The sequence below is a fragment of the Ovis aries genome, chromosome X (genome assembly GCF_016772045.2).
Source record: "Ovis aries strain OAR_USU_Benz2616 breed Rambouillet chromosome X, ARS-UI_Ramb_v3.0, whole genome shotgun sequence".
Taxonomy (NCBI): Eukaryota; Metazoa; Chordata; class Mammalia; order Artiodactyla; family Bovidae; genus Ovis; species Ovis aries.
In genome coordinates this window covers 69389238-69533416 of record NC_056080.1, presented here as the reverse complement: position 1 = coordinate 69533416, position 144179 = coordinate 69389238, and the positions used below count along the sequence as shown (strand labels likewise).

The following is a 144179-nucleotide window of genomic DNA, read 5'->3' as shown; positions in this document are numbered from 1 at the left end:
AACTTACCTCTTGGAACTGCTTTTTCTGCATCCCTAAATCTTGATATGTTGTGTTTCCACTTTCATTTGACTCAAGATACTTTTTTTATTTTCCCTTTAACTTCTTCCCTCATCTGTGTTTTCATTTTCATTTGACCCAAAATACTTTTTTTATTTCCCCTTTAATTTCTTCTCTCATAAATTTGTTGCTGAAGAGAGTGTTGATTTCCATGTATTCATGAGTTTTCCAATTTTCCTTCTGTTATTGATTTCTACTTTTATACTATTGTAGTCAGAGAAGATACTGGATATGACTTCAACTTCTTAAATTTGCTAAGTCTTGGTTTATGGTCCAACATATGATCTATCCCAGAAAATGTTCCATGTGTGCTTGAGAAAAATGTGTATTCAACTGTTGTCAGATAAAATGTATATGTCTATTAGAACTATTTGATCTATGTGTGTGCTTGCTATGTGACTTCAGTTATGTCTGACTCTGTGACTCTATGGACTGTAGCCCACCAGTTTCCTCTGCTGCTGCTGCTGCTAAGTCGCTTCAGTCGTGTCCGACTCTGTGCGACTCCATAGACTGCAGCCCACCAGGCTCCCCTGTCCCTGGGATTCTCCAGGCAAGAACACTGGAGTGGGTTGCCATTTCCTTCTCCAATGCATGAAAGTGAAAAGTGAAAGTGAAGTCGCTCAGTCGTGTCCGACTCTTCGCGACCCCATGGACTGCAGCCTACCAGGCTCCTGCATCAATGGTATTTTCCAGGCAAGAGTACTGGAATGGGGTGCCATTGCCTTCTCCGCTAGCCTCCTCTAGTGTTGTTCAAATCCAATGTCTCCCTATTCATTCTCTGTCTGGATGACCTATCTATAGCTGACGATGGGGTACTAAAGTCCTCAACTATTATTGCATTGCGTTTATTTCTCACTTTAGCTCTGTTTATGTTTGCTTTACATAATTACATGTTTTAATATTAGATGTATAAATATTTTAAATTGTGTTATTTTCTTGATGTATAAACAACCTTGCATTATACAATGATACATTATTTGTCTCTTTTAAACATTTTTAGTTTAATCTATTTTAATCTATTAGTTTAATCTATTTTCTCTGGTATAAGTGGTTTATCCCTGCCCTTTTGTTTGTTTCCATGTTTATTATTTGTTTGAAACATCTTTTTCCATCCCTTATTCTTAGACTGTGTCTTTAAGACTAAGGTGAGTCTCTCAGAGGCAGCATACTGTTTTGTTTTGTTTTGTTTTTTCTACATTCAGCCATTCTATATCTTTTGATTGGAGAATTTAGTCTATTTATGTTTAAATTATTGGTAAGAAAGGACATATTATGGTCACTTTGTTTATTGTTTTCTCATAGATTTGTAGATCTATATTTCTTTGCTTCTTATCTTGCATCTTTTATTGTGTTTTGATATCTTTTTGTATTAGCAAGCTTTGACTTCATTCTTGTGCCCTTTTGTGTATTTGCTACAGGACTTTCCACAGTGATTATTATGGGCTTTACATAAAATATCTAAAATTATGATATCTTATTTTATTTTTTAATATAAATTTATTTTAATTTGAGGCTAATTACTTCACAATATTGTATTGGTTTTGCTATACATCAACATGAATCCATCATGGGTGTACACGTGTTCCCCATCTGGAACCTCCCTCCCACCTCCCTCCCCATCCCATCCCTCTGGGTCATCCCAGTGCACCAGCCCCGAGCATGCTGTATCATGCATCAAACCTGGACTGGCAATTTGTTTCACTTATGATATTACACATGTTTCAATGCCATTCTCCTAAATCATCCCACCCTCACCCTCTCCCACAGAGTCCAAAAGACTGTTCTATACATCTGTGTCTCTTTTGCTGTCTCACATAGAGTGTTATCATTACCATCTTTCTAAATTCCATATATATGCATTAGCATACTGTATTGCTGTTTTTCTTTCTTTTTTCTTTTTTTAATTTTAATTTTTATTTTATTTTACTTTACAATACTGTTTTGGTTTTGCCATACATTGACATGAATCTGCCATGGGTGTACATGAGTTCCCAATCCTGAACACCCCTCCCACCTCCCACCCCATATCATCTCTCTGGATCATCCCCGTGCACCAGCCCCAAACATCCTGTATCCTGTATTGAACATAGACACGATTTGTTTCTTACATGATAGTATACATGTTTCAATGCCATTCTCCCACATCATCCCCCAAACTCTCCCTCTCCCTCAGAGTCCAAAAGTCATCTGTGTCTCTTTTGCTGTCTCGCATACAGGGTTATCATTACCATCTTTCTAAATTCCATATATATGTGTTAGTATACTGTATTGGTGTTTTTCTTTCTGGCTTACTTCACTCTGTATAATAGGCTCCAGTTTCATCCACCTCATTAGAACTGATTCAAATGTATTCTTTTGAATGGCTGAGCAATATTCTATTCTGTATATGTACCACAGCTTTCTTATCCATTCATCTGCTGATGGACATCTAGGTTGTTTCCATGTCCTGGCTATTATAAACAGTGCTGTGATGAACATTTGGGGTACACGTGTCTCTTTTGATTCTGGTTTCCTCAGTGTGTATGCCCAGCAGGGGGATTGCTGGGTCATAAGGCAGTTCTATGTACAGTCTTTTAAGGAATCTCCACACTGTTCTCCATAGTGGCTGTACTAGTTTGCATTCCCACCAACAGTGTAAGGGGGTTCCCTTTTCTCCACACCCTCTCCAGCATTTATTGCTTGTAGACTTTTTGGATAGCAGCCATTCTGACTGGCCTGAGATGGTACCTCATTGTGGTTTTGATTTGCATTTCTCTGATAATGAGTGATGTTGAGCATCTTTTCATGTGTTTGTTAGTCATCCGTATGTCTCCTTTGGAGAAATGTAATTTTAATTAGGTCCTATGTGTTTATTTTTGCTTTTATTTCCAATATTCTGGGAGGTGGGTCATAGAGGATCCTGCGTGACTTATGTCCAAGAGTGTTTCGCCTATGTTCTCCTCTAGGAATTCTATACTTTCTGGTCTTACATTTAGATCTTTAACCCATTTTGAGTTTATTTTTGTATGTGGTCTTAGAAAGTGTTCTAGTTTCATTCATTTACAAGTAGTTGACCAGTTTTCACAGCACCACTTGTTAAAGAAATTGTCTTTAATCCATTGTATAGTCTTGCCTCCTTTGTCAAAGATAAGGTGTCCATAGGTGCATGGATTTATCTCTGGGCTTTCTATTTTGTTCCATTGATCAATATTTCTGTCTTTGTGCCAGCACCATACTGTCTTGATGACTGTGGCTTTGTAGTAGAGGCTGAAGTCAGGCAGGTTGATTCCTCCAGTTCCATTCTTCTTTCTCAAGATTGCTTTGTGATTCGAGGTTTTTTGTATTTCCATACAAATTGTAAAATTATTTGTTCTGGCTCTGTGAAAAATACCATTGGTAGCTTCATAAGGATTGCATTGAATCTGTAGATTGCTTTGGGGAGTATACTCGTTTTCATGATATTGATTCTTCTGATCTATGAACATGGCATATTTCCCCATTTATTAGTGTCCTCTTTGATTTCTTTCACCAGTGTTTTATAGTTTTATATATATAGGTCTTTAGGTTCTTTGGGTAGATATATTCCTAAGTATTTTATTCTTTTCGTTGCAATGGAGAATGGAATTGTTTCCTTAATTTCTCTTTCTATTTTCTCATTATTAGTGTATAGAATTGCAAGGGATTTCAGTGTGTTGATTTTATATCCTGCCACTTTACTATATCCATTGATTAGCTCTAGTAATTTTCTGGTGGAGTCTTTAGGCTTTTCTATGTAGAGGATCATGTCATCTGCAAACAGTGAGAGTTTTACTTCTTTTCCAATCTGGATTCCTTTTATTTCTTTTTCTGCTGTGATTGCTGTGGCCAAAACTTCCAACACTATGTTGAATAGTAATGGTGAAAGTGGACCCCCTTGTCTTGTTCCTGACTTTAGGGGGAATGCTTTCACTTTTTCACCATTGAGGATAATGTTTGCAGTGGGTTTGTCATATAAGCTTTTATTATGTTGAGGTATATTCCTTCTATTCCTGCTTTCTGGAGGGTTTTTATCATAAATGGATGTTGGATTTTATCAAAGGCTCTCTTATCTACTGAGATAATCAAATCGCTTTTATTTTTCAATTTGTTAATGTGGTGAATTACATTGATTGATTTGCGAATATTGAAGAATCCTTGCATCCCTGGAATAAAGCCCACTTGGTCATGGTGTATGATCTTTTTAATGTGTTGCTGGATTCTGATTGTTAGAATTTTGTTAACGATTTTTTCATCTATGTTCATCAGTGATATTGGCCTGTAGTTTTCTTTGTTTGTAACCTCTTTGTCAGGTTTTGGTATTATGGTGATGGTGGCCTCATAGAGTGAGTTTGGAAGTTTACCTTCCTCTGCAATTTTCTGGAAGAGTTTGAGTAGGATAGGTATTAGCTCGTCTCTAAATTTTTCATAGAATTCAGCTGTAAAGCCGTCTGGACCTGGGCTTTTGTTTGCTGGAAGATTTCTGATTACAGTTTCGATTACCTTGTTTGTGATTGGTCTGTTAAGATTTTCTATTTCTTCCTGGTTCAGTTTTGGAAAGTTGTACTTTTTGAAGAATTTGTCCATTTCTTCCATGTTGTCCATTTTATTGGCATATAATTGCTGATAGTAGTCTCTTATGATCCTTGGTATTTCTGTGTTGTCTGTTGTGATCTCTCCATTTTCATTTCTAATTTTATTGATTTAATTTTTCTCCCTTTGTTTCTTGATGAGACTGGCTAATGGTTTGTCAATTTTATTTATCCTCTCAAAGAACCAGCTTTTGGCTTTGTTGATTTTTGCTATGGTCTCTTTTGTTTCTTTTAGATTTATTTCTGGCCTAATTTTTAAGAGTTCTTTCCTTCTACTAACCCTGGGGTTCTTCATTTCTTCCTTTTCTAGTTGCTTTAGGTGTAGAGTCAGGTTATTTTTCTGACTCTTTTTCTTGTTTCTTGAGATGTGCCTGTATTGCTATGAACCTTCTCCTTAGCACTGCTTTTACAGTGTCCCACAGGTTTGGGGTTGTTGTGTTTTCATTTTCATTCATTTATATGCATGTTTTGATTTCTTCCTTGTTTTTTTTTTTTTTTTGTGTGTGGGTGTGTGTGTGTGGGTGTGTGTGTGTGGGTGTGATTTGTTGGTTATCCAGCAGCGTGTTGTTCAGCCTCCATATGTTGGAATTTTTAATAGTTTTTCCCCTGTAATTGAGATCTAATCATACTTCATTGTGGTCAGAAAAGATGCTTGGAATGATTTCAATTTTGTTGAATTTACCAAGGCTAGATTTATGGCCCAGGATGTGATCTATCCTGGAGAAAGTTCCATGTGCACTTAAGAAAATGTGAAATTCATTGTTTTGGAGTGAAATGTCCTATAGATAACAATTAGATCTAACTGGTCTATTGTATCATTTAAATTTTATGTTTAGTTGATTTATCCATAGGTGTGAGTGGGGTATTAAAGTCACCCACTATTATTGTGTTATTGTTAATTTCCCCTTTCATTCTTGTTAGCATTTCTCTTACATATTGTGGTGCTTCTAGGTTGGGTGCATATATATTTATAATTGTTATATCTTCTTCTTGGATTGATCCTTTGATCTTTCTTTGTTTCTTTGCAAAGCCTTTGTTTTAAAGTCTATTTTATTTGATATGAGTATTGCTCCTCCTGCCTTCTTTTGGTCTCTATTTGTGTGGAATATCTTTTCCAGCCCTTCACTTTCAGACTGTATGTGTCCCTTGTTTTGAGGTGGGTATCTTGTAGACAACATGTATAGGGGTCTTGTTTTTGTATCCATTCAGCCAGTCTTTGACTTTTGGTTGGGGCCTTCAACCCATTTAGGTAATTATTGATAAGTATGACTGCCAGGAGCCACCACAGGAGACCCCACCCATGACAAAGGTCATGCGGAGAAGACCTGACAGGCAAAGGCCGATCAGGATTCATGGGACTCCCCGGACCTGCTCGAGCATCTACCCCCAAACCAGAATCTGTCTGTCTTACTATTTTATGCCTTTCACCAACTCTTCTGACATTAACAGGGGGCTATCCCCAACCACCTTTCTCTGGAGAAAATCAACTTAGGGCTCTAGCTAATAAGTCTCCTGGACATGAAAGGAATATTTCAATTCAAACCCCCTCTGTTGGCATTCTAGCTTGCTTGGTAGGTTTATCTAGACTCTTGCAGCTACGCATGTGATTATTCATAGCCTCCCAACTGTGAGAGGCTCGGGAAGCCTAAAATATTCTTAAAATATAGAGCCTTTCAAAGAGTTAAAAGTTATTAGAATAGTGCTGGTGTAGGATTTCATTGTTGAGCCAATGCTTGCTGCTAAGTTACCGTATCTTTTATCCACTGTGCACCTAGGACTGCATTAGTTAACATAGTTGGAATGTAAGAAAAACAAGTGTAGCCTTAAAATTAACCATATCAGACCTTTGAGCTAATTGGTTCTTTCTTTGTTGTAACTCACTGCACCTTGGCTTCGTGACAATGTAACTCTGTTTAATACTTTCTGAGGCGGACATAGATTAGAAATACACAGAAAAAAACACTTCAAGGGAAAATAAGTTTTCTGGTTGAGCAGCCTTTATTGAAAGAGGGTCATAAAATGTCCACAGGCCTCCAAGGCCAGAAGATAATGTACACAATATTGTTTATGGGGAGGGTATGCAGAAAAAATCCTGGTTTCGATAAAGACAAAACAGATGTAATGTTTGGGCTGACTCTGTATGACTTTGCATCTTTCATTTCCCCTTATGTATAAGTCAAGGTATAAAAGTTCTTTTTGAAAATATAGTTACAGTCCTCACTCACCAAAGAACCTTGGTTTTCCCGTGTCAATCATTCTCTCTCTCTCTCTCTCCCTTTCTCCCTCTCCCTCCCTCTCTTTTTCAGGCTGATCCCTTGGAGTACAGAGGCTCTCTGCATTCACTTTCCTGCCTGGGCTTCTAAGACCCAATCAAGAAGGTACTCTGTGTCTTCATTCCGGCTAGAAGGCGCTCTGTGTCAGTGAGAGGGCACCTGTGGCCTCTGTGAATAGAGCAAGTCCCTTGTCTGGGACTTTATTGGCTTTCTGCATAAACCAAAGTATATCAGCTTCTATTCTTTCCTCTCTCATTCATTCATTTATTCATTCACCAACGCCGTTTCTCCTGAGGGTTCCCATGGATCTGGCAGGGGCTGGACCCCAGCATATGACCCCGTTGGCATTTACTTTATTGTTTTGGGTTTGAGTTTATACACCCTTTCCGTGTTTCCTGTCTAGAGAAGATCCTTTAGCATTTGTTGGAGAGCTGGTTTGGTAGTGCTGAATTCTCTCAGCTTTTGCTTATCTGTAAAGCATTTTTTTATTAAAATTTATTTATTTTATTTGGAGGCTAATTAATTTACATATTGTATTGGTTTTGCCATACATCAACATGAATCTACCACAGGTGTACACGTGTTCCCCATCCTGAACCCCCTTCCACATCCCTCCCCGTACCATCCCTCTGGGTCATCCCAGTGCACCAGCCCCAAGCATCCTGTATCCTTCATCAAAACTGGAGTAACGATTTGTTTCTTATATGATATTATACATGTTTCAATGCCATTCTCCCAAATCATCCCACCCTCTTCCATTCTCCTTCATATTTGAATGAGATCCTTGTTGGGTACAGTAATCTGGGCTGCAAGTTATTTTCTTTCATCACTTTAAGTATGTCCTGCCATTCCCTCCTGGCCTTAAAAGTTTCTATTGAAAGATCAGCTGTTATCGTTATGGTAATCCCCTTGTATTTTATTTGTTTTTCCATTCCTGCTTTTAATATTTGTTCTTTGTGTTTGATCTTTGTTAATTTGATGATATGTGTCTTGGGGTATTTTACCTTCGGTTTATCCTGTTTGGGACTCTCTGGGTTTCTTGGACTTGGGTGATTATTTCCTTCCCCATTTTAGGGAAATTTTCAACTATTATCTCCTCAAGTATTTTTTCATGGTCTTTCTGTCTTCTTCTTCTGGGACTTCAACGATTCGAATTTTGGGGCGTTTAACATTGTCCTGGAGGTCTTGGAGATTGTCCTCATTTCTTTTAATTCGTTTTTCCTTTTGCATCTCTATTCTTTTATTTTTACCATTCTATCTTCTAACTCACTAATCCTATCTTCTGCCTCAGTTATTCTACTATTTGTTCCCTCCAGAGTGTTTTTAATCTCATTTATTGCATTATTCATTATATATTGACTCTTTTTTATTTCTTCTAGGTCCTTGTTAAATCTTTATTGCATCTTTTCATCCTTGTCTCCAGGATATTTGATTCCATTTTGTTTTCAAGATTTTGGATCATTTTCCCTATCATTATCCAGAATTCTTTATCAGGTAGATTCCCTATCTCTTCCCTTTTTGTTTGGTTTGATGGGCATTTATCCTGTTCCTTTACCTGCTAGGCATTCCTCAGTCTCTTCATCTTGTTTATATTGGTGTGTTTGGAGTGGCCTTTCTGTGTTCTGGCAGTTTGTGGAGTTCTCTTTATTGTGGAGTTTCTTCACTGTGGGTGAGGTTGTATGGGTGGCTTGTCAAGATTTCCTGCTTAGGGAAGCTTGTGCCTGTGTTCTGGTGGGTGGAGCTGGATTTCTTCTCTCTGGAGTGCAATGAAATGTCCAGTAATGAGTTATGAGATGTCAATGGGTTTGGAGTGACTTTGGGCAGCCTGTATTTTGAAGCTCAGGGGTGTGTTCCTGTGTTGCTGGAGAATTTGTGTGGTATGTCTTGCTCTGGAACTTGTTGGCCCTTGGGTGGTGCTTGGTTTCAGTGTAAGTATAGAGGCATTTCGTGAGCTCCTGTTGATTAATGTTCCCTGGAGTCAGGAGTTCTCTGGTGTTCTCAGGATTTGGACTTAAGCCTCCTGCTTTTGGTTTTCAGTCTTATTTTTACATTAGTTTCAAGAATTCTCCATCTCTACAGCATCGTTGATAAAACATCTAGGTTAAAGATGAATTCTCCACAGTGAGGGACACGCAGAGAGGTTCATAGAGTTACATGGAGAAGAGAAGAAGGAGGAGGGAGATAAAGGTGACCCAAATGAGTTGAGGTGGAATCAAAAGAGGAGAGAGCAAGCTAGCCAGTAATCACTTCCTTATGTGTGCTCCATGGTCTGGACTGCTCAGTGATGTTCATGGAGTTATACAGAGAAGAGAAGAGGGAGGAAGGAGACAGAGGTGGTGAGGAGGATAAAGCGAAGAATCAAAAGGAGAGAGACAGATCCAGCCAGTAATCAGTTCCATAAGTGTTCTCCACCATCTGGAACGCACAAAGAGAGTCACAGACTTGGGTAGAGAAGAGAAGGGGGAGGGAGGAGATAGAGGCGACCTGGTGGAGAAAAAGGAGAGTTCAAAGGGGGAGAGAGCAGTCAACCCAGTAATCTCACTCCCAAGTAAAAATGGATACTGAACATTGGGTTCTTAAAGGTACAAAATCAATGATTAAAAATCAAGAGTAGAGGTTGGATTTTCAAAAATAAAATATTAAGGAAAAAAAGTCAGAAAAATTATAATGTGTATATATATATATGAAGTTTGATTTTAAAAATAGGGTCTCTTTTTTTTGCAAAGTAATTGTAGGTTATAAAAATGAAAATTAAAGGAGTAATAGAGGACATAAAAATTTTAAAAATTAAAGAATGATAGTAAAAAAATATCTAGGACTTTCTTTGGTATTGTTTTGGGCAGTGTGGGTCAGTTCATTTTCAGATAGTTCCTTGATCTGGCTTATATTTCTCAAGATATATAGGCCCCTTCCTATGTAGTCGGTACTAACTAAGGGTTTTAATCTATTGCACCTATCACTTCCAAGGCAGTTCCCTCTGCTTTAGCTTCTTCTATTTGCTGGTCTCTTCAGTGTCTAATTTCTGCCCTGACACAAGGGGGCGGTGGTGGACACATTTTTAGGCTCACTTGTTCAGTCTTCCTGTGGGGAGGGAGTTCAGTTCAGCTCGGTCGCTCAGTCATGACTGACTCTTTGTGACCCCATGAATCGCAGCACGCCAGGCCTTCCTGTCCATCACCAACTCCTGGAGTTCACTCAGACTCACGTCCATTGAGTTAGTGATGCCATCCAGCCATCTCATCCTCTGTCATCCCCTTCTCCTCCTGCCCTGAATCCCTCACAGCATCAGTCTTTTCCAGTGAGTCAACCCTTCGTAAGAGGTGGCCAGAGTACTGGAGTTTCAGCTTTAGCATCATTCCTTCCAAAGAAATCCCGGGGCTGATCTCCTTCAGAATGGACTGGTTGGATCTCCTTGCAGTCCAAGGGACTCTCAAGAGTCTTCTCCAACACCACAGTTCAAAAGCATCAATTCTTCGGCACTCAGCCTTCTTCACAGTCCAACTCTCACATCCATACATGACTACTGGAAAAACCATAGCCTTGACTAGACGGACCTTAGTTGGCAAAGTAATGCCTCTGCTTTTGAATATGCTATCTAGGTTGGTCATAAATTCTCTTCCAAGGAGTAAGGGTTTTTTAATTTCATGGCTGTAATCACCATCTGCAGTGATTTTGGAGCCCAAAAAAATAAAGTCTGACACTGTTTCCACTGTTTCCCCATCTATTTCCCATGAAGTGACGGGACCGGATGCCATGATCTTCATTTTCTGAATGTTGAGCTTCAAGCCAACTTTTTCACTCTCCACTTTCACTTTCATCAAGAGGCTTTTTAATTCCTCTTCACTTTCTGCCATAAGGGTGGTGTCATCTGCATATCTGAGGTTATTGATATTTCTCCTGGCAATCTTGATTCCAGCTTGTGCTTCTTCCAGCCCAGAGTTTCTCATGATGTACTCTGCATAGAATTTAAATAAGCAGGGTGACAATATACAGCCTTGACATACTCCTTTTCCTATTTGGAACCAGTCTGTTGTTCCATGTCCAGTTCTAACTGTTGCTTCCTGACCTGCATACAGATTTCTCAAGAGGCAGGTCAGGTAGTCTGGTATTCCCATCTCTTTCAGAATTTTCCACAGTATATTGGGATCCACACAGTCAAAGGCTTTGGCATAGCCAATAAAGCAGAAATAGATGTTTTTCTGGAACTCTCTTGCTCTTTCCATGATCCAGCGGATGTTGGCAATTTGATCTCTGGTTCCTCTGCCTTTTCTAAAACCAGCTTGAACATCTGGAACATGGTTCACATATTGCTGAGGCCTGGCTTGGAGAATTTTAACCATTACTTTACTATCATGTGAGATGAGTGCAATTGTGTGGTAGTTTGAGCATTCTTTGGCATTGCCTTTCTTTGGAATTGGAATGAAAACTGACCTTTTCCAGTCCTGTGGCCACTGCTGAGTTTTCCAAATTTGCTGGCGTATTGAGTGCAGCACTTTCACAGCATCATCATTCAGGATTTGAAATAGCTCCACTGGAATTCCATCACCTCCACTAGCTTTGTTCGTACTGATGCTTTTAAGGCCCACTTGACTTCACATTCCAGGATGTCTGGCTCTCGATGAGTGATCACACCATCGTGATTATCTGGGTCATGAAGATCTTTGTGTATTTTTGCCACCCCTTCTTAATATCTTTTGCTTCTCTTAGGTCCAGACCGTTTCTGTCCTTTATCGAGCCCATCTTTGCATGAAATGTTCCCTTGATATCTCTCATTTTCTTGAAGAGATCTCTAGTCTTTCCCATTCTGTTGTTTGCCTCTATTTCTTTGCATTGATCACTGAAGAAGGCTTTCTTATCTATTCTTGCTATTCTTTGGAACTCTGCATTCAGATGTTTATATCTTTCCTTTTCTCCTTTGCTTTTCACCTCTCTTCTTTTCACAGCTATTTGTAAGGCCTCTCCAGACAGCTATTTTGCTTTTTTTGCATTTCTTTTCCATGTGGATGGTCTTGATCCCTGTCTCCTGTACAATGTCACGAACCTCATTCCATAGTTCATCAGGCACTCTGTCTATCAGATCTAGGCCTTTAAATCTATTTCTCACTTCCACTGTATAAGCGATTTGATTTAGGTCATACCTGAATGGTCCAGCGGTTTTCCCTACTTTCTTCAATTTAAGTCTGAATTTGGCAATAAGGAGTTCATGATCTGAGCCACAGTCAGCTCCTTGTCTTGTTTTTGTTGACTGTATAAAGCTTCTCCATCTTTGGCTGCAAAGAATATAATCAATCTGATTTCGGTGTTGACCATCTGGTGATGTCCATGTGTAGAGTCTTCTCTTGTGTTGTAGGAAGAGGGTGTTTGCTATGACCAGTGCATTTTCTTGGCAAAACTCTATTAGTCTTTGCCCTGCTGCATTCCACATTCCAAGGCCAAATCTGCCTGTTACTCCAGGTGTTTCTTGACTTCCTACTTTTGCTTTCCAGTCCCCTATAATGAAAAAGACATCTTTTGGTGGTGTTAGTTCTAAAAGATCTTGCAGGTCTTCATATAACCATTCAACTTCAGCTTCTTCAGCGTTACTGGTTCGGGCATAGACTTGGATAACTGTGATATTGAATGGTTTGCCTTGGAGACGAACAGAGATCATTCTGTCATTTTTGAGAGTGCATCCAAGTACTACATTTCGGACTCTTTTCTTGATCTTGATGGCTACTCCATTTCTTCTGATGGATTCCTGCCTGCAGTAGTAGATATAATGGTGGGGAGGGAGGGATGCCAACACTGGCATGTGCTCACAGTGTCTCAGACACACTGGCTTTGCCCCTGCTCATGGCATGTGTACTTTCCCTGTCCACACTGCTTAGGCACTAGGTTGCTCTGCCAGAAACTGTCTGAGGTTGGCCCTGTGTTTTATGCACTTCCCAGGTCTAAGCCGCTCACATTCAGGTACTCAGGTAGTCCTCAGAGGCGCAGACTAGGTTGGGCCTGCATTTTATCCCCTTCCCAGGTCTGAACAGCTCAGGTGATCAGGTGTTTGGTGAGCATGGTCATTGGAACTTATCACCTCCCTCATCCCTGCCGCTCAGTTTTCTGAGTGTACAACCGGCGCACCTTCTCAGGCAGATGTTGACCATCCAGAATCCCAAGAAGTTTTAGTTAGCAACAAAGCCTGCTTTGCAGTTTGGTAGATAATGCCTCTCTGGGGCTGCGATTGCCCCCTTCCAGCTCTGGCTGCCTGTCACCAGAGGGGGTGGTCTGCAGCCGACTAGCTCTGCTCAATTCTTTGTTCTGTGAGCGGGCCTGGCAGTGTCCTAGGTTAGGGCTTTTCGTGTGGTAGCTATCCCACAGTCTGGTTTGCTAGCCCTAATTAATTCTCTCAGATTGCCCTTGGGGCATTCAGCCCCGGTCCTTACTCTAAGCAATGCAGCCCGCACCTCCCTGCCCAACCCCTGCTTGCTAGGGGCGGATGCAGACATCTGCACTGCTTCTCCCCTGGGGAAGTTACTGTTGGGCACGTAATCTGTGGGGTTTATTTATTTAGTTTTCCTCCTGGTTATGTTGCCATCTGTGGTTCCAAGGCTTGCCACAGACTTGGCAGTGCGACTGTTTCCTGGTGTTTGGAAACCTCTCTTTTTAAGACTCCCTTCCCAGGATGGAGCTCAGTCCCTACCTCTTTTGTCTCTCTTTTTATCTTTTATATTTTTTCCTACCACCTTTTGAAGACAATGGGCTGCTTTTCTGGGTGCCTGATGTCCTCTGCCGGCATTCAAAAGTTGTTTTGTGGAATCTACTTAGTGTTTAAATGTTCTTTTGATGAATTTGTGGGGGAAAAAGCGGTCTCCATGTCCTATTCCTCTGCCATCTTAGGACTGCCTGCTAAAATTATGATATCTTATTTTCAACTGATACCAACTGAACTTTGATAGCATACCTAAATCTTACTTTTACTTCTCCTTCCCCTCACTTTTTAGGTTATTGATGTTACAGTTTGCACATTTCTTTTACTGTGTAACCAAGAACAAATAATTGTGGCTACAGTTGTGTTTAATAAATTTGTTCTTTGATTTTTAAAATAGAATTTTTAGTGAATTACCCATCACCATTACCATATTGTAGAATCTAACTTTGATTATATATCTATCATTACCAGTGAGTTTTAAGCAACTTTTATTTTTGCTGTTCATTAATATCTTTTTATTTCAACTCAAAAAACTCCCTATATTTCTTGTTATAAGACAGATATAAGACAGGGCATGAACACCCTTAGCTTCTGTTTGTTTAAGAAATTTTGTATCCCTGCTTCATTTCTGAAGAATAGCTTTGCCAAGTATAGAATTCTTAGTTGACAGGGATTTTTTTTTTCTTTAAACACTTTGAATACTTTATCCCACTCTCTCCTGAAAAGTTTTTATTAAGAAATACGTCTCTAGTATTTTGGGAGTTCCACTGGATGTAACTTCTCTGTTTTCTCTTACTGCTTTCAAAATTCTCTTTTTCTTTGATTTTTTTAAATAAATTATAATATGAAGTTGTGTAGTCTTATGCAAGTTCAACTTATTTGGGGTCCTTTGGGCCTCAAGGATCTGGATCTCCTCTTCTTTCCCCAGGTTTGGGAAATTTTCATGCATTACTGGTTTAAATATACTTTCTATCCCTTTCTCTTTCTGTCCTCCTTCTGGACTACCCATAAAAAAAGGTATTTCTTTTTATTGTGTTCCATAGGTCCTATAGGTTGTCTTTTTTTCTCTAGGCTGTCTTCATTCTTTTTCTTTTTTCATTTTGTTCCTCTGACTGGATGATTTCAAATGTCCTGTGTTCTAGGTAACTGATTGTTCTGCATAAGAGTCTACTCTTGAAGCTCTCTGTTGAATTACTTAGCTAAGTCATTCTGTTTTTTAGCTCTAGGATTTTTTAATCTCTATTTCTTTGTTAAAGTTCTTGGTTTGTTCCTGCATTGTTTTCTTAATTTTATTTCTTTATCTGTGTGTTCTTGTAGTTCACTAAACATCTTTAAGGGGACTATTCTGATTACTTTGTCTGATAGTTCAAAGATCTTCATGTCTTTAGGGTCAGTTTTTGGAACTTTGTTTCCTTTGGTGGTGCCATGTTAACCTGATGTTTTATGAACTTTGATTCCTTATATTGGTATCTGCACAAATGAGTAAGTGTTATTCTTTTCCAGACTTTCCAGGTTTGCTTTGGCAGAAACAGCTCTTCACCAGTCATCTCAATTTGGGCTCCTGCATGCATCTGCTTGTAACATCCTTGGGTAGGAGGGGCTTGATATCAGGGTTTGCTTTGGGATGAGACCACTGCCTAAGCTCTGAAGTTAGGGAGAGGCCATTGGCTTAGAACAGTTAGATAGGACTGTTGGCTTGGTTCTCTGCCTAAGTGAAGCTGTAGTTTGGTTCCATAGTTGTCTGTGTTTTCTGATCAGGCTTCTTAGGTGATTGTGGCTGGGTACTATACTCAGCAGTAGAAGAGGTTATGAATTATTTGCCCTGCCCAAATAGAGCAGGTGGGCTAGCTCCTAGCAAGATCCCAGAAGTTCCAGGGTGCAGCCCCAGGAGCTACACTCAGCATTGGGTGGGCTATTAATTTTTGCACTGCCTGGGCAGAACTGGCTCCCTCCTCCCCCCGCCCCCCACCACCACCACCACAATACTGTTTGTGATCTTGACTCAAGCCTATCTATACCCTAAGTTCCTTGACTGAACAGAGTCACTGGCTTTGCTCTGTGGACAGTTTGCTCTATCTGCTATATTCTCCATCCTGAGCATGTTGCAGCTTCCAGATGTCCCAGGCAGGCTTTCTGGTTGGGTGGGGCTTGGAGCTACACTCAGCAATGGGCAGGGCTATGGCTCAGCTGTCCTGCTGGATGAGTGGGGAGGTAGACTAATCTACAGGACTAGCAAGGCTCTTCATTTCAGGACTAAAATCAAGCAGAACTATGCCTTTTAAACTTTCCTGACCAGACTGTGCCACTGCCATGGCTCTGCAGATAAACAAAACCACTGGTTGGGACTCTTACTTGAGAGCTGAAAGCAGGAATTCAATAATGCTAGGATCCCAGTGCTGGTTGTTGCAAGTTCCTATCCCTTTCATCACAATCATATCTCCAGTGGGCAAACCTTGCAGATTTTCCCACAATCTCCATGAGGCAAAACTGGCGTGGGGGGCTCCTAAGAAGCTACACACAGTGCTGGGAGAGATCTTTGTCCACCTTGGACTCTCTTTCCACTGGAGAAGCTATGGACTCAAAGCAGACTGGTATGGTGCTGTGCTGATCTTGGGGAGAATAAGGCTGTCAATGTGTAGCTGTTCTTCCTACTCCTCTAATGTATTCTGTCTTGGTCTCTGTGATACAGAAGAATGATTCACCCTCACCCCCATATTATAGGATTTTCTCAGTAGTGTCTTATCAATAAATAGTTGTTAGTTGTTTTTCTTGTGAAGGGAAGTAAAGCTGGGAACAATCTATATTTATATCTTGGTGACATCATTCTCCAGTAAAAATCTAGCTAGAGAAAGTTTTCAATGTACCTTGCATATTCCCCCTAAACCCAAAGTGGGGAGTTTGTTTCCCCTTATTTCAAACTACGTTAGGGAGGCTTCAGTAGAATAATTTGGAAAATTTATTTGTATCCCATTGAATGAGGGGGGGGGGGTTGCCCTAAAGACAGGCATCTGTCCCTTGCTTAGGAAACATAAAGATAGGAATTTGTGGAGACTTGAGTTTCATCCTTTAGATAGCAGAAATACTTCACAGAATGGCTTAAACTTGTAGAATTTAGCAGATAAAGGTTCATCCTTGTTTCCTGAAGACCAAAACTGATATCAGGGAATGGATTTGGACTTGAGTTTTCTTTAACTCACAGAAAGGTCTGCTTAGAATAGCAAGGTTACCTGAGTAGAGAAAAGAACTGCTAGTAACCGTAGGACTAAAAGCAACATTATAAGTGGCCAAACAAAGGAAAAACTGTATGTATCAAGAGACCAGTAGATGAGACAGGCAGTGATGAATAACTGCTCAAGAATATTCAAAATTTGAAATCTGCTCCATCACAAGCATAACGTAATATCTACAACTGTATCAGTCAAGTAAGGCCCTCTTCTCTTTATCTCTTCCCTCTACTTCATACACACACTCCACCACAAACTTCAACCCTGAAGAAGGTAGATGCAGCTTAGAGAGTATAAAAGAAGGAATAGAAGCACAGAAAACAGTAGTACAGAAAAATTAAGAGGCTGGCTGTGCCTCTCCAAGTACCATTTTGAATAGATCCATACTGGAGACAGGGAGAAGCTTTAAATTTTGTGAGAGTTTAGAGCTGAGTGGTTATTATACTAAATTTAACATTTAGGGACTGAACAACAATAAAGATGTAAGAGTATATCACATCCATCTAAGATTTCATCAAGGAGCAAAAGCTATTCCACAGAAAGGGTTTAATGAATAGTGAAAATGAATAAAATTGCTTTCTCCTTAATCCATAATTAACACAGCTCTTTAATTATACTGATTATACTATTATTTTTATAATAATTTTTATTATTAAGTAAAACAAAACTAGAAAGCTATATACCAAATTGTTAATCACAATTATTTTTGTGTGATAATTCTACAAGTGATTTTTGTGTTCTTCTTTTCACTTGGTGGTACATGTAAATTTTTCTATATTATTTCTTATGTAACAAAAAACAATGTTATTTTAAAGTCATTAAAAATGTCATAGAATAACTTTTTATGCCTTATAGTATCTATTTTATCTTTTGTTGCCTTTTTTGTCTCCAGCTTTCTTTTAAGTCTGTTTAGACTCCTAATCTATCTCCAGACTGTGTTCATAAACATTTTGTTCTCAAAGATCTAAAAGTTATTTAGAAGTTTAAATTTTACACATTTACCTAAGTACATGTATTTTATAATCATAAATAGTTATAGAATTCTTTAACTGTTGTGAATGATTCAAGAAAACAACTTATAGTTACATAAAATTTTGGACAAACTCACTGTTATAATGTGACCAAAAGAAACTTTCTTCTGCATCTAAGCTGGTTCATAAAACAGAATTGAGCCATTCTTTATCCTTCTTATAAGCCTTTTTTCAGGCATATTTTTCTGGGCAAATGACCTTTGATTAAGTATTAAACTATATTGTCTAGAGTATTCTATACTCACTATATATTAAACATTTTGGTAGCTTTGTTCACTTAAGCTACACATTGAGAACCTGCTCTGTGCCAAACACTGAATGGGGCAATGAGGATACAAAAATGAAGCCATAGCTCTTGCCCTGAAGTTCACAACTACTGAGGAAGAAAGACAAAAATATTAGCAATTTAAAACCCATGTGATAAATGTTGTAATGAATAATGCAAAGATTTATTTGCCATGTCATGTGATTTTACTACATTTTAGTTGGAAAGGTAGATGTGTGGATATAAATTGTAGATGAACACAGATATGGCAACCAAAATGGAGAGGAGGCATTGAGAACCATTAAGGAGGTGAGCTCTTTCCAGATGAGCTAATTATTGAATATAAGCCCACCAGAACAATCCCACAGACTGATATAGGCAAGGAACCACTGGCCTAATGAAAGGATACTATCTTAGGAGTCAACCTCCCCAGAGTTAAAATCAACTGTTCTCAAGCCAGATAGTGTAGCAATCATCAACAATCATAAGTGGGTAAACACTAAACATTGAGAAAATTAGAAGAGAAATGGGACACAGTATGTAGCCGAGATGAGTGTAATTGGATTCCACTGGCATAAAAAACCAAAAGTGATTTCAGACTCTCAAAAATAAATACTTTACTCTACATTTATCTCATTAGTGAGCAACACTTATAAGTGCTAAAACTTTCTCATCATTTTTCTACGAAAGTAGCAAGGTTGTCTTCAGCCTTTTCGTGGGACTGCTAGCTCAGGAGACGTATAATATGTGAAAGTGCTGGTACTCAGATCACCCTCTTGAGCCTATGTTCATGATTGTTAAAGAAATAAGATTTTTTTTCATTTATAGGTGGTCTAATAATGTTATCCTTTTACTGTACATCTATTATGCATTAGAGTATGGCTTTTCTCAGAATATTCAACAGTTGGGTTATATAGTAATAACATTGGTAGAATTTTAAATATTCCAATGGTGTGTGTTAAGTAGCTTCAGTCATGTATGACTCTTTGCGACCCCATAGCCCTCCAAGACACCTTTGCCCATGGGATTTTCCAGGCAAGAATACTTGAATGGGTTGTCGTGCCCCCCTCCAAGATCTTCCTGACCCAGGGATCGAACCCATATCTCTTACATCTTCTGCATTGGCGGGTGGGTTCTTTACCATTAGCAGCACCACCTGAGAAGTGGAAGAATCCTACTTCATGCCTGACAGATATGTCGCTAAAACCTGTAATGGGAAATTCAATTCAGTAATCTTAAGGCAGCCAACTCCACTACTGGACATTTGTTGTTCTTTCTCAGTCACTCAATCATGTCTGACTCTTTGCGACCCCATGGACTGAAGCAGCTCAGGCTTCCCTGTCCTTCACTGTCTCCCAGAGTTTGCTCAAACTCATGTCCATTGAGTCAGTGATGCCATCTAATCATTTCATCCTCTGTTTCCCCATTCTCCCCATTCTCCCCGTGCCCTCAGTCATTCCCAGCATCAAGGTATTTTCCAAAGACTCGACCGTTTGCATTAGGTGGCCAAAGTATTGGAGCTTTGGCTTTAGCATCAGTCCTTCCAATGAATATTCAGGGTTGATTTCCTTTAGGATTGACTGGTTTGATGTCCTTGCTGTCCAAGGGACTCTCAAGAGTCATCTCCAGCAAGAAAGTTTGAAAACATCAATTCTTCAGTGTTTATCTTTCTTTATGGTCCAACTATCATATCCATACATGACTACTGGAAAAAACAGCTTTGGCTATATGGGCCTTTGTCAGCAAAGTGATATCTCTGCATTTTAATACGCTGTCTAGGTTTGTGATAGCTTTTCTTCCATGGAACAAGTATCTTTTAATTTCATGGTTGTGGTGACCATCTGTAGTGATTTGGGAGCCAAAGAAAATAAAGTCTGTCACCATATCCACTTTATTCCCATCTATTTGCCATGAAGTGATGGCACCAGATGACATAAGCTTCATTTTATGAATGTTGAGTTTTAAGCCAGCTCTTTCACTCTTGCCTTTCACCTTCATCAAGAAGCACTTTTATATATACAGGTGGCTAACAAACACATGAAAAAACTCTCAACATTGTTCATTATTAGAAAAATGCAAATCAAAACTACAGTATGATACCACCTCACAACAGTCAGAATGGTCATCATTAAAATGTCTACAAACAATAAATGCTGGAGAGAATGTGGAGAAAAGGAGAACCCTCTTGCATTACTGGTGAGAATGTAAATTTATATACATACTATGGAAAATAGTATTCTTTTAAAAAATAATGGGAATAAAACCACCATATGAAACAGCAATCTCACTCTTAGGCATACACCCTAGGGAAACCAAAATTGAAAAAAAACTCATGTACCCCAATGTTAATGTTAATAGCTCTGATAGACAGAGTGCCTGAAAAACTATGGGCAGAGGTGACATTGTAGAGGAGGTGGTGATCAAAATCATCCCAAGAAAAAGAAATGCAAAAAGGCAAAATGGCTGCCTAAGGAGGCCTTACAAATAGCTGAGAAAAGAAGAGAAACAAAAGGCAAAGGAGAAAAGGAAAGAAATGCCTGTATGAATGCAGAGTTCCAGAGAAGAGTAAGGAAAGATAAAAAAGGCTTCCTAAGTGAACAATGTGAAGAGATAGATAAAAACAGTAGAATAGGAAAGACTAGAGATCTCTTCAAGAAAATTAGAGATACCAAGGGAACATTTCATGCAAAAATGGGCACAATAAAGGACAGGACTGGGATGTACCTAACAAAAGCAGAAGATATTAAGAAGAAGTGGCAAGAATACACAGAACTATACAAAAAAGATCTTAATGACCCAGATAATCACGATGGTGTGGTCATTCACCTAGAGCCAGACATCCTGGAGTGTGAAGTCAAGTGGGCCTGAGGAAGCATAACTACAAACAAAGCTATTGGAAGTGATGGTATTGCAGCTGAGCTATTTCAAATCCTAAAAGATGATGCTTTAAAAGTGCTGCACTCAATATGCCAGCAAATTTGGAAAACTCAGCAGTGGCCACAGGACTGGAAAATATCAGTTTTCATTCCAGTCTCAAAGAAGAGCAATGCCAAAGAATGTTCAAACTACTGCACAATTGCACTCATTTCACATGCTAGCAAAGTAATGCTCAAAATTCTCTAAGCCAGGCTTCAACAGTATGTGAACCAAGAACCTCCAGGTGTACAGGCTGTATTTAGAAAAGGCAGAGGAAACAGATCAAATTGCCAGCATCCTTTGGATCATAGAAAAAGCAAGAGAACTACAGAAAAATATCTACTTCTGCTTCATTGACTGTGCTAAAACCTTTGATTGTATGGATCACAATAAACTGTGGAAAATTCTTCAAGAGATGGGAATACCAGACTACCTTACCTGCCTCCTGAGAAATCTGTATGCATATCAAAAAGCAATAGTTAAAAACAGACTGGAACATTGGACTGGTTCAAAATTGAGACAAGAGTACATCAAGGCTGTATATTGTCACCCTGCTTATTTAACTTATATGCAGAGTACATCATGAGAAATGCCAGGCTGGATGAACCACAAGCTGGCATCAAGATTGCTGGGAAAAATATCAATAACCTCAGATATGCAGATGACACCACCCTATGACAGAAAGCTAAGAGGAGCTAAAGAGCCTCTTGATGAAAGTGAAAGAAGAGAGTGAAAAAGCTGGCTTAAAACTCAACATTCAAAAAACAAGGATCACGGCATCCAGTCCCATCACCTCATGACAAATAGATGGGGAAACAATGGAAATAGTGGTGGACTTTATTTTTGTGGGCTCCAAAATCACTGCAGATGGTGACTGTAGCCATGAAATTAAAAGACCCTTGCTCCTTGAAAGAAAAGCTATGACCAACCTAGACAGCATATTAAAAAGCAGAGACATTGTAGGCAAAGGTCTGTCTAGTCAAACCTATGGTTTTTCCAGGAGTCATGTATGGATGTGAGAGTTTGACCATAGAGAATGCTGATGCTTTTGAACTGTGGTGCTGGAGAAGACTCTTGAGAGTCCCTTGGACTGCAAAGAAATCAAATCAGTCAATCCTAAAGGAAATCAGTCCTGAATATTCATTGGAAGGACTGGCTGCTGAAGCTGAAACTCCAATACTTTGGCTCCCTGATATGAAAAGTTGACTTACTTAGAAAAGACCCTAATGCTGGAAAAGATTGAAGGCAGGAGGATTAGGACATGACAGAGCATGAGATGGTTGGATGGTATCACTGACTCAATGGACATGAATTTGAGTAATCAAATTCATCTCTAGGAGATGGTGAAGGAGAGAGAAGCCTGGTGTCCTGCAGTTCATGGGGTGCAAACTGTTGGACACGACTGAGTGACTGAACAGCAACAACCTCAATGTTCATTGCAGCACTATTTACAATAGCTAGAACATGGAAGCAACCTAGATGTCCATTGACAGATGAATGGATAAAGAAGCTGTGGTACATATATCAATGGAATATTACTCAAACATTAAAATGAATACATTTGAGTCAATTCTAATGAGATGGACAAACTCAGAGCCTATTTTACAGAGTGAAGTCATGGCAAAACCAATACAGTATTGCAAAGTAAAATAAAGTAAAAATAAAAATTAAAAAAAAGTCATAAAGAGAAATACAAATATCATATACTAACACATATATATGGAAACTAGAAAGAAGGTACCAATGAATTTATTTGCAGGGCAACAATGGAGAAACAGACATAAAAAACAGACCTATGGTCATCAGGGGAGAGGAGAAGAGAGAGGGTAAGATGCATGTAGAGAGTGACAAGAAATTTACAATATCATATGTAAAATAGATAGCCAATGGGAATTTTGTGTATGACTCAGGGAACTCAAACAAGGGCTCTGTGACAATCTAGAAGGGTGGGACGGGGAGGTAGATGGGAAGGAGGTTTGGGAGGTAAGGAACATGGGTGCACCTATGAATGATTCGTGTTGATGTCTGACAGAAAACAACAAAATTCTGTAAAGCATTGTCCTTCAATTAAAAAATAAATTTTAAAAAAAGAAGCTCTTTTGTTCCTTTTTGCTTTCTGCCATTAGGGTGGTGTCATCAGCATATCTGAAGTTATTGATATTTCTCCCGGCAATCTTGATTCCAGCTTGTCCTTCATCCAGCCTCATATTTTGCACAATGTACTCTGCATGTAAGTTAAATAATCAGGGTGACAATATACAGTCTTGTATTCCTTTCCCAATTTGGAACCAGTCCATTGTTTCATGTCCAGTTCTAACTCTCAAGTTCTAACTGTTGTTTCTTGACTTGCATACAGGTTTTGCAGGAGGCAGGCAAGGTGTTCTGGTATTCTCATCTCTTTAAAAAATTCCCAGTTTGTTGTGATCCACATAGTCAGAGGCTTTAGTGTATTTAATGAAGCAGAAGTAATGTTTTTCTGGAATTCCCTTGTTTTTTCTATGATCCAACGGATGTTGGCGATTTCATCTCTGTTTCCTCTGCCTTTTCCAAATCCAGCCTGTACATCTGAAATTTATCAGTTCATGTACTGTTGAAGTTTAGCTTGAAGGATTTTGAGAGCTACCATGCTATCATGTGAAGTGAGCACAATTTTCCAGTAGCTTGAACATTCTTTGGCATTGCCCTTCTTTGAGATTAGAATAAAAACTGACATTTTCCAGTCCTGTGGCCACTGCTGAGTTTTCCAAATTTGCTGGCATGTTGAGTGCAGCACTTTCACAGCATCATCTTTTAAGATTTGAAAGAGCTCAGGTAGAATTCCATCATCTCCATTAGCTTTATTCATAGTAATGCTTCCTCAGTTCCATTTAACTTCACACTCCAGGATGTCTGGCTCTAGGTGATTTAGCACACTGTCATGGTTATCTGGGTCATTAATACCTTTTTTGTACAGTTCTTCTGTGTATTCTTGCCACGTCTTCTTAATATCTTATGCTTCTGTTATGTCCAAACCATTTTTCCCCTTATTGTGCCCATCTTCACAGTAAGTGAGTTCTGCACGCTAAAGGATATAGGGTCAACACACAGAAGTCAACTGAATTTTCCTGTACTAAAAATTAACATATGAAAATCACATTTTAAAACACAATCTTATCTATAATAATTTCAAACAAAATTATATACCTAGGTGTGAATCTAAAATCACTTGCACAAGATCTATATGCTAAAAGTTACAAAATACTGATAAAATGGATAAATAGGATCTAAATGAATGGAGGTACATGTCATGTTCATGGACTGGAAGTCTCAACATAGCAAAAAATGTCAGTTCTCGCAAGATTAATCTACAAGTTTAGTGAAATCCCAATCAAAATCCCAGAAAGATTTTTTTTGCAGATAAACATGTATTATTCTGTATAATCATAAAGGATTTGATTTAGGTCAGACCAGAAATTGAAAGACGCTTACTCCTTGGAAGAAAAGTTATGACCAGCCTAGATAGCATATTCAAAAGCAGAGACATTACTTTGCCAACAAAGGTCCATCTAGTCAATGCCACGGTTTTTCCAGTGGTCATGTATGCTTGTGAGAGTTGGACTGTGAAGAAGGCTAAGCACCGAAGAATTGATGCTTTTGAACTGTGGTGTTGGAGAAGACTCTTGAGGGTCCCTTGGACTGCAAGGAGATCCAACCAGTCCATTTTGAAGGAGATCAGCCCTGGGATTTCTTTGGAGGGAATGATGCTGAAGCTGAAACACCACCTCATGCGAAGAGTTGACTCATTGGAAAAGATTCTGATGCTGGGAGGGATTGGGGGCAGGAGGAGAAGGGGACGACAGGATGAGATGGCTGGATGACATCACTGACTCGATGGACGTGAGTCTGAGTGAACTCCGGGAGTTGGTGATGGACAAGGAGGCCTGGTGTGCTGCAATTCATGGGGTCGCAAAGAGTCGGACACGACTGAGCAACTGAACTGACTGAACTGACTAAATGGTCTAGTGGTTTTCCCCACTTTCTTCAATTTAAGTCTGAATTTAGTAATAAGGATTTCGTGATCTGAGCCACAGTTAGCTCCCAGTTTTGTTTTTGCTGACTATATAGAGCTTCTCCATTTTTCTGCAAGAATATAATCAATCTGATTTCAATGATGACCATTGGTGATGTCCTTGTGTAGATTCTTCTTGTGTGTTGTTGGAAGACCATGTTTCCTATGATCAGTGTGTTCTCTTAGCAAAACTTTGTTAGCCTTTGCCTTGCTTCATTTTGTACTCCCCGGCCAAATTTACCTGCTACTCCAGGTATCTTTTGACTTCCTACTTTTGCATCCCAGTCCCCTATAAGTAAAAGGACATCTTTTGGAGGAGTTAGTTCTAGAAGGTCTTATAGGTCTTCAGAGAACCGTTCAACTTCAGCTTCTTCAGCATTACTGGTCGGGGCATAGACTTGGATTACTGTGATATTGAATGGTTTCCCATGGAAACGAACAGAGATCATTCTGACATTTTTGAGATTGCGGCCAAGTACCACATTTCAGAATCTTTTGTTGACTATGATGGCTACTCCATCCTTTTTAAGGGATTCTTGCCCACATTGGCAGATATAATGGTCATCTGAGTTAAATTCACCCATTCCAGTCCACTTTAGTTTGCTGATTCCTGGAATGTTGATGTTTACTCTTGTCATCTCCTGTTTGACCATTTCCAATTTGCCTTAAAAGCAGAGACATGACTTTGCCAACAAAGGTCCATCTAGTCAAGGCTATGGTTATTCCAGTGGTCATGTATGGATGTGAGAGTTGGACTGTGAAGAAAGCTGAGCACCGAAGAACTGATGCTTTTGAACTGTGGTGTTGGAGAAGACTCTTGAGAGTCCCTTGGACTACAAGTAGAGCCAACCAGTCCATTCTAAAGGAGATCAGTCCTGGGTGTTCTTTGGAAGGAATGATGCTAAAGCTGAAACTCCAATACTTTGGCTACCTGATGTGAAGAACTGACTCATTGAAAAGACTCTGATGCTGGGAAAAATTGAAGGCAGGAGGAGAAGGGGATGACAAAGGATGAGACGGTTGCATGGCATCACTGACTCGAAGGACATGAGTTTGAGCAAGATCTGGAAGTTGGTGATGGACAGGGAAGCCTGGTGTGCTGCAGTCCATGAGGTCACAAAGAGCTGGACACGACTGAGTGGCTGAACTGAACTGACATATATATGTTTACACTACACTTGATAAAGGGTTGAGAGAGAACAACAAAAAAAGAGACAGAGAAATTGGAAAACATAAAATACATGGAATAGGAGCACTGAATATGAAACAGAAAAAATGAAACAAACTATATAAAATAAAAGATCATCATATAGTCCAGTTCTTTCTAAAAGAGGCTGCTTTTTTTTTCACTTTACAAAATTGTATTGGTTTTGCCATACATCAACATGAATCCACAATGGGTGTACATGTGTTCCCCATTCTGAACCCCCCTCCCACCTCCCTCCCCATACCACCCCTCTGGGTCATCAGTGCACCAGTCCCAGCATCCTGTATCCTGCATTGAACATAGACTGGCAATTAATTTCTTATATGATATTATACATGCTTCAATGCCATTCTCCCAAATCATCTCACCCTCTCCCTCTCCCACAGAGTCCAAAATACTGTTCTATACATCTGTGTCTCTTTTTCTGTCTCGCATACAGGGTTATTGTTACCGTATTTCTAAATTCCATATATATGCGTTAGTACGCTGTATTGGTGTTTTTCTTTCTGGCTTACTTCACTCTGTATAATCGGCTCCAGTTTCATCCACCTCATTAGAACTGATAGAACTGCCTTATGACCCAGCAATCCCACTGCTGGGCATACACTCCAAGGAAACCAGAATTGAAAGAGACACATGTACCCCAATGTTCATCGAGGCACTGTTTATAATAGCTAGGACATGGAAGCAACCTAGATGTCCATCAGCAGATGAATGGATAAGAAAGCTGTGGTACATATACACAATGGAGTATTACTCAGCCATTAAAAAGAAAACATTTGAATCAGTTCTAATGAAGTGGCTGCTTTTTAAACATGGCTGCTATTATTACAATAACACCTGGAACTCTGGAGAAAAAAACAATCCTGGGCATTTGTATATTAAAAAAAAAAATTCCAAGACAACTCTAATGTGCATCTGGATTTTTAAAAGTGATTACAGGATTACAAGATGGCGAAGGAGTAGATAGACATGGAGTACATCTCTCTTCACAGATACGTCAGGAATACACCTCAAGACACAGAAGATCTTGCAAAACACCATCTGAGAGCAAGCAGGGATACCTGATCACTGGAAAAAATATATATATAGCACCATGAAAAACCCACTAGGGCAAAGAAAGGAGGGAAAAAAGAAGAGAATAAATAGGATTGGATCTGCACCTAGGGGTGAGAGAACTGAAGCAGGGGTCAAATCCACACATCAGGGCAACTGTTTGGGAGAGAGGTGAAGCATTTGAGGCTGTTGGAGAGTGAAGCAGCTGGTCTGTGACAGTCTGAATGGAATGAAAGTGACACAAACAATCCTTGCCACAGCCATATCTACCCCGGACAGGGACGCAAGTCCCCTAGAAAGGACAGGGGTTGGAAGCTGGAGAGAAGCTGAAGAGCAATCCCAGGGTGAGGTCTGCTGTTGATTGCCAGAAGACACCCTGAGGGGACATGAGGGAGCTGAGCACAGTGGGAAATGCTTGTGAAGGAAAGGTAGGCATACACAGAAACAGGATGATACTGCTGAGTCAGACATAGGGGGTGGAGCCATCTCTATAGCCTCTCTCTCCCCACATATCAGCATGGAATAGCTGAAATATCCCAGAGAGGGCGGCCCTTTAAGCCCCTGAAGCACTCAGTAACAGAAAAGGATCCCAACCCGGGGGCTCTGTAAGTGCCTAAATGGGACAAGAAACAGAGAAGGACCAACCAAAGAGGTCCTCTGATCACCAGCTACCAGAGGCTAGGAAAAGAATCTAATAGGACCATAACTCCTGAGGCTGAAGCAGTTGGTTTCCCTGCACACTTGGCACCTCGAGGGTTCCCACGATTCGAGGAGCTATGCCATCTCCATGCTCAGTCCTCACTGGGGCAGAGCTGCCAGAAGCTAGAAGAAACCCTAATAGTGCCATACTTCCTATCACAATAGCCGCTGGCAACCTTGCAAATCTGGCATTACCAGGATCCCTGTGATCAAAGCTCTTGTGCCACCCCCACACTTGATCCCCACTGGGACAGAGCAGCCAGTGGCTAGAAGAAAACCTAAGAGCACCATACTTCCTGCCGTCCCTAGCCACCGCTCCCCTGAGTACCTAGTACTGCCAGGGTCCCAGCAATACAAGCAGCTGCAACACCTCCACACCCAGTCCTCCCTGGGGCAGATTCAAGTCTTCCAGGGCAGCCTCAGGAGCAAACTCCTGTGGAAGACTCACATGCAGAGGTGAAGATAAAACCACAATTGGAACCCAGGGGCAATGTGGCTAAAGAATAGAACCCAAAACCTTCCCACCAGTGGTAAAGGCTGAAGATTAAATCCACATGATCAACTAGGCAGACTTTGTGTCTATGGAATATACAGAAAGACAATGAGCGTTCCTGCAAAAAAAAAAAAAAAATGCTGGCAGATGTGGACACTGGAGGCAAGAACACATAGGAGTAAGACCAGATTAGACTCTGAGCTGCTCCCACAAAGGTCCAAAGACCAGCCCAGTATTGGAGGGCATCCTAGGAAGGCAAGGTGAATGGTAACTCACAATGAAGGAAAGGATGCTGACAGATGAGATCCAAGAAAGATATTTATTATTATTCTGATATTTTATCTTATTCAGTAGTTACTTATGGATTTTTCTTTTTTCCCCCTCTGTTGCTGTAGCTGTTGATTTTACTAGTACTGTTAGGTTTGTTTACATGTTGAGAATATTTTTAATTACACTTTTTATTTCCTTTAAATACTTCTGCCCCTATGTTGGCCTTTTGCAATTTTGAGGATTTTTTCCCTTTTTTCGGTTTTTTAATTTTAAAAAATTAATACAAATTTATTTATTTTAATTGGAGGCTAAATATTGTATTGGTTTTGCCATACATCAACATGAATCTGCCACAGATGTACACGTGATCCTATCCTGAACCCTCCTCCTACCTCCCTCCCCATACCATCCCTCTGGGTCATCACAGTGCACCAGCCCCGAGCATCCTTTATCATACCCCAAACCTGGACTGGTGATTCGTTTCATATATGATATTGTACATGTTTCAATGCGATTCTCCCAAATCATCCCACCCTCGCCCTCTCCCACAGAGTCCAAAAGACTGTTCTATACATCTGTGTCTCTTTTGCTGTCTTGCATACAGGGCAAAAAAAAAATTATTATTATTTTATACATATATTCTTTTGTTTGCTTTCTTATTCTTTTCCTGTTGTAGTTATTATTAAATATATATAAATCTTCTTTATCTACCCCTATTCAACTTTGCTTTTCTATTCTTTCTTTTCTTCCTTTTCTCTCTTTCTTTCACAGTGTTTATAGGTCTGTTTTTCCTTCATTGCTTTATTCCCAAGTTGGCACATTGCTTTGGTTTTATTTTCCTGTGTATACTTTAGTTAGTTTCGTTTTTAACTGGTTGATATCATTTTTGCTTTCCTGGGCTTGCCAGGTCAACCTCTTTTATTTTATTTTCTTTTGGACTGGTTTTGTTTTGTTTATGTGTGTGTGTATATTACATTGTTTTTGTTAGTATTTGCCTGGTTTTGTATTTGCCATTTGTCTGTGGTTTGTTTTTGTTTCTAGCTTTAGTGTGTTTGTTTTAATCCCCTTTAATGCCATAACAAACCAGCTGTGGGATCTCAGTTCCTTGGCCAGAGATAGGGCCTGGAGCCTATGGAGTGGGAGCACTGACAAGAATCTAGACTGCCAGAAAACTCCCAACCCCAGGGAGTATTAATTAGTGAGAACTCTCACAAAGGCTTCCACCTGTGTACAAGACCCAGCATCACCCAACTGCTGGCAGGACCCAGAGCAGGACGCCTCACTCAAACAACAAAGAAGACAAAAACACAAACCTAATCATCAGCAAGCAGGTGATGCCTCATATAGCCCTGGTCATCAGAGAACAATTCACACCCTACAGAAGTCTATACAAACTACTAGACCAACCTTACCCACCAAGGGCAGTAACCAAAAGGAAGAAGGAATTCAACCTCAAAGTCTGAGAAAAGGAGATCTCAAACACAATAATTTTTTTTTAATGAAAAGGCAGAGAAATATTGCACAAATGAAGGAACAAACTAGGAACACACAAGACCAAACAAAGAAGAGATGGGCAAACTACCTGGAAAAAGAATTCAAAATAATGATAGTAAAGATGTTCCAAAACCTCAAAAATAGAATAAAGAAAATGCAAGAAGCCATCAACACAATCAACATAATTATGAAATACCTAAAAGAAATGAATAAACAGAGATGAATAACACAATTACAGATTTAAAATATTATAGAAGGAAGCAATAATAGATAAACTGACGCAGAATAGATAAGTGAGCTGGAAGATAGAATGGTGGAAATAGCTGTTAGGCAGCAGAATAAAGGAAAAAGAATGAAAAGAATTGAGGATAGTCTGAGACACTTGGACAATATAAATGCAACAACATTTGAGTTATAGGGGTCGCAGGGGAAGAAGAGAAAAAGAAAGTCACTGAGAAAATTTTTGAAGAGATTATAGTTGAAAACTCCCTCAGCATGGTAAATGAAGCAGTTGATCAAGTCCAAGAAGCATAAAGAGTCCCATACGATAAACCCAAGGAGAAACACATCAAAACACATACTAATCAAGCTAACAGAGATTAAACACAAAGAAAGAACATTGAAAGCAGAAAGGGAAAAGCAACAAGAAACATACAAGGGAAAATCCATACAATTAACAGCCGATACTTCAGCAGAAACTCTGCAGTTCAGAAAGGAATGTAAGGGTATATTTAAAGTACTGAAAGAAAAATATCTACAACCAAGATTACTCTATCTGACAACTATCTCATTCAAAATTGATGGAAATCAATTTTGAAATCAAAAGCTTTACAGACAAGCAAAAGTTAAAAGAATTTAGCACCACCAAACCAGCTTTACAGAAAATATTAAAGGGACTTATATAGGCAATAAACACAAGAGAAAGGAAAGACCTACAGAAACAAACCCGAAATAATTGAGAAAATGCCAATAGGAACATACATATCAATTACTTTAAATGTAAATGGGTTAGATGATTCAACCAAAAGACACAGACTGGCTGAATACATACAAAAACAAGACCCATAGATATGATGTCTACTTCAGACCTAGAAACACATACAGACAGAAAGTAAAAAGATAGGGAAAAGATATTCCATGCAAGTGGAAACCAAAAGAAAGCTGGAGTGGCAATTCTCATTTCAGAAAAAATAGACTTTAAAATAAAGTCTATAACAAGAGATAAAGAGAGACACTACATAATGAACAAGGGATCAGTCAAAGAAGAAGACATAACAATTTTAATATTTATGCACCCTGCATGAGAGCACCTCAGTATACAAGGCAAATACTAACAGACATAGGGGAAATTGACAGCAACATAATAGTAGGGGACTTTAACACCCCACTCAAACTAATGGACAGTACATCAAAACAGAAAATAAATAAGGAAACACAAACCTTAAATAAAACATTAGACCAAATAGATCTAATTGATATCTATAGAACTTTCCACCCAAATGCAGAATACACTTTCTTCTCAAGTGCACATGGAACATTCTCCAGGACAGGCCACATCTTGGGTCACAAATAAAATCTCAGTAAATTCAAAAAAAAATCATATCAAGCATCTTTTCTAACCACAATGTTAAGAGACTAGATATCAATTACAGGGGGGGGGGGAAACTGTAAGAAACACAAACACATTGAGATTAAACATTGCGTTTTAAAATAACAAACAGAACCAAAAAAATAAAATAAAATAACAAACAGGTTACTGAAAAATCAAAATAGAAATTAAAAAATTCCTAGAAACCAGTGACAATGAAAGCATGGCAACAAAAACCTCTGGGATGCAGCAAAGATAGTTCTAAGAGGGAAGTTTATAGCAATACAACCCTACCTCAAGAAACAAGAAAAACATCAAATAGACAATTTAACTTTACACCTAAACCAACCGGAAAAAAAAAGAACAAAAAAAACCAAAGTTAGTAGAAGGGAAGAAATCATAAAGGTTGGAACAGAAATAAATGAAAAAGAAACAAAGGAAACAATTCTAAAGATTAACAAAACTATAAACTGGTTTTTGAGAAGATAAACAAAATTGACTAAACATTAGCCATACTCATGAAAAAAATGGGAGAAAAATCAACAAAATTAGAAATGAAAAAGGAGAGGTTACAGAAGACAATGCAGAAATACAAAGAATAATTAGAAATTATTGTGAGCAACTATATGCCAATAAAACAGAGAACCTGGAAGAAAAGGACAGACTTGCATAAAATTTCATTCTTCCATGACTGAACCAGTAAAAAATAGAAATTATGAACAAGTTGATTAAAAGCACCTAAATCAAAACTGTGATGAAAAATCTCCCTAAAATCAAAAGCCCAGGCCAGGTGGCTTCAAAGGTGAGTTCTATCAAACATTTAGAAAAGAGCTATTTCCAATCCTTCTAAAATTCTTCCAAAAAGTTGCAGAGGAAGGAACACTTCCAAACTCATTCTACAAGGATAACATCACCCTAATATCAAAACCAAAGACAACAAACAAAAAAGAAAATTACAGGCCAATATCACTGATTAACATAGATGCAAAAATCCTCAATAAAATTCTAGCAAACAGAATACAATACATTGTTTTTAATTATATAGACAAGATTTATTTATACCATAAATATTTCAACAAATTCCACTTTCTACGATGAGTTCAATCTTCACAAAAGTAGGATGAACAGCACCTGTTTCCACTAGGATCCATAGAGCGTGAAAATCTTAATGATGACCACCAGAAAGGTCAGCACGGTTGATATCACAGATTTTTCAGTGTTCCAATACAAGTTCTACCCAAATCCATAAAGAAAGACATACGCATAGGAAACTACAAATTGAAAGCAAGTCTATTGAGATAAATATTGGACATCAATTGTATGAATCTTTAAGGCATAACTGCAGACATTCTTCAGACATTCTTCAAATTCATAGAATGACAACAAAGTATGGCTACGTACAATCCATTCGGTTTTATAAACCACTCATGAATAACCTCACAAGCCATTTGAAACCAGATGACAATTTCAAATAGCTTTGATCTACAAACAAGGCTGTAAGACAGAAAGTTAAAATCGAAATACATGAAGTAAATCCTCAATAGATATGAAAACATACCATGGTAGTGAAGTCAATTAGCATTAGTTATTAGGGCTTTCATGCACAGACTCATCTCTGATCGATGTGATCCCAATTCATATTTGGCAAAAAATACGAAAGCTGATCTTAACAGTCATATTATTTTTCTTTGTACCCCTAAAAAGAAAAATGAACATGAAAAACTAAATTAAGCTTGGAGGCTCACATTTCCCAATCGGTATACAAAGCAACAGCATGTCAAACTTTCTAATTCACATATGCATTTAAATGAAATTGGATGAAATACCCCTAAATAAACACATACTTCTATGCCCAATGTTTCACAAGGCAGAAAACGCTCAATGAATGAAACTGAGAGGGTAACAGCCAGGAAGGCCAGGGGTCTCCAAAGGGAGGAAATGGGGTGCAAGTGTCAGACAGTTGTTATCTGTCACTTCCGAGGCAGGAGGAAACAAGCTGTTATCTTTTTTCCCCTTCTTGATACAAATTTAAACAGAGATTTTTCTCTTACAAATCTGTGTTGCTATAATGACACCTGGTTCTGCCTGAACTTCACTTTTCTCATACTTTGAGCTGACCAAGGCATTTTTCTCATGGAAAGGTTTGCCTTAAGCTATGTGAATGTACTATGTATTTACCCTAGACTCTATCTTCAAGTAGGTTCTGCCTAAAGGCTCAGAACTGACTTGACAAACCAATATGCTTTACTCATACATGGCTCTCCTGATCTATGTGAATGAAGCTATCCATTTGCTCATATCAATCGTTTTATGGCCCAGGATGACTCACCTGGTGCCACGGTCATCTCCATATATCTTGTGGGTGAGGGGTCTGCTGCCATTCCTTTCTCTAATGAGTAGACTGCTAGTAGCTAGATAACATCCAGCCAAAGATGAGTAGGGGGGCACTCTTTCTGCCCCCTTCTGATGTCTATGTCAGAAGCTTTCTCTCTTTTATACTTTAATAAAACGTTGGGACACAAAAGCTCTGACTGATCAAGCCTCATCACTGGCACCGGGTTGAATTCTTCCTCTAAGGAGCCCAAGAATTCAAGCATCTTTCATGGTTAGACAACAACCTTTACAAACAATGGTCTTTTCAAAAAAAAAAATGATGATAAGTGATGAGTATGCATATGTCTACGAATGAAATGGGACCTATATGTCAAACCACATAAAAATATATCTTCCCTCAACATACATATAACACAACCAGGCCTTCACATGCATCGATTCTCCAACTATCAAGTCATACAAATATGGATGTAAAATATCACAATACATTCCAAAGTTTAAAAGTGATGGATATTGACTTTCGCCCGCTGGTGCTTCTTTTTATGTCATCTCCATTATATTAGCTATGACAACGAATCATGTGCTGTGCGAAGTCACTTACATTGTGTCCAACTCCTTGGGATCATATGGACTAGGCCCCACCAGGCTCCTCTCTCCATGAGATTCTCTAGGCAAAGATACTGGAGGGGTTGCCATGCTCTCCCTCAGGAGATCTTCCTGCCCCAGGGATGGAATCCATACCTCCCATGTCTCCTGCATGGGTATGTTCTGCATGTTCTTTACCACTAGAACCACCTGGGAAGCCCCAAGACACATGAACATCAGTGGATTTGGGGATCCACGGGGCATATACAGAACCATTCCTCCAACAAAACTGAAGAATGACTTTAAAATCTCAAACAAAACATGAGTATATGTGTTCACAAACTTCATGGAGCAAGGGTTTCTTCGATCTGAAAACTGGCATCGATGAAGGACTGTGTGAAGAATACTTCAAAGTCTATTTGGCAAACACAGCCTACGTTGGCTATATTTAGTCCTCAGTTGAATGGAATGTCATGAGTACTGGTCATTTCAAATAAGTAGCCTATGACGCTGTTTACACTTATTGGGACGCGTGGTATACCACATTCACACATTTCAGTAGCATTGGTGCAAAAACGATCCATTTCTCAGGGGAAGCTTCTACATGGACTCCTGGGATCAGAGCTCTAACTCATACACACATACTTTTCCTTTTAAAATGATCCTGCATGATAAGCAAACAAAACACTGGATGAACACCTAGACGGTGAGCTCTGTACTAAATGATTTTAAAGCCAGTAGATGGAATGAGCTGATGAGGAAGACTACAAACGAGTCATCTTCTTCAACTTGGTCAAACTGCTCATAGTCATACAAGTGAATGAAAAGTTGAGCCTGTTGTCATTAAATCCAGATGAAGTTCAAGGGAAGCTGGGATGCTCACTGCCCGTGAAGGAGTCCACGTGGAATGAAGAAGTAGTGTGGGAAGTCTATTAGTAACCACCATGTCTTGGGTCCTCTGGATGACCTACTGTGGCCCACAGCCCTGCGCTCTGCTCGCTGGATGCCAATCGACGGGGACCCAGGAGCCCACGAAACGAGCATTCCCAGCTGCAATGGCAAGCCCTGAGAGCCCTGGCCCCCGACGCGCCGCCATGTTCATCCCGCCCCAGACCCCACAATACATTTTAATAGTTGTACAATATGACCAAGTCAGGTTTATCCCAGGGATGCAAGGAGTCTTCAATATATGCAAATCAATTAATGTGATATACCATATTACAAAATGAAAGATAAAAACCATAAGGCAATCTCAATAGATTCAGAAAAAGCTTTTGAAAAAATACAGCATACATTTATGATGAAACCTCTTCAAACAATGGGCATAGAAGAAAGCTAACTTAAAATAATAAAAGCCATATAGGATAAACCCACAGCAAACATTATTCTCAATGGTGAAATACTGAAAGCATTCCCTCTAAGATCAGGAAAAAGGCAAGGGTGCCCACTCCCACCACTATTATTCAACATAGTTTTGGAAGTCTTAGCTATAGCAATCAGAGAAGAAAAAGAAATAAAAGGAATCCAAATTGGTAACGAAGTAATACTCTCACTGTGTGCAGACAAGATGATACTATACATAAAAAATCTAAAGATACCATCAAAAATTATTAGAGCTAATCAATAAATTTAGCAAAGTGACAGGATACAAAATCAATCCACAGAAATCACTTGGATCCCTATACCTAATATTGAAATATCAGAAATATAAATTGGGGAATCAATCCCATTTACCATTGCAACAAAAAGAATAAAATACCTAGGAATAAACCTACCTAAGGAGACAAAAGAGCTGTATACAGAAAGCTATAAGACACTAAAAAATGACATAAACACATGGAGAGATATTCCATGTTCCTGGGTTGGAAGAATCAATACTGTGAAAATGACTATCCTACCTAAAGTGATCTACAGATTCAATGCAATCCCTATCAAATTACCAATGGCATTTTTCAGAGAACTAGAACAAAAAAAAAAATCACGATTCATATGGAAACAGTAAAGATCCTGAATAACCAAAGCAATTTTGAGAAAGAATGGAGCTGGAGGAATCAACCTTTCTGACTTCAGACTATGCTACAAAGCTATAATCATCAAGACAGTGTGGTACTGGCACAAAAACAGAAATATAGGTCAAGGGAACAAGATAGAAAGCCCAGAGATAACCCACACTCCTATGGATACCTTATTATTGATAAAGGAGGCAAGAATACACAATGGGGCAAACATAGCCTCTTCTATAAGTGGTTCTGAGGAAAGGGACAGCTATATGTAAAAGAATGAAATTAGAATATTTCCTAACACCATACACAAAGATAAATTCAAAATGGATTAAAAATCTAATGTAAGATCCGACACTATAAAATGCTTAAAGGAAAACACAGGTAGAACACTCTATGACTTAAATCACAGCAAGATCCTCTAATATCCACCTCCTACACTTCATGGCAAATAGGTGGGGAAACAGTGGAAACAGTGGCTGACTTTATTTTGGGGGGCTCCCAAATCACAGCAGATGGTGATTGCAGCCATGAAATTAAAAGCTTACTCCTTGGAAGGAAAGTTATGACCAACATAGACAGCATATTCAAAAGCAGAGACATTGCTTTGCCAACAAAGGTCCGTCTAGTCAAGGCTATGGTTTTTCCGGTGGTCATGTATGGATGTGAGAGTTGGACTATAAAGAAAGCTGAGCTCAGAAGAATTGATGCTTTTGAACTGTGGTGTTGGAGAAGACTCTTGAGAGTCCCTTGGACTGCAAGGAGATCCAACCAGTCCATCCTAAGGGAAATCATTCCTGGGTGTTCATTGGAAGGACTGATGTTGAAGCTGAAACTCCAGTATTTTGGCCACCTCATGCGAAGAGCTGACTCATTTGAGAAGACCCTGATGTTGGGAAAGATTGAAGGCAGGAGGAGAAGGGGATGACAGAGGATGAGATGGTTAGATGGCATCACCAACTCAATGAACATGAGTTTGTGTGACCTCCAGGAGTTGGTGATGGACAGGGAGGCCTGGCGTGCTGTGATTCATGGGGTTGCAAAGAGTCGGACACGACTGAGCAACTGAACTGAACCGAACTGAGAGTAATGGAAATAAAAACAAAAATAAACAAGTGGGACCTAATTAAACTTAAAAGCTTTTGCACAGCAAAGGAAACTATATTCAAGATGAAAAGACAACCCTCAGAATGGGAAAAAATAACAGCAAATGAAACAACTGACAAAGAATGAATTTCAAGAATATAGAAGCAGCTCACACAAGTCAATGCCAGAAAATTTTTCCAAAGAAGACATACAGATGGCTAATAAACACATAAAAAGTTGCTCAACATCACTCATTATTAGAGAAATGCAAATTAAAACTACAATGATTCTGATTGCAAATTAAAACTCACACAGATAAGAATGACCATCATTTAAAAGTCTACAAACAATAAATGCTGGACACTGTATGAGAAGAGGGAACATTCTTGCACTGATGGTGGGAATGCAATTTGACACAGTCACTGTGGAGAACAGTATGGAGGTTCCTTAAAAAGCTAGGAATAAAACCACCATATGACACAACAATCACACTCAAAGATATATACCTTGAGGAAACCAAAATTGAAAAAGACATATGTAGCCCAATGTTCATTGCAGCTCTGTTTACAATATCTAGGTCATGGAAGCCACCTAAATGTCCATCAACAGATGAATGGATAAAGAAGCTGTGGTATGTATATACAATGCAATATTACTCAGTCATAAAAAGGAAAGCAGTTGAGTCTGGCCTAATGAATTGGATGAACATAGAGCCTATTATATAGAGTGAAGTAAGTCATAAAGAGAAAAACAATTATTATATACTAATTCATATATATGGAAACTAGAAAGATGATACTGACGAACCTATTTGCAGAGCAACAATGGAGGCACAGACATTGAGAACAGACTTCTGGACACAGCTGGGGTGGGGGAAGGAAGTAGAGGGTGATGTATGGAGAGAGTAACATGGAAACATACATTACTATATGTAAAATAGATAGCCAATGGGAATTTGCTGTATGATTCAGAGAATTCAAATTGGGGCTCATTAACATCCTAGTGGGGTGGAATGGGGTGAGAGGTGGGATGGATGTTCAAGTGGTAAACATAGGTAAACGTATGTTCATGTTGATGTTTGGTAGAAACCAACACAATACAGTAAAGCAACTATCCTTCACTTAAAAATAAATAAATCTTAAAAATGATGACAGGTATTAAATGGTAGTTTTAGTGATATAGAGCTATATTGTTTTCTGTTGACCTATCATGATACAATGGTATTAAAATGAATACTAGTTGCATAATCATAACAGTAAAATATGTTTATCATTTTTTGCAATTAATAGCCAAACCAAAAGAAAAAGAAAAGAAAATTACAGTTGCAAGTCATAATGGAAATGAGATTAACAGTATAAAATAATTACATACAATTTGGGAGGTTAAGTAGAATGATGTGGTAAGTGAAAGTAGATACATGTACATCTTTTCATCCACACAGCCATTCTATGTCTTGTGGTTGGTGCATTTAATCCATTTCCATTTTAGATCAGAAACAGTAATTCAGGAAACCATCCCATTTACCATATCAACAAAATGAATAAAATGCCCAGGAATAAGTCTACCTAAGAAGATGACTGACAAACACATGAAAAAATACTCAACATCACTCATTGTTAGAGAAATTCAAATCAAAACTACGCTGGAGGCTGGGATAGAGGCTCAAGAGGAAGGGGGATATATATAAAATTATGGCTGATTCACATTGTTGTACTGCAGAAGCCAACAAAACATTGTAAAGCAATTTTCCACCAATTAAAAAGTAAATAAATAAAAAACTACAATGAGGTATTACCTCTCACAAATCAGAATGGCCATCATCAAAAAATCTACAAACAATAAATGCTGGAGAGGATGTGAAGAAAAAGGAACCCTTCTGCACTGTTGGTAGGAATGTAAATTGATACAGCCACCGTGGAGAACAGAATGGAGATTCCTTGAAAAACTAGGAATAAAACTACAATATGACCCAGCAATCCCACTACTGAGCATATTCTCTGAGAAAAACCACAATTCAAAAAGACACATGTACTCCAATATTCATTGCAGTGTTATTTACTATAGCCAGGACAAGGAAGCAACCTAGATGTCCATCGACAGATGAATGGACAACGAAGATGTGATGCATATATACAATTCAATATTATTCAGCCATAAAAAGGATCAAATCTGAGTCAGTTGTAATGAGGTGGATGAACCTAGAGCCTGTTATATAGAGCAAAGTAGGTCAGAAAGAGAAAAACAAATATTGTAAGCTGCTGCTGCTGCTGCTGCTGCTGCTGCTACTGCTGCTGCTGCTGCTGCTGCTTCTGCTAGGTCACATCAGTCATGTCCGACTCTGTGCGATGCCATAGACGGCAGCCCACCAGGCTCCCCCGTCCCTGGGATTCTCCAGGCAAGAACATTGGAGTGGGTTGCCATTTCCTTCTCCAATGCATGAAAGTGAAAAGTGAAAGTGAAGTCACTCAGTCGTGTCCGACTCTTACAGACCCCACGGACTGTAGCCTACCAGGCTCCTCCATCCATGGCATTCTTTAGGCAAGAGTGCTGGAGTTGGGTGCCATTGCCTTCTCTGCAAATGTTGTATATTAACACATAACTATGGAATCTAGAAAAATAGTACTGATGAACATATTTGCAGGAAAGTAATGGAGAGGCAGATGTAGAGAACAAACGTGGATGCAGCAGAGGAAGGAGAGGGTAGGACAATTGGGAAAGTACCATTAACATATATACACTATTACAAAATAGATAGCTAGTGGAAAGCTGTTATATAACATAGGAATCTCAGCCTGGGGCTCTGTGAAGACCTAGAAGGGTGGAGTGGGAAGGTGGAAGGAGGCTCAAGAGGGAGAGAATGTATATATGACGGATTCACCTTTTTATACAGCAGAAACCAATACAACATTATAATGAATTATCTTTCAATTAAAAAATAAACGTTTAAAATCATGTATAGATGTGAGTTGGACCATAAAGAAGGCTGAACACTGAAGAATTGATGTTTTCAAAATGTGATGTTGGAGAAAACTCTGGAGAATCCCTTGGACAGCAAGGAGATCAAACCAGTCAATTCTAAAGGAAATCAACCCTGAATGTTCATCAGAAGGACTGATGCAAAGCTGAAGTTCCAATTATTTGGCCACCTGATGCAAAGAGCTGACTCACTGGAAAAGACCCTGATGCTGAGAAAGATTAAGGGCAGGAGGAGAAGGGGACAACGGAGAATGAGATTGTTGGATGGCATCGCCAAGTCAATGGACATGAGTTTGGGCAAATTCTGGGAGATGGTGAAGGACAGGGAAGCCTGGTATGCTACAGACAATGGGGTCACAAAGAGTTGGACACAACTTAGCGACTGAACAACAACTGCTACCTGGATTTCTGGAATACCAAAGTACTGACAATGTCACTCAGAAAAGATAACCTGATCTCTTGGATGCATTTCTCTCCCCATGGAGAGGGAAAATGGCACAGTTACCCACTTTAAGTCACACTGAAGCCTGGGATATAAACCTTTATTACAGAGCTATTTTGAGCTTCCTAGGTGGCTCAGTGTGTAAAGAATCCACCTGCAATGCAGAAGATAGGCGAGTTCGAGCCCTGGGTTCAGAATATACCCTGGAGGAGGCCGTGGCAATCCACTCCAGTATTCTTGCTTGAAGAATCCCAAGGACAGAGGAGCCTGGACATCTACAGTTCATAAGATTGCAAAGAGTGGGATGTGACTAACTCATGCACAGAGGTATTTTAGTCCTTTATGAGTTTTTGCTATTTTAGCATTTACCTAAGGATAAATATTTTAAAATAAAGAAATAATCATCTTACTATTTTGTCCATTAAAAATGTACATGTGTAAATTAAGAATTCAGAACTTAAAAAGAAGCATGTTGGCAACAAATCAACACATGTATACAAACAATTTCTTCAGTATTTCCAGATCTCATTGAACTTTATTTTGTCTGTTCCTAGTGAAAATATGTCCCAGGTATATTATTCAACGACTGTAATGTTTGCATTCCTATAACAGGCAGGAAGTTTCATTTGATAAACATTTCCATGTAGGGATAATTATAATCCATATCTGTTTGTTATCAAAGAATGAAAAGTAAGAAAAATTACTCTAATGAGCACAGAAGACATTGTTAGTAAGTAATATGACAATTTCAGCAAGGTACTAATGTTTATCAAATGTTCATTGAGTACATAACAAGACATATCCTTAATTAGTTGAGACTGGAGTTAGTAAGGTTTATATATTTCTTGGTTTGAAATTCTGTACTTTAAAAAAAGCATTTTCTGTTATTAACAAAATAAATCCTAATAAGTCAAAAAAAAATCTGCCTAAGAAACAAAAGACCTATATTCAAAAACTATAAGATGCTTATGAAAGTAATCAAAGATGACACAGATGAAAAGATATACTATGTAGTTGAGTTGGAAGACTAAATATTGTCAAAATGAATATACTATACTACTTGAAAAAATGATTTACATATTCAATGCAGTCCCTATCAAATCACCAATAACATTTTTCAATTTGTATGGAAACACAAAAGACCCCAAATAACCAAAGCAATCCTGAGAGAGAAAAATGAAGCTGGAGGAATCAGGCTCCCTGACTTTAAACTATATTACAAAGCTACAGTAATCAAAACAATATGTTACTGGCACAACAAACAGAAATATAGATTAATTGAATAGGACAAAACCCTAGAGATAAACCCACGCACCTATGGTCAATTAATATATGACAAATAAGCCAAGAATATATTATACAATGGAAAAAAGACAGCTACTTCAATAAATGGTGCTGGGAAAATTGGACAGCTACATATAAAAGAATGTAATTAGAACATTCTCTAACACCATGCACCAAAATAAACTCAAAATGTATTTTAAGGACCTAAATGTAAAACTGAATACTCTAAAACGTCTAAGGGAAAACATAAGCAGGACACTTTTTAATATAAATGGCAGCAATATCTTTTTGGATCTGTCTCCTAAAACAATGGAAATAAAACAAAAATAAACAAATGGAACCTAATTAGACTTAAAATATTTTGCACAGCAAAGGAAACCATAAACAAAACAAAAAGACAGCCTTCAGATGAAAGAAGATATTTGTGGATCAAGCCACCAACAAGGGATTAAAATCCAAAATATACAAACAGTTCAAGTACATATATATATAAAACAATACAATTGAAGAATGGGCATAAGATCTAAATAAGACATACAGATAATGAACAGACACTTGAAAAGATGTTCAACATTGCTAATTATTAATGAAATGCAAATCAATACTACAATGTGGTATCATTTCACCCCAGTCAGAATGACCATCATCAAAAAGTCCATTAAATAATAAATGCTGGAGACGATGTAGAGAAAAAGGAACCTTCCTACACTGTTGGCGGGAATGTAAATTGATAAAGCCACTATGGAGAACAGTGTGGAGGTTCCTTAGAAAACTAAAAATAAAATTATCATATAATACTGCAATCCCACTTCTTGGTATATATTTGGAGAAAGCTTCAATTCAAATAGATGTATGCCATCTGTATCTCTTCTTTGGAGAAATGTCTATTTAGTTCTTTGGCCCATTTTTTCATTGCATCATTTATTTTTCTGGAATTGAGCTGCACGACCTGCTTGTATATTTTTGAAATTAGTTCTTTGTCAGTTGCTTCAGTTGCTATTATTTTCTCCCATTCTGAAGGCTGTCTTCTCACCTCGCTTATAGTTTCCTTTGTTGTGCAAAAGCTTTTAATTTTAATTAGGTCCTATTTGTTTAGTTTGCTTTTATTTCCAATATTCTGGGAGGTGGTCATAGAGGATCCTGCTGTGATTTATGTCCAAGAGTGTTTTGCCTATGTTCTCCTCTAGGAGTTTTATAGTTTCTGGTCTTACATTTAGATCTTTAATCCATTTTGAGTTTATTTTGTGTGTGGTGTTAGAAAGTGATCGAGTTTCATTCTTTTACAAGTGGTTGACCAGTTTTCCCAGCACCACTTGTTAAAGAGATTGTCTTCTCTCCATTGTATATTCTTGCCTCCTTTGTCAAAGATAAGGTGTCCATAGGTGTGTGGATTTATCTCTGGGCTTTCTATTTTGCTCCATTTATCTATATTTCTGTCTTTGTGCCAGTACCATATTGTCTTCATGACTGTGGCTTTGTAGTAGAGCCTGAAGTCAGGCAGGTTGATTCCTCCAGTTCTATTCTTCTTTCTAAAGATTGCTTTGGCTATTCGAGGTTTTTGGATTTCCGTACAAATTGTGAAATTATCTGTTCTAGCTCTGTGAAAAATACCGTTGGTAGTTTGATAGGGATTGTATTGAATCTATAGATTGCTTTGGGTAGTATACTCCTTTTCACTATATTGATTCTTTTGATCTATGAACATGGTATATTTCTCCATCTATTAGTGTCCTCTTTGATTTCTTTCACCAGCGTTTTATAGTTTTCTATATATAGGTCTTTAGGTTCTTTAGATATATATATTCCTAAGTATTTTATTCTTTTTGTTGCAATGGAGAGTGGAATTGTTTCCTTAATTTTTCTTTCTATTTTCTCATTATTAGTGTATAGAATTGCAAGGGATTTCTGTGTGTTGCTTTTTATATCCTGCCACTTTATTATATTCATTGATTAGCTCTAGTAATTTTCTGGTGGAGTCTCTAGGGTTTTCTATGTAGAGGATCATGTCATCTGCAAATAGTGAGAGTTTTACTTCTTCTTTTTCAATTTGGATTCCTTTTATTTCTTTTTCTGCTGTGATTGCTGTGGCCAAAACTTCCAAAACTATGTTGAATTGTAGTGGTGAAAGTGGGCACCTTTGTCTTGTTCCTGACTTTAGGGGAAATGCTTTCAATTTTTCACCATTGAGGATAATGTTTGTTGTGGGTTTGTCATATTTAGCTTTTATTATGTTGAGGTATGTTCCTTCTATTCCTGCTTTCTGGAGGGTTTTTATCATAAATGGATGTTGAACTTTGTCAAAGGCTTTCTCTGCATCTATTGAGATGATCATATGGCTTTTATTTTTCAATTTGTTGATGTGGTGTATTACATTGATTGATTTGTGGATATTGAAGAATCCTTGCATCCCTGGGATAAAGCCCACTCAGTCATGGTGTATGATCTTTTTAATGTGTTGTTGGATTTTGATTGCTAGAATTTTGTTAACGATTTTTTCATCTATGTTCATCAGTGATATTGGCCTGTAGTTTTCCTTTTTGTGGCATCTTTGTCAGGTTTTGGTATTAGGGTGATGGTGGCCTCATAAAATGAGTTTGGAAGTTTACCTTCCTCTGAAATTTTCTGGAAGAGTTTGAGTAGGATAGGTGTTAGCTCCTCTCTAAATTTTTGGTAGAATTCAGCTGTGAAGCCATCTGAACCTGGGCTTTTGTTTGCTGGAAGGTTTCTGATTACAGTTTCAATTTCTGTGCTTGTGATATGTCTGTTAAGATTTTCTATTTCTTCCTGGTTCAGTTTTGGAAAGTTGTACTTTTCTAAGAATTTGTCCATTTCTTCCACGTTGTCCATTTTATTGGCATGTAATTGCTGATAGTAGTCTTTTATGATCCTTTGTATTTCTGTGTAGCCTGTTGTGATCTCTCCAATTTCATTTCTGATTTTGTTGATTTGATTTTTCCTTCCTTTGTTTCTTTTTTTTTGTTTGTTTGTTTTTAATGGTCTGACGAGTCTGGCTAATGATTTGTCAATTTTATTTATCCTTTCAAAGAACCAGCTTTTGGCTTTGTTTATTTTTGCTATGGTCTCCTGTTTATTTTGCATTTATTTCTGCCTTAAATTTTAAGATTTCTTTCCTTCTACTAACCCTGGGGTTCTTCATTTCTTCCTTTTCTGGTTGCTTTAGGTGTAGAGTTAGATTATTTATCTGACTTTTTTATTTTAAAACAAATAAATAAATTTAAAAAAATAAAAGAAAACAAACTTATGGTTACCAAAGGAGAAAAAAGAGTGAGGGATAGATTGGGAATATAGGATTAACTGATACAGATTACTATGTATAAAATAGATAACCAACAAGAATCTACTGTATAGCACAGGGAACTATACTCAATATTTTGTAATAAATCATAATGGAGAAGAATGTGTGTGTGTGTGTGTGTGTGTATAATTGTATCACTATGCTGTACACCAGCAACTAACATAAAATTGTAAATCCACTATACTGCAATAAAGTTGTTTTGAATTTTTTATTTTAAAAAAAAGAATTTCTTTAGAAATAATGACTATGGAATTTGCATAGGGATAGAAACATAAATTAATGGAACAGAATAGATAATCTAGAAATAGACTGATATAAATATTCCCAACTATATTTGACAAAGATGGAAAAGCAATTCAGTGGAGGAAGGCCTCTTCAACAATGGTGTTAGAACAATTGAACATCAATATATTAAAAAGTTAATCTCCACCAAAGTATCACACTTTGTACAAAACTTAACTCTGAATGGATTACAGACTTAAATGTAAAACATACCTATGGCTGATTCATGTTGATGCTTGGCTGAAACCAATACAATACTATAAAGCAATTATCATTCAATTAAAAATAAATAATTTCTTTAAAAAACTGTAAAATTTTCAGAAAAACTAATAGGAAATTATCTTTAGAATCTTGGGCAAAGCAAAGAGTTTTAACATCAAAAGCATGATCCATAAAGAGAAAAACAGACAAATTTAACCACATTAAATTAAGAACTTTTGCTTTACAAAAAGAAAAAAACCTATTAAGGGGTTGAAAATGCAAGCTATAGATTCAGACAAAATTCTTTCAGAAGACATATCTGACAATGGAATAGTGTAAATAATATATTAAGGAGTCTCCAAAAGCAAAAAAAAAAAATTAAACATAATTAGAAAATGAGCAAAAGGCATGAACAGACACTTCACTGAAGAATATGGACAAATGGTAAATATATTTTAAGATATTCAATTTATTAGTTCTTAGAGAAATGCAGATTTAAATAATGAAATATCTTTATGCACTATTAGAATGGATTTTTTTTAAGTGACACCAGTGCTGTGAGGTTGCAAGAAACATCATTCATGCATTGGTTTTGGAAAATAAAATTGTTCAGCCACTCTGGAAAGCAATTTGTCACTTTCTTACTAAGCTAAACATGCAACTGCCATTCAGTCAAACAATTGGACTCTTAGGCATTTTCCCAGAAGTAAAAAATTTTGTACTCACAGAAGCCCGTGCAAAAGTATTCACAGAAGCTTTGTTCATAAGAACAAATAACTGGACACAACCAAAATGTCCTCCAATAAGCATACAATTAAACAAACTGTGGCATATGCATATCATGGAATACTACACAGCAATAAAAAATGGTCAACCTATTGATACACTGAAAAACTTAAGATAAAGTTCCAGAGAACTATGTTGAGTGCTAAAAAGCCAATCCTATATAAAAAGGTAACATGAATCTTTGCTGTAATGGAAATGTTCTGTATTTGATTATATCAGTGTCAGTCTCCTGATTGTGATATTGTGCTATGGTTGTTTTTTTTTTTTTTTTTTTTTTTTTTTTTAAGAAGCTACCATTGGGGGAAATGGGGCAAAAAGTGCACAACATCTCTCTGTTATTTCTTAGAACTGCATGTGAATATCCAGTAATCACAGCATACTATTTTAATTTTAAAAATTTAGCACCATGTTCCCCACCAACTTGTGCTGCATGACTGGCAAGTGAATAGGCTTTCTTTCCAGGCCATCACCATTTGTGACAGGTCTGGGTGCCAGACCCTGTCTTGGTACACAGTGGGAGCATGTTGAGTGACATGAGGGGCAGGAGGATAGACTATCTGATGCCAATCTAAGCTCTGTAGCACTGCCATGTCATTCTTCCTGAGTAGGATTCTGACTCAGAAGCATTTAACTATAATTCCACAAATAGTAGCTTCACCCCCATTGGCTCCTCAGCCAATTAACATATACCGTTTTTTAAGTTGTTTTTTCTTTTTGTTTTTTATTTCTTTTGTGAGTGTGTGTTTCTACCTCATCTTTTTTTACAAACCCTGTTGAGGGCTGACTTTTTAAAATCACAACAAAGAAACTGCTCTGTAAATGATCTATAAGCAGATTGCCTGTGAAGAGAGAGAATATGTTAAATATTATAGAAATAAATTCATAATATATTGCTAAGTAAAAATCACAAGTTGATGAGCAATATGTATAGTGCAGGCTGCACTCGCCTTCTGTGATGGCCCACACTCTGTCTGTGGAGTGTGCTTCTCTCTGAATCTGAATAAATTAACTTCTTACCTATCACTTTGTCTCTCACTGAATTCCTTCTGTGATGAGACATCTAGAACCTGAACTTCATTAGGTCCTGAAATCAGATAACATGGGTTTTAGCTGGGTTTGAGTCCCAGCCATGTGGGTTCAAGTCCCAAGCAGAGTTTTGGCTGGGTTTGAGTCCCAAGCCAGGTTTTGGCTGGGTCTGAGTCTCAGGTAATTTGGAACCAGTCTGTTGTTCCATGTCTGGTTCTAACTGTTGCTTCTTGACCTGCATACAGATTTCTCAGGAGGCAGGTAAGATGGTCTGGTATTCCCATCTCCTGAAGAATTTTCCACAGTTTATTGTGATCTGCACAGTCAAAGGCTTTGGCATAATCAATAAAACAGGAGTAGGTGTTTCTCTGGAGAAGGCAATGGCAACCCACTCCAGTACTCTTGCCTGGAAAATCCCATGGACAGAGGAGTCTGGTAGGCTGCAGTCCATGGGGTCGCTGAGTTGGACATGACTGAGCTACTTCACTTTCACTTTTCACTTTCATGCATTGAAGAAGGAAATAGCAACTCACTCCAGTGTTCTTGCCTGGAGAATCCCAGGGACGGCGGAGCCTGGTGGGCTGCCGTCTATGGGGTCGCACAGAGTTGGACACGACTGACGCGACTTACAGCAGCAGTATGTATAGTGTAATCCTATTTTGATGAATATATCTATATATAGATAGATAAATAAAAAGCAAAAAAAGCTATACACATAAATATTAAGAGTGAGTTACTTTAAGATGATGGGATCATGTATGATTTTTTTAATTGATTTTATTTCTGCTTAGTGATATTTTATACTTTCATATAACTAAAATAAAATGAAGTCATTTCAGAAAAAAGAACAATTTAAATTTATTTACACTGAAATGTTAGAGATTTCGCAGATCTACTTTCCTTCAAGAAGTTGGAACTCAGTCAGCATAAGAAGATATCTGGACCACATAAGAGATAAAATAGAGAAAAGAGAGCTCCAGGAAGGGCTGACTCCTAATTGATTCCCTAATTTATTTGTTCCCTAATTTTTCTCAGGGCTGACCCAGCTAGACTGAGAAGTTTAGGGTTAATTTCATGTGTTTCACATGGTAGATAAGCCATGCCCCCAAGAAGACACTTACACAGCATGTAAGAGAGATTTCAAGATTTCTAGCTTGTTTTCTTCTTTGTTTAAAATGTTCATCTGACTGGTTCTTTTGACTATATATTAAGTACCACATGACTTTCTGAAACTCTTAAAGTCTTAAAGGAGGCAACAGTTGTGCAACGTGGGGTGCTTATTTATATATAATACTATCAGCACTTCCTCCTTAAAACAGGAAGGAAAAGAAGGACTGACAGTTGTAAACCCAAAATTAGTGAAATGAGGAGGCCTCTTTTTCTCAGGAACAAAAAGACAGACCATTACACTTACCATTTTGAGTGCTCCTGATCATTGCTTGTTTGTTCATTTGTTTAAATGATATTGGACTCAAGACAGCCTGGATATGGAATAGTCAAGAGATTCAAGAATATGTCTCATTTAGAAATCAAGTGGACATTAGAACTATTTCAGTGGAGGGAGGGTACCAATAATATTTTAATGCAAAAAAGAAAGTTCAACATTACCTAACAAATGCATTTCACAAGCAACACTAAGTTAATAACAAAAAATAATCTCCGAATTTTATAATGCATTCCAATTTTCAAAGTGCTTTAACAGACTTCATTTTATCAACAGTGAGAAACTGAAAAACTATAGCTCTGACTCTATCTTAAGAGATGTGATAAAAGCTATTGGTTTGAGTGCCTGAACACCAGATAAACCTTTACTCTGCATCCTAAAAGTGTATTTTCCTGCTGTAAGGAAAGTGTTCAACCAACCAGTAACCTCACATATGTCCCCTTCCCACAACTTTGTCCACTATTTTTCTCTATGTGTGAGAAATAAATTAAATGCAACTCTAAAATGCCAAGGGCAATCTATAAACTGACAAGTAAAATTGAGGTTGATCCATAAAAGTATGTTCCAAATTAAAAATCATGAAATTAAACTAAGCACTTTGCTCCATAGCCATATATATTCCACTTTAAGGATTCAACTTAGCCCTGTGACACAGGAAAAAATCTATTTTGTTATTTTTTAGCCAAGGTCAAAACCTCAACAAGCTAATCTAAGCACCAACTATCCAGTGGTGAGAGGCCTCTGGATAGAACAGGAAAGAACATATTTAATAGGAGACAAATCAGTGTCAAGTAAAGAACTTCTGATCATTTGAAAGCAAAAGTAAAAAGAAAAATCATCTAAAATGCAAATTGGAAAGTCTGTGAAAATGTTATTTAAAAAAAAAGATTATATTTTAAATTCTGATTTGTGCCCAATATTGCCTGAGAATTCACTTATACAAACCACCAAACCAGCAAAGCTAAGATATGGAAAAGTTTCTAATGCTCCAAACCAGAAACCATTCTTTGAAACAGTGTTACATTCCTGGCTGGTAACTTTTTAAATAACTCTGAGTGAGTAAAACCATAATGTTAACAAAAATAAATCTATATGTATTAGAAGCATAATTTGTGCCAGGCACTATTGCACTTAAGTCCCATAATAACTGCATAAGGTAGTGTAATTATTGGCCCCATATTACAGACCAGGAGTCTAAGGATCCAAAAGTTTGGATAACTTGCCCAAGATCACAATTAGTAAATGGTGGAACCAAAATTCAGCCCAGATCTGTCCACCTCCAGAGTTATTAAACCCTAGTGCATAAAACCTCTCAGAATGTAATTTCTTCCACTACCTTCTACTCCCTCAGGGAGGGGGTACTGAAAGGAAAAATGAAAAAAGAAAGTAATAATTGAAAATGTGCTTTATTTGCTTCAAAGTGTTTGTCCAAGTCTAGTCTTGCTTATATTTTTTGAAAAGGAAGTTATCTTGGTAAGAGAGGTGAAGCTAGTTAAGAGCTAGACCCCAAAATCAAATATTTGAGTCAATTTCCCTTCTTGGCTTAGACAGTTGTTTGGTCCCTGTGAGATAAAGGAAACATGCCAAACACAGCTTCTGAGTACATCCCCGGGGGATTTTCCCCAATACTAGGAAATAATTAAGAGGTTGTTTATACAGCTATTTACAGTTCACAAGCATTTTCACATGTGTTAGCTCACTCTGATTCCCAGTAAAGTGACAGAGTGGTGGTTATTAACCCTTTACCATTATTAATTACAAATGGGAAAAACTGAAGCTCAGAAAATTCAAGTGACTTGCTCCCTCTCAGGTTACACCAAAAGTGATGAAGCCCCAATAAACCCAGGCCATGGAATTCCATTTTCAAGTTAAACTAATGTTTTCCCTTTAGTGGCTAAAGCAGTTTTACAAATAGCACTTTATTAGCCCATACACACAGTAAACACATACAAATACTCCTGAGAAATGAAGCAATTTAGCAGCAGCAGCAGCAGCTCCAGATATAAAAATAAGCCTTTGCCCTTTCATGGCTCTCCTTTTCTGTGACTTTTAAATGCTGTGAAATAAGCAGAGCTGATATTATCATCACTTTTCTAATAAGAACACAGACTCCCCATTTATAGTGGGTGACCTCTCATATAAAAGCCAGTTCTTGAGCAACTTCTTAATTTAGAGACATCGAATAGATGATATTCACTCAAATATACTTAAAGGTGTTTCAGGCTAGGCTAGCAAGTTTGGTGTAGCAGGAGCTTTGAGAATCTACGGACTTCTTGCTGCTGCTGCTGCTAAGTCGCGTCAGTCATGTCCGACCCCATAGATGGCAGCCCACCAGGCTCCCCCGTCCCTGGGATTCTCCAGGCAAGAACACTGGAATGGGTTGCCATTTCCTTCTCCAATGCATGAAAGTGAAAAGTGAAAGTGAAGTCGCTCAGTCGTGCCTGACTCTTAGCGACCCCATGGACTGCAGCCTACCAGGCTCCTCCATCCATGGGATTTCCCAGGTAAGAGTACTGGAGTGGGGTGCCATTGCCTTCTCCAGCGGACTTCTTAGACACTACTAAAATAATTCTTAGTACACCAGTCTCTACACTGATGCTGAAGTTGAAACTCAGGTATTTTGGTCATCTGATGTGAACAGCTGACTCATTAGAAAAGTCCCTGATGCTGGGACAGATTGAGGGCAGAAAGAGAAGAGGGCGTCAGAGAATGACATGGTTGGATGGCATCACCAAAGCAATGGACATGAAATTGAGCAAACTTCAGGAGATGATGAGGGACAGGGAGGCCTGGCTTGCTACACTTCATGGGGTCACAAAGAGTTGGACACCACTGGGCAACTGAACAACAACAAACAACAACAACACTAGTCTCTAGTTACAGCAACGCTTTCACCAGAAATTTACAGTACAATGATTACTCAGAAAGTTTTCTTTCATTTTCTTAGAAAAACTAAACTTGACACACTTTTCAGTAGTTGCACAATCTGTTCAATTAACAGAAGGCCTAGTTCTCACTGAAAGTCTTTGTCTAATTCTTCCATTACTGACCTTCTTTAGAAGTAAAGTCTGAGGTAGGGGCAAATCCAACCAGCCCCAGTTCCTAGGTTTGCAGGTTATATACCAGGTTCCCTGATCACATGCACACAGCAGACTGTCTCTCACATCAGTTGCCAAAATGACTCACCAATACAGCCCATTTTCCTACTCACACCCATCTACAGCTGGACTCAGGGGCAAATACTAAGTAGGAAAAAATAAACTTGGAGTTTATCATCATTACTACAACTTCCATTTGTATAACTTTTGTTTTCCTTTTCATAGCACCTTTCTATATATTCTCTTTTTTGGTCCTGTCAGGGAGAAAGGCAGGAACTCTACAAATCCATGCAAATGACCTTTCTCATCCATGCTAACCAGATGGCATCCTCCTCAAACCTGAAAGCCCATACATGAAGTTTCACACACTAGTGTGCCTCAACTATGCCCATAGACCCACACTGAAATATAAATAAATACAAAGGAAGTAGAAATAAATCTACTTACTCTTGATTAGGCATCTAGAAACTTGGCTTCTTTCCCAACTTTGGCACTTAATTATATGACCTTGTACTGATGATATGCTTTACTCCAAACTAAGTATTAATTTTAAAATCTATTCTAAATCTGTGTAGTTCAAAGCAGTAGCCACTGTCTATATGTTGGCTATTGAGCATCTGAAATGTGGCTAGTGTAATTGAAGGACAGAATTTTCTATTTAACTTAATATAATTTAATGTATTTACAGTTAAGTTTAAATAAGCACATAGGGGAACTTAATATAATTTAATGTATTTACAGTTAAGTTTAAATAAGCACATAGGGGCTTCCCTAGTGGCTCAGATGGTAGAGCGTCTGTCTGCAATGCAGGAGACCCGGGTTCGATCCCTGGGTTGGGAAGATCCCCTGGAGAAGGAAATGACAGCCCATTTCAGTATTCTTGCCTGGAAAATCCCATGGACTGCAGAGCCTGGTAGATTACCGTCCATGGGGTCGCAAAGAGTCGGACACGACTGAGCAACTTCACTTTCACTTTCACAAGCACATAGTACTAGTGACTATGGCATTGGGCAGCACAGAATAATGTAGGGATTGGGGGCTTAAATAATCTGTACCAGCTCTCCTTAAGTAGTCTATACCATTCTGTCCTACAGGGCTTATTCAAACTTATTCAAAATTTTCATTTATTGTGTTGTGGCCTCACCAGAAATGACAACTTAAAATTGATTTATATCATGAGGTAAGCCCTGGGGCAGAAATAGGGAGAGTGATGAGAGTCATATTTCCACAACTAGATTGATACTTTTCATTGTCTCTGATTTTCTCTAAGCTGGAACTAAAGCATGAATGATTGTATCCAAGGTTCTTTGAGTGAATATATATGTGTGTATAGAACTGGGCTGTAAGTATAGTAACACTCTTTATCTACCTTTTCAAAGTGTTGTGAGTATTAATTGTGGAACAGTTTCAGTTCTGAAAGAAAATAAGTGATATTTCTTTATTTTGTGGTAAAATAAACATCTTTAGAAAATCTGTTTCTCTTATGGCCTCAGTTACCTTATCTATAATAGGAGAGAGTTGAACTAGATTTATTTAACAAACCAAACAAGGCAATCAGCTAACATCTAGGAGCACAATGATTAACCAGATGTGTCATACCCTCAGGAACTCAATTTTTGAAAAAGTCTAAACAAAATGATTTTTCAAGACCTTTTCAGCTCTATGAGTAAGCTATGAATCCTACAGCACAAAGTTAATATATGAATGCTGTCTTACTGTAAATCTTATAACCTTCTCCCCAAGTTTTACTCCATTAAGACAGAGTCCCCATCCAACTACACATTATTCACCTTCTTCCTCACCATTCCCTTCTTGGTCCTCTCCACCTCAATAAAAAATTAAGAACTGGAAGAGTCTGGGGAAAATGAGAAAGAATAGAGAGATGACAGCAAAGAGATATCGGTGTGATACTTCATCATTTCCTAAAATAATAGAAAATGTAAGGACAAGTATGTAATGAAGACAGAGAGGATGGAAAAGAAACGATAGAGAGATGAGGAAAGATTAAGAATCTGCTGTCAATTATAACAAACATGGCATAAATTGATATAGCTAAACAAGGCAAAAATACAATTGGGGATCAGTGGAGCACTGCTTTTTCCATCCCAGAGGCAGAGAAACAGCTAAGGACAGACAACTGGGGGAGTACACAGAGGCACAAACAGGGCATCCCATCTCTGCCACAGTTATTGTGATGTCCTCTTGAAAGATTTTGCCTCTTTCTTTTTCCTTCCTTACCTGGTATGTACTACAGTTCCATCATAGTTGAAAATGGCTGTAACAGTCCATATCGGAGGCAAAGTGGTAACTTATCCTCTGTCTCTCTTACAAACTTTCCCCTAGATCTCTGGCGATCCAAACTCAGTTGAAGAAATTCTATTTCTAATATCACTTCAGTTAGTAAAACTTTCCAGGAAAGGATTAGAGTCTTATCTTGAATACAAATGTTATCTCCTTCTTTAATTTGGTTGAATGACTTTTCACCCCAACTAATACCACAACCAAGAATAGTATGAAAGGAGATTAATATTTAAGAAACCTTAGAGCCCTGACCCCAGGTTGGCTATGAGATAATTCTGGTACCTACAGATGCCAAGTTCAGGCCTTTGTTCCTACAGCAGGTAGCAGGCCAGAGGGCTGTTACTAGTTTCCTGATTTACTGAGTACACAAATTCATTATTAGTTATAGGGCTATGCTTACAAAGTGTTAATATGAACATATTTATGCCATCCCCAGATGAAATATCTTAATATAACTCAATACAATTGAAGTAACCCACTCACATTAGGGTATTATTATCCATTTGGTTCATAACATCAAGGTGCTGCCCCGAGTTCCAGTCAACACATAACAGACTGCTATATCCCTTTATCCAGAAACAGACAGAACATCCCAAAGCTCCAATATCCCAGAGCCTAGCCAAAGACAAATTCCTAGCCAAAGACAAATTCCTTCTAAATTCCTAAAACAGGCCTGCAGACAGAAAACCCAGTCATTCCAGACCACTCTTAGTGTAAGAAAAAGAAAAAAAAATCATTTTTAATTCAAGAGAAGTAATGTATTGCTGTGGGGATTTTGAGAAACCAAATTCAACCTAAGACATTTATTTTTCAGGGGATAAGTCACCAGAAAGGAGAAGGATTCTTAGACTGTAGATAGAGCAGTAATTGTCAGTGAGAGAGAGATGTGAAATTTATCTTGCCTAAGATCAGGTTTCACATTTTGACAGTTATATTAGCATATACTGGTATATATTTCTCCACCTACAAATAGTCTAACCACTCCCCCAAATCATAAATCAGAGAGAACTAAACTGGACAGATCTCAGAACAGTTGTGTGATTTCCTGAGGATTCCGTTGCTGGAGCTAGGGATAAAAGTTCATTTATACACACAACAACCTGCAAGTCCGGTTTCTGTTCTTCTCTCCTTCTGCCTTCCCCTTCCCCTACTTTGAACCAGAGTAGCCAAATCGAGGCGTGCTTTAAACAACTTGAGGACTGATTTGAAAGAGGAAGAAGAATTTGTATACATTGGCTAGCATATGTGCCCTGCCCTCCTCTCCTCTTGAAAATAGCAACAACTCATCATTTCAAAGAAGTTTGCCTAAAAGAGCAGGCGCACTGTGAATGGTGTTTACTTTCAGGACTTCCAGGGTATTCATATTTACTGTACAGCTGACCAACAATGATTAGCTTTCCAAGGGACGGATAGATTGGATTTACTGAAGACCTGGAGCTTGCTTCTGAGAGTGAATGCAAAAGACCCTAAATTGTCAACCTTGAAGTTAACAGGTAAGCAGTTTCAATGTTTTTGTTCAGTGCTAGAACCAGGCATTCTGTGGATGGTAGATTCTAGCAAATTCCCAGGAGTTTGAGGATAAATAATTTGCCTTGTCTGCTTTAAACTGGGCTGCTAGTATGATTCTTTCTGCTTTATTTATTGGACAGAGATTCAATAATCTAATCGGTCCTTCAACAAGTATTGCTTAGCATTTCTGTTAGGGGTTCAATGCGGCAAAATACAGAGGGAACACTCCCTAAGCCTCCAGCACCTTGGCAATCAAGTGAAAAAAGTAAGGGATATTTTTTAATCCTTTATTAAGGGTTCAGTGGAGTTTCTCTAAACTGTAGTAGCAGTTTCATTTGACATACAAACAAAATATACAGTGACGGCTGAAGGTAAACCCACTAGTGAAGACTGATTTGGTATCTTCACAAGGTAGTTTCATATTCATTATCCTACTTGAACCTATCAATATTCTGCAATTTAAACAGGTAAGTGCTATTATTTCTGTTTTGCAAAAAAATAAATTCAAAGGGGTTAAGAAATTTTCTGGAAACTTGCCGCACAACTAGAATTGGCAAGTTCTGACTAGAAACTGAAAATAGAAAGCTCTCACAATTATAAATGAATATAAGGAAATTCGATGATTTAGTACCTTGGACATATCTGACTTATACCAGGTTTAAACAGGCCTACCACTTCATATATTTTAATCAAAATCTTTGGCCAGGAGCATCCTTCTACTTAGAAGCAAAGAGTTGTTTTCAAAAGTAAACAAATGGGTTGGTGGATTCCATCTATAGCTAAAAAACAAAAACAAAAAATAACTTGAATTCAGTGGTTCTGCCTTCCAATCCTCTGATTATTTTGAAATCTAGAAAAAGGATTTTTCAGGCTATTATATATTTTAAAAAATGTACCTAAACTTAGAGTTGAGATTGCATTGCATTTCAAATATGTTGGTGAAATTTGTTTCCAGATAATTTTAAATTTATAATCTCTACTACAACAAGATCAAGTTTATGGTATCTATTTAAATTATTCAGAAAACTTTCTGTTGTTGTTTTATTATTAATTGTTCAATCAAAACTAAAAGCAGTCTGTGTTTACACTGTAAGTAAACAACCTAAAGTACTATATTTACATCTATCCCCTTAATAAAAACTGTTTCCCAGGTCCCCATGATATTTAAATGATTATACTAGTGAGTCCCTTCCTGCAAATGAAATAAATCAGCCCATGAACCCAAATAGAATGGTGAAGTGAAGAGAAGTGAGTCATGTCCAACTCTTTGTGACCCCATGGACTATAGAGTTCATGGAGTTCTCTAGGCCAGAATACTAGAGTGGGTAGCCTTTCCCTTTTCCAGGGGATCTTTCCGACCCAGGGATCAAACCCAGGTCTCACACATTGGTGAAGAAACCCAGGCAGATTCTTTACCAGCTGAGCCACAAGGGAAGCAATAGAATGGTAGGTTAAAGGAAGTTTGCAGGTTGAGTCCAGTGCGAAGTTAGCATTTAGGTGTCTTCCTAGCCCAGAATTATCAGTTTCATTTTCTACTATCTTTTCTTTCCTATCTTTAGTCAAGCTTTTTATTTTTTAGGAACTATTTATCTGGGATAAAAGCAAAATTCTCCCATAGTGCTGAAAATTATAAATTTTCCTTTGCAGTACTACTTATTAATAATAAGAGATTAAAGGAACAGCACTGATCCTTAAGATATGTATCAAACCTTGTGGATTTGATGCCATGAAGCGTATCTATCATAATCTCCCAAGTAACACAGATAGCTCTGCATGGACTGCTATTCTGATCTATTTTGTTACTTTTATGTTCTTATTAAAATAGCTCAAATCTCTTGTAATTCAGTTAAACAATCTTCAATTGAGCTCAATATAACATGTACCACAAAGTAAAGTTAGACGTAGTTCCTGCCTTTCAGGGAATTACCGTGTTGGTGGGGAGATATATGGAATTTAGGAAGATGGCACCAACGATCCTACATGCAGGGCAGCAAAGGGGACACAGATGTAAAGAAGAGACTTTTGGACTCAGTGGCAGAAGGTGAAGGTGGGATGGTTTGAGAGAATAGCACTGAAACATGTACACTGCCACACGTAAAATAGATGAGCAGTGCAAATTCGATGCATGAAGCAGGGCACCCAAAGCCGGTGCTCTGGGACAACCCAGAGGGATAGGGTGGGGAAGGAGGTGGGAGAAGGGTTCAGGATGTGGGGGACACATGTATACCTATGGCTGATTCATGTTGATGTATGGCAAAAATCATCACAATATTATAAAGTAGTTATCCTCCAATTAAAATAAATTAATTAATCTTTTTAAAAAGAATGACAAAATATAAAAATATGAGATGGTAAACCAGTGTTATGTTTTTAATGGCAAAGGCATTTAGGAAAAAAAAATGGGCTGGGATGAATGGAGAAGGTGTCACAGCAAAGATAAAATGAGATAGGTCTAAAAAAATATCTAGAATATGGAACCATGCTGAATAAACTTTCTCTGCACATAGTAAGTGGTAAATATACATTGTTAAAATTCAATTCTTCACAGAAATAATGTGAGAAGCGTACTGTGTCGTGACTGAGTTTGACACCTACAAGGTACACTGAGGAGCCTGATTTGGGATTGTGTTGAGGTAACACAAAATAAATCTGGATAGAAATTTAAGGCCAAATTATTAGACATTGAATTCCAGGCACTTTTTAATGTGAAATCATATTAGCAAACTTTGAATAAGTGAAGATATGATAAAAAATATTTTTAGTAGACAAATCTGTCAGATTTTCACATGCCTGAGTACATTTATAGAAAACTGGAGATGAAGAGATCACTTAAAAAGAGTAGCAGTTCTCACCAAGAGTGTAATAAGGTTCCCTTTTCTCCACACCCTCTCCAGCATTTATTGTTTGTAGACTTTTTGATGGCAGCCATTCTGACTGGTGTGAGATGGTACCTCATTGTGGTTTTGATTTCCTCTTCTCTGATAGAGTGATGTTGAGCATCTTTTCATGTGTTTGTTAGCCATCTGTATGTCTTCTTTGGAGAAATGTCTGTTTAGTTCTTTGGCCCACTTTTTGATTGGGTGGTTTATTTTTTTGGTATTGAGTTGCATAAATTGCTTGTATATTTTGGAGATTAATTCTTTGTCAGTTGTATCATTTGCTATTATTTTCTCCCATTCTGAGGACTGCCTTTTCACCTTGCTTATAGTTTCCTTCATAGAGACTCCTTTAAAAACCTGGAAATAGAACTGCCATACGACCCAGAAATACCACTGCTGTGCATATGCACTGAGGAAACCAGAACTGAAAGAGACACATGTACCCCAATGTTCATAGCAGCATTGTTTACAATAGCCAGGACATGGAAGCAACCTAGATGTCCATCAGCAGATGAATGGATAAGGAAGTTGTGGTACATATACATAATGGAATATTACTCAGCTATAAAAAAATGTATTTGAGTCAGTACTAAAGAGGTGGATGAAACTTGAGCCTATTATACAGAGTGAAGTAAGTCAGAAATAGAAACACCAATACTGTATATTAATGCATATATATGGAATTTAGAAAGACAATAACAACGATCTTATATGCAAGACAGAAAAAGAGACATGGATGTAAAAAACAAACTTTTTGGATTCTGTGGGAGAAGGTGAGGGTGGGATGATTTGAGAGAATAGCATTGAAACATGCATATTACCATAAGTAAAGCAGATGACTGGTGCAAGTTCACTTCATGAAGCAGGGCACTCAAAGTTGTGCTCTAGGACAACCCAAAAGGATGGATTGGGGAGGGATATGGGAGGGGGAATTCAGGACGGTGGGACACATGTGCACCTATGGCCGATTCATGTCGATGTATGGCAAAACCACCGCAATATTGTAAAGTAATTAGCCTCCAATTAAAATAAATTAATTATTTTTTAAAAAAAAAGAGAGAAAAGAATAGCAGTTAACGAGACTCTTCCACTGCCATTTGGTGGTAGTGGAAATGGAATGAAGAGTAACTTAAGAGTAATCGATGAAAGTTGGTGAGTGACTAGATATAGGCAGCATAAGAAAGAAATGTCAGAGCTGTCTCTGAAATTTTGAAACTATGGGATCTGAGCACTGATGTTACTACTGTTTATATAAATACGTAATTTGAGGGTGAAGTGTTTTGACCAACTGGGTTTGAGGATATGGCAAAAATTCAAAGCAATGTCCAATGAATAGTTGGAAATAACGTCCCCGAACATGAAAGTAGGGTAAGAGGTGGAGGCCAAAATTAAGTCTGGGGAGTGTAACAGCCAAAATCATAAAAATTACTCAGCTTAGAAAAGTCAAATATAAGACATGACCAAAGACTGAAATTCATGCAATACCTACACTTTCAGTCAAGAGGAAGAAGACAGTCTTGAAAAATAAGAGCCATGGAAATATAATTCCTCTCAAAGGGCTTCCCTTGTGGCTCAGCGGTCAAGTATCTGCCTACAATGAGGGAGATCTGGGTTCGATACCTGGCTTAAGAAGATCCCCTGGAGAAGGGAAAGGTTATCCACTCCAGTATTCTGGCCTAGCAAATCCATTGGACTGTATAATTCATAGGGTTGCAAAGAGTCAGACACAACTGAGCAACTTTCACTTCACTTCAAAGGATTTTTTAAAAGTCTTGAGGAAAAGTATCAGATAATTTATTCTTTTAAATGCCCCCTGACCACCAGTAACTAGCACAGTACCTCATATACACTGTGACTACTTAATAAATACAAAGTTATTTTAACATAGGCTAGCATGATTCTTTTCTTCAAACTGTATTCCAGTTTGAACTCTGTCATAAATGGTGCAACCTAACAGTGGCTGCTCTAAACTACCTCGTTGAATGAGTTTAAATGGGAATGAAATTGAGCCAGGATAACTGAGAGTTCATCCTAGCCTTGACTTCTAATAAGTTTTCTATTCTCTAACAAGTTCCTGAACATCAGTATTTCTTAATATCTTCATGTATTGAATGTGGTAATGAACAAATGGAGATATTTTTTCAGATCCTTTAAAATGGTAAATATGAAAGCAACTTGAAAACACAAACCACTTTCTGAAAGAGTTTTAAGTCTACTCCAGGAGAATAAAATACATAACAAAATTGAATGCCTGTTGAGGCAGCAAGCCCAGTTACTTTCTGCTCCCAACATTACATTGTAGACAAGGGCATCATTCTACGCATCAGCAATCTCGCCAACTCTAAGGACCTGTCAATAGGATCCAATCCTTTCATTACCACTAACTCTACAATACTTGTACAAGCCTCAATGTGAATTCTGAAAAGATTAAAAGATTTTAACTTTTTATTATGTATTGTGGTATAGCTGATTAACAATGTTGTGATAGTTTCAGGTGAACAGTGAAGGGAATCAGCCATACATATACATGTATCCATTCTCCCCCAAACTCCCCTCCCATCCAGGTTGCCACATAACATTCTGCAAAGTTCCATGTGCTGTATACAGTAGGTCCCTATTGGTTATCCATTTTAAATATAGCAGTGTGTACATGCCCATCCCAAACTCCCTAATTATCCCTTCCCTCCATCTTTTACCTCAGCAAACATAAGCTTCTACTTAAAGTTTGTGAGTCTGTTTCAGTTTTGTAAATAAGTTCATGTGTATCATTTATTTTTAGATTCCACATATAAGGGATATCATATAATATTTCTCCTTCTCTCTCTGACTTACTTCACTCAGTATAACACTGTCTAGGTCCATTCATGTTGCTGCAAATGGCATTATTTCATCATCTTCAACGGCTGAGTAATATTCCATTGTATATATGAACCACATCTTCTTTATCTCTGTCAATGTAATTTTAGGTTGTTTCCATGTCTTGTTTAGAGCTGCAATGAACATTGAAATTCATGTATCAGTTCAGACCATGTTTTTCTCTGGATATATGCCCATGAGTGAGATTGCAGGGTCATATGGTAGAACTCATATGAGACAAGATGACAGTGTAGAAGGGTGTGTGTTCATCTTCTCCTGTGAGAACTCCAAAATTGCAACTTGCTGCTGAACAATCATTAAAAGGAGAATGTTGGATCCCACCAAAAAAAAAAAGATACCCCATGTCCAAAGGCAAAGGAGAAGCCCCAACAAGACTGTAGGAGGGGCGAAATCATGTTTTCAATCAAATTGCAAACCTGCCAGAGACACTTGGAGGGTCAAACAAAACCTTGTGCACACCAGGACCCAGAGGCCCCAGAGAGACGGAACCAAGTCTGCCTTTGACTGTTTGAGTGTCTCCTGTCAGGGCATAGGTCAACAGTGGCCTGCCACGGAGACAGAGGCTCTGGCTGCAGCAGACCCAGAACATGCTGCATGTAGCATAAGCCCTCTTAGAGAAGGTCACGATTAGCCGCATCATAGAGCCACCGAGCAGACAATTCACAAACTGCAGAATAATTATACCAGAGAAATTATCACACCACACTGTTAAGAAAGTTCTAGGACCCACAACAGATTTCCCAACCTAGGGATCCAGCAAAAGGACTGAGAACCCCCAGGGAATTTGACTTTGCAGGCCAGTGGGATTTGATTAGAGAACTTCCACAGAAATGGGGAAACAGACACTTCGAAGGCACAAACAAAACCTTGTGTGCACCAGGACCCAGGAAAAAGGAGCAATGTCCCCACAAGAAACTGAACCAGACTTGCTGTGAGTGTCCAGGAATCTCCAGTGGAAGCATGGGTTGACAGTGGCCTTCTGTAGAGTCAGGGGCAGTGAATACAACAGTGTGGGCATAAGTCCTTTTATTTTTTTTTTTAATTTATTTTTTTTAATTTTTTAAATTTTAAAATCTTTAATTCTTACATGCATTCCCAAACATGAACCCCCCTCCCACCTCCCTCCCCATAACATCTTTCTGGGTCATCCCCATGCACCAGCCCCAAGCATGCTGCATCCTGCGTCAGACATAGACTGGCGATTCAATTCACATGATAGTATACATGTTAGAATGTCATTCTCCCAAATCATCCCACCCTCTCCCTCTCCCTCTGAGTCCAAAAGTCCATTATACACATCTGTGTCTCTTTCCCTGTCTTGCATACAGGGTCGTCATTGCCATCTTCCTAAATTCCATATATATGTGTTAGTATACTGTATTGGTGTTTTTCTTTCTGGCTTACTTCACTCTGTATAATCGGCTCTAGTTTCATCCATCTCATCAGAACGGATTCAAATGAATTCTTTTTAACTGCTGAGTAATACTCCATTGTGTATATGTACCAAAGCTTTCTTATCCATTCATCTGCTGATGGACATCTAGGTTGTTTCCATGTCCTAGCTATTATAAACAGTGCTGCGATGAACATTGGGGTACATGTGTCTCTTTCAATTCTGGTTTCCTCGGTGTGTATGCCCAGAAGTGGGATTGCTGGGTCATAAGGTAGTTCTATTTGCAATTTTTTAAGGAATCTCCACACTGTTCTCCATAGTGGCTGTACTAGTTTGCATTCCCACCAACAGTGTAGGAGGGTTCCCTTTTCTCCACACCCTCTCCAGCATTTATTGCTTGCAGATTTTTGGATCGCAGCCATTCTGACTGGTGTGAAGTGGTACCTCATTGTGGTTTTGATTTGCATTTCTCTAATAATGAGTGATGTTGAGCATCTTTTCATGTGTTTGTTAGCCATCCGTATGTCTTCTTTGGAGAAATGTCGATTTAGTTCTTTGGCCCATTTTTTGATTGGGTCGTTTATTTTTCTGGAGTTGAGCTGCATTAGTTGCTTGTATATTTTTGAGATTAGTTGTTTGTCAGTTGCTTCATTTGCTATTATTTTCTCCCATTCAGAAGGCTGTCTTTTCACCTTGCTTATATTTTCCTTTGTTGTGCAGAAGCTTTTAATTTTAATTAGATCCCACTTGTTTATTTTTGCTTTTATTTCCAGCATTCTGGGAGGTGGATCATAGAGGATCCTGCTGTGATTTATGTCTGAGAGTGTTTTGCCTATGTTCTCCTCTAGGAGTTTTATAGTTTCTGATCTTACATTTAGATCTTTAATCCATTTTGAGTTTATTTTTGTGTGCGGTGTTAGAAAGTGATCTAGTTTCATTCTTTTACAAGTGGTTGACCAGTTTTCCCAGCACCACTTGTTAAAGAGATTGTCTTTACTCCATTGTATATTCTTGCCTCCTTTGTCAAAGATAAGGTGTCCATATGTGTGTGGATTTATCTCTGGGCTTTCTATTTTGTTCCATTGATCTATATGTCTGTCTTTGTGCCAGTACCATACTGTCTTGATGACTGTGGCTTTGTAGTAGAGCCTGAAGTCAGGCAAGTTGATTCCTCCCGTTCCATTCTTCTTTCTCAAGATTGCTTTGGCTATTCGAGGTTTTTGTATTTCCATACAAATCTTGAAATTATTTGTTCTAGTTCTGTGAAAAATGTGGCTGGTAGCTTGATAGGGATTGCATTGAATTTGTAAATTGCTTTGGGTAGTATACTCATTTTCACTATATTGATTCTTCCAATCCATGAACATGGTATATTTCTCCATCTATTAGTGTCCTCTTTGATTTCTTTCATCAGTGTTTTATAGTTTTCTATATATAGGTCTTTAGTTTCTTTAGGTAGATATATTCCTAAGTATTTTATTCTTTTCGTTGCAATGGTGAATGGAATTGTTTCCTTAATTTCTTTTTCTACTTTCTCATTATTCGTGTATAGGAATGCAAGGGATTTCTGTGTGTTGATTTTATATCCTGCAACTTTACTGTATTCATTGATTAGTTCTAGTAATTTTCTGGTGGAGTCTTTAGGGTTTTCCATGTAGAGGATCATGTCATCTGCAAACAGTGAGAGTTTTACTTCTTCTTTTCCAATTTGGATTCCTTTTATTTCTTTTTCTGCTCTGATTGCTGTGGCCAAAACTTCCAGAACTATGTTGAATAGTAGCGGTGAAAGTGGACACCCTTGTCTTGTTCCTGACTTTAGGGAAATGCTTTCAATTTTTCACCATTGAGGATAATGTTTGCTATGGGTTTGTCATAGATAGCTTTTATTATGTTGAGATATGTTCCTTCTATTCCTGCTTTCTGGAGAGTTTTTATCATAAATGGATGTTGAATTTTGTCAAAGGCCTTCTCTGCATCTATTGAGATAATCATATGGTTTTTATTTTTCAATTTGTTAATGTGGTGAATTACATTGATTGATTTGCGGATATTGAAGAATCCTTGCATCCCTGGGATAAAGCCCACTTGGTCATGGTGTATGATCTTTTTAATGTGTTGTTGGATTCTGATTGCTAGAATTTTGTTGAGGATTTTTGCATCTATGTTCATCAGAGATATTGGCCTGTAGTTTTCTTTTTTTGTGACATCTTTGTCAGGTTTTGGTATTAGGGTGATGGTGGCCTCATAGAATGAGTTTGGAAGTTTACCTTCCTCTGCAATTTCTGGAAGAGTTTGAGTAGGATAGGTGTTAGCTCTTCTCGAAATTTTTGGTAGAATTCAGCTGTGAAGCCATCTGGACCTGGGCTTTTGTTTGCTGGAAGATTTCTGATTACAGTATCAATTTCCGTGCTTGTGATGGGTCTGTTAAGATTTTCGATTTCTTCCTGGTTCAGTTTTGGAAAATTGTACTTTTCTAATAATTTGTCCATTTCTTCCACGTTGTCCATTTTATTGGCATACAACTGCTGATAGTAGTCTCTTATGATCCTTTGTATTTCTGTGTTGTCTGTTGTGATCTCTCCATTTTCATTTCTAATTTTATTGATTTGATTTTTCTCTCTTTGCTTCTTGATGAGTCTGGCTAATGGTTTGTCAATTTTATTTATCCTTTCAAAGAACCAGCTTTTGGCTTTGTTGATTTTTGCTATGGTCTCTTTTGTTTCTTTTGCATTTATTTCTGCCCTAATTTTTAAGATTTCTTTCCTTCTACTAACTCTGGGGTTCTCCAACTCTTCCTTTTCTAGTTGCTTTAGTTGTAGAGTTAGGTTATTTATTTGACTTTTTCTTGTTTCTTGAGGTATGCCTGTATTGCTATGAACTTTCCTCTTAGCACTGCTTTTATAGTGTCCCACAGGTTTTGGGTTGTTGTGTTTTCATTTTCATTAGTTTCTATGCATATTTTGATTTCTTTTTGATTTCTTCTGTGATTTGTTGGTTATTCAGAAGTGTGTTGTTCAACCTCCATATGTTGGAATTTTTAATAGTTTTTCTCCTGTAATTGAGATCTAATCTTAATGCATTATGGTCAGAAAAGATGCTTGGAATGATTTCGATTTTTTGAATTTATCAAGTTTAGATTTATGGCCCAGGATGTGATCTATCCTGGAGAAGGTTCCATGAGCACTTGAAAAAAGGTGAAATTCGTTGTTTTGGGGTGAAATGTCCTATAGATATCAATTAGGTCTAACTGATCTAATGTATCATTTAAAGTTTGCGTTTCTTTGTTAATTTTCTGTTTAGTTGATCTGTCCATAGGTGTGAGTGGGGTATTAAAGTCTCCCACTATTATTGTGTTATTGTTGATTTCCCCTTTCATACTTGTTAGCATTTGTCTTACATATTGTGGTGCTCCTATATTGGGTGCATATATATTTATAATTGTTATATCTTCTTCTTGGATTGTTCCTTTGATCATTATGTAGTGGCCTTCTTTGTCTCTTTTCACAGCCTTTGTTTTAAAGTCTATTTTATCGGATATGAGTATTGCCACTCCTGCTTTCTTTTGGTCTCTATTCGCATGGTATATCTTTTTCCAGCCCTTCACTTTCAGTCTGTATGTGTCCCCTGTTTTGAGGTGGGTCTCTTGTAAGCAGCATATAGAGGGGTCTTGTTTTTGTATCCATTCGGCCAGTCTTTGTCTTTTGGTTGGGGCGTTCAACCCATTTACGTTTATGGTAATTATTGATAAGTATGATCCCGTTGCCATTTACTTTATTGTTTTGGGTTCGGTTTTATACACCCTTTTCGTGTTTCCTGTCTAGAGGATATCCTTAAAAATATGGAACGCTTCACGAATTTGCGTGTCATCCTTGCGCAGGGGCCATGCTAATCTTCTCTGTATCGTTCCAATTTTAGTATATGTGCTGCCGAAGCGAGCACCATAAGTCCTTTTAAAGGAGGTCTCCATTACTGCCATTATCCCTACCATAGTTTGGCCTCAGGCCAAACAACAGTGAGGGAACACAGCCCTGCCCATCAACAGAAAGTTGGATTAAAGATTTACTGAGCATGCTCCTGCCCATCAGAACAAGACCCAGATTCCCCCACAGCCATTCTCTCTCATCAGGAAACTTCCATAAGCATTTATTCTTATCCATCAGAGGGCAGACAGAATGAAAACAGAAAACTAAACAAACTGACCACATGGATCACAGCCTTGTATCTCAATAAAACTATGAGCTATGCCAGGGCTACCCAAGATGGGTGGGTCATGCTGGAAAATTTGGACAAAATGTGATCCACTGGAGAAGGGAATGGCAAACCACTTCAGTATTGTTGCCTTGACAACCCCATAAACAGTATGAAACTGCAAAAAGATAGGGCACAGAAAGATGAGCTCCCCAGGTCTGTAGATGCTCAATATGCTACAGGAGAAGAGTGGAGAAATAACTCCAGAAAGAATGACAAGGCAGAGCCAAAGTGAAGACAATGCCCAGTTGTGGATATGACTGGTGACAGAAGTAAAGTCCAACGCTATAAAGAACAATACTGCATAGGAACCTGGAATGTTAGGTCCATGAATCAAGGTAAATTGGAAGTGGTCAAACAGGAGACAGCAAGAGTGAACATCGAGTGAACATTTTAGGAACCAGTGAACTAAAATGGACCAGAATGGGCTAATTTAATTCAGATGACCATTATATCTACTACTGTAGGCAAGAATCCCTTAGAAGAGATGAAGTAGCCATCACAGTCAACATGAGAGTCTGAAATGCAGTACTTGGGTGCAATCTCAAAAATGACAGAATGATCCCTGTTCATTTGCAAGGCAAACCACTCAATATCACGGTAATCCAAGTCTATGCCCCCACCACTAATGCCAAAGAAGTTGAAATTGAACAGTTCTGTGATGACCTACAAGGTCTTGTAGAACTAACACCAAAAAAAGATATCATTTTCATCATAGGGGACTGGAATGCAAAAGTAGGAAGTCAAGAGATACCTGGAGTAACACGCAAGATTGACTTTGTAGTACAAAGTGAAGCAGAGCAAAGGCGAACAGAGTTTTGTCAAGAGAACACACTGGTCATAGCAAACACGCTCTTCCAACAACACAAGACAATTCTACACATGGACATCACCAGATAGTCAATACCAAAATCAGATTGATATTATTTGTAGTCAAAGATGGAGAAGCTATAAACAGTCAGAGAAAACAAGACTGGGAGCTGACTATGGTTCAGATCATGAACCGTTATTGCCAAATTCAGACTTAAATTGAAGAAAGTAGAGAAAACCACTGGACCATTCAGGTATGGCCTAAATCTAATCCCTCACGATTATACAGTGGAAGACACAAATAGATTCAAAGGATGAGATCTGATAGACAGTGCTTGAAGAACTATGGATGGAGGTTTGTGACATTGTACAAGAAGTGGTGACCAATACCATACCCAAGAAAAATAAATGCAAACAGGCAAAATGGTTGTCTGAGGAGTCCTTACAAATAACTGAGAAAAGAAGAGAAGCAAAAGGCAAGGAGAAAAGGAAAGATACACCCATCTGAATGCAGAGTTCCAAATAACAGCAAGGAGAGACAAGATAGCTTTCCTAAGTGATTAATGCAAAGATATAGGAGAAAACAATAAAATGGGAAAGACTAGAGATCTTTTCAAGAAAACTAGAGATACCAAGGGAACATTTCATGCAAAGATGGGCAAAATAAAGGACAGAAACAGGATGAACCTAACAGAAGAAGATATTAAGAAGAGGTGGCAAGAATACACAGAAGAACTATTCATAACAGATCATCATGACCCAGATAACCATGATGGTGTGGTTAGACTAGAGCCAGAAATCCTGGAATGCGAAGTCAAGTGAGCCTTAGGAAGCATCACTACAAACAAATCTAGTGGAGGTAATGGAATTACAGTTGAGCTATTCCAAATCCTAAAAGATGATGCTGTGAAAGTCTTGCACTCAATATGCCTGCAAGTTTGGAAAACTCAGCAGTGGCCACAGGACTGGAAAAGGTCAGTTTTCATTCCAATCCCAAAGAAGGGCAATACCAAAGAATGTTCAAACTACTGCACAATTGCACTCATCTCACACTCTAGTAAAGTAATCCTCAAAATTCTCCAAGTGAGGCTTCAACAGTACATGAACCAAGAACTTCCAGATGTTCAGGCTGGATTTAGAAAATCCAGAGGAACCAGAGATCAAATTGCCAACATACACTGGTTCATCGAAAAAGCAAGAGAGCTTCAGAAAAAAATCTAATTCTATTTTATTGATTGTGCCAAACCCTTTGACTGTGTGGATCAAAACAAACTGTGGAAAATTCTTAAAGAGATGAGAATATCAGACCACCTTACCTGCCTCTTGAGAAATCTGTATGCAGGTCAAGAAGCCACAGTTAGAACTGGACATGGAACAACAGACTGGTTCCAAATTGGGAAAGGAGTACATCAAGGCTGTATATTGTCACCCTGCTTATTTAACTTATATGCAGAGTACATCATGAGAAACGCTGGGCTGGAAGAAGCACAAGCTGGAATCAAGATTTCCAGGAGAAATATCAATAACCTTCAATATGCAGATGACACCACCCTTATGGCAGAAAGCAAAGAGGAACTAAAGAGTCTCTTGATGAAAATGAAAAAAAAGAGTGAAGAAGCTGGCTTAAAATTCAACATTCAAAAAACTAAGATCATGGCAGCAGTCCCACCACTTCATGGCAACTAGATGGGGAAGCAATGAAACAGTGACAGACTTTATTTTCATGGTCTCCAAAATCACTGCAGATGGTGACTGCAGCCATGAAATTAAAAGACACTTGCTCCTTGGAAAAAAAGCTATGACCAACCTAGACAGCATATTAAAAAGCAGAGACATTAATTTGCTGACAAGTTCCATCTAGTCAAAATATTGGTTTTTCCACTACTCATGTGTGGATGTGAGTTTGACCGTAAAGTAAGCTGAGCACCAAATAATTGATGCTTTTGAACTGTGGTGTTGGGGAAGACTTTTGAGAGTCCCTTGGACTGAAAGATCAAACCAGTCAATCCTGAAGTAAATCAGTCCTGATGAAAGGACTGATGTTGAAGCTGAAGCTCCAATACTTTGGCCACCTGATGTGAAGAACTGACTCTTTGGAAAAGACCCTGCGGCTGGGAAAGATTGAAGACAGGGGGATGAGATGACAAAGGATGAGATGGTTGGATGGCATCACCGACTCGATGGAGATGAGTTTGAGCAAGCTCTGTGAGTTAGTCATGGCCAGGGAAGCCTGGCAGGGCTACAATCTATGGGGTCGTAAAGAGTCGGACAGGACTGAGCGACTGAACTGAACTGATGGCAGATCTATTTTTAGCTTTTTAAGGATTTTCCATACTGTTTTCCATAGTGGCTGTACCAACTTACATTCCCACCAACAGTGCAGGAGGGTTCCTTTCTCTCCACACCCTCTGCAGCTTTTATTTTTTGTGGATTTTTTGATGATAGCCATTCTGGTTGGTGTCAACCAACGTTCACTGTAGTTCTGAATTGCATTTCTCTAAAAACTAGCAATGCCAAACATCTTTTCTTGTGTTTTTTGATCACCTGTATGTATTCTTTGGGGAAATGTCTATTTAGGTCTTCTGCCCCACTCCAGTACTCTTGCCTGGGAAATCCCATAGACGGAGGAGCCTGGTAGCCTGCAGTCCATGGGGTCACGAAGAGTTGGAAATGACTGAGCAACTTCACTTTCATTTTCACTTTCATGCATTGGAGAAGGAAATGGCAACCCATTCCAATGTTCTTGCCTGGAGAATCCCAGGGACAGGGGAGCCTGGTGCACTGCCATCTATGGGGTCGCACAGAGTTGGACACGACTGAAGCAACTTAGCAGCAGCAGCAGCAGCAGCCCAATTTTTTATTGGATTGTTTGTTTTGATGCTTATAAGCATCATGAGCTATTTGTAGATTTTGGAGCCTAATCCTTTATCAGCCACATCATTTGCAAATATTTACTCCCATCTATGGACTGTCTTTTCAATTTATTTGTTGTTTCCATACTGTGCTAAAGCTTTGACATTTAAGTAGATATCATCTGTTTATTTCTGTTTTTATATCCATTATTCTAGGAGGTGGATTGAAAAAGATACCACTACAATTTATGTCAGAGAGTGTTCTGCCTACGTTTTCCTCTAAGAATTTTTTAGTGCCTGGTCTCACATCTCACATTTAGGTCTTTAATCCATTTTGAGCTTATTTTTGTGTATTGAGTCAAAGAACTATCCAACTTCACTATATATATATATATATATGTGTATATATATATATATATATATATATATAGCTGTCCAGTTTTCCCAGCACCATTTGTTAAAGAGACTTGCCTTCTCTGTCATTGATTAATTGGCCATAAGTGTGTGGGCTTATTTATGGGTTTTCTGTCCTGATTCATTGATCTTTATTTCTATTTTTGCACCAGTACCATACTGTTCTGATGCAGAAGTAATTGTGATTTTGGATAGTGAATTTTAAATCATTATAACTAGGCTCAAACACATCTTTAGTAATCAATTACAATCAACACATTTTTGATAACAAGAAATGTTTGTTTATCCCTGTAGTATAAAAATCTGTGCTTCAGGATTTGACAAACTCTTGGAAAGCATTTTCTGTCTCCTGCTAGTTCTGAAGGTGTATTCCATGAAAAAAGTTGTCAAAATGGTTGAAGAAGTGGTAGTGGTTTGGCAAGAGGTCAGGTGAATATGGTGGATGAGGCAAAACTTTGTAGCCCAATTCATTCAACTTTTGAAGTGTTGGTTGTGCAACATGTAGTTGAGCATTGTCATGGAGAAGAATCGGGCCCTTTCTGTTAACCAATGCCAACTGAAGACACTGCAGTTTTTGCTGTATCTCACCAATTTGCTGAGCATACTTCTCAGGTGTAATGGTTTTTCTGGGATTCAGAAAGCTGTAGTGGGTCAGACTGGCAGCATACCACCAAACAGTGACCATGACCTTTTTTGGTGCAAGTTTGACTTTGGAAGGGGCTTCCCTGGTGGCTCAGATGATAAAGAATATGCCTGCAATGCAGGATACCTGGATTCTATCCCTGGGTTGGGAAGATCCCCTGGAGAAGGAAATGGCTACCTACTCCAGTATTCTTCCCTGGGGAATTCCATGGATAGAGGAGCCTAGCAACTAACACTTTCACTACTTTTCGCTTAGCTTTGGGAAGTGCTTTGGAGCTTCTTCTCGATCCAACCACTGAGCTGGTTGTCGCCAATTGTATAAAATCCACTTTTCATCACATGTCACAATCTGATCAAGAAATGGCTCCTCGTTGCATAAGAGAAGACGAAACTTAATAATGAAGATTTTTTTTTTTCAGTCAGTTCATGAGGCATCCACTTATTGAGCTTTTTCACCTTTCCAATTTGCTTCAAATACTGAGTAACCATAGAATGGTCAATGTTGAGTTCTTCAGCAACATAGTGTATAGTTGTAAGAGGATCAGCTTCAGTGACTGCTTTCAGTTGGTCATTGTCAACTTCTAATAGCAGTCCACTAAGCTTCTCATCTTCAAGGATCTCATCTTCTTTGCAAAGCTTCTTTAACAACCACTGCGCTATATGCTCATTAGCAGTTTCTGGGCCAAATGCGTTGTTGATGTTCCGAGTTGTTTCCACTGCTTACGACCCATTTTGAACTGGAATAAGAGAATCACTCAAATTTGATTATTGTCTAACTTCATTTCCATAGTCTAAAATAAAGATAAAATAAGCAACAGGTAATGTCATTAGCAAAAAAAAAAAAGTAAATTTAGAAGTGCATATTAAAATGATGTATAACATAGCCACATTTATTTAAGAATGTATTCCAATATCAAACAGCAAACTTCAACAATACAAAAACCGCAACTACTTTTTCACCAACCTATATAGTGTAGTCTAAAGTCAAGGAGCCTGATTTCTCCAGCTCTGTTTTTCCTTCTCAAAATTGCTCCAGCTATTGATGATCTTTTGTGTCTCCATGCAATTTTAGATTTTTTGTTCTAGTTCTGTGATAAATTCCATTGGTATTTTGATAGGGATTGCATTGAATCTGTAGATTGCCTTGGGTAGTGTAGTCATTTTGACAGTATTGATTCTTCCAATCCACAAACATCGTATATCTTCCCATCGGTTTATACCTTCTTCAGTTTCTTTCATTAGCATCTTACAGTTTCAAGAGTACAGGTCTTTTGTATCTTTAGTTATGTTTATTCCTAGATATCTTATTATTTTTAATGTGATGGTAAATGGAATTGTTTCTTGAATTTCTTTTTCTGATCTTTCATTGTTAGTGCATAGAGATGCAATAGATTTCTGTGTATTAATTTTGTAACCTGCAGCTTAATCAAGTTCATTGATGAGTTCTAGTAATTTTCTGGTAGCATCTTTAGGATCTTTCATCTAAAGTATCATGTTATCTGCAAACAGTGACAGTTTTATTTCTTCTTTTCCAATATGGATTCCCTTTACTTTTTTTCTTCTCTGATTGCTATAACCTATGACTTCCAAAACTATGTTAAACAAAAGTGGCAAGAGTGGACATCCTTGTCTTGTTCCTGATCTTAGAGGGAATGTTTTCAGATTTTCATCATTGAGTATGATGCTAGCTGCAAGTTTATCTTATATGGCCTTTATTATTTTGAAGTGTTTTCCCTATATGCCCACTTTCTGGAGAGTTTTGTTTTGTTTGTTTGTTTGTTTTATCATAAACAGGTGCTGGATTTTGTCAAAAGCTTTTTGTGCATCTGCATAAAAATCATCATATGATTTTTATTCTTCAGTTTGTTGATGTGGTGTATCACATTGATTGATGTATGGATATTGAAAAATCCTTCCATCCCTAGGATGAATCCCACTTGATCATTGTGTATGATCTTTTTAATGTATTGTTGGATATGGATTGCTAAGTATTTTGTTGAGGATTTTTGTATCTCTATGTTCATCAGTGATATTGGACTGTAATTTTCTTCATTTGTGATATCTTTGTCTGGTTTTGGTATCAGGGTGATGGTAGCCTCATAAAATGAGTTAGGAAGTTTTTCTTCCTCTGCAATTTTTGAAACAGATTCAACAGGATAGATGTTAACTCTTCTCTAAATGTTTCATAAAATTTGCCTATGACAATGTCACGTCCCAGACTTTCATTTGTTGGGAGGTTTTCAATCACACTTTCAATTTCAGTGCTTACGGTTTATCTGTTAATATTTTCTATTTCTTCTTGGTTCAGTCTTGTACCTTTCTAAGAATTTGTCCACTTCTTCCAGATTGTCCCTTTTTTGGTCTACAGTTGCTCACAGTATTGGTAATATGATCTTGGTATTTCTGTAGTGTCAGTTGCAACTTCTTTTTCATTTCTGATTTTATTGATTTGAGTCCTCTCCCTTTTTCTCTTGATGAGTCTAGCTAAAGGTTTATGTATTTTGTTTATCTTTTCAAAGAACCAGCTTTCAGTTTCATTGATCTTTGCAGTTTTTTTCTTTGCCTCTATTTCATTTGTTTCTGCTTGGATCTTTATGACTTCTCTCCTGATAACTTTAGGTTTTGTTCTTTTTTCTCTAGTCTTTTCGATATAAGGTTAGGTTGTTTGTTTGAGTTTTTCTTTTTTGTTACTTGAGGAAAGATTGTAGTGCTATAAACTTCCCTCTCAGAACTGCTTTTGCTGCATCCCATAGGTTTTGGATTTGTGCTTTCATTTTCATTTGTCAGTAGGTTTGTTTTTTTTTTTACTTCCTCTTTGATTTCTTCAGTGATCCATTGGTTGTTTAGTAGCTTAGTGTTTAGCCACCACGTTTGTGTTTTTATGGGTTTTTTTTTCCTTGTAGTTTATTTCTAAACTCATAGCATTGTGATCAGAGAAGACGCTTGATATGATTTCAATTTTATTAAATTTATCAAGGCTAGTTTTGTGGCCCAGCATGTGGTCAATCCCAGATAATGTTTTGTGGGCACTTGAAAGGAGTGTGTAGTCTGGTGCTTTTGGATGGAATGCTCTATAAATATCAGTTAAGTCCAAGCCATCTGAAGTGTCATTTAAGGCCAATGTTTCCTTATTAATTTTCTGTTGAAAGGATTGAAATATTTAAGAGTAGTATTTAAGAAGTATTTCTGTGAAAATGCTATTTACCTTTTCCCTACATATTACTTCCATTAAGCCCATTGATTCCTAGGATCAAATGCTGAGAATCAAAATAATTTTTTACACTGATTTCTGAATGTAACAAAATATTCTACTACTCTGTTATCAAGCCATTTGTCCAAACACAGACTTAGTTATAATACAAATGATGTTCCAGAAAATATAAGTAGGTATAGTGTATGTATCTCTCCCTAAAATACAAAGACCTAAAGTCATTTTTATTCCTCATACCAATGATATTTATGTTTCAGGCTACATGGTTACCAAGCATGGTATGATTTGAGAGCCAGTGAGAAACAGCTTCCCCTGTTCAATCAGGTGTGAGAAAATTCCTGGAAGTTAAATTCCTATTAATCAATCCTATAAAAGAGATTTTTGAATCAGATTGTCAATTTGTTTATTTGTATTAAGAAATACAACTGTCAATAAGTCTGGTATACTCATAGCTGGTAATGGCACATCTTCATTCTTATAGAAAAAGCAACAAAGGAAGCCAATTAACCTGATTAGATAAATCCAGACATCTTAGGTCAATTAATTCATGTTACAATACTGGTGCTAAAACACGGTCAACTGACAATTACTTTTGCCTTTGACTGAGAATTCTTCATGGGTTGGTAGGGAAGACCACCATTTAAACATAAGTTGTGCACCACAAAACTCTTCTATCCTACTTCTTCTTTCCAGCCCATCTTTTCTTTGTGCCCTGCAAGCTTTTCTTCTTTATTTAGGGGGTAGTACATATGAGACAGGAGCTTCCTAGGTGGTAAAGAACCCACCTGTCAATGCAGGTTAGATGTAACAGATGCAGCTTTGATCCCTGGATAGGGAAGACCCCCTGGAGGGGGGAATGGCTACCCATTCCAATATTCTTGCCTGGAGTATACCATAGACAGAGGAGTCTGGCAGGCTGCAGTCCATGGGGTCGCACAGAGTCAGACACGACTGAAGCAACTTAGCACACACATGCACACATTTGAGAGAAAAGAGAAATAAAAATGTTTACATGTTTGGAAAATATAGGTTAAGGAGGGGCCCTGGTAGAAATAGGGGAAATGAGGCAAAAAGAAGAGTAAACATAAACCCTTTAGCACTTAAATACAGAGTTGGTTTTCCTTTTGAAGAATAAAATGCCATTATCTTATTTAGAGTGTTTGTGGAATCATATCCCAGACATCTGAGCTCCTACTTAAGTGTCATTAATGAAAGAGGAAAGGGGACTGAGATCTAGGCTTAGAGTCCTCTGGCACATCAGGCTTTCACTTACTTTTCATCAATCTCTTTCCTCCAAAAAGGAATGGAAAATCTAGTTTGGAATCACATTTTGCGATGACTGACATATAAAAGTTGTCAAGATTTCTCATCTATTTCAGATTAATAGCCTTTATTTTTATATAGGGCTGTCTGTGTTGTCATGGATTCTACATGATAAGTGGAATTAAGTTAGCAGTAACAATACTCAAACACCTCTGATACATCTTGTTTACTTATTCCAAAGTTTCTAAGAAGTTCAGACCTTACAAGATATTAAAAGCTTCTTTTCATTCTGAATTGGTTTACCCAGTTCAGGTAAACATTTGGTTTATGATATTGAATTCTTGTTTGTGACAAAGTCCTTCCATAAAAAGAAATCTCTTAAAAAACAATTATCTTGCTTCCAAAATACAGACATCTAAAATACCAAGAAGTTAAAGGCAGGCCTTGGAGCCAGGTCTGAGGAATGACCTCAGAACTTAGGAGGATTTCATATTGCTAGTAATTAAGTAGGGACTCATAAAGGTATCCCTGAAAGGTCAGCCCTCTAGTTAGTGCTTTACAAAAAGTTCAAAAGTATGTAAGCTGTCTGTAACATATTTTGACCATCTAGACAAAGAGTAGAACTATCCTCCCACTGTCCTCTCTCACACACACTCGTGCACTCCTCAAGATTTCTATTGCCACTTCGTGACTCATATTTCCCCTGAGGTCTCCTCTTAAGCATTGCTTCATTCTGATTATACAAGATAAAATATTTGTATCATGGTACTATGCTTCCATGGTGGCTCAGTTGGTAAAGCATCTGCCTGCAATGCAGGAGACCTGGGTTCGATCCCTGGGTTGGGAAGATCCCCTGGAGAAAGAAATGGCAACCCGCTCCAGTACTCTTGCCTGGAAATTTTCACGGACAGAGGGGCCTGGTAGGCTACAGTCCATGGGGTTGCAAAGAGTTGGACACGACTGAGTGACTTCACTATGTTAGAGGACACATAGTGACATTAACTTTGAATGCCATAGTGTGACTTCCATTCGGGCTTGACAGTGTCCTGTATTTGGAACCCAACTGTTTGACAATAGAGTGACCTGATTTGATAAGTGTGATGATCTCTTCTTAAGAATGAATTAACTACTGGAGAAGAGAGGTCATAGAACTGTCAGCAATGTAGTATCAATTCCTCCTGTAATTTTTAATACTAGTGAGAATGCTACTAAGCATATTCCTGAAATGTCAAGGAAAATACTACTTATTGTAATAATAAGGTGACAGTAATGATGGGGGAGAGGTCTTTCTACTTTCCTCCTCAAGATCTTTTACTATCATGGAGGAAAGCCACTGGGACCATTAGTACAATCTTGGTCATTATAGATTGAAACTCCATGGGGGATGTGTAGCTTTGGTCCAGTTAAGCAATAACCAGTCATTTAATAAACATTTTTCTATGTGCAAAATGTTATAGTAGGTTAGGCTTTGGGTTCACAGAGCTTAGGGGAAAAAAAGGCTGGACTTTCTCCTACTCTTGGGGAGTTCACAATCTACCTAGGGAGACAAGTTTCCTACACACTAAAAGATACAATACAAAGCAATAGAATACTGGTTGTCATACTATTGGTACAGACAATAAACACAATACAAATTCAAAAAGGAGAAACTTGAGTGTGGGATACAACAGTCAAAGTAGGTGTCAGAAAGTGAAACCTGAACTAAGTCTCATGTGAGTAGGAAAGAAAATCATCAAAATTTACATTCTTATAGTGTTTTACAGTTTACAAAACACTCAAATTTGTTGATCCTATTATTCATTCATGTATTATTTCAACAAACACCTTCTATATCAAAAGATGAATAAAACATTGTCCTGATAATTAACTTGTTGGAGGGAATCCCTTCACAATGTAAACATATATCAGATCATCACATTGTACACTTTAAATATGTAATTTTATTTGTCAAATATACCTCAATAAAGTTGAAGGGGAAGCATTGTCCTTCACCTTCCTGAGTTCAGCTTTAAAATGATGAATAGCACAGCTAAATTTTTTCATTTGTCAATAATAGGATACATGGAGAATAGGGAAAACAGTATTGGGTAGCTGGCCAAATAAAAGCATGGACCATTGAGCTGTACCTTCATGCAAACTAAGTTTCCTGCATTTTTTCACTACTCAGCAGAAGTCGAGGAAGTATCTGTCTTAGAAGCCGAGCCCTGAGTCCCCCCACTTCCCCTTCTGCTTTTGCCTCATCAACCCACCCCTGCTGGCAGTCTTCCAACATATGCAGACAATCCGGTGCATGCTAACTTTTACTAGAAAGGTAAAGAAAGTCTTGGGGAGGCAGTTGACTAAATAGAATCAAAAGACTACATCCAAATGCTGATTTAATCTTTCAGTCTCTCTTGTTGACTGAATTATGTGTTACCCAGAACTTATGGTCAGACACAGCTTTGGATCTTTGGATTCTCAACAATCTCTGTCCTCAGCCACTTTGAACTCTCCTACAGCCCCATCACACCACTTTAGCTGTGTTTTTTTTTTTTAACTCTGCCTTCTATTTCTTCCCAAATGTGTGGATACAACTGTGCTACCACTTTTCCTTTCTCCTCTACTGATTCATACACGTGTGCATGGATGTGGGATGGGGAGAGGGAGGGTGGATGAGTCGTGATACCCTACACTCTGATTTTCCAAGTTTCTTTTTAAAAAACTGTATCATTCTAAAAGAGTACACATTTTACTTCCACTTTACACCATTATCTAGATTCCTGCACAATGGCACCACACTAAAAACATGGTCCCCCCAGGACACTCACCCTGGAGAGTCAAATTACTAAAAATCTCCTGAACCACGCAGTTACTCTTCAAAAGTTGCTCAACTAGGAGAGGAAGAAAGAAAAAAATGGATAAAACAGACTCATGGCCATTAAGCGGCTTACTGTCTAAGTGGGTATGACAGACACGTAAGCAAAAAGAGTAATTAAATCACTGTAATAAATGAAATAATAAAGCCATGAGCAAAGGAGCATTTGTAGAGAATGACCACTTAGTTCACTCCTTAACTATAAGTAGAAATTTGCCAAGTTCAACTCTTTGACTATGTAAAGGGTAAAAGCCGCATAGTTCAAGTATCCTCAAGTAGCCCAGACATAATGCTATCAGGATTCTGAACTACATTGGTGGAAGAAAGAGGGTCAGAGGATACTGCAGAGTAAGAATTAACAGAACTCATAATTTACATATGAGGGTTGGTTGGGGTCAAATATGACTACCAGATTCTGTGCTTGAGTGACTGAAAGACTATTAGGTCAACGGGACAAAAACAGAAAAGTTAGTTGGAGAATTTGACTTGGGAAGGAAGATGATATTTGTCTTTAAACATGTCAAAACTGAGGAAAACGTATGAAGCCCAAGAAGAATAACATAATAGGTAGACTAAAATGAGAGACTAAAGTTCAGGTTTGTGGCTGAGACAGAAATTTGAATCATCTATTAATATATAAGTGATCTTTTAGAGCCATGTAAATTGGTAGATTCTCCAAGGGAAAGAGAGAAGCACAGAACAAGCACCAAAATTTGTGTTTCACAGATCTTGGCTACACCGATAGCCACAATTGGCTGTCTGAAAACTCTGTCATTGATGAAGTGAGACAAAAAGAAAGAGTGGCTATTGGGGCAGCACTGTGATAGCAAAATTAGGCTGGTGGTTGCAATGCCTGGGTTTTACTCCCAGCCTTGTCCCTAGCTATGTGCTGTTGAGCAAGTCATCAGTCCACTGAAACAGGATATCTCATTGTTACTATACCAGTTCTCCTTGTTGTTGTTTAGTCACTAAGTCTGACTCTTTGTGACCTCGTGGACTGTAGCCCACCAGGTTCCTCTGTCCATAGAATTTTCCAGGCAAGAATACTGGAGTGGGTTGCTATTTCCTACTGTAGGGGATCATCCCCACCCAGGCGTCAAACCCGCATCTCGAACCCACGTCTCCTGCATTAGCAGGTGGATTCCTTACCACTGAGCCACCAAGGAAGCCCTATGCTGCTGCTGCTGCTACTGCTGCTGCTAAGTCACTTCAGTCGTGTCCGACTCTGTGCGACCCCATAGACAGTAGCCCACCAGGCCCCACCGTCCCTGGGATTCTCCAGGCAAGAACACTCGAGCGGCTTGCCATTTCCTCCTCCAATGCGTGAAAGTGAAAAGTGAAAGTGAAGTCGCTCAGTCGTGTCTGACTCTTAGTGACCCCATGGACTGCAGCCTACCAGGCTCCTCCATCCATGGGATTTTCCAGGCAAGAGTACTGGAGTGGGTTGCCATTGCCTTTTCCGAGGAAGCCCTATACCAGTCCTTAAATCTCAGTTAAATCTTTGCACCCCTTGGTCCCTCCCTTTTTTCCTAATCTGTTAAATTTCTGCATTGTTTCCCTTTTAACTACTCTTTTTGTAGCATTTGCAACTTTCTTATCCCATTGTCCTTCCACAGCACTTGCTCTATGATCCCAACTTTATATTAATTTAAGCATTTGCATTTTTTTTCTCTTACACCCAGGTTTTTCAACACTCCTAAAACAAATGGCACAATTTTGCAGCCGGGTCCACTAAAAATTCATACTCTCCAACCTCAACTGGGCCTTCAATTTCTTCTTGGTCATATTTCCCTCCCAATCCCCAGAATCACCATTCAAACCTTCACCAATTTTCAGAAGACCTGAACCCAAGTTTAGCCCTCTTTTTCTCAACAGACAACATTGTTTCTTATTTCACCAAGAAAGTTAAGCCTCTCCTGGATAAGCAATCTCTGTCTTTGTTTTTCCACTTCCACTTTCCCTTGCTGTTGCTGTTTTAGTTGCTAGGCTGTGTTCAACTCTTTGTAACCCCATAGACTGTAACCCACCAGGCTCCTCTGTCCATGGAATTCTCCAGGCAAGAGCACTGGAGTGGGTCCACCTCCAGGGGATCTTCCAACCCAGGGGTTGAACCCGCATCTCCTGCTTGGCAAATGGATTCTTTACCACTGAGCCACCCGAGACTCCCTCCACTTTCCATTACCTGTTAGTACTTTTTTCTTCCTCTGCACATTCTAGTAATTTTCCATTCCATAAAGGATAAACTTTAATTCTCTAAAACAGTATACTAGACCATTGTGATCTAGTTTCTGCATTTCTTGCCAACCTATTTTATGTTTAAACTCAGTAGTGCAAACATACACAGATACATACATCTAAATAGGCACACCTGCACACATATACAACCTTCATCTTATATTTCATCCCTATCATACTGCTAGCTATTCCCTAAACATGCCATGCTATTTCACATCTCCAAATCTTTGCTCATTCTACCTTCTGTGCTGTACTGTGCTTAGTCACTCAATTGTGTTCAACTTTTTGTGACCCCATGGACTGTAGCCCTCCAGGGTCCTCTGTCCATGGGGATTCTCCAGGTAAGAATACTGGTCTGTGTTGCCATACCCTCCTCCAGGGGATCTTCCCAACTTATGGATCAAACCCAGGTCTCCCTCACTGCAGGTGAATTCTTTACCATCTGAGCCACCAGGGAAGCCCAAAAATACTGGAATGGGTAGCCTTTCCCTTCTCTGGGGGATCTTCCTGACCCAGGAATCGAACCAGAGTCTCCTGAATTGCAGGCAGATCTTTACCAGCTGAGCTACCAGGGAAACCCATTCTACCTTCTACCCCTGCCTAGAATACTCTTCTCCACCTATCATACCCTTCTATCCTTTGTAAAGCCTTTACTAACATGCAAACCCTTTGTGTTCTTTATATACTTCTATTGCAGCAATTGTAATTGTGCAGTAAATGAATTTGTTAACATATCTATGTCTTATTCTAGTAGACTGTAATCCTTCATGGGCAGGCAGGGTCTGTGTCTTATTTTCCAAAGTATCTAACACAGAATTGACACATAGTAAGTAGCTAATACATCCTTTTTAATATAATAAACATATCACAGTGCTACAGAAGATTAGGAAATTTTCTATAGAGGGAGTGATGTAAGAGATGGTCTTAAAAGTGGTCAGAATTGTATCAAATAACAGTGAAGGAAAAGAACATTTCAGATGGCAAAATGGCCTGAGAAAAGAGACTAAATAATGGATGGAGCTATTCATAAGACCACAGTTATATTATATATATAGTACACCATGTAAAATGACTCTATAAAGTTAAGATAGAATATTATTGTAGTCTTGAATGGTGCTTCAAGCTTAATAAGTCATCAGAGAACTCTGAAAGGGATGTGAAATGATTATAATTGTGTTTTAAGATGAATAATTTGTTATAAGTGACAAAGACTGACTAAACAGAAGAGAAATAAGAAAATTAAAGGAAAGTTATAATTTCTAGCATTCAATAAACAGTTCTCCCATATTATAACCAAAGAGAGAGCACAGTAATGGATCAATCCTGGGCTTTTGTGCAGTCCCCTCCACAACAGTTTGTTAAATTGTCATGATTTATACCAGTATATGGGGCTTCCCTGGTGGCTCAGATGGTAAGGAATCTGCCTGGAATGCAGGAGAGCCGGGTTCAATCCCTGGGTCAGGAAGATCCCCTGGGGGAGGGAATGGCTACCAACTCCAGTGTTCTTGCCTTAAGAATTCCACGGACAGAGGAGCCTGGTGGGCTACAGTCCATGGGGTCATGAAGAGTCAGACACGACTTAGCAATTAACACTCTCACTTTCATACCGATACACAAGTTTATCTTATGTCATTGTTTAGTAACAGGCCTTGAAGAATTTGAAACTTAATAGTGTGGTGTAATGAAAATAGCCTTGGACTGTGAGCCGGGCATACTAGCTCTGCCACTAATTCTGTGAGTTACTTTCAATAATCATTTTATCTTTCTGGGTCATTAAGGGAGTGGGATGGATTAGATGTTTTCTAAGTGCTCTTCTGTATCTAATATTCCATCAAAATTGGTCATTCACATTCTAACATGTATACTATCATGTGAATTGAATCGCCAGTCTATGTCTGACGCAGGATGCAGCATGCTTGGGGCTGGTGCATGGGGATGACCCAGAAAGATGTTATGGGGAGGGAGGTGGGAGGGGGTTCATGTTTGGGAATGCATGTAAGAATTAAAGATTTTAAAATTTAAAAAATAAAAAACTAAAAAAAAAAAAATTGGTCATTCAACAAATAGAGACTATATAGCCACTTCTGGAAGTTTCCTTCAGGAGTAGTTTTGTTTAAGAATCGTTTTCAGTATTCTGATACATACTTCCTTTTTATTTATCTGACACATACTTCCTTGTTCACAGTGACCTGATTCAGCTAACAGTTATATGGGAACATAGCCTTCATCCCTTCTAATAGAACTTCCTCTGTGATCGTGTCTAGTCTTTAATCTTTATGAAAGCCTGACCACCAGGACACTACTAGGTTATTCTTTGTTCTGCCATTTCTTGCTGTAGAGTGCCAAGGCATGCACTGGTAGAATTTTTCAAATAATTGAATATACCTTAAAGAAGTAAATTTGACATTAGGATAGCAGATTTATAGTAACAGAAAGAACTCTGAGAAGTAACTTAGTACAATCTAGTGGGATAAAAATTTATGCTTTCTCCTGTTAAGCAACCAGGAAATTCTAAGGAGAAAGAAGACATGATCAAGGTGGTGGTCACCCACAATTACCTCTTCACTGCTGATTAATGAACAAGTTGAAGCTTGCTTTTCACACTTATGCCTAGTTCATTCTCTTTTTTTAATCTTGCTTTCTTTTCTTTTTTCTATTTCTTTCTTCCCTCCCCCTCCTTCCTTATTTTCTTTCTTTCTAGCTTTGCTTGCAAGAATACAGTACATTTCCTAACTGGTATTTAACAAGCTACAGAAACTTACAGAGTGTTCACCTTAGTTACATTTCCCAACTCATTTAATTTTTCAGAGTTATTAACAATTTTACCCCCACCTACTAGTTGGAAACATCTGCACAAAATAATGATGCTTTCTTTAACGCCATTATGTGCCTTTAAGAGCTTCTTTCAACACTATAAAATCCTTACTTCATCTGAAAACTTTCATCTGAACTTCCAGATTTTGCTATAATTTATCCAGGAGACCTCATCTGGACTCATAGCAAAGATTTCTGACAATGCCATTCTGTTGGAGCACTTATACGCAGACTACAGTGATTCACTCCCACCTTACCAGAAAAAAAATATGTTTTACATGAAATGAATATCCACCTGAAGAACTTTAACCAATCTTCATCATGTTTCTATATAAGAGTCTATACTTCCATAGCTGTCACTCTTTTGAGATTTATCTAACTTAGCTTTGAACCACATTTTTCTCTCTAGAAAATCCCCCTAGACATTTTTTCTCTGGTAAGCAGAATTCAAAGATAGATCTCAAGATTCTTACCCATTGGTGTACAAACTTGATAATCTCCTCCTCTTTAATGTATATAGGACCTGTGAATAGGATATTTTATTCCTGTGTTAGAGTAGAATCCATTGGTCTTCAGTTAACCAAACTGGAGATTATCCTGGGTTGGACTACTTAATTAGGTAGGCCTTATATCAGGTGAGAAGTTGGGAAGTTAGAGAAAGAAGTCAGAACAACTTAAAGAGATTTCTTTTCTGATGGCCTGGAAGAAAATAAACATCCATGTTGTGGGAGAAGTGGGTCAAGAGCCTAAGAATGCCCTTCAAGAACTGAGAGTGGTTCCTGGCCAATAAGAAAGACAGTGAGAAAAAAGGACCTCAACAACAAGGAATAAATTCTGCCAATAACCAGTGATCTTGGAAGAGAACCCCTAGCCTCAGATGAGATCTCAATTATGGCTGACAACTTGATTGCAGCCCTATGAGACCGTAAGCAGAGGACCCAGCTAAATTGTATCTGAGCTACTGATCCACAGAAACTATAAGGAAATAAGTGGATGTTGTTTCAAGTTTGTGATAATTTGTTAAACCAAAAATAGAAAAAAATAATATACTTTTATTCATTCTTTTTCTCCTTTTACTGATGATGGCTACCAAAGTGAAGATCAAGAAGTCTGATTAAAACCTTTATTTTGGTTCTAAACTCAATACTGTATTGAAAATATTTTCTCCAAGGTCTGCAAGGCTTCCTAAGTACCAAATGCTATCGCTATTTTATGAACTTCATTCTCTTTGATCTTCTGGAAATATTTTTAATAAATGACCATATTATTTCTTAAAATTGCCCTTTGACTTGTTTTATTCTTTGGCTCTCTCCCCTCCTTTACTATCTTCACTTTACAGATGAGAAAACTGAGTATCAGTGAGGTTAAGTAACTTGCCCAAGTCCAAACAGTAAGTGGAGAAACCATGATTCAAACTCAGATCTATCCTGGCTCAAAAGCTTCTATGTTTTCCCCATTATATTCACATTGACCTTGTCTCAGCAGAAAATTAAGCTGAGTTTTTCTCCTTTTTAAAAAAGGTATGTTTTTGCATAATGAAAAAATCTTTATTGATAAAACAGAGAACTTGCTATAAGTAAAATATGACATAGAATAAAACCAAAATTAATCTCAAAGTGAAATACAGGGGTGATGGGTCCATCAGGGAGGGCAGAGTTATTTGGCTTCATCCATCACCAAGTCCTTCTACTCCATAAAAGGTGATTTTTAAATTTTCTCTGTAACCACTCAGTATGTCTGAATTCGGGGAGCCCAACTCCTCCAGTGCCATTTCTCTTTCTCAAGATCCCTTTCCTATTCAAGGTCCTTTGTGTCTTCAGACAAATTTTAAGATTTTGTTCTAGTTCTCTGTAAAGTGTGATTGGTAATTTGACAGAGAGTGCATTTCTGTAGATTGCCTTGGGTACTATAGCAATTTTCACCATATTGATTCTTCCATTCTAAGAACATGGTATATCTATCCATCTGTTTGTAAAGTCATCTTTTATTTCTTTCATCAGTACCTTATAGTTTTCTAGTACAGGTATTTTGGTTCCTTAAGTAGGTTGATTCCTAGGTATTTTATTCTTTTGGTTGCAATGGTAAATGGGAGAGTTTGCTTAATTTCCCTTTCTGATATTTTGTTAGTATACACAAATTCAAGGGATTTATGTGTATTAATTTTGTATCCAGAATTTTATCAAATTCACTGATTAGCTCTAGTAGTTTACTGGTGGCTTCTTTAGTATTTTCTATGTATAATATCTGGAGAAGGTAATGACACTCCACTCTAGTACTCTCACCTGGAAACTCCCATGGACGGAGGAGCCTGGTAGGCTGCAGTCCATGGGGTTGCTGAGAGTTGGACACGACTCAGTGACCTCACTTTCACTTTCCACTTTCATGCATTGGAGAAGGAAATGGCAACCCACTCCAGTGTTCTTGCCTGGAGAATCACAGGGACAGCAGAGCCTGGTGGGCTGCCATCTATGGGGTCGCACAGAGTCAGACACAACTAAAGCGACTTAGCAGCAGCAGCATGTATAATATCATGTAACGTGCAAACAGTGACAGTTTTACTTCTTTTCCAATTTGGATTCCTTTTTTTCTTTTTCTTCTCTCATTGTCATGCCTAGGACTTCCAAAACTATGTAGAATAAAAGTGGCAAGAGTGGACATCCATGTCTTGTTCCTGATCGTAGAGGAAATGCTTTAAGTTTTTCACCATTGAGAATGACGCTTGCTGTCTTATGTTGAAGTATGTTCCCTCTATGCCCACTTGCTGAAGTTTTATCATAAATCATTGATTAATTTTGTCAAAAATTATTTTCTTACATCTATTGAGAAGGTCATATTTTCCTTTATATATTTTATTGAAGAAACTGAGCTATGAGGAGATCTCCAAAGTATAGTTGGCTTACAATATTTCAGGTGCACTACAAGGTGATTCACTTATACATATACACATATATTATCTTTCAGATTATTTTCCATCATAGGTTATTGCAAGATATCGACTATAATTCCCTAGGCTATACAGAAAACGTTTGTTGGCTATAGCCTATCTATTTTTAAATTAATTAATTATTTTAACTAGAGGATGATTACAATATTGTCATGGTTTTTTCCATACATCAATATGAATCTGCCATAGGTATACATGTGTCCCCCCCATCCTGAATCCCCCTCCTACTCTGTTCCCCACCCTATCCTTCTATGTTGTCCCAGAGCACTGGCTTTGGATGCCCTGCTTCATGCATCAAACTCACACTGGTCATCTATTTTACATATGGTAATGTATATGTTTCATGAAAAAAACTAGCATTCTGTTTATATTGTCAAATACATGAAATCAAAATGTCATAAATTATTTAGTTAGGCAAAAATTCATGTTTCTAAAATATGTGTATTATTGCTGCTGTTCAGTCATCAAGTTGTGTCTGACTCTTTGTGACTCCATGCTTTTGGAGTTCTCACAGCAAATATACTGGGGTAACGGTTTGCCATTCCCTCCTCCAGTGGATCACATCTTGTCAGAACTCTCCACTATGACCTGTACATCTTGGATATCCCTGCATGGCATGGCTCATAGCTTCACTGAGTTATGCAAGCCCCTTTACCACAACAAGGCAGTGATCTATGAAGAGGGATCACATATATTATACACACTATATATGGTGTGCATGTCTGGTTGGTTGACTATGTCTTTTCCCATGTTAGGGAATTTTTCAGCTACTATCTCTTTAAATATTTTCTCAAGTCCTTTCTCTCAATCTTTTACTTCTGAGACCCCTATAATGCAAATATTGGTGTGTTTAATATTGTCCCAGAGGACTCAGGCTATATTCATCTTTTTTCATCCTTTTTTCTATATTCTGTTCTGAAGCAGTGTTATCCACCATTCTTTCCCCCAGGTCACTTGCCTATTCTGCCTCAGTTATTCTGCTACTGATTCCTTCTAGTGTATTATTTGTTTGTTCTATTTTTTCTTTAGTTCTTCTAGGCCTTTAGTAAACATTTCTTGCATCTTCTCCATTGCTTCCCAAGATTCTGGATCATTTTCACTATCATTATTCTGAATTATTTTGGTGGGAGGTTGTCTATCTCCACTTCCTTTAGTTGTTTCTGGGTTTTATCTTGTCCCTTCATCTGGGACATAACTCTCTGCTTTTTCATCCTGATTAACTTTATGTAATGTGGTTTTTGTTCTAGCCAGACTGTGGGATTATAGTTCTTCTTGCTTCTATCTGCCCTCCAGTGAATGAGGCTAAGAGGCTTGTATAAGCTTCCTGATGAGAGGGACTGATGGTGGGGAAAACTGGGTCTTTCTCTGGTAGGCAGGGTCTTGTTCAGTAAAGCTTTAGTCCAATTAGCTGTTGATAGGTGAGATTGTGCTCCCTCCCTGTTAGTTGTTTGGCCTGAGGTGGCCCAGCCATGGGGTCTACAGGCTCTATGGTAGGGTTAATGGCAACCTCCAAGAGAACTTACACTAAGGGGCATCTTCTAGGACTGCTGCTCCCAGTGCCCCTATCCCTGGGACGAGCCCCTGCTAACTCATGCTTCCACAGGTGACACTCCAACACTAGTAGTTAGGTCTGGCTCAGTCTCCTGTGGGGTCACTGCTCCTTTCCCCTGGATCTTGGTATGCACAAGATTTTGTTTTAGCCCTCAAAGAGTGGAGTCTTTGTTTCCCCCAGTCCTGTGGAAGTCCTGTAAGTAAATCCTGCTGACCTTCAACGTCAGATTCCCTGGGAATTCCCAGTCCTTTTGTCAGATTCCCAGGCTGGGAAGCCTGATGTAAGACGCAGAACCTTCACAACAGTGAGAGAACTTACTGGTATTATTGTTCTCCGCTTTATCTGTCACCCACCTAACAGGTATAGGATTTGATTTTCTTATGATTTGCCCTTCCTACTATCTTGCTGTGGCTTCCTCTTTGTTTTTGGATGTGGAGCATCTTTTTTTTTTTTTTTTGGTGGATTCTAGCACCCTCTTTGGAGAAGGCAATGGCACCCCACTCCAGTACTCTTGTCTGGAAAATCCCATGGATGGAGGAGCCTGGTAGGCTGCAGTCCATGGGGTCGCCAAGAGTTGGACACGACTGAGTGACTTCACTTTCACTTTTCACTTTCATGCATTGGAGAAGGAAATGGTAACCCACTCCAGTGTTCTTGCCTGGAGAATCCCAGGGATGGGGGAGCCTGGTGGGCTGCTGTCTATGGGGTCACACAGAGTCGGACACGACTGAAGTGACTTAGCAGCAGTAGCAGCAGCATCCTCTTGTCAATGGTTGTTCAACAACTAGTTGTGATTTTCATGCTCTTAAAGGAGGAGATAAGCACATGCTCTTCTGCTTCACCATCTTGAACCAGAAGGCCATGTTATTTTCATTCTTAAAACTTGTTGATGTGGTGTATCACACTGATTGATTCACAAATTCTCAAGTTCCTTTTGATCATGGTGCACGATCCTTTTAAAATATCTTTGTATTTGATTTACTTGTATTTTGTTGAGGAGGTTTGCTTCTATGTTCATTAGTGATACTGGCCTGAAATTTTCTCTTTTTTGTGGTATCTTTACTGGTTTTGGTATCAGGGTGATGATCCTCTCATAGAATGAGCTTGGGAGTATTCTTTTCTCTGCAATTTTTTGAAAGAGTTTCAGAAGGATAGGCATTAACTCTAAAAATTAGGTAAAATTCACCTGTGGAGTCATCTGGTCCTGGACGTTTATTTGTTGGGAGATCTTTAACCCCATTTTCAATTTTAGGCCTTGTGATTGATCTATTTATAATGTCTATTTCTTCCTGGTTCATTCTTTGGAGATTGTCACTTCCTAAGAATTTATCCCTTTCTTCCAGGTTGTCCATTTTACTGGCATATAGTTGCTTATAGTAGTCTCTTGTGATCTACTGTATTTTTGTGGCATTTTATGTTGTAACATCCTTTTTCATTTCTAATTTTATTGATTTAAGCCTTATCCTTTTTTACTTTTTGAGGCTGGATAATGGTTTATCAATTTTGTATTTCTTTTCAAAGAACTAGCTTTTAGTTTCATTGATTTTTTCTATCATGTACTTCATTTCTGTCTCATTTATTTCTGCTCTGATCTTTATGATTTCTTTTCCTCTATTAACTTTTAGTTTGTTTGTTCCTCTTTCTTTTTTATAGGTGTAAGATTGAGTTGTTTATGAGATATTTTCCTTGTTTCCTGTGGAAGGTTGTATTGCTATAAACTTTCCTCTTAGAAGTACTTTTACTGCATTCCATAGGTTTTGGAACACCATTCTTAGTTTTTATTTTCTGTGTTTTTTATCTCCTGTTTGACTGATTCAGTGATCTATTCATTGTTTTTTTAACCTATTGTTTAGCCTCTAAGTGTTTTTTATAGTTCTTTTCCTGAATTTTATTTCTAATCTCATAGCATTATTGTCAGAAAAGATCCTTGATATGATTTCAATTTTCTTGCATTTTCCAAGGCTCACCTTGTGGCCCAGCATGTGAATCCTGGAGAATGTCCCAAGTGAACTTGGGAAGACTGTGTATTCTGTTGCTTTCGGAAGGAATGCTCTATAAATATCAGTTAAGTCTATCTGGTCTAATGTGTCATTTAAGGCCTGTTTTTTATTGATCTTCTGTCTGGGTGATATGTCCATTGACATAAGTGGAGTATTACAGTCACCCAGTATTATTGAGTCACGGTATATTTCTCCTTTCATGGCTGTTAATATTTGCCTTATATATTTGGGTAATGTTATGTTGAGTTCATACATATTTACAATTGTTATATATCCCTCTTGGATCAATCTCCTTAATCTTTATATAGTGTCCTTCCTTCTCTCTTGTAACAGTCTTTATCTTAAAGTTAATTTTCTTTGATATGACTATTGCTACTTCAGTGCTCTTTTGATATCCATTTGATTGAAATACCCTTTTTCATCTCCTCACTTTCAGTCTGTATGTGCCCCTAGACCTGAAGTGGATCTACATTAGACAGGATGTATGCGAGTCTTATTTTTTTAATTCATTCAGCCAGTATATGTCTTTTGGTTGGAGCAGTTAATCCATTGACATTTAAGGAAATTCTCGATATGTATGTTCCTATTGCAATTTTGTTAATTCTTTTGGATTTTTTTTTTTGGTAGGTCTTTTTTCTTCCCTTCTTCTTTTGTTATCTTGTGATTTGAAGACTAACAATTTTTTTTAATGTCACCACATTTTTATTAATTTATTTTAATTGGAAGATAATTGCTTTGCAATATTGTGATGTCTTTGTCATACATCAACATGAATCGGCCATAGGGATACATGTGTCCCCTCATCCTGAACCGACCTCCGCTCTCCCTCCCCACCCTATCCCTTTGGGTTGTCCCAGATTATAGGCTTTGGGGGCCCTACTTCATGCATGGAACTTGTACTGGGCATCATTTTACATGTGGTAATATACGTTTCTTTTTTTTTTTTTCACTTTACAATACTGTATTGGTCTTGCCATACATCAACATGAATCCACCATGGGTGTACACGTGTTCCCCATACTGAACCCCCCTCCCACTTTGCTCCCCATACCATCCCTCTGGGTCATCCCAGTGCACCAGCCCCGAGCATCCTGTATCATGCATCAAATCTGGACTGGCAATTGATTTCACATATGATATACATGTTTCAATGCCATTCTCCTAAATCATCCCATCCTAGCCCCCTCCCACAGAGTCCAAAAGACTGTTCTATAAATCTGTATCTCTTTTGCTGTCTCGCATACAGGGTGATTGTTACCATCTTTCTAAATTCCATATATATGCATTACTATACTGTTTTAGAAAGCATCACTATGAACAAAGCTACTGGAGGTGATGGAATTCCAGTTGAGCTATTTCAAACCCTGAAAGACAATGCTGTGAAAAGGCTGCACTCAATATGCCAACAAATTTGGAAAACTCAGCAGTGGCCACAGGACTGGAAAAGGTCAGTTTTCATTCCAATCCTGGAGAAAGGCACTGCGAAAGAATGCTCAAACTACTGCACAATTGCACTCATCTCACACGCTAGTAAAGGAATGCTTAAAATTCTCCAAGCCAGGCTTCAGCAATACATCAACTGTGAACTTCCAGATGTTCAAGCTGGTTTTAGAAAAGGCAGAGGAACCAGAGATCAAATTGCCAACATCTGCTGGATCATGGAAAAAGCAAGAGAGTTCCAAAAAAACATCTACTTCTGCTTTATTGACTATGCCAAAGCCTTTGACTGTGTGGATCACAAGAACCTGTGGGAAATTTGGAAAGAGATGGGAATATCAGACCACCTGACCTGCCTCTTGAGAAACCTATACACAGGTCAGGAAGCAACAGTTACAACTGGACATAGAACAACAGACTATTTCCAAATAGGAAAAGGAGTACGTCAAGGCTGTATATTGTCACCTGCTTCTTTAACTTATATGCAGAGTACATCACTAGAAACTCTGGGCTAGAAGAAGCACAAGCTGGAATCAAGATTGCCGGGAGAAATACCAATAGCCTCAGATATGCAGATAACATCACCCTTATGGCAGAAAGTGAAGAGGAACTAAAAAGCCTCTTGATGAAAGTGAAAGAGGAGAGTGAAAAAGTTGGCTGAAAGCTCAACATTCAGAAAACTATGATCATGGCATCCGGTCCCATCACTTCATGGGAAATAGATAGAGAAACAGTAGAAACAGTGTCAAACTTTACATTTTTAGGCTCCAAAATCACTGCAGATGGTGACTGCAGCCATGAAATTAAAAGACACTTACTCCTTGGAAGGAAAGTTATGACCAACCTAGATAGCATATTCAAAATCAGAGACATTACTTTGCCAACAAAGGTCCATCTAGTCAAGGCTATGGTTTTTCCAGTAGTCATGTATGGATGTGAGAGTTGGACTGTGAAGAAAGCTGAGTGCCAAAGAATTGATGCTTTTGAACTGTGGTGTTGGAGAAGACTTTTGAGAGTCCCTTGGACTGCAAGGAGATCTAACCAGTCCATTCTAAAGGAGATCAGTCCTGGCTGTTCTTTGGAAGGAATGATGCTAAAACTGAAACTCCAATACTTTGGCCACCTCATGCGAAGAGTTGACTCATTGAAAAAGACTCTGATGCTGGGAGGGATTGGGGACAGGAGGAGAAGGGGACGACAGAAAATGAGATGGCTGGATGGCATTACCAACTCGATGGACGTGAGTTTAAGTGAACTCCAGGAGTTGGTGATGGACAGGGAGGCCTGGCGGGCTGCAATTCATGGGGACACGACTGAGCGTCTGAGCTGAATTGAACTGAACTGATTCTGTATTGGTGTTTCTTTCTGGCTTATTTCATTCTGTATAATAGGCTCCAGTTACATCCACCTCATTAGAACCGATTCAAATGTATTCTTTTTAATGGCTGAGTGTATATGTACCACAGTTCTTATCCATCCATCTGCTGATGGACATCTAGGTTGCTTCCATGTCCTGGCTATTTTAAATAGTGCTGCAATGAACACTGGGGTACGTGTGTCTCTTTCAATTCTGGTTTCCTTGGTGTGTATGCCCAGAAGTGGGATTGCTGGGTCATAAGCCAGTTCTATTTCCAGTTTTTTACGGAATCTCAACACTGTTCTCCATAGTGGCTGTACTAGTTTGCATTCCCACCAACAGTGTAAGAGGGTTCCCTTTTCTCCACACCCTCTCCAGCATTTATTGCTTGTAGACTTTTGGATCACAACCGTTCTGACTGGTGTGAAATGGTACCTCATTGTGGTTTTGATTTGAATTTCTCTGATAATGAGTGATGTTGAGCATCTTTTCATGTGTTTGTTAATCGCCTGTATCTCTTCTTTGGAGAAATGTCTATTTAGTTCTTTGGCCCATTTTTTGATTGGGTCATTTAGTTTTCTGGAGCTGATCTGCAGGAGTTGCTTATATATTTGGGGGATTAATTCTTTGTCAGTTGCTTCATTTGCTATTATTTTCTCTCATTCTGAAGGCTGTCTTTTCTCCTTGCTTATAGTTTCCTTTCTTGTGCAGAAACTTTTAAATTTTTTTTAATTTTTAGTTTTTTATTTTTTAAATTTTAAAATCTTTAATTCTTACATGCATTCCCAAACATGAACCCCCCTCCCACCTCCCCTCCCCATAACATCTTTCTGGGTCATCCCCATGCACCAGCCCCAAGCATGCTGCATCCTGCGTCAGACATAGACTGGCGATTCAATTCACATGATAGTATACATGTTAGAATGTCATTCTCCCAAATCATCCCACCCTCTCCCTCTCCCTCTGAGTCCAAAAGTCCGTTATACACATCTGTGTCTCTTTCCCTGTCTTGCATACAGGGTCGTCATTGCCATCTTCCTAAATTCCATATATATGTGTTAGTATACTGTATTGGTGTTTTTCTTTCTGGCTTACTTCACTCTGTATAATCGGCTCCAGTTTCATCCATCTCATCAGAACTGATTCAAATGAATTCTTTTTAACCGCTGAGTAATACTCCATTGTGTATATGTACCACAGCTTTCTTATCCATTCATCTGCTGATGGACATCTAGGTTGTTTCCATGTCCTGGCTATTATAAACAGTGCTGCGATGAACATTGGGGGTACATGTGTCTCTTTCAATTCTGGTTTCCTCGGTGTGTATTCCCAGAAGTGGGATTGCTGGGTCATAGGTAGTTCTATTTGCAATTTTTTAAGGAATCTCCACACTGTTCTCCATAGTGGCTGTACTAGTTTGCATTCCCACCAACAGTGTAGGAGGGTTCCCTTTTCTCCACACCCTCTCCAGCATTTATTGCTTGCAGATTTTTGGATCGCAGCCATTCTGACTGGTGTGAAGTGGTACCTCATTGTGGTTTTGATTTGCATTTCTCTAATAATGAGTGATGTTGAGCATCTTTTCATGTGTTTGTTAGCCATCCGTATGTCTTCTTTGGAGAAATGTCTATTTAGTTCTTTGGCCCATTTTTTGATAGGGTCGTTTATTTTTCTGGAGTTGAGCTGCAGAAGTTGCTTGTATATTTTTGAGATTAGTTGTTTGTCAGTTGCTTCATTTGCTATTATTTTCTCCCATTCAGAAGGCTGTCTTTTCACCTTGCTTATATTTTCCTTTGTTGTGCAGAAGCTTTTAATTTTAATTAGATCCCATTTGTTTATTTTTGCTTTTATTTCCAGCATTCTGGGAGGTGGATCATAGAGGATCCTGCTGTGATTTATGTCTGAGAGTGTTTTGCCTATGTTCTCCTCTAGGAGTTTTATAGAGAAACTTTTAATTTTAATTAAGTTCCATTTGCTTATTTTTGCTTTTATTTCCAATATTCTGGGAGGTGGGTCATAGAGGATCCTGCTGTGATATATGTCCAAGAGTGTTTTGCCTATGTTCTCCTCTAAGAGTTTTATAGTTTCTGATCTTAAGATTAGATCTTTAATCCTTTTTGAGTTTATTTTTGTGTATGGTGTTAGAAAGTGTTCTAGTTTCATTCTTTTACAAGTAGTTGTCTTCCGGGAGCCATCATGGTGAATCCTGCCCATGGCAAAGGTCATGAGGAAGGGGGCCTGACAAAACACAAAGGTGGGATCAGGCCACAAGGGTCCCCTTGAATTTTCTCGAGCATCTACCCGCAAAACCAGAGTCTGCCTTGCTTTACTGTGTTATGCTTTCCACCTACTCTTCTGACATTAACAGGGGGCTGTCCCCCCACCACCTTTTTCTGGAAAAAGTTAATTTAGAGCTTTTAGATAATAAGTCTCCTGGGCATAATAAAAGTGTTTCAATCCAAAAACCACTCTGATGGCTTTCTAGCCTGCCTGACAGACTCTTACAGCTGCACATGTGATTGTTTGCAGCCTCCCGACCGCGAGAGGCACAGGAAGCTTAAAATATCCTAGGAATGTAGGGGCTTCCGAGGAGTCAAAATCATTAGAATAGGACTGATTAAGGGTTTCATTTGTTGAGCCAATACTTGCTGCCAAGTTTTCATATCTTTTATTTGTAGATATAGTTGGTATATAGAAAAAACAGGCAGTAGCCCTGGTATTAGCAACATTATATCTTTGAGTTAAGTACTTTCTTTTCATAACCCACTGCACCTTTGTTCTACAGGAATGTAACTTTATTTAGTACTTTGAGGGTGATGTAGATTAAAGAAAAAACACTTCAAGGGAAAAAGAGTTTTCTGGTTGATAGACGTTTATCTAGGAAAAGAGCCATAAAAATGTTAACAGGCCCCCTGACCATAAGATGATGTAAAACCACCTAAGACCTTTTGTATATGGGAAGGTATGCAAAAAGAAACCCTGGTGTCAATAAGGGTCAGGACTGCTGCCCCTGCATAACTCTCCATATTCCATTATTTCTTTATGTACAGCTTGGGGTATATAAGTTGCTTTTGAAAATAAAGTTGTGGGTCTGGCACCAATGCTTGGCTCCCCTATGTCATTCTTTTCTCCCTTTTCAGGCTGAATTCCCATCTGGAGCGTGGAGGCTCGCCAAGCCTACTAATTTTGCCTGGGCTTCTAAGATCTGAACAGGGGGCCACTTTGTGTCTCCACTCCTTCAGGAGACCGGGAAGATGCCTGTGGCCTACGTAGGTGGTGCGAACTGCTTGTCTCAGAGTTTTATTGGTTCTCTGCGCAAACCAAGTTATTCAGCCTCTTTTCTCCACTAATTTTCCTACTACACTATTCTTTCCTAATTTCTCTTTATATCTCTAATAAGTAAGTCTCTCCTCGCTGACTCCATCCCCGCTTCGAAGTCCCTGGATCCACCAGGGCTGGACCCCAGAAGTTGACCAGTTTTCATGGCACCACTTGTTAAAGATTGTCTTTTCTCCATTGTATATTCTTGCCTCCTTTGTCAAAGATAAGGGGTCCATAGGTGCATGAGTTTGTCTCTGGGCTTTCTATTTTGTTCCATTCATTTATATTTCTATCTTTGTGCCAGTACCATATTCTCTTGATGACTGTGGCTATGTAGTAGAGCCTGAAGTCAGGCAGGTTGATTCCTCCAGTTCCATTCTTCTTTCTCAAGATTGCTTTGGCTATTCGAGGTTTTTGTATTTCCATACAAATTGTAAATTATTTGTTCTAATTCTCTGAAAAGTATCGTTGGTACCTTGATAGGGATTGCATTGTATTTATTGATTGCTTTGGGTAGTATACTCATTTTCACTATGCTGATTATTCCAATCCATGAACATGGTATATTTCTCCATCTATTAGTGTCCTCTTTGATTTCTTTCACCAGAGTTTTATAGTTTTCTATATATAGGTCTTTTGTTTCTTTAGGTAGATATATTCCTAAGTGTTTTATTCTTTTCTTTGCAATGAAGAATGGAATTGTTTCCTTTATTTCTCTTTCTACTTTCTCATTATTAGTGTATAGGAATGCAAGAGATTTCTGTGTGTTGATTTTATATCCTGACACTTTACTATATTCATTGATTAGCTCTAATAATTTTCTGGTGGAGTCTTTAGGCTTTTCTATGTAGAGGATCATGTCATCTGCAAACAGTGAGAGCTTTACTTTTTCTTTTCCAATTTGAATTGCTTTTATTTCTTTTTCTGCTCTGATTGCTGTGGCCAAAACTTCCAACACTATGTTGAATAGTAATGGTTAAAGTGGGCACCCTTGTCTTGTTCCTGACTTTAGGGGAAATTATTTCAATTTTTCACCACTGAAGATAATGTTTGCTGTGGGTTTGTCATATATAGCTTTTATTATGTTGAGCTATGTTCCTTCTATTCCTGATTTCTGGAGGTGTTTTTCATAAATGGATATTAAATTTTGTAATAAGGCTTTCTCTGCATCTATTGAGATAATCATATGGCTTTTATTTTTCAATTTGTTAATATGGTGAATTACACTGATTGATTTGCAGATACTGAAGAATCCTTTCATTCCTGGGATAAAGCCCACTTGGTCATGATGTATGATCTTTTTAATGTGTTGTTGGATTCTGTTTCCTAGAATTTTGTTAAGGATTTTTGCATTTATGTTATTCAGTGATATTGGCCTGTAGTTTTCTTTTTTTGTGACATCTTTGTCAGGTTTTGGTATTAGGGTGATGGTGGCCTCATAGAATGAGTCTGGAAGTTTACCTTCCTCTGAAATTTTGTGGAAGATTTTGAGTAGGATAGGTGTTAGTTCTTCTCTAAATTTTTGGTAGAATTCAGCTGTGAAGCCGTCTGGACCTGGGCTTTTGTTTGTTGGAAGATTTCTGATTACAGCTTCAATTTCCGTGCTTGTGATGGGTCCGTGAAGATTTTCTATTTCTTCCTGGCTCAGTTTTGGAAAGTTGTACTTTTCGAAGAATTTGTCTGCTTCTTCCACATTGTCCATTTTATTGGCATATAATTGCTGATAGTAGTCTCTTATAATCCTTTGTATTTCTGTGTTGTCTGTTGTGATCTCTCTATTTTCATTTCCAATTTTATTGATTTGATTTTTCTTCCTTTGTTTCCTAATGAGTCTGGCTAATGTTTTCTCAATTTTATTTATCCTTTCAAAGAACCAGCTTTTGGCTTTGTTGATTTTTGCTGTGGTCTCTTTTTATTTTGCATTTCTCTCTGCCCGAATTTTTTAAGAGTTCTGTCCTTCTACTAACCCTGGGGTTCTTCATTTCTTCCTTTTCTAGTTGCTTTAGGTGTCGAGTTAGGTTTTTATTTGACTTTTTTCTTGTTTCTTGAAGTATGCCTGTATTGCTATGAACCTTCCTCTTTGCACTGCTTTTACAATGTCCCACAGGTTTGGGGTTGTTGTGGTTTGATTTTCATTTGCTTCTATGTATATTTTGATTTCTTTTTTAATTTCTTCTATGATTTGTTAGTTATTCAGCAGCGTGTTGCTCAGCCTCCATATGTTGGAATTTTTAATAGTTTTTCTCCTGTAAGTGAGATCTAATCTTACTGCATTGTCATCAGAAAAGATACTTGGAATGATTTCAATCTTTTTGAATTTACCAAGGCTAGATTTATGGCCCAGGATGTGATCTATCCTGGAGATGGTTCCGTGTGCACTTGAGAAAAAGGTGAAATTCACTCTTATGTGGTGAAATGTCCTAAAGATAGCAATTAGGTCTAACTGGTCTACTGTATCATTTAAAGTTTGTGTTTCCTTGTTATTTTTCTGTTTAGTTTGTCTATCCATAGGTGTGAGTGGGGAATTAAAGTCTCCCACTATTATTTTTGCTATTGTTAATTTCCCCTTTCATACATGTTAGCATTTGTCTTACATATTGCGGTGCTCCTATGTTGGGTGCATATATATTTATAATTGTTATATCTTCTTCTTGGATTGATCCTTTGATCATTATGTAGTGTCCTTCCTGTCTCTTTTCACAGCCTTTGTTTTAAAGTCTATTTTATCTGATATGAGTATTACTATTCCTGATTTCTTTTGGTCTTTATTTGTGTGGAATAACTTTTTTCAGCCGTTCACTTTCAGTCTGTATGTGTTCCTTGTCTTGAGGTGGGTCTCTTGTAGACAACATGTATAGGGGTCTTGTTTTTGTATCCATTCAGCCAGTCTTTGTCTTTTGGTTGGGGCATTCAAGCCATTTCTGTTTAAGGTAATTAATTATTGATAAGTACAATCGCCTTGCCATTTACTTTATTGTTTTGGGTTCGAGTTTATACAACTTTTTTTTTTGTTTCTTGACTAGAGAAGATCCTTTAGCATTTGTTGGAGAGCTGGTTTGGTGGTGCTGAATTCTCTCAGCTTTTGCTTGTCTGTAAAGCTTTTGATTTCTCCTTCATATTTGAATGAGATCCTTGCTGGGTACAGTAATCTGGGCTGTAGGTTATTTTCTTTCATCACTTTAAGTATGTCCTGCCATTCCCTCCTGGCCTGAAGAGTTTCTATGGAAAGATCAGCTGTTATCCTTATGGGAATCCCCTTGTGTGTTATTTGTTGTTCTTCCCTAGCTGCTTTTAATATTTGTTCTTTGTGTTTGGTGTTCATTAACTTGATTACTATGTGTCTTGGGGTGTTTTTCCTTGGTTTTATCCTGTTTGGGACTCTCTGGGTTTCTTGGACTTGGGTGATTACTTCCTTCCCCATTTTAGGGAAGCTATCAACTATTATCTCCTCAAGTATTTTCTCATGGCCTTCTTTGTGTCTTCTTCTTCTGGGACTCCTATGATTTCAGTGTTGGGGCATTTAACATTGTCCTGGAGGTATCTGAGATTGTCCTCGTTTCTTTTAATTCCTTTTACTTTTTTCCTCTCTGGTTCATTTATTTCTACCATTCTATCTTCTACCTCACTAATCCTATCTTCTGCCTTCTTTATTCTACTGTTGGTTCCCTCCAGAGTGTTTTTGATCTCATTTATTGCATTATTCATTATATATTGACTCTTTTTTTATTTCTTCTAGGTCCTTGTTAAACCTTTCTTCTCAATCCTTGTCTCCAGGCTATTTATCTGTGATTCCATTTTGTTTTCAAGATTTTGGATCATTTTCACTATCTTTATTCGGAATTCTTTATCAAGTAGATTCCCTATCTCTTCCTCTTTTGTTTGGTTTGGCGGGCATTTATCCTGTTCCTTTACCTGCTGGGTATTCCTCTGTCTCTTCATCATGTTTATATTGGTGTGTTTGGGGTGGCCTTTCTATATTCTGGCAGTTTGTGGAGTTCTCTTTATTGTGGAGTTTCCTCACTGTGGGTGGGGTTGTACCGGTGGCTTGTCAAGGTTTCTTGGTTAGGGAAGCTTGTGTGGGTGTTCTGGTGGATGGGGCTGGATTTCTTCCCTGTGGAGTGCAATGAAGTGTCCAGTAATGAGTTATGAGATGTCAATGGGTTTGGAGTGACTTTGGGCAGCCTGTATATTGAAGCTCAGGGCTATGGTCCTGTATTCCTGGAGAGTTTGTGTGGTATGTCTTGCTCTAGAACTTGTTGGCCCTTGGGTGGTGCTTTGTTTTAGTGTAGATATGGAGGTGTTTGATGACCTCCTGTAAATTAATGTTCCCTGGAGTTAGGAGTTCTGTGGTGTTCTCTGGATTTGGACTTAAGCCTCCTGCTTCTGATTTTCAGTCTTATTTTTACAGTAGCCTCAAGATTTCTCCATCTATACAGCACTGTTGACAAAACATTTAGGTTAATGATGAGAAGTTTCTCCACAGTGAGGAACACCCAGAGAGGTTCATGGAGTTACATAGAGAAGAGAAGAGGGAGGAAGGAGACAGAGGTTGCCAGGAGGATAAAGGGGAGAATCAAAAGGAAACAGACAGATCCAGCCAATAATCAGTTTCTTAAGTACTCTCCACCGTCTGGAATACACAAAGAGATTCACAGAGTTGTGTAGAGAAGAGAAGGGGGAGGAAGGAGATAGAGGCGACCTGGTGGAGAAATAAGGAGAATCCAAAGTGGGAGAGAGCAGTCAAGCCAGTAATCTTGCTCCCAGTCAAAAATGGGTACTGAAGATTGGGTTCTTAAAGGTACAAAATTGATAGCAAATACCAAAAAGCAATGGACTGGGAGGCCTAGTATGCTGTGATTCATGGGGTCGCAAAGAGTCAGACACAAGTGAGAGACTGAACTGAAATGAAACAAAAAACAAAGATTAAATATCTAGAGTAGAGGTTGGATTTTCAAAACTACAATATTAAAAACAAAAACAAAGTCACAAAAATAATTTTATATATATATATGAAGTTTGCTTTAAAAATTAGGGTATCTCTTTTTTCACAGAAAAAAAATTTGTAGGTTATGAAATTGAAAATTAAAGGAGTAATAGAGGACTTAAAAATAAGGGAAAAATCTTTTTTAATTAAAGAATGATAGTGAATATAATAAAAATATATCTATGACTTTCTCTGGTGGTGTTGTGGGCAGTGTGGGGTCAGTTCATTTTCAGATAGTTCTTTGATCCGGCTTATATTTCTCAAGATCTATAGGCCCTTTCTATGTAGTTGGTACTAACTACAGGGTTTTTTATCTATTGCTCCTGTCATTTCCACAGAGGTTCTATCTGGTTTACCTTCTTCTGTTTGCTGGTCTCTTTAGTGTCTAATTTCCACCCTGACACAAGGGGGTTGTGGGGGACACTTTTTTAGGCTCACTTGTTCAGTCGTGCTGTGGGAAGGGAGGGATGCTGCAAATAACACTGGCGTGTGCTCGCAGTGTCTCGCCACACAAGGTTTGCCCCCCAACATGGCGTGTGTGCTTTCCTTGTCTACACTGCTCAGGCTCTAGGTTGCTCTGCCAGGAACTGTCTGAGGCCAGCCCTAGGTTGTATGCACTTCCCAGCTCTAAGCCGCTCAGGTTCAGGTACTCGGGTAGTCCTCAGTGGTGCAGACTCGCATGGGCCTATGTTTTGTGCCCTTCCCAGGTCCAAGCAGCTCAGGTGACCAGGTGTTTGGCGAGCACAGTTGCTGCAACTTATCACCTCCCCCGTCCCTGCCACTTGGTTTTCTGGGTGTACAACTGGCGCACCTTCTCAGGCGGATGTTGACAGTCCAGAATTCCAATAAGTCTTGGTTAGCAATGAAGTCTGCTTGCAATTTGATAGATAATGCTTCTCTGGGGCCACAATTGCCCCCTTCTGGCTCTGGTTGCCCTCGCCTGCCTGTCACGGGGGAGAAGGGTGTTGGGGGGAGTGGGGTGGTCTGCACTCAGCTAGCTCTGCTCAGTCCTTTGTTCTGTGAGGGGTCCTGAAGGTGTCTTAGGTTAGGGCTTTTCGTGTGGTAGCTATCCCACAGTCTGGTTTGCTATCCCAAGTTAGTTCCCTCAGATTGCCCTTGGGGCATTCAGCTCGGTCCTTACTCTAAGCAATGTAGCCCACATCTCCCTGCCCAACCCCCGCTTGCTAGTGGCGGATGCAGGTGTCTGTGCTGCTTCTCCACTGGGGGAGTTACCGTTGGGCATGTAATCTGTGGGGTTTAATTATTTATTTATTTTTCCTCCCGGTTTTGTTGCCCTCTGTGCTTCCAAGGCTCACCACAGACTCACCAGTGAGATTGTTTCCTGGTGTTTGGAAACTTCTCTCTTTTTTAGTACTCCCTTCCCAGGACAGAGCTCTGTCCCTACCTCTTTGTCTCTCTTTTTGTCTTTTATATTTTTTCCTACCTCCTTTCAAAGACAATGGGCTGCTTTTCTGGGTGCCTGATGACCTCTGCCAGCATTCAAAAGTTGTTTTGTGGAATTTACTCAGCATTCAAATGCTCTCTTGTTGAATTTGTGGGGAAGAAAGTGGTCTCCCCATACTATTCCTCCACCCTCTTAGGACCGCCTCTGAAGACTAACTTTAGTGTAGTATTTGCATTCCTTTTTCTCTTTTGTTTGTGTATCGATTGTAGATTTTTGGTTTATGATTACCATGATAATTTTGTATAGCAGTCTATACATAAGCAAAACTATTTTAAGTTACTGGTGTTTTAATTTCAAATGGAATTCTTATTTCCTGCATTTGTATTCTCCTCTTCTCATGGTTGATGGTTTTCATATCATATTTGTGTGCGGATGATTTCTTAATCTTACTATATGCTTACCTTTATCTGTGAGCTCTTCAATTTGTTATATTCTTGTTTCTAATAATGGCCTTTTCTTTGTTGCTTGGGCTTCCCTGGTGGCTCAGAGGTTAAAGCATCTGCCTGCAATGCGGGAGACCCTGGTTCGATCCCTGGATCGGGAAGATCCCCTGGAGAAGGAAATGACAACCCGCTCCAGTATTCTTGCCTGGAGAATCTCATGGATGGAGGAGCCTGGTAGGCTACAGTCCACAGGGTCGCAAAGAGTCAGACACGACTAAGTGACTTCACTTTCTTTGTCGCTTAGAGAAATTCCTTTAGCATTCATTGCAAAGCTGGTCTAGTGATTAGCTTTTGCTTGTGCATAACATTTTTATTTCTCCATTACATCTGAAGGAGAGCTTTACTGGGTGAAGCATTCCTGGTTATAGGTTCTTTCCTGTCATCATTTTAAATATATTTTGTACTGCCTCCTGATAAGAAATGAGCTGATAACTTTATGGTAGTTCCTTCGTATGTTATTTGTTGCTTTTCCCTTGTTCTTTCTAACATTGTTTCTTTGTCTTTAATTTTTATCAATTCAATCACTAGGTGTTTTATAGTGTTTCTCCTTGGGTTTATCCTGTCTGGGACTCTCTGCATTTCCTAGACTTAGGTGATTGTTTTCTTTCTCATGTTATGGAAGTTTTCAACTATTAATTCTTGCACTATTTCCTCAGGTCTTTTCTCTATATATTCTCCTCTGGGACCTCTATAATGTAAATGTTGGTGCATTTGACATTGTACCAGAGATCTCTCATTCTTTCCTCATATCTTTTCCTTATTTTTTCTTTATTCTATTCCATGGCAGTGATTTCCACCAGTCTGTCTTCCAATTCACTTCTCTATTCTTATGCTTCAGCAATTCTGCTATTGATTCCTTCTAGTATATTTTTCATTTCAGTTATTATACTGTTCATTTCTGTTTGTTTGTTCTTTAGCACTTCTGGAAAAGTGAAAGTGTTAGTTGCTCAGTCGTGTCTGACTCTCTGTGACCCCATAGACTGTAGCCTGCCAGGTTCCTATGTCCGTTGAATTACCCAGGCAAGAATACTGGAGTGGGTAGACATTCCCTTCTCCAGGGTATGTTCCCGATCCAGAGGTTGAACCTGGGTATCCCACATTTGCAGGTTGATTTTTTTATTGTCTGAGCCACCAGGGAAGCCCTTAGTTCTTGCAAGTCTTTGTTAAACATTTCTTGTGTCTTCTCAGTCTGTGCCTCTATCATTGTTTTTGAGAACTTGGATCATCTTCACTACCATTACTCTGAATTCCTTTTCCAGTAGATTGCCTATCTTCACTTCATTTAGTTTTTCTTCTGAGGTTTATTCTTGATCTTCTCTCTAGGACATACTTCTCTGCCATCTCATCTAACTTTCTGTGATAGCAGTTTCTTTTCTGCAGGATGCAGGGTTGTATTTCTTCTTGCTTCTTCTGTCTGTCCTCTGCTGGATGAAGCTGGTAAGAGGCTTGTGTAGGCTTCCTGTGGGAGGACCTGGCTTCTGCCCAGTGATGAGTGCAGCTGGGTCTTGTCCCTTTGTTGAGCAGAGCTGTGCTCAGGAAGACTTTAAGTGGCCTGTCTGCTGATGGGTGGGGCTGTGTTCCTGTTCTATTGGTTGTTTGGCCTGAAACATCCTAGCACTAAAGCCTACTGGCTATTGGGTAGGGCTAGTTCTTGTGGGAGAATGGAGGCCTCCAGGAGGGCTCATGACAATGAGTGCTCACCAGAGCTGCTGCTGCCAGTGTCATTTTCCCTGCAGTGAGTCACAGCCACTCCCTACCTCCAAAGAAGACCCTCCAGTACCAGCAGGTAGGTCTTTCCCAGTCTTTTATGAGATCACTGCTTTTTTCCCTGAGTCTTGGTGCACACTAGACCTTGTGGGTGCCCTCCAAGAATGGAGTTTCTGTTTCTCTGGTCATGTGGAATTCCTGCAATCAAACCCTTCAGTTCAGTTCAGTTCAGTTGCTCAGTCGTGTCCGACTCTTTGTGACCCCATGAACCGCAGCACGCCAGGCCTCCCTGTCCATCACCAACTCCTGGAGCTCACTCAGACTCACATTCATTGAGTCAGTGATGCCATCCAGCCATCTCATCCTCTGTCGTCCCCTTCTCCTCCTGCCCCCAATCCCTCCCAGCATCAGAGTCTTTTCCAATGAGTCAACTCTTCGCATGAAGTGGCTGCTGGCCTTCAAAATCAGAATCTCTGGGGGCTTCTCCTCCCATTGACAGGCCCCCAAGTCTGTGAAGCCTGACATGGAGATCAGGACTTTCACTCCTATGGGAGAACTTCTGTGGTATCATTGTTTTCCAGTTTGTGAGTCACCCACCTAGCAGGTGTGGGATTTTATTTTATCATGATCACACCTCTCCTACTGTCTTATTGTGGCTTCTTCTTTGTCTTGGATATAGGAAATCTTTTTTGTCAGGTACCAACAGTTTTTTGTCAATGGTTGTTCAGCAGTTAGTTGTCGTTTTGGTGTTTTCATGAGAAAGGATGAGCTCCCATCCTACTCTGTCATCTTGCTGGCAAGTACTAACTTCCTATGTTTTGGAAAACAAAATAGACTCATTATACATTTCCACCTATCTCTTTAGTCCTTATAGAAAGCATATCTATCCCCTAATGCAGACTATTTTGATTCCTTGGATCCTTAACAACCCAAATAAGTGAGTTCTTCTTCACAATTGAAATGATTTGCAATTTGTTGACTCTAATAAAATGCTATCAGTAATGTGAAGTCCCCAAATTTAGATTAACATAGATGCTCTTCTTTGTATATCTTCTAAAATGTTCTCACACTCTTCTGGGAAACAAATTCCAGAATTAAGTTCATCTCCTAAGATGATTTTAGTTCCAAATGCCATAAAGTAAACAAACTCTCACTTCTCACCCAGCTGATCAATGTTGGCCCTGGCATTTCTTGATTAGAATTGTTAGAAATATTAAGTATACCTGACTACCTCCAAGATATTACTTATAAAAATGTTTGTGATTTGTTCAGATAGGATAAATAACAAAGTCAAAATAAATGTTTCATTTCTCAAGAGATTATCCAAGTGGAGTACAGCTGAAAGTGGGCCCAACAGGGAAAAGGTTGGGTGGAAACGATGAATACTTGTAAATGATGACTGGATAACCTAAAAAGAAGCTAAACTTTAGCAAGTTATTGACCTATTTTGGTGATTCACTATAATATACAAAATTGATATTTCTGTCAAGATCAGAATTTTATTTATTTATTTATTTATTTGGATCTTTATTTTATTTTTATTTTTTTTAATTTTTTTTTTATTTTTTAAATTTTAATATCTTTAATTCTTACATGCATTCCCAAACATGAACCCCCTCCCACCTCCCTCCCCATAACATCTCTCTGGGTCATCCCCATGCACCAGCCCCAAGCATGCTGCATCCTGCGTCAGACATAGACTGGCGATTCAATTCTTACATGATAGTATACATGTTAGAATGTCATTCTCCCAAATCATCCCACCCTCTCCCTCTCCCTCTGAGTCCAAAGGTCCGTTATACACATCTGTGTCTCTTTCCCTGTCTTGCATACAGGGTCGTCATTGCCATCTTCCTAAATTCCATATCTATGTGTTAATATATGTAGGAGGGTTCCCTTTTCTCCACACCCTCTCCAGCATTTATTGCTTGCAGATTTTTGGTTCGCAGCCATTCTGACTGGTGTGAAGTGGTACCTCATTATGGTTTTGATTTGCATTTCTCTAATAATGAGTGATGTTGAGCATCTTTTCATGTGTTTGTTAGCCATCCGTATCTCTTCTTTGGAGAAATGTCTATTTAGTTCTTTGGCCCATTTCTTGATTGGGTAGCATATTTTTCTGGAATTGAGCTGCATAAGTTGCTTGTATATTTTTGAGATTAGTTGTTTGTCAGTTGCTTCATTTGCTATTATTTTCTCCCATTCAGAAGGCTGTCTTTTCACCTTGCTTATATTTTCCTTTGTTGTGCAGAAGCTTTTAATTTTAATTAGATCCCATTTGTTTATTTTTGCTTTTATTTCCAGCATTCTGGGAGGTGGATCATAGAGGATCCTGCTGTGATTTATGTCTGAGAGTGTTTTGCCTATGTTCTCCTCTAGGAGTTTTATAGTTTCTGGTCTTACATTTAGATCTTTAATCCATTTTGAGTTTATTTTTGTGTGCGGTGTTAGAAAGTGATCTAGTTTCATTCTTTTACAAGTGGTTGACCAGTTTTCCCAGCACCACTTGTTAAAGAGATTGTCTTTTCACCATTGTATATTCTTGCCTCCTTTGTCAAAGATAAGGTGTCCATATGTGTGCGGATTTATCTCTGGGCTTTCTATTTTGTTCCATTGATCTATATGTCTGTCTTTGTGCCGGTACCATACTGTCTTGATGACTGTGGCTTTGTAGTAGAGCCTGAAGTCAGGCAAGTTGATTCCTCCAGTTCCATTCTTCTTTCTCAAGATTGCTTTGGCTATTTGAGGTTTTTTGTATTTCCATACAAATCTTGAAATTATTTGTTCTAGTTCTGTGAAAAATGTGGCAGGTAGCTTGATAGGGATTGCATTGAATTTGTAAATTGCTTTGGGTAGTATACTCATTTTCACTATATTGATTCTTCCGATCCATGAACATGGTATATTTCTCTATCTATTAGTGTCCTCTTTGATTTCTTTCATCAGTGTTTTATAGTTTTCTATATATAGGTCTTTAGTTTCTTTAGGTAGATATATTCCTAAGTATTTTATTCTTTTTGTTGCAATGGTGAATGGAATTGATTCCTTAATTTCTTTTTCAACTTTCTCATTATTCGTGTATAGGAATGCAAGGGATTTCTGTGTGTTGATTTTATATCCTGAAACTTTACTATATTCATTGATGAGCTCTAGTAATTTTCTGGTGGAGTCTTTAGGGTTTTCTATGTAGAGGATCATGTCATCTGCAAACAGTGAGAGTTTTACTTCTTCTTTTCCAATTTGGATTCCTTTTATTTCTTTTTCTGCTCTGATTGCTGTGGCCAAAACTTCCAGAACTATGTTGAATAGTAGCGGTGAAAGTGGACACCCTTGTCTTGTTCCTGACTTTAGGGGAAATGCTTTCAATTTTTCACCATTGAGGATAATGTTTGCTGTGGGTTTGTCATAGATAGCTTTTATTATGTTGAGGTATGTTCCTTCTATTCCTGCTTTCTGGAGAGTTTTTATCATAAATGGATGTTGAATTTTGTCAAAGGCCTTCTCTGCATCTATTGAGATAATCATATGGTTTTTATTTTTCAATTTGTTAATGTGGTGAATTACATTGATTGATTTGCGGATATTGAAGAATCCTTGCATCCCTGGGATAAAGCCCACTTGGTCATGGTGTATGATCTTTTTAATGTGTTGTTGGATCCTGATTGCTAGAATTTTGTTGAGGATTTTTGCATCTATGTTCATCAGTGATATTGGCCTGTAGTTTTCTTTTTTTGTGACATCTTTGTCAGGTTTTGGTATTAGGGTGATGGCGGCCTCACAGAATGAGTTTGGAAGTTTACCTTCCTCTGCAATTTCTGGAAGAGTTTGAGGAGGATAGGTGTTAGCTCTTCTCGAAATTTTTGGTAGAATTCAGCTGTGAAGCCGTCTGGACCTGGGCTTTTGTTTGCTGGAAGATTTCTGATTACCGTTTCAATTTCCGTGCTTGTGATGGGTCTGTTAAGATTTTCTATTTCTTCCTGGTTCAGTTTTGGAAAATTGTACTTTTCTAAGAATTTGTCCATTTCTTCCATGTTGTCCATTTTATTGGCATACAACTGCTGATAGTAGTCTCTTATGATCCTTTGTATTTCTGTGTTGTCTGTTGTGATCTCTCCATTTTCATTTCTAATTTTATTGATTTGATTTTTCTCTCTTTGCTTCTTGATGAGTCTGGCTAATGGTTTGTCAATTTTATTTATCATTTCAAAGAACCAGCTTTTGGCTTTGTTGATTTTTGCTATGGTCTCTTTTGTTTCTTTTGCATTTATTTCTGCCCTAATTTTTAAGATTTCTTTCCTTCTACTAACTCTGGGGTTCTCCAACTCTTCCTTTTCTATTGCTTTAATTGTAGAGTTAGGTTATTTATTTGACTTTTTCTTGTTTCTTGAGGTATGCCTGTATTGCTATGAACTTTCCTCTTCGCACTGCTTTTATCGTGTCCCACAGGTTTTGGGTTGTTGTGTTTTCATTTCCATTAGTTTCTATGCATATTTTGATTTCTTTTTGATTTCTTCTGTGATTTGTTGGTTATTCAGAAGTGTGTTGTTCATCCTCCATATGTTGGAATTTTTAATAGTTTTTCTCCTGTAATTGAGATCTAATCTTAATGCATTATGGTCAGAAAAGATGCTTGGAATGATTTCGATTTTTTTGAATTTATCAAGTTTAGATTTATGGCCCAGGATGTGGTCTATCCTGGAGAAGGTTCCATGAGCACTTAAAAAAAAGGTGAAATTCGTTGTTTTGGGGTGAAATGTCCTATAGATATCAATTAGGTCTAACTGATCTAATGTATCATTTAAAGTTTGCGTTTCTTTGTTAATTTTCTGTTTAGTTGATCTGTCCATAGGTGTGAGTGGGGTATTAAAGTCTCCCACTATTATTGTGTTATTGTTGATTTCCCCTTTCATACTTGTTAGCATTTGTCTTACATATTGTGGTGCTCCTATATTGGGTGCATATATATTTATAATTGTTATATCTTCTTCTTGGATTGTTCCTTTGATCATTATGTAGTGGCCTTCTTTGTCTCTTGTCACAGCCTTTGTTTTAAAGTCTATTTTATCGGATATGAGTATTGCCACTCCTGCTTTCTTTTGGTCTCTATTTGCGTGGTATATCTTTTCCAGCCCTTCACTTTCAGTCTGTATGTGTCCCTTGTTTTGAGGTGGGTCTCTTGTAAGCAGCATATAGAGGGGTCTTGTTTTTGTATCCATTCGGCCAGTCTTTGTCTTTTGGTTGGGGCGTTCAACCCATTTACGTTTAAGGTAATTATTGATAAGTATGATCCCATTACCATTTACTTTATTGTTTTGGGTTCGGGTTTATACACCCTTTTCATGTTTCCTGTCTAGAGGATATCCTTTAGAATTTGTTGGAGAGCTGGTTTGGTGGTGCTGAATTCTCTCAGCTTTTGCTTGTCTGTAAAGCTTTTGATTTCTCCTTCGTATTTGAATGAGATCCTTGCTGGGTACAGTAATCTGGGCTGTAGGTTATTGTCTTTCATCACTTTAAGTATGTCTTGCCATTCCCTCCTGGCCTGAAGAGTTTCTATTGAAAGATCAGCTGTTATCCTTATGGGAATCCCCTTGTGTGTTATTTGTTGTTTTTCCCTTGCTGCTTTTAATATTTGTTCTTTGTGTTTGATCTTTGTTAATTTGATTAATATGTGTCTTGGGGTGTTTCGCCTTGGGTTTATCCTATTTGGAACTCTCTGTGTTTCTTGGACTTGGGTGATTATTTCCTTCCCCATTTTAGGGAAGTTTTCAACTATTATCTCCTCAAGGATTTTTCTCATGATCTTTCTTTCTGTCTTCTTCTTCTGGGACTCCTATAATTCGAATGTTGGAGCGTTTCATATTGTCCTGGAGGTCTCTGAGATTGTCCTCATTTCTTTTAATTCTTTTTTCTTGTTTCCTCTCTGATTCATTTATTTCTACCATTCTATCTTCTATTTCACTAATCCTATCTTCTGCCTCCGTTATTCTACTAATTGTTGCCTCCAGAGTGTTTCTGATCTCATTTATTGCGTTATTCATTATATTTTGACTCTTTTTTATTTCTTCTAGGTCCTTGTTAAACCTTTCTTGCATCTTCTCAATCCTTGTCTCTAGGCTATTAATCTGTGTTTCCATTTTGATTTCAAGATTTTGGATCATTTTCACTATCAATATTCGGAATTCCTTCTCTGGTAGATTCCCTACTTCTTCCTCTTTTGTTTGGTTTGGTGGGCAACTCTCCTGTTCCTTTGCCTGCTGAGTATTCCTCTGTCTCTTCATCTTGGTTATATTGCTGCGTTTGGGGTGGCCTTTTTATATTGTGGTAATTTGTGGAGTTCTCTTTTATTATGGAGCTTCCTCACTTTGGGTGGGGTTCTATCAGTGGCTTGTCAAGGTTTCCTGGTTAGGGAGGCTTGTGTTGGAGTTTTGGTGGGTGGAGCTGGGTTTCTTCTCTCTGGAGTGCAGTGGAGTGACCCATAATGGGTTATGAGACATCAAAGGTTTTGGGATAATTTTGAGCTGCCTGTATATTGAAGCTCAGGGGAGTGTTCCTGTGTTGCTGGAGAATTTGTGTAGTATGTCTTGTTTTGGAACTTGTTGGCCCTTGGGTGGAGCTTGGTTTTGGTGTAGGTATGAAGGCATTTGATGAGCTCCTATTGCTTAATATTCCCTGAATTCAAGAGTTCTCTAATGTTTTCAGGCTTTGGATTTAAGCTTCCTGCTTCAGGTTTTCAGTTTTATTTTTGCAGTAGCCTCTAGGCTTCTCCATCTATACAGCACCGATGATAAAACATTCTTCTCTGATGTTATGGGCCGTGTGGGCTCACTTCCAAGGTGGTTCCCTCTGTTTAACTTCTTCTGTTTGCTGGTTTTTTAGGCTCACTAGTTCAGTCGCGCTGTTTTTGAAGACAATGGTCTGCTTTTCTGGTTGCCTGATGTCCTCTGCCAGCCTACAGAAGTTGTTTTGTGGAGTTTGCTCGGCGTTGAAATGTTCTTTTGAGGAATTTGTGAGGGAGAAAGTGATCTTCCCGTCCTATTCCTCCACCATCTTTCCCTCTCAAGATCAGAATTTTAAACTGGCATATCAAGATAACCTTTTCCTTTAACCTAATTTTCCCAAGAGTTTCAATAATTAAGCTGTCATTTTAATTCTACAGCATATCTTAGCTTGATGTAACTGCATATCCAAAAATATGCCACAGGTTGTTTTAAGGCTCTCTTTCTAAGAGCCCTAAGCTCTCCTTAGTACTTACTGGTGGCTTTATTCTTTCTCCAGATTCTTTCTTTGGCCTCTGCCATTATTACCTTTCTCTGTGAAAGAGAAGTTTTGCTGGATAGGAAGCTAGTGCTAGATTGTGGATGGAATTGCCTGGAATTTAGGGTGGGGTCTTGATTATAGTTACTTACAGACTCTTGAGAAATCAAACAACAAGGTCTAAAATGACTAGTTCAATACAGATCACCAACAGGCACATGAAAAGATACTCAACATCATTCATTATTACAGAAATGAAAATCAAAACTACAAGGAGGTAAAACCTTGCCCCAGTCAGAATGGCCATCATCAAAAAATCTACAAACAATAAATGCTGGAGAGGATGTAGAGAAAAGGGAACACTCCTACACTGTTGATGGGAATTTAAATTGATACAGCCACTATGGAGAACAGTATAAAGGTTCCTTAAAAAACTAAAAATAGAGTTACCATGTATGACACAGAAATCCCAATCCTCAGCATACATACAGAAAAAAACACTAATTTCAAAAACATATATGCACCCCAATGTCATAGCAGCACTATTTACAATTACCAAGAGGCACAGAAGCAGCCTAAATGCCCATCAACAGATGATGGATAAAGAAAATCTGGGGTACGCATGTGCACACACACATAGACACACAATGGAATATTACTCATTCACAAAAATATTGAAATAATGCCATTTTCAGCAACATGGGTGGACATAGAGATTATCATACTAAGTGAAGTCAGATAGAGAAAGACAAATATGATATGTTATCACTTATATGTGGGATCTTTAAAAAATGATACAGGTGAACTTATTTACAAAACAGAAATAGACTCACAGATGTAGAAAACAAACTTATGGTTATCAAATAGGAAAGGAAGAGAGGAATAAATTAGGAGTTTGGGATTAACAGATATCCACTACTATATACAAATAGATAAACAATAAGGACCTATTGTATAGTACAGGGAATTATACTCTCTGTCTATAATAACTATAATGGGAAAGAATCTGAAAATAAATATATATTATATTCACATATATACATATGTATATATGTATATGTATATATATAACAATCACTGTGTTATACATCTGAAATTAGCATAACATTGTAAGTCAACTGTATTTCAATTTAAAAATGACTGGTCTGGCAGTGGTGTGTAAGATGATGTTGAAAAGAAAGAGCCAGAAATTAAGGACGCATGAAAGACATCTCCAGGAATTACAAACAGTTCAGCATGGTTGAAATACAAGGTACATGTGAAAGGTAGGAGATTATTGTAAGTCATCTAAATCTGAGTTAATGAGAGTCAGGATAGAAGAAGCAGCAGTAGTAAAGAAAAGGAATTGAGTAGAAAAAGACCAAGACGTGATGTCAGATTGTATAAATGTTAGCTGGAACTGGAGCAAAATTGCAAAGAGCCACATCCTTTCTCTCTTCACCCCCAGCTTCCCACATCTGTGCTGTTTTCCCTATATTTAATTTTAACTTCAGTGTCATCAGATCTCAGATTTCTATTACCTTCCTCTCTTTTTCTCTTTCCCCATGAGTTTTAGCAAAACCCTCCCAGACTCCTACCATCTAACTAGATGACATGGTCTGATAAATTTGTCATTTTAACAGAAATCTGAAAAATTCTGAAGAGTAGATTCTGGCCCTCAGTTAAGATATGGAAAGATGAACTGTTGGTCCTGGAACTCTAAAGCCATATGATCAAGCTGGGTGAGCATCTCATATGAGATGATTTTTTTTAAAGGGACCAATAGGAGGAGATCCTAAGATGGTGGAGGAATAGGATGGGGAGACCACTTTCTCCCCCACAAATTCATCAAAAGAACATTTGAACTGAGTAAATTCCACAAAACAACTTCTGAATGCCAGCAGAGGACACAGGCACCCAGAAAAGCAGCCCATTGTCTTCAAAAGGAGGTAAGAAAATATATAAAAGATAAAAAGAGAGACAACAGAGGTAGGGACGGAGCTCCATACCAGAAAAGGAGTTTTTAAAAAGAGAGAAGTTTCCAAACACCAGGAAACACTCTCACTGCCGAGTCTGTGGTGAACCATGGAACCACAGAGAGTAACAAAACCAGGAGGAAAAAAATAATAATAATTAAAACGCAAAGATTATGTGCCCAACAGTAAATCCTTCAGCAGAGAAGCAGCGCAGATGCCTGCATCCACCCCTAGCAAGTGGGGGTTGGGAAGGGAGGCAAGGGCTGCATTGCTTAGAGTAGGACCAGGCCTGAATGTCCTAAGGGCAATCTGAGAGAACTACCTTGGATAGCAAACCAGGCTGTGGGATAGCTACCACGCAAAAAGCCCTAACCTAAGACACCTTCAGGACCGCTCACAGAACAAATGACTGAGCAGAGCTAGCCCGGCCCATCCCCTTGCCTGGTAACATGCAGGCGAGGGCAGCCAGAGCCACAAAGGGGCAATTGCAGCCCCAGAGAGGCATTATCTACCAAACTGCAAGCAGGCTTCATTGCTAACCAAGACTTCTTGGGATTCTAGACGGTCAACATCTGCCTGAGAAGATGTGCCGGTTGTACACCCAGAAAACCAAGTGGCAAGGACAGGGGAGGTGATAAGTCACAGCAACTGTGCTCACCAAACACCTGGTCACCTGAGCTGCTTGGACCTGGGAAGGGCACAAAACGCAGGCCCAACCGAGTCTGCGCCACTGACGACTACCCGAGTACCTGAACCTGAGCGGCTTATAGCTGGGAAGTGCATACAACCTTGGGCTGGCCTCAGACAGTTCCTGGCAGAGCAACCTAGAGCCTAAGCAGTGTAAACAGGGAAAGCACACACGCTGTGAGCAGGGGGCAAACCCTGTGTGGCCGAGACACTGCAAGCATGCACCAGTGTTATTCCCTTGCAGCATCCCTCCCTCCCCACAGCAGACTGAACAAGTGAGCCTAAAAGAGTGTCCACCACAACCCCCTTGTGTCAGGGCAGAAATTAGACACTGAAGAGACCAGCAAACAGAAGAAGCTAAAACAGAGGGCACTTACTTGGAAGTGACAGGTGCAATAGATTAAAACCCTATAGTTAGTACCAACTATGGAGGAAGGGGCCTATAGATCTTGAGAAATATAAGCCAGATCAAGAAACTATCTGAAAATGAACTGACCCCACACTGCCCACAACAACACCAGAGAAATTCCTAGATATATTTTTGCTATTTTTACTATCATTCTTTTTTTTTAATTTTTAAGTCCTTTATTACTCCTTTAATTTTCATTTTTATAACATACTATTACTTTGAAAAAAAAGACCCTATTTTTTAAAAGCAAACTTCATATATATATATATATTTTTTTTATAATTCTTATGACTTTGTTTTTTTTCTTTAATATTGTATTTTTGAAAATCTAACCTCTACTCTAGATTTTTAATCTTTGCTTTTTCGTATTTGTATAAATTTTATACCTTTAAGAACTCAATCTTCATCACTCATTTTTACTTGGGAGTGAGATCACTGGCCTGATTACTCTCTCCCACTTTGGACACTCCTTTCTCTCCACCAGCTCACCTCTATCTCCTTCCTCACCCTCATCTTCTCTACCCAATTCTGTGAATCTCTTTGTGTGTTCCAGACTGTGGAGAACACTTAGGGAACTGATTACTGACTGGGTCTGTCTCTCTCCTTTTGATTCCCCACTTTTATCTTCCTGGCCACCTGTCCACTTCCTCCCTCTTCTTTTCTCTGTATAACTCCGTGAACATCTCTGAGCAGTCCAAACTGTGGAGAGCACATAGGGAAGTGATTACTGGCTAGCTTGCTCTCTCCTCTTTTTTTCAATATAAATTTATTTATTTTAATTGGAGGTTAATTACTTTACAATATTGTATTGGTTTTGCCATACCTCAGCATGAATCTGTCACAGGTATACACGTGTTCTCCATCCTGAATCCCCCGCCCTCCTCCTTCCCCATATCACCTCACCTCATCCTGGTCACCTCTATCTCCTTCTTCCCTCTTCTCTTCTCCCTGTAACTCTGTGTACCTCTCTGGGTGTCCTTCACTGTGGAGAAACTTTTCATCATTAACCTAGATGTTTTATCATCGGTGCTGTAAAGACGGAGAGGTCTTGAGGCTAATGTAAAAATAAGACTAAAAACCAGAGTCAGGTGGCTTAAGTCCAAATCCAGAGAACACCACAGAACTCCTAACTCCAGGGAACATTAATTTACAGGAGGTCATCAAACACCTCCATATCTACACTAAAACAAAGCACCACCCAAGGGCCAACAAGTTCTAGAGCAAGACATACCACACAAACTCTCCAGGAATACAGGACCATAGCCCTGAGCTTCAATATACAGGCTGCCCAAAGTCACTCCAAACCCATTGACATCTCATAACTCATTACTGGACACTTCATTGCACTCCACAGGGAAGAAATCCAGCCCCACCCACCAGAACACCCACACAAGCTTCCCTAACCAAGAAACCTTGACAAGCCACCTGTACAACCCCACCCACAGTGAGGAAACTCCACAATAAAGAGAACTCCACAAACTGCCAGAATATAGAAAGGCCACCCCAAACACACCAATATAAACATGATGAAGAGACAGAGGAATACCCAGCAGGTAAAGGAACAGGATAAATGCCCGCCAAACCAAACAAAAGAGGAAGAGATAGGGAATCTACTTGATAAAGAATTCCGAATAAAGATAGTGAAAATGATCCAAAATCTTGAAAACAAAATGGAATCACAGATAAATAGCCTGGAGACAAGGATTGAGAAGAAAGGTTTAACAAGGACCTAGAAGAAATAAAAAAAGAGTCAATATATAATGAATAATGCAATAAATGAGATAAAAAAACATTCTGGAGGGAACCAACAGTAGAATAAAGAAGGCAGAAGATAGGATTAGTGAGGTAGAAGATAGAATGGTAGAAATAAATGAACCAGAGAGGAAAAAAGTAAAAGGAATTAAAAGAAACGAGGACAATCTCAGATACCTCCAGGACAATGTTAAATGCCCCAACACTGAAATCATAGGAGTCCCAGAAGAAGAAGACACAAAGAAGGCCATGAGAAAATACTTGAGGAGATAATAGTTGATAGCTTCCCTAAAATGGGGAAGGAAGTAATCACCCAAGTCCAAGAAACCCAGAGAGTCCCAAACAGGATAAAACCAAGGAAAAACACCCCAAGACACATAGTAATCAAATTAATGAACACCAAACACAAAGAACAAATATTAAAAGCAGCTAGGGAAGAACAACAAATAACACACAAGGGGATTTCCATAAGGATAACAGCTGATCTTTCCATAGAAACTCTTCAGGCCAGGAGGGAATGGCAGGGCATACTTAAGTGATGAAAGAAAATAACCTACAGCCCAGATTACTGTACCCAGCAAGGATCTCATTCAAATATGAAGGAGAAATCAAAAGCTTTATAGACAAGCAAAAGCTGAGAGAATTCAGCACCACCAAACCAGCTCTCCAACAAATGCTAAAGGATCTTCTCTAGACAGGAAACACAGAAAGGGTGTGTAAACTTGAACCCAAAACAATAAAGTAAATGGCAACGGGATCATACTTATCAATAATTACGTTAAACGTAAATAGGTTGAATGCCCCAACCAAAGGGCAAAGACTGGCTGAATGGATACAAAAACAAGATCCCTATATATGCTGTCTACAAGAGACCCACCTCAAGACAAGGGACACATACAGACTGAAAGTGAAGGGCTGGAAAAAGATATTCCATGCAAATACAGACCAAAAGAAAGCAGGAGTAGCAATAATCATATTCAATAAAATAGACTTTAAAACAAAGGCTGTGAAAAGAGACAAAGAAGGCCACTACATAATGATCAAAGGATCAATCCAAGAAGAAGATATAACAATTATAAATATATGTGCACCCAACATAGCACCACAATATAGAAGAAAAATGCTAACATGTATGAAAGGGGAAATTAACAATAACACAATAATAGTCAGAGACTTTAATACCTCACTCACACCTATGGATAGATCAACTACGCAGAAAATCAACAAAGAACCACAAACTTTAAATGATACAATAGACCAGTTAGACCTAATTGATATCTACAGGACATTTGACCCCAAAACAATGAATCTCACCTTTTTCTCAAGTGCTCACAGAACCTTCTCCGGGATAGATCACATCCTGGGCCATAAATCTAGCCTTGATAAATTCAAAACAATTGATATCATTCCAAACATCTTTTCTGACCACAATGCATCAAGATTAGATCTCAATTACAGGAGAAAAACTATTTAACATTCCAACATATGGAGGTTGAACAACACGCCTCTGAATAACCAACAAATCACAGAAGAAATCAAAAGGAAATCAAAATATGCATAGAAAAGAATGAAAATGAAAACACAATAACCCAAAACCTGTGAGAGACTATAAAAGCAGTGATAAGGGGAAACTTCATGGCAAAACAGGGATACCTCAAGAAACAAGAAAAAAGTCAAATAAATAACCTAACTCGACACCTAAAGCAACTAGAAAAGGAAGAAAGGGATAACCTCAGGATTAGTAGAAGGAAAGAAATCTTAAAAATTAGGGCAGAAATTAATGCAAAATAAACAAAAGAGACCATAGCAAAAATCAACAAAGCCAAAAGCTGGTTCTTTGAAAGGATAAATAAAATTGACAAACCATTAGCCAGACTCATCAATAAACAAAGGGAGAAAAATCAAATCAATAAAATTAGAAATGAAAATGGAGAGATGACAACAGAGAAATACAAAGGATCATAAGAGACTACTATCAGCAATTATATGCCAATAAAATGGACAATGTGGAAGAAGCAGACAAATTCTTCGAAAAGTACAACTTTCCAAAACTGAACCAGGAAGAAATAGAAAATCTTCACAGACCAATCACAAGCACAGAATTGAAGCTGTAATCAGAAATCTTCCAGCAAACAAAAGCCCAGGTCCAGACGGCTTCACAGCCGAATTCTACTAAAAATTTAGAGAAGAGCTAACACCTATTCTACTCAAACTCATCCAGAAAATTTCAGAGGAAGGTAAACTTCCAGACTCATTCTATGAGGCCACCATCACCCTAATACCAAAACCTGACAAAGATGCCACAAAAGAAGAAAACTACAGGCCAATATCATTGATGAACATAGATGAAAAAATCCTTAAGAAAATTCTAGGAAACAGAATCCAACAACATATTAAAAAGATCTCACACCATGACCAAGTGGGCTTTATCCCGGGGATGCAAGGATTGTTCAATATCCACAAATCAATCAATGTAATTCACCATATTAACAAGTTGAAAAATAAAAGCCATATGATTATCTCAATAGATGCAGAAAAAGCCTTTGACAGAATTCAACATTCATTTATGATGAAAACTCTCCAGAAATTAGGAATAGACGGAACATAGCTCAATATAATAAAAACTATATATGACAAACCCACAGCAACCATGATACTCAGTGGTGAAAAATTGAAAGCATTCCCCCTAAAGTCAGGAACAAGACAAGGGTGCCCACTTTCACCATTACTATTCAACATAGTTTTGGACGGTATGGCCACAGCAATCAGAGCAGAAAAAAAAAAAAAAAAGGAATCCAAATTGGAAAAGAAGAAGTAAAACTCTCACTGCTTGCAGATGACATGATCCTCTACATAGAAAACCCTAAAGACTCCAACAGAAAATTAACAGCGAGTGGCAGGATATAAAATCAACACACAGAAATCCTTTGCATTCCTATACGCTAATAATGAGAAACTAGAAAGGGAAATTTGAAACATCTCAACTGGAATTCCATCACCTCCACGAGCTTTGTTCATAGTGATGCTTTCTAAGGCCCACTTGACTTCACATTCCAAGATGTCTGACTCTAGATGAGTGATCATATCATCATGATTATCTTGGTCGTGAAGACCTTTTTTGTACAGTTCTTTCGTGTATTCTTGCACCTCTTCTTAATATCTTCTGCTTCTGTTAGGTCCAGACCATTTCTGTCCTTCATCAAGCCCATCTTTGCATGAAATGTTCCCTTGGTAGCTCTAATTTTCTTCAAGAGATCTCTAGTCTTTCCCATTCTGTTGTTTTCCCCTATTTCTTTGCATTGATCGCTGAAGAAGGCTTTCTTATCTCTTCTTGCTATTCTTTGGAACTCTGCATTCAGATGCTTATATCTTTCTTTTTCTCCTTTGCTTTTCACCTCTCTTCTTTTCACAGATATTTGTAACGCCTCCCCAGACAGCCATTTTGCTTTTTTGCACTTCATTTCCATGGGGATGGTCTTGATCCCTGTCTCCTGTACAATGTCACGAACCTCATTCCATAGTTCATCAGGCACTCTTAAATCTATTTCTCCCTTCCACTTTATAATCATAAAGTATTTGTTTCGGTCATACCTGAATGGTCTAGCAGTTTTCTCTACTTTCTTCAATTTGAGTCTGAATTTGGTAATAAGGAGTTCATGATTTGAGCCACAGTCATCTCCTGATCTTGTGCTTAAATTTGGACAACTCAATAGTGGCCACAGGACTTGAAAAGGTCAGTTTTCATTCCAATTCCAAAGAAAGACAATGCCAAAGAATGCTCAAACTACCGCACAATTGCACTCATCCCACATGCTAGTAAAGTAATGCTCAAAATTCTCCAAGCCAGGCTTCAGCAATACGTGAACCATGAACTCCCTGATGTTCAAGCTGGTTTTAGAAAAGGCAGAGGAACCAGAGATCAAATTGCCAACATCCGCTGGATCATGGAAAAAGCAAGAGAGTTCCAGGAAAACATCCATTTCTGCTTTAATGACTATGCCAACGCCTTTGACTGTGTGGATCACACTAAACTATGGAAAATTCTGAAAGAGATAGGAATACCAGACCACCTCACCTGCCTCTTGAGAAATCTGTATGCAGGTCAGGAAGCAACAGTTAGAACTGGACATGGAACAACAGACTGGTTCCAAACAGGAAAAGGAGTACGTCAAGGCTGTATATTGTCACCCTGCTTATTTAACTTCTATGCAGAGTACATCATGAGAAACGCTGGACTGGAAGAAACACAAGCTGGAATCAAGATTGCCAGGAGAAATATCAATAACCTCAGATATGCAGATGACACCACGCTTATGCCAGCAAGTGAAGAAGAGCTAAAAAGCCTCTTGATGAACGTGAAAGAGGAGAGTGAAAAAGTCGGCTTAAAGCTCAACATTCAGAAAATGAAGATCATGGCATCCGGTCCCATCACTTCTTGGGAAGTAGATGGGGAAACAGTGGAAACAGTGTCAGACTTTATTTTGGGGGGCTCCAAAATCACTGCCAATGGTGACTGCAGCCATAAAATTAAAAGATGCTTACTCCTTGGAAGAAATGTTATGACCAATCTAGATGGTATATTTAAAAGCAGAGACATTACTTTGCCGACTAAGGTCCGTCTAGTCAAGGCTATGGTTTTTCCTGTGGTCATGTATGGATGTGAGAGTTGGACTGTGAAGAAGGCTGAGCACCGAAGAATTCATGCTTTTGAACTGTGGTGTTGGAGAAGACTCTTGAGAGTCCCTTGGACTGCAAGGAGATCCAACCAGTCCATTCTGAAGGAGATCAGCCCTGGGATTTCTTTGGAAGGAATGATGCTAAAGCTGAAGCTCCAGTACTTTGGCCACCTCATGCGAAGAGTTGACTCATTGAAAAAGACTCTGATGCTGGGAGAGATTGGGGGCAGGAGGAGAAGGGGACGACAGAGGATGAGATGGCTGGATGGCATCACGGACTCGATGGACGTGAGTCTGACTGAACTCCGGGAGTTGGTGATGGACAGGGAGGCCTGGCATGCTGCAATTCATGGGGTCGCAAAGAGTCGGACATGACTGAGCGACTGAACTGAACTGAACTGAACTGATTGAAAACTATAAAACACTGGTGAAAGAAATCAAAGAGGACACAAATAGATGGAGAAATATACCATGTTCATGGATCAGAAGAATCAATATAGTGAAAATGAGTATACTACCCAAAAAATCTACAGATTCAATGCAATCCCTATTAAGCTATCAGTGTTATTTTTCACAGAGCTAGAACAAATAATTTCACAATTTGTATGGAAATACAAAAAACCTCGAATAGCCAAAGCAATCTTGAGAAAGAAGATGAACTGGAAGAATCAACTAGCCTGACTTCAGGCTCTACTACAAAGCCACAGTCATCAAGACAGTATGGTACTGGCACAAAGACAGAAATATAGATCAATGGAAAAAATAGAAAGCCCAGAAATAAATCCACACACCTATGGACACCTTATCTTCAACAAAGGAGGCAAGAATATACAATGGTGAAAAGACAATCTCTTTAACAAGTGGTGCTGGGAAAACCGGTCAACCATTTGTAAAAGAATGAAACTAGAACACTTTCTAACACCATACACAAAAATAAACTCAAAATGGATTAAAGATCTAAACATAAGACCAGAAACTATAAAACTCCTAGAGGAGAACATAAGCAAAACACTCTTGGACATAAATCACAGCAGGATCCTCTAGACCCACCTTCCAGAATACTGGAAATAAAACCAAAAATAAACAAATGGGATCTAATTAAATTTAAAAGCTTCTGCACAACAAAGGAAACTATAAGCAAGGTGAAAAGACAGCCTTCAGAATGGGAGAAAATAATAGCAAATGAAGCAACTGATAAACAACTAATCTCAAAAATATACAAGCAACTCATGCAGCTCAATTCCAGAAAAATAATCCACCCAATCATAAAATGGACCAAAGAACTAAATAGACATTTCTCCAAAGAAGACCTACAGATGGCTAACAAACACATGAAAAGGTGCTCAACATCACTCATTATCAGAGAAATGCAAATCAAGACCACAATGAGATACCATTTCACACCAGTCAGAATGGCTGCGATCCAAAAATCTACAAGCAATAAATGCTGAAGAGGGTGTGGAGAAAAGGGAACCCTCTTACACTGTTAGTGGGAATGCAAACTAGTATAGCCACTATGGAGAACAGTGTGGAGATTCCTTAAAAAAACAAAATAGAACTGCCTTATGACCCAGCAATCCCAATGCTGGGCATACACACTGAGGAAACCAGAATTGAAAGAGGCACATGTACCCCAACGTTCATCGCAGCACTGTTTATAATAGCCAGGACATGGAAGCAACCTAGATGTCCATCAGCAGGTGAATGGATAAGAAAGCTGTGGTACATATACACAATGGAGTATTACTCAGCCATTCAAAAGAATACATTTGAATCAGTTCTAATGAGGTGGATGAAACTGGAGCCTACTATACAGAGTGAAGTAAGCCAGAAAGAAAAACACCAATACAGTATACTAACACATATATATGGAATTTAGAAAGATGGCAATGATAACCCTCTATGCGAGACAGTAAAAGAGACACAGATGTATAGAACAGACTTTTGGACTCTGTGGGAGAGGCAAGGGTGGGATGATTTGGGAGAATGGCATTGAAACATGTATAATATCATGTAAGAAACGAATCACCAGTCTATGTTCGATGCAGGATACAGGATGCTTGGGGCTGGTGCACTGGGATGACCCAGAGAGATGGTATGGGGAGGGAGGTGGGAGGGGGGTTCAGGATTGGGAACTCATGTACATCTGTGGGGGATTCAAGTTGATGCATGGCAAAATTAATACAGTAATGTAAAGTAAAGTAAAAAAAAAAAGAGAGAGAGAGAGAGAGAGAGAGACGTGTATCCCAATGTTCATTGCAGCACTGTTTATAATAGCCAGGGCATGGAAGCAACCTAGATGTCCATCAGCAGACGAATGGATAAGAAAGCTGTGGTACATATACACAATAGAGTATTACTCAGCCATTAAAAAGAATACATTTGAATCTGTTCTAATGAAGTGGATGATACTGGAGCCTACTATACAGAGTGAAGTAAGCCAGAAAGAAAAACACCAATACAGTATACTAATGCATATATATGGAATTTAGAAAGATGGTAACAATAACCCTGTTGGAGACAGTAAAAGAGACACAGATGTTTAGAACAGTCTTTTGGACTCTGTGGGAGAGGGCAAGAGTGGGATGATTTGGGAGAATGGCATTGAAACATGTATAGTATCATATGTGAAATGAATCGCCAGTCCAGGTTCGATGCAGGATACAGGATGCTCGGGGCTGGTGCACTGGGATGACCCAGAGGGATGGTATGTGGAGGGAGGTGGGAGGGAGGTTTTGGATGGGGAACATATGTACACCTGTGGCAGATTCATGTTGATGTATGGCAAAACCAATACAATATTGTAAAGTAATTAACCTCCAATTAAAATAAATGAATTTATATTTTTAAAAAAGAAAGCTGTGGTACCTATACACAATGGAGTATTACTCAGCCATTAAAAAGAATACATTTGAATCAGTTCTAATGAGATATGAAATTGGAGCCTATTATACAGAGTGAAATAAGCCAGAAAGAAAAATACCAATGCATATATATGGAATTTAGAAAGATGATAACGATAACCCTGTATGTGAGACAGCAAGAGACACAGATGTATAGAACAGTCTTTTGGACTCTGTGGGAGAGGACAAGGGTGAAATGATTTGGGAATATGGCATTGAAACATGTATAAAATCATATGAAACGAATCGCCAGTCCTGGTTCAATGCATGATACAGCATGCTCGGGGCTGGTGCACTGGGATGACCCAGAGGGATGGTATGGGGAGGGAAGTGGGAGGGGGTTCAGGATGGGGAACACATGTCCACCTGTGGAGGATTTATGTTGGTGTATGGCAAAACCAATGCAATATTGTAAAGTAATTAGCCTCCAATTAAAATTAATAAATTTATATTTTAAAAAATAAATAAAATAAAAGGGACCAACAAAGAAGACTTAAGCAGCTTCTCCCTTGCAGGTTATGAAGAATAGTGACCATACTGCCAGAATCAGATATGTTGTCATTTGTTATAAAACAAAGAGGGTAAGGCCAGGGGGAGGGGGAAAAGGCCTTTCAGCCCTAGAAAGTCCAATAAGTTTACATTGCAAAATTAGCACCTAGTTTAGAAACCACTGTCAAAGTTAAAACTGTTGTGCTACCTTTAGAGGGCCTGAAGAAACCTGTATCTTGAGCACAGCTGATACATTCAAAGAGGAATAAAGTGATAACTTTCTCTCAGATGTTCACCTAAGAGAAACTCTAGGAACATCTAGAAGTCTTAAATCAAGTTCACAAACAACTTCTGTCTGATTCCTCTTTATTGAAACTGTAAATCTCTTAACTTATTTGCTCTTTTTTTCTAAGAAGAAAAATAAAGAATACTTGGGTTTTGCTCCTTAAGTCTGGTGGGACTGCCCAGTAGGAAGAATAGTGAAGTTTAAATTGAATAACCACAGAGATGAGTATGACATGAAACGATTAGTGAAAATTATCAAGGAAAGTACAAACAAAATAATGTAGGACTTCAAACGAAAGAAATATTAAATTGGATCAGGAATGACTTTTTGTTTGAATATAAGCGAAAAAGAGGCACAGTTACTATTTTCATTTAATAGAAGATACTAGCCTGGGGACTACCTGAAGATGCTATGGATCACTAGCTCTACCTGGGCCACACTTAGAAGGCACAACAGTATATAAGTCATCCTCATTCATAGATAGTTTTTTTGCAGCAAAAATGAAGGGTATCATATATGAATTGGGATCTTATATTCTCAGGTTATCTTTGGGAACTCCTACTTACTTGTTCACTGAAGCTTGACCAGGTTACAGATCAATGGAGGTTAAGGGCTGATGCAAAGAGAGTAGATAGATGATGATGATAATGAAGATAGATAGATAGATAGATAGATAGATAGATAGATAGACCAATAGATAGATAGATATACATGGACTAGACGAGCCAAATAAAAATTTGAGTACCTCCTGAAATAAATAATTGAACCCAAAAGTTACATATCCACACATTTACTTTATTGCCTCATCTTCCCTCACTCAATCACCCAGACAAGAATGGTAGAATCCAATTATGGCAGAAGCTGATGTCAGAGACAAGAGTTCTCAAGTAAACAAAAAAGAAAAGAGGGGCAAAAAGTAAGAGTATTGAATGCCTACCATATGCAAACTCAGAATTTCTAAAGGAAATTTCTAAAGGAACCATGGAAGACACTTCAAAATCCCAAACTTGGGGAAACATTACATTGTTGCCCAGGAAATGTGACTTTTACTCACTTGTGCATGTACAGAGAGAAAGCTAAATTGTAGTTGTACAGCTACCATAAATTTGGACAATTAGTGCATTAGCCTGGTAAAACTACACTTCTCATAGATGTGTCTTAGAAATTCATAAACTTTCTCTTTCCACACTGGGGATAAATATAAACTTTGTCTAAACACAAAACTGTGACAGAGCCAAAGTTAATTTTCACCTAGAGAAAATGACTGGAATCATATAATTCCTGGCTTAGAAAGGTTATTTTTATTAAATATTCAGTCAATATATCTTTATTGATTAAAGAGCCCCAGGATAAGCTAAATCCCCAAAGAAGTTTTAATGCCTGAGTAACAAGATATAAAAGCCAACTCTGTTTGAGTAATTTCCCACCTGCAATGCTTACTTCCTCCAGACTGCTAGTAGAAGCTTACTTATGTCAACTCCTTGCCTGGGGATGAATGGAAAATTCTGAGAGAGAGAGAAGAAATTGGAGAATATTTGAAAAATGATTATCTGAATATGTGGTGGACTCAAACATCAATATCATAGCTGTGGGTTCAGATTCCTACTTTTTAAGCTGTTTCATATTTTCACATTTTCTTTATTTTCATTTTTATTTTCCTTTTTTTTTTTTTTGGTAGAGTTCCTTTGAAAAGTTCCAACCTATTTTAAACTTGCTAAGGTCCATCTAGTCAAAGCTGTGGTTTTTCCAGTAGTCATGTATGAATGTGAGAGTTGGACTATAAAGAAAGCTGAGAGCCAAAGAATTGATACTTTTGAACTGTGACTCTTAAGAGTCCTTCGGACTGTAAGGAGATCCAACCAGTAAATTCTAAAGGAAATCAGTCTTGAATATTCATTGGAAGGACTGATGCTGTAGCCACTACTTTGGCCACCTGATGCAAAGAACTGACTCACTGGAAAAGACCCTGACGCTGGGAAACATTGAGGGCGGGAGGAGAAGGAGATGACAGAGAATGAGATAGCTAGATGGCATCACCAATGTGATGGACATGAGTTTCAGTAGGCTCCAGGAGTTGGTGATGGGCAGGGAGGCCTGGCATGCTGCAGTTCATGGGGTCACAGAGAGTCGGACACGACTGAGCAACTGAACTGAACTGAAGGATAAATTGAAGAAACATGTTTATTTTGTTGACACTTAGACCACAAATAAAAGAAAAATGGCCAGCCTCTGGGGTCCTTGCATATAGGGGTGAAAGTTGCCATAGGGCAACACAAATTTAGGAAACAAGTATTCAGAGAGCTACTGTTTTAAGAAAGCCCTTCTTTGTTCATGTCTTGGAGATTTTTTATACTTTCTTAGATTTTCTGATAGTTTAGTTGAAGATACATACACTCATGAAAAGCTAACTATACAAACTATAAAACAGTTGATATCCAAAAGTATATAACATATGCCAAATTGATGATTAAGTCCATAACTATTATTATGAAATTTTAGGGAAAAGAGCCCAAAGTCTTCTAAATCATCATTCGTCCCAGGAAAACTGTCCCTAAGCCATCACAGGCAGATATACTTGATATTTTTCAAGTCCTAATTCCTCTTCCTAGCAAACTAGATCCTTGGATATGAAGTTCCAAGTTATTTCTCCTTTGAACTTTATAAAGAGCTATTTAGAAGAGAAAATAGGGAAAATATCATGGCTTCATAGAAGACAATTTTTATAATACTGTGTTCATCTCTAGATACAGAAACTATTAATAGAGCAGCAGACATGAGTAATCAGCTCTGGTCTTTATTTTAAATTTTCCCCTGAGGATGTAAAAATGAGTGGAGTGGAAACAAGGATACATGGAATCCAGTAACTAGCTCTAAATCGGTCAGGAAAGCTATGATGTCCCATCACACACCCTGGATATGTGCTTAAGGCTGCTAAGCTCCCATGACCCTCTGGATTGCTTCTAAAGTCATTAACTTCCTTTTCAATCTTATGATTTCAGCTTAGGCTTCATCTGATATTATATCGTAAGTGCTGACCACTAACCAAGAATATTCGTGACGGGTACTGCAGTGCCAGAAAGAGGTATGGCTCTATTTTCTGAATAAATCTTGTTTTTCAACTCACTAGTTATCTTAACAAAGTAACTTCCTTCATCATCTGCACTAAATATTAATTTCATTTATGTTTATTGCCTGTATATGTTTGCATACGTGCTCAGTCATGTCTGACTCTGCAACCCCATGAACTGTAGCCTACCAGGCTCCTCTGTCCATGGATTTTCCAGGCAAGAATACTAGAGTGGGTTACCATTTCCTCCTCTAGGAGATCATCCCAACCCAGGGATCAAACCTGCATCTCTGGTATTGACAGGCAGATTCTTTACCACTGAGCACTTGGGAAGTCCCTATTGTTTGTATATATGAATCAACTAATAGCCAATTCATTTTACGCTAGGATAGCTCTTACCATACTGTACTATAACTTCTTCATACTTCTGAGCTATCACTCCTCTCCCCCACCATTCTATGAGCTGTTCAAAGGCAGAGATGCGTCCTTAAGCATCTCTGTTTCCATATAGTGTGGATATCATTATTAGATGACAGTAAATTCTATAAAAATGAATCAAATGCTGTTTAAGATAAGTAAAACTATCATCTGCAAAATGAGTAGCTTGAACTAAATGATCTCTAAACTTCTAGTATTCATTACTTGTTTGAAAGTTTTAAAATTTTCTTTTTTTTGACCTAAAATAAATCAATGGCTTGACTTAGTTATAAATAAGCAGTCAAATCTAAATATCAAAAGTACAAGGAAAGCTTTTTTAGTAACGACCAATAAATTTATTAATGGTACTAAAGAAACCTATTTCTTATTTAATTAATTTATCCATTTTATTTGGCATCTTTCATTCAAACACCTGAGACTTTCAAAATTATTTATAATATTTAACAGACAAGTAAAACAAACGATTAATCTCTGTCAAGACATGTGTTTTAATATTATAATTAACCTTATGATTTAGCGCCTTTCTTAGTATTTTAGGAAGCAACTTAACAGATCCACTTTAGGTTCTGAGGTTAGGAAAGTTTTAAAAAATAGTGGAGTGAAAAGATAACTTTCAGTGGTTTAGAATGATAAACAATACTTTCAAATGATAAACTTGCTCTGTCGTTTGTTTACTTATTCATTCTATTAATATTTATGAGCATTTATGAGCAAAGTACATATGTGTTGGCCCTGTGTGAGCCCTTTATATATCAATCAGAAAGTCTATGAGGGAAGATAACAAACACATACACACCACTGATCTGAAAGACAGATTTAAAGTTCCCTAGAAGGGGAAAGATAGAAATTACCTTGGAAGGAGGCTAAGGGAAGACTTTGTCAAGAAAGTGTCAAGAAGAGCTGAAAGATGTGTAGTTTTTGCACACACATAGATGGAGAAAATGTCATTTCATGAAGAAGAAATACCATGACAAAAGACAGATAAGTGGGAAAACATGTAACTCATATCCCTGATATAGTAAAGTAGTTGTTTATTGAAATATAGGGTGTACAAAAAGGGAGAAGTGAGAGAGAGGTTAGGAAAGTTCAGTTGCAACCAGACTCTGTGTGTGTGTGTGTGTGTGTGTGTGTGTGCACTAAGTCACTTCAGTCATATCTGACTCTGCGACCCTATGGACTGTAGCCTGCCAGGCTCCTCTGTCTATCAGATTCTACAGGCAAGAATACTGGAGTGGACTGCCACGCCCTCCTCCAGGGGCTCTTTCAAGAGACTTAAATATCAGGCCAGGAAGTCTGGATTTTATTTTGAAGACACTGAAGGACCACTGAAGATTTTTAGAGAAGTAATGTGAGATAATTGGAAGCTATAATGTATACAGAATTATTTTGGAAAGAGTTTGTAGCAGAATATAGTGAGTGTTGGTGGTGGTAGAAAGGACAGATGGTAATTATTTGATACCTTTCAAATGTGGTTATTTTTTTTAAAAGGCATTTCTCCAAAGAAGACCTACAGATGGCTAACAAACACATGAAAAGATGCTCAACATCACTCATTATCAGAGAAATGCAAATCAAAACCGCAATGAGGTACCACTTCACACCAGTCAGAATGGCTGCGATCCAAAAGTCTACAAGCAATAAATGCTGGAAAGGGTGTGGAGAAAAGGGAACCCTCTTACACTGTTAGTGGGAATGCAAACTAGTATAGCCACTATGGAGAACAGTGTGGAGATTCCTTAAAAAAACAAAATAGAACTGCCTTATGACCCAGCAATCCCAATGCTGGGCATACACACCGAGGAAACCAGAATTGAAAGAGGCACATGTACCCCAACGTTCATCGCAGCACTGTTTATAATAGCCAGGACATGGAAGCAACCTAGATGTCCATCAGCAGATGAATGGATAAGAAAGCTGTGGTACATATACACAATGGAGTATTACTCAGCCATTCAAAAGAATACATTTGAATCAGTTCTAATGAGGTGGATGAAACTGGAGCCTACTATACAGAGTGAAGTAAGCCAGAAAGAAAAACACCAATACAGTATACTAACACATATATATGGAATTTAGAAGGATGGTAATGATAACCCTCTATGCGAGACAGCAAAAGAGACACAGGTGTATAGAACAGACTTTTGGACTCTGTGGGAGAGGGCGAGGGTGGGATGATTTGGGAGAATGGCATTGAAACATGTATACTATCATGTAAGAAACGAATCGCTAGTCTATGTTCGATGCAGGATACAGGATGCTTGGGGCTGGAATGATCCAGAGAGATGATGTGGGGAGAGAGGTGGGAGGGGGTTCAGGATTGGGAACTCATGTACACCCATGGCGAATTCATGTCAATGTATGGCAAAACCAATACAGTACTGTAAAGTAAAATAAAAATAAATAAATAATGAAAAAATAAAATTAAAATAAAATTAAATAAATAAAAAACAAAAGGCTATAGCAAAAATCTCAACAGCACCACCTAGTGCCTCACAGGCTAACACTGCCTGATTTGGAGAAAACCCAATACAGGGCTAGCTAGAATAAGTTTACAGAGATTCTTTCTTCCACAATTGCACCTGAATTCAGAAAAGTGATGGTGAAAGAGGCAGGTTAAGTGGAAAGCAAACTGAGAAATAATGCAAAGGTTGAGAATAATGAACTAATTTTTCTCTGTGATCTTAGTTATATACCCTCAAAATGATTCACCTTCAAATTTTTTACTGTATATCAACATTGCTTGGTGGAAAATAATGACTTTTTTTGGCCACACTGCAAAGCTTGTGGGATCTCAGTTCTCCATCCAGGGATTGGACCCAGGCCACCTCAGTGAAAGCCTGTAATACTAACCACTAGGCCACCAGGGAACTCCCAGAAATGACATTTTTAATGAAAGGAAAAAATAGATGGACAAATGAATAGATGACATACCCTCACAGCAAATATAATTGTTAGCAGTAGTAAACCTGGAAAGTTATATCCCATCTACAACCACAACCATAGCTCCCTCTATATGTATCCTTGACACAGAGACTAATTCAGTCTCTTTCATTGCCAGCAGTTCTTGCATGCTGAAGCAATCTTCCCACTTTACAAACCCTAACCCCTCTCTTACCAGGGAGAAAGAGCTGTGTAACAGGCCAACAAATCATATTTCAACCAAAGATTATCTACCATATTATAAATTGATGAGTTGTTCCCATCTCCTTAAAGAATAAAAGAGAAGAATGTGGAGGAACATAGGAGATCACTACTTCTGCACTATCTCATCCCTATATCTTTCTGATTAGAGCTTATTTATTGCCCTGATAAAGCTGGGCAGATAAAGCTGCCCTGGTAAAGATAGGCCAGACCAAGCAACAATCTCTTGCTATAAGAGACATGACCATGTGTTGTTGAACAGTAAGACTTTGAATGCGATTCTGGGAATAGAGCAAGCATGAGCAAGTACAACAATTTCCTCACCCAGAAAGGGAAAGGGAAGTCACTCAGTCGTGTCCAAATCTGCGACCCCATGGACTGTAGCCCACCAGGCTCCTCCATCCATGGGATTTTCCAGGCAAGATTACTGGAGTAGGTTGCCATTTCCTTCTCCAGGGTATCTTCCCCACCTTGGAATCGAACCAGGGTCTCCTGCATCATAGGCAGACACTTTACCATTGAGCCACCAAGGAAGTATATGCTGCAGTTCTCCTCAGAGCCTTAACTTAGGTGCAGATTTTGGAAATGTATTTCACCCTTTTTCCTCGTTAAAATAACTAGATAGCTTCTAAAGTTTCCCCAGCCTTGGTGTTCTGTGGTTCTAAATAGAGTCCACCATGTTCTAGATTAAGATTCTCCTCCAAGGAGTGAGTTCCACTGATAACAAATTTAATTGTTTTCCTTAGGTACAAGCATCACCCAGCAGCTGTTACCTAGGAAGACTTCTTTGTGGGGGAACTAAGCATTTTCCTCCAGATTTTATTCTCAGAAAGAATCTAGAACTCTTCTATTAGAGAAAGAGATGATAGATAGATAGATAGATAGATAGATAGATAGATAGATAGATAGATAGACAGATAGATAGATAGACAGATAGATAGATAGAAGCCAATACAATATTGTAATAAATAAATAATAAAAATAAAGAAAAAAAGAAGATAGATACTCATGAAACTACTATCTTTAAAACTTTTCTCTAAAAAACAAACCCATTTAAAAAGAAGATTTATAGGATAGTACTGGAGTAATAAGGCCTAAAATAAGGCATATCTCTTTTAGCTAGGTCTTAAAGATTAAGAAGTCCATCAGGCAAACATGGATAGGAAATGGGGGAAAAGAGTTCTCTGGGTGCGTATAGGACCCAAACCCTTCTCCTGGGGGCAAAGTCTAGAAGACTATCTTTTTATTTACCCACCACTCTTGCTTCCTGCTGTTTTCAAAAATATATATACATAGCAACACGATAAAATGAAACGTTAGTACGCCCTATAATTTATGGAAGAGCAAAAATTGACAAGATTTTTTATATACATTGCAGGCACCGAGAAGACTCTCCTAGAGAAACATGGATGGAGTTGGAAATCTGACAGTATCTTCCTTCAGTAGTAATGCATGCAATGACACTATTGATGATTTCCGAAATCAAGTGTATTCCACCTTGTACTCTATGATCTCCGTTGTGGGCTTCTTTGGCAATGGCTTTGTGCTCTATATCCTCATAAAAACATATCATGAGAAGTCAGCCTACCAAGTATACATGATTAATTTAGCAGTAGCTGATCTACTGTGTGTGTGCACACTACCTCTCCGTGTGGTCTATTATGTTCACAAAGGCATTTGGCACTTTGGTGACTTTTTGTGTCGCCTCAGCACCTATGCCTTGTATGTCAACCTCTATTGTAGCATCTTCTTTATGACAGCCATGAGCTTTTTCCGATGCATTGCAATTGTTTTCCCAGTCCAAAATATTAATTTGGTTACACAGAAAAAAGCCAGGTTTGTGTGTGTTGGTATTTGGATTTTTGTGATTTTGGCTAGTTCTCCATTTTTAATGTCCAAATCTTACAAAGATGAGAAAAATAATACCAAGTGCTTTGAGCCTCCACAGGACAATCAAGCTAAATATTATGTCTTGGTCTTGCATTATGTGTCATTATTTTTTGGATTTATCATTCCTTTCATTATTATAATTGTATGTTACACAATGATCATTTTGACCTTACTAAAAAATTCAATGAAGAAAAATCTATCAAGTCGTAAAAAAGCTATAGGAATGATCATAGTTGTGACAGCTGCCTTTTTGATCAGCTTCATGCCGTATCATATTCAACGTACCATTCACCTTCATTTTTTACACAATGAAACAAAACCCTGTGATTCTGTCCTTAGAATGCAAAAGTCAGTGGTCATAACCTTGTCTCTGGCTGCATCAAATTGTTGCTTTGACCCTCTACTATATTTCTTTTCAGGGGGGAACTTTAGGAGAAGGCTGTCTACATTCAGAAAGCATTCTTTGTCCAGCATGACTTATGTACCCAAGAAGAAGACCTCCTTGCCAGAAAAAGGAGAAGAAATATATAATGAATAGTTTAAGCCTATTTTTGATGATTCCCAAATCACTATTTTCTCAAATCATTCACAATAAAAATAAGAACTTCCATTAATAATTTGCACTTATTTGACTTAATGTGTACCTATAAATCTATCTCATTTATGAATTCACATAATTAGAGGTCCTAAAGACATTTCTAGTGTTAAAATTCAGTTCAAGTCTATGAACTAAATTATAAATGGTTTTCTGAGCTTTCACTTAAAGATGGGCAAAATTTGTATCTTAGCACTGTAAAAAATAGGTCTGAGATTAAAGTTTTCCCTCTCAAATAAAAGCTTTACCAAGGGTAAGAACTAGCTTTTTAAGATATAAATTTAGCTAATAGTTCTCAGTGATCCTAACATATTTCTTTGCATGCATGCCAACAGATGAGAACTGGAGTGAGCCAGGAGCTACATAAAATGTACTATCACCCTCTTTCTTTGTAGCACTGATTGGCTAGGAAAGTATGACCATTTCTTTCCCTCAAGAAAATGATTATGTGTTAGAACAGCCTAGTCTTCAGCCAAATGGCCCTAAAGTCTCCATTCAATGTACAATCTGGAAACTGAGGAAGGTAAACCTAATCAAAAGCTAGTTTGTCTCCAATTTTCTTCTGCTTCTGCCTTATGCTCCCAAAAGAGAATAGTAGGGTTTTTGTTGCTCATTGAGATTCTTTTAGGGTACTCTCTCCCTAAACAAGATGCAATCCTTCCTTAATAAAGCAGATGACTGGCACTACCATATAATAACAGAAATAATTTAAAATTTATCTAAAGAAGAGGAAAGGGAATCTACTTTTCTACACACTTATTATTGGAACCACAATGAACTGCAATGAGTCTCTGAATAAAAATTTAAATGTTGATATTGCAAATTTTAAGAAGTACTTAGTTATGCATATTGTATAAACTATATGTAAGAAATTTTGATGTATGCATTTATGAGTGTAAGTTTGTTATAAGCTTTGTTATATTTTGTGCTTTTTACTTTTATTAGCATGTTGACACAAATACCAAAGATATACTTACAGTGGTTTTTATGTTATAGTGGAAGCTTTCTTCTTAAAATAGCAACAGTTTGATTATGGCTGAAATATAATATTCATGAGCAAGTTTTTGTCAAAGTGTAGTCTGTTCCTTAATTCTATGTTTCAAAAAGTGCATTATCTCAGAAGAAATGATAATGTTGAAAAAAAGAAAAGCTAGGATACAAGTTCTATCTGAATCTGCCACATGCATGTAATTTCTATTTCACTTCTAATGTTGCAATCCCTTCGAAAACGTGAAAGATTTATGCATGCATAACTCTCTTCAGTCATGTCCAACTCTTTACAACCCTATGGACTATATCTGTCCATGGAGTTCTCCAGGCAAGAATACTGGAGTGGATTGCAATGCCCCCCTCCAGGGGATCTTCCAGACCCATGAATCGAACCTGCATCTCATATGTCTCCTGCATTGGCAGGCAGGCTCTTTACCACTAGCACCATGTGGGAAGCCCATAGGATCTCAAAGATATAGTAATAACTGATGCCCATTTATTTTTAACACACCTGAGGTTTGTACAAGTAAAAGTACCTGCACTTTTACCCTAAATTTTTTTCTTGCTTGACAAAGATCAAATGTAATATGTGTCATAAAATCAGTCCTTATTTCTCATTTACTAAGCTTTTTGTTATTCAATGAGTATATTGTAGTAGAATAACACTACATTGAAAGCCAGAAGACCTGGATGCTAATCCGATCTCTATCACTTACTAGCAGTGAAATTTGAAGCAAGTAACATAAACTCTGATTCTCAGCTTCCTCACTTGAAAAGTGGGAATAATAATACTTGTCCTGCCTTTCTTACAAGGCACATTTGAAACTCAAATGTAATCATAGTATACAAACATATTTTGACACACATATGTTAAAATTTTACCTTAAAACATACAGTGTGGTACAATTTATCACACTAAATATAAGGTATTTAGAAATGATTTTGTTACTTAAGCATACCGAATCATATTTACTATTGGGTTAGCCAAAAAGTTCATTCAGGTTTCCTGCAACCACATATGCGAAATCCAAATGAACTTTTTGGCCAACCCAATACAGAGATTCTCAATTCTGAAAGAATTAGAACAAAATATGGCCATGGTTAAAATGTATTACACATAAAATAATCTTGTTTATTTTTTCATACCTCCACGTTTTTGCTTGTGTTCTCATTTCCAACCACAGTGCAACTTCCTCCCACTCAGAAACATACCATGCTTCAGTCACCTACAAACTCACCATGGATTTATTCTTCTCTAATGCTGTACATATTATAACCTGCACCACACTGTTTTGCACTCAATTTTTTTGCTAGTTTCTCCAAATATATTAGTATTTTCTCCCAAAGTGAAATAATTGCTTTGTGTGATTATCAGTTACTTGAAAATTATGCCTTTAAATCATGGTGCCTAATATTTAATGAGCATTTGCTCTGTTTTAATTACTTCATCTGTATCAGTTCATTTAATGTTTACAACTGCCCTGTGAGGTGGATGCCATTATTATCCTTTTTTTACTGATTTAAAAACAGAGGCACAAAGTGGTTAAGTAATTTATCTAATGTCAGATAGCTGGTAAGTATCAGAATCAGAGTTCAAATCTAGCCTGGTGCCCTGTGATAACCTAGAGGGGTGCCCCTAGACCTAGCGGGATGGGAGGATGGGAGGAAGGCTCAAGAGGGAAGGTATGTATATATATGGTTGATTCCTGTTTCTGTATAGCAGAAACCAACACAATATTGTAAAGCAATTATTCTCCAATTTAAAAAATTAATTCCTGTCTCACAAAATAATTAAATAAACAAATAAAGGCCTTCTGAGATAATTAAATATATTTCTCAATATTTACCTCCTATTAACACTTTAGTGACTCCAACCACTCAGAAGCTTGAAAGTTGAGATTAGATCTCAGAGCAATGTAAATTCGTAGACCCTTTCCAGTAGCAACATTACATTGGAGGTGGAAAAAAAAACTCACTTTTTCTATTCTACTTTATGTACACAAGCTAGGTTAGATTGTATTTCCTTAACTCTAAAATAGCACAATATTTCTGAGAGGCCAAATCCAGAACATTTTCTTTGACCCATCCTAGATCTCTGTTATCCTAGATAAAACACAAGACAAATTCTAACTCCTCATTCATTTGTTCATTGCTTCATTTTTCTTTGAACTGTATAGAATCCCTTTATATAATTCCCTCTGTAATAATTCTACAAAAATCACAAGAATATATTTCTATTCTAAATTACAAAAACATAGCTTAAATTATATCAAACAGTTTTTTATAGAACATCTGCTCAATTGACATTTAAATTTGTATCCTCAAGCACCTGAGCTTTACAGTTTCTCTTGATAGCTAGTCATTTGATTTAAGAAACCTTTCCTATGTCACAAGAACTCTTACCTGGTGGCTCAGAGGTTAAAGCGTCTGCCTGGAATGCAGGAGACCTGGGTTCTGTCCCTGGGTCGGGAAGATCCCCTGGAGAAGGAAATGGCAACCCACTCCAGTACTCTTGCCTGGAGAATCCCATGGAGGGAGGAGCCTGGTAGGCTACCGTCCATGGGGTCACAAAGAGTCAGACATGACTGAGCGACTTCACTTCAAATAAACCTAATAGGAAATGACCTTTTTGGCAAAGAAAGTTATATTATTCAAAGGGAAAAATAAAAGTTTCTATGACCAAAAATAAAAGTTTTTACTGGAGTCTAAGTAGACAAAAATGACCATTTTCGTTCTCCCTAAGCACTCATAACTACTTTATTTTGGTGTGGTGGTTTTCTATGACCTTGCTAACTTAAAAGATTAATGGTCACTTGAAGACACAGAGACACATGAAAATTAAAATTTTAAAAATAATGTCTACCTGCTTATAAAAGTCAGGTTCTTCTTTCCATACCTTTAGCAAAGAGTAATTCAAATTACTACCTTTTATTAGTCACCTTAAAAAAAATAATCAAAAAACTGACAAAAAAAAAAAGAAAGAAAGTTTATTCCTTTTCACTCTTCCACGTGGTTTTCATTTTTACTAGATAATGAATACCATAAGATTTGGTTCTTTTATCCATCCATAAGAAAAAATTAATTGCTTAAAATAATACCATAACAACTTTTCGTGTATACCATTTTTATTTCAGTTCAGTTCAGTGGCTCAGTCGTGTCCGACTCTTTGAGACCCCATGAATCGCAGCATGCCAGGCCTCCCTGTCCATCACCAACTCCCAGAGTTCACTCAGACTCACATCCATCGAGTCAGTGATGCCATCCAGCCATCTCATCCTCTGTCATCCCCGACTCCTGCCCCCAATCCCTCCCAGCATCAGAGACTTTTCCAATGAGTCAAGTCTTTGCATCAGGTAGCCAAAGTACTGGAGTTTCAGCTTTAGCATCGTTCCTTCCAAAGAAATCCAAGGAAAGCATAATTAGTAAATATAATATATTTAAATCTAATTATAAGAGCATTCCAAAGCAGATCCCATAGCTCTGTGGGACTTAATTTCTGTCTCTATTCCCACTATGCCACAATAAGTACTCACATAACTAAGATCTTGACAATCTAAGCTTTCTTCCTCTGGCTTAGAAGGATCCTATCAACAATATATATTCAAATTTTGTCAGAATATTGGAAGAAGCCTGAAACTCTTTGATTCAACAAAATTAGAAACTAGCTTATCAACAGAAAAAAATGGGCTTTCCTCGGGGGTGAAATAATTCGGGACATCTAAAGTGGGTATTCATATCATTAGAAAACCTCAAGAAGCAACTTGGAATGCTTGAGAAAAGCACCTGGAGGTGATACTGGGACAGCATGTACCCAGGAACACTAAAGGGAGGCTTCAGATGTATGACAGGAGATTCTGGATAGCTCGTGCAGTCTCCTACTTAGTCAGCTGTATTCTTCATCAATCCATCTTAAGGTATCCATATGTTTCCTGGCTTACTCGTCAAATAAAAAGGTATTGACTGGCCAATAAGTATATCCATCTGTTTGCCTATTCTAATTACACTGTAAAGTATTCAATTGACTTTCTAGCAAAAATTCTTTTCTGGTGAGTTTTGGCAATATGAGCCAGCTTTCCTGGGGTCTTATCTCCATACCCTCTCCTCTCAGCCCTACCTCAGCTTTGAACAAAATAAGTTGAACAATGATGGATGTTTCTAGATCTAAAATTTTGGAAGTACCAACTCTGGAAAAGGGAAAAACTATAACCACAAAGTCTTGCTTATCAAGCTATTCCTCAATGCTACAAGTGGCACTTTGGAAGCAGAAACCTATTATAATCACCTTGACTGTGTCTACAAATAAATTTTTCAATATTTGAACTTACAGCCTTAAAATCTGTGATTCTCTGTATTCATTTGTCTCTCAAATTTTGGGCATAGCAGCTTGCCCTGTGACCTCTATTCTCTGAGGGATCTAAGAAGCATTGTTGATTTTTAGTTTGTTCAGTTTTTTTTTTTCTTTTCAATTGTGGTGATTGTCAACTTTCAAGTTTTTTACACAAGAAAAGCAAACTCTCGGAGTCAGTGAAGTACGGGGAAGCCTGGCATGCTGCAGCAGCAGCTGAGCAACGAGAAACTTCAGGGACAATGTCAAATGCAGCAACATCCTAGGGGTCTGAGAAGGAGAAGAGAGAGAGAAATCACCTGAGAAAATGTTGGAACAGATAATTAGATGAAGACTTCCTTAACATGGGAAAGTAGACAGTCACCCAAGTCGAGAAAGTGCAGAGAGTCCCAGGCAGGATAAACCCAAGGAGGAACATGCCAAGACACATAGTAATCAAAATGACACAAGCTAAAGACAAAGAAACAGTATATGTAACAGCAAAGGAAAAGAGACAAAAAACAAACAAAAGCCCATAAGTTTATCAGATCTCTCAGCAGAAACTCTGCAGGTCAGAGGAGAGTGGCATGACATATTTAGAGCAATGAAAGAGAAGAACCTAAAACCAAGAATATTCTACCCAGCAAGACTCTCTTTCAGATTCACTGGAGAAATCAAAAGTTTTACAGAAAAAAAAAAAGAGCTGAAAGAATTACCACCAATAGACTAGCTTTGCAACAAATGCTAAAGGAACTTTTCTAGACAGGAAAGAAAAGACCAAAACTAGAAACAAGAAAATTTCTATTGGAAAAGCTCATCAGTAAAGACAAACACACAGTAAAGGTAGAAAATCACCTGCACACATTTATAATATCAAAAACAGCAATCATGAGGAGAGTACAAACGCAGGATATTGGAAATGCATTTAAAATGAAAAACCAGCAACTTGAAATAATCTTGTTTATGTATAAACTGTTATATTAAATCTTCATGGTAACTGCAATCCAAAAATCTACAATAGATACAGACACAAAAAGGGAAACCAAACACAACACTAAAGTTAGTAATCAAATCACAAGAGAAAAGAACAAAAGAGACCCAGAAGACAAATTCAACACAAGTTTTAAAAATGACAATAAGAACATACATATCAATAATTACCTTAAATGTAAATGGATTAAATGTTCAAGCCAAAAGACAGACTGGCTGAATAGATTTTTAAAAACTCCAGATCTGTGGACACATACAAACTGAAAGTGAGGGGGATGAAAAAAGGTAATCCATGCAAATAGATCAATATTCAAGAAATCTGGAAAACATAACAGTGGCCACAGGACTGGAAAAGGTCAGTTTTTATTTCAATCCTAAAGAAGGACAATGTAGAGAATATTCAAACTACCACACAATTGCACTCGTTTCACATGCTAGCAAGGTAATTCTCAAAATCCTTCAAGCTAAGCTTCAATAGTACATGAAACTTAAACTTACAGATGTACAGGCTGGATTTAGAAAAAGCAGAGGAAACAGAGATCAAATTGCCAATATCTGCTGGATCATAGAAAAAGCAAGAGAATTCCAGAAAAACATTTGCTTCTGCTTCATTTACTATGCTAAATTCTTTGATTGTGTGAATTATAACAAACTATGGAAAATTCTTAAACAGATGAGAATACCAGACCACCTTACCTGCCTCCTGTGAAACCTGTATGCAGGTCAAGAAGCAACAATTAGAACCGGGCATGAAACAATGGACTGCTTCCAAATTGGGAAAGGAGTACGTCAAGGCTGTATATTGTCACCCTGTTTATTTAAATTATATGCAGATTACATCATGTGAAATACTGGGCTGGATGAAGCACAAGCTGGAGTCAAGATTGTGGCAGAATATCAATAACCTCAGAAATGCCGATGACACCACTCGTATGGCAGAAAGCAAAGAGGAACTAAAGAGCCTCTTGATGAAGGTGAAAGAAGAGAGTGAAAAACCTGGCTTAAAACTCAACATTCAGCAAATGAAGATCATAGCATTCAGTCCCATCACTTCATGACAAACAGAGAGAGAAAATATGGAAACAGTAACAGACTTTGTTTTCTTGGACTCCAAAATCACTGCAGATGGTGACTGCAGCCATGAAATTAAAAGATGCTTGCTCCTTGGAAGAGAAGCGGTGACAAACCTAGACAGCATATTAAAAGCAGAGACATTTCTTTGCCTACAAATGTCTGTATAGTCAAAGCTATGGTTTTTCCATTAGTCATGTATGGATGTGAGAGCTGGACAATAAAGAAGGTTGAGCACCAAAGAATGGATGCTTTCCAACTGTGGTGTTGGAGAAGACTCTTGAGAGTCCCTTGGACTGCAAGAAGATCCAACCAGTCAATCCTAAAGGAAATCAGTCCTGAATATTCATTGGAAGGACTGATGCTCCAATTCTTTGGCCACCAGATACTAAAAGCCAACTCATTGGAAAAGATCATGATACTGGGAAAGATTGAAGGCAGAAGACAAAGGAGACAACAGAGGATGAGATAGTTAGATGGCATCACTGACTCAATGGATGTGAGTTTGAGCAAACTGTGGGAGATGGTGATGGATAGGGAAGCCTGGTGTGCTGCAGTCCATGAGATTGCAAAGAGTCGGACGTGACTGAGCAACTAAACAAAAACATGCAAATAGAAATCAAAATAAAACTGGAATAGCAGTACTCATATCAGAAAAAAAAAACAGACTTTATGCTAAAGAGTGTTACAAGAGACGAGGAAGGAAACGATAATGGTCAATGGATCAATTCAAGAAGAAGATATAACAATTATAAATATATACACACCCAACATAGGAGCACCAAAATATTTAAGACAAATACTAACAGCTGTAAACAGAAAACTTGACAGTAACAGAGTAATAGTGGGGGACTTCATCACCTCAACTTCATCAGTGTTGAGGAGTTCAACACCTCAACTTCATCAGTGGAAAGAGCATGCAGAAAGAATATCAGTAAGAAAACACAAGCTTTAAATGACACATTAGACCAGATAGCCTTAATCAATATTTATGCAGCAT

At 38.3% G+C, this 144179-nt stretch overlaps 1 protein-coding gene and 3 non-coding genes across 8 annotated transcripts; 2 read left to right on the top strand and 2 right to left on the bottom strand.

Annotated features, from left to right (window-relative positions):
* Positions 1-53518: 53518 nt before the first annotated feature.
* On the top strand, positions 53519-53590 carry TRNAC-GCA (transfer RNA cysteine (anticodon GCA)). Its single transcript has one exon. It is a non-coding gene; the product is annotated as a tRNA-Cys (tRNA).
* Positions 53591-56339: 2749 nt separating this feature from the next.
* CYSLTR1 (cysteinyl leukotriene receptor 1) lies at positions 56340-136864 on the top strand. Of its 5 annotated transcripts, XM_060407833.1 has the most exons (5): positions 56340-56544; positions 115272-115444; positions 129673-129755; positions 131667-132197; positions 134698-136864. In XM_060407833.1, exon 5 carries the CDS (start codon positions 134725-134727, stop codon positions 135745-135747), a length of 1023 nt encoding a protein of 340 aa, XP_060263816.1. In that variant the 5' UTR covers positions 56340-56544; positions 115272-115444; positions 129673-129755; positions 131667-132197; positions 134698-134724; the 3' UTR covers positions 135748-136864. The 5 variants fall into 5 exon arrangements, with proteins under 5 accessions (XP_060263816.1, XP_060263813.1, XP_060263815.1 ...); XM_060407830.1 differs by lacking the exon at positions 115272-115444 and having other exon boundaries at positions 131667-131765; XM_060407832.1 differs by lacking the exon at positions 131667-132197.
* LOC114111853 (U6 spliceosomal RNA) lies at positions 67542-67648 on the bottom strand. Its single transcript, XR_003587587.1, has one exon. It is a non-coding gene; the product is annotated as a U6 spliceosomal RNA (small nuclear RNA).
* On the bottom strand, positions 133782-133852 carry TRNAH-AUG (transfer RNA histidin (anticodon AUG)). The gene has a single exon. It is a non-coding gene; the product is annotated as a tRNA-His (tRNA).
* Positions 136865-144179: the final 7315 nt, after the last annotated feature.

What these genes read in the sequence shown, in the direction of transcription:
- CYSLTR1 (XM_004022468.5), top strand. Translation starts at nt 134,725, where the DNA reads ATGGATGGAGTTGGAAATCTGACAGTATCTTCCTTCAGTAGTAATGCA.